The sequence below is a fragment of the Lucilia sericata genome, unplaced genomic scaffold (genome assembly GCF_015586225.1).
Source record: "Lucilia sericata isolate MDLA Ls3-8-SP2 unplaced genomic scaffold, ASM1558622v1 Contig000039F_arrow, whole genome shotgun sequence".
In the NCBI taxonomy this organism is placed as follows: Eukaryota; Metazoa; Arthropoda; class Insecta; order Diptera; family Calliphoridae; genus Lucilia; species Lucilia sericata.
The window spans coordinates 149,999-276,075 of record NW_023994077.1 but is presented as its reverse complement, the minus strand read 5'-3'; the positions used below and the strand labels follow the sequence as shown (position 1 = coordinate 276,075).

Genomic DNA, 126,077 nt, shown 5'->3' with positions numbered 1-126,077 from the left:
CATGTGGGTCTGGCAACTCTGATGAAATAAATTTTCTAAAATTCCGAGTTTGCATGTCGCACTTGTACTTAATTACAATCATAATATGTTAATATATTTATTTATAGATTTGCGTCCTCTTGTTAAAAGTTACTTTATCGTAACAAAATTCACAAAATCTGGCAACACTGGTAGTTAAGTTTTCGTAAAAATGTAACCAATCGATTGGCTCTAATTGTACCTAAATCGCTTAAGACATCCTCAAATTATTATTTTAGCAAGTTACTTAGTTTTTTCAGTTTTTCAAGTCTGGCAACACTGCTGAAATAAATTTTCTAGAAATTATATTTTTCGTGTACATCTTGCTACTAGTTTCAATCATAACATCTATGTGTATTCAAAGTTACAGCTGTTTAAAGAATGTTTAACTTAATATAAGAAATTCGAACAAATCTGGCAACACTGGTAAGTAAATTTTTTATGAAATAGTTTATATTAATTTCAGCCAATTGACTGACTCTAATTACACTCAAATCGTTTAAGAATTAACAAAATTATAGCTATTTTAAGCATGTCCAAAACAACTATATAATTTGAATAGTCCGGCAACACTGGTGAAATAAGTTTTACAAAAAATAAGTAGTTTAAGCTTTAAGCTATCGGTTGACTCTAGTTTCATTTAAATCCCTTCAGTACTTTCAGAGTTATAGCCTTTTTTAAAATCCCTAATTTTGTAACATTTTTTAAACTTTGCACACCCTGCCACTCCAGTTTTACAGCGCCATCTAATAGTGGGGTAAATGGTTTTTCAGCTAACAAAAAATTGTGGTATAAAGACACTTATTTTCCAAGCGCTATAACTCGGAAACAACAAAATAGCTTAAGTACTTTTCAAGTTTTAATTATTTAGAGCAAGTTAAACTTATATATAAAAATACAAAAGTCTGGCAGCTCTGACTAAACAAACATTAACTAAAACTTCAAGTTCTAATGCTAACCTAAAGATTGAGTCTAGTTTCACTCAGATCCCTTAAATACTTTCCAAGTTTTAGTGATTTAAAGAATATTTAGCTAATATGCAAAATTTTTCATATTAGGCAACCCTTTTAATACAACTTGTTCATAAAATCAATAGCCTAAAAGATCACCTAATGATTGACTCTACTTTCATGTAAATCACTTAAATACTTTAAAAGTTACAGTGATTTGAAAAAGTTTCTGTAATACTATAACATTTTTAAAGTCTGGCAATACTGGCGAATTAAATTTTCCATCAAACAAATAGCTTAATTTATAACCTAGCGAATGAGTCTAATTTTATTCAAATCGGTTAAGTATTTACGAAGTTATGGTCATTTTAAGAATCCCTTATTTTGCCACATTTTCCGAAACACGGCAACCCTGTTACTACATCGAGTCCACGCCATCTATTGGTGGGATAGATGGTTTTTCTGCAAACCGAAAAATGTGGTACTCAAAAGCCAAATTTTCAAAACGCAATAACTCCTAAACCGCTTAACCGATCTGGAAAAAGTTGATGTAGATTTATAGGGCTCCAATTGTAGTTTTAAAAAATTTATTTTGCCAGTGTTGCCAGATGTTAATTTTTGTATAAAGTTAAGTAAACAAATGATAGCTATGTGTTCCCATACAATCTATGTTCTTTGTCCCAGGATTTTAAAGTTACTATTTTTGAAAAGTAGAATTCCTACACGACACCATTAAATATTTTCCAACCAGAGTTGCCAAGTAATTTGCCTGAAAAACATACTTTTTGTGATATGTTTTGATGCGTAAGCTATATTTAACAATAGGAAATAATTAGTATTTTGAATGCAATTTTAACCCTAGAAGATGACAGAAATGGCAAAAAATGGACTTAGTAACAATCTGGCAACTTTGGTCATGGAAATTTTTATATAATTCAGCATTGTAGCCAATTTAGGAAAAGGTATAATTAGTAGTTTCCTAGATATGAAGATTAAAACAAATAACTGAAATTTAGCAATTTTCTTATCAAATATGATGGCAACTCTGGAAATCTAGATTTTAGGGCTTAGTATGTAATATTAGCTGTTCGTTAACAAGAATTTGAAGAACTTTTGGCAAATAATCTAAAATTTATAGCCATTGAAAGGTATCTTTAATATACATTGAAATATAATAAAGTTTACAGTCCGGCATCACTGGCAAAATAAATTTTTAAAAACTACAATTTCAGCCCTTTAAATCCATGTCCATTTTTTCAAGATCGGTTAAGCGGTTTAGGAGTAATTGCGTTTTGAAAATTTGGCTTTTGGGTACCACATTTTTCAGTTGCCGAAAAACCATCTACCCCACCAATAGATGGCGTGGACTCGATGTAGTAACAGGGTTGCCGTGTTTCGAAAAATTCGGCGAAATAAGGGATTCTAAAAATGGCTATAACTTCGTAAATACTTAACCGATTTTAATAAAATTGGGCTCATTCGATAGGTTATAAATTAAGCTATTTGTTCGATAGCAAAATTTATTTCACCAGTGTTGCCAGGCTTTAAAAATGTTATGGTATTTTATAAACTTTTTCAAATTACTATAACTTTAAGAGTTTTTAAGTGATTTTCGTGAAAGTGGTGTCAATCATTAGGTTATCTCTTAGGCTATTGGTTTTAAGAAAAATTTGTATTACCAGTGTTGCCTACTATTAAAAATTTTGTTTATTTGTTCAATAGTCTTTAAAACGCTAAACCTTGGAAAGTATTTATGTGATTTGAGTGAAACTAGGCTCAATTTTTAGCTTATCATTTGAACTTTACGTTTTAGAGAAAATTTATTTAGCCAATGCTGCCAGACTTTTGTAATTTTGTATATAAGTTGAACTTGCTTTAAACCATTAAAACTTGAAAAATACTTAAGCTATTTTGTTGAAAATAAGGACAGCTTAAAGCGGCCTATTTAAATTACATCTTAAAGTAAAAATTAATTTGCCAGTGTTGCCAGATTTTTAAATTTCTTATACTCTTAGGCATTTGGTTACTTACGTTCCTATCTTTAATAATAAATACATAACAAAAACGTAAATTGATATTTTTCATAAAACATTTAATGTATTTTTTTTTATAATATGTAATTTATTTTTTTTTTCTTTCTCTTTTATCATGTTTCGCCTTTCATTCAAAATTTTTATTATTGTGAAAATTATATTTGCACTAAATATTATTAACTAATTCGAAAAAACACTTAAAATCTGTAACATTATCATATTGTTTTTGTTATTTTTCATATTAAATATTTTGTATCGTTTTTAAATACATGTTTATGAACATTGTTTTACTTTTTAAATCTTTCTTTTGCAGTAATTATTAGGTTTTCTTTTTAATATTTTATTACTATTTAAATATAATTGTTTTGATTATTATTTTAATATTTGTATATATTTGTTGTTGTATAGTGTTGGGAAATTAAAAACATACAAAAGTCAGTGTTAGAAAAATGTTTGAAAAAAAAACTATATATAAAACAATTAAGGTAAATAGTTATAAACAGATTTTAAATTATATATAAGAATAAAATAAAACATAATTTACATAAACATAGATACAATATAAAGGTCTATTAAATTAACACACATTAATAAATTGAGGCACTTTTTGGCGTTACTTTTAACTATTTAAAAAAAAATTATAATAATAATTAAATTTTTTACTTATAATAAAGTTATAATTAAACTAGTAATAGATTAAATAACTATTTTAATTATATAAAAAAATGACACGGAAAGTTTTGCTTTCTTTTTTTTAACACAAAAATAAAAATTGGTTTTAACTTAAAGTTAAATTAATTAATTTTAATAATAAATAAAATATTTACAAAATGGTAAAGGAGGGGAGGGAGATTATAAAAAGGGCAGAGGTTTCGATTTAATAAATAGAGATATGTTTTGTAAAAATGGCATTTAAAGAGAGAATGTTTAGTGTTAGAGTTTGAAAAATATGAAGTTTGGTAGAATAAACATCTATAGTCTATTCTATAGTCCAGTCTATAATCTAGTCTATAGTCTAGTCTATAGTCTAGTCCATAGTCTAGTCTATAGTCTAGTCTATAGTCTAGTCTATAGTCTAGTCTATAGTCCAGTCTATAGTTTATTCTATAGTCTAGTCTATAGTCTAGACTATAGGTCTATAGTATAGTCCATAGTATGGTCTATAGTCTATTCTATATTCTAGTCTATAGTCTAGTCTATAGTCTAGTCTATAGTCTAGTCTATAGTCTAGTCTATAGTCTAGTCTATAGTCTAGTCTATAGTCTAGTCTATAGTCTAGTCTATAGTCTAGCGTATAGTCCAGTCTATAGTCCAGTCTAGTCTATAGTCTAGTCTATAGTCTAGTCTATAGTCTAGTCTATAGTCTAGTCTATAGTCTAGTCTATAGTCTAGTCTATAGTCTAGTCTATAGTCTAGTCTATAGTCTAGTCTATAGTCTAGTCTATAGTCTAGTCTATAGTCTAGTCTATAGTCTAGTCTATAGTCTAGTCTATAGTCTAGTCTATAGTCCAGTCTATAGTCTAGTCTATAGTCCACTCTATAGTCTAGTCTATAGTCTAGTCTATAGTCTAGTCTATAGTCTAGTCTATAGTCTAGTCTATAGTCTAGTCTATAGTCTAGTCTATGTCTAGTCTATAGTCTAGTCTATAGTCTAGTCTATAGTCTAGTCTATAGTTTAGTCTATAGTCTAGTCTATAGTCTAGTCTAGTCTATAGTCTAGTCTATAGTCTAGTCTATAGTCTAGTCTATAGTCTAGTCTATAGTCTAGTCTATAGTCTAGTCTATAGTCTAGTCTATAGTCTAGTCTATAGTCTAGTCTTAGTCTAGTCTATAGTCTAGTCTATAGTCTAGTCTATAGTCTAGTCTATAGTCTAGTCTATAGTCTAGTCTATAGTCTAGTCTATAGTCTAGTCTAGTCTATAGTCTAGTCTATAGTCTAGTCTATAGTCTAGTCTATAGTCTAGTCTATAGTCTAGTCTATAGTCTAGTCTATAGTCTAGTCTATAGTCTAGTCTATAGTCTAGTCTATAGTCTAGTCTTAGTCTAGTCTATAGTCTAGTCTATAGTCTAGTCTATAGTCTAGTCTATAGTCTAGTCTATAGTCTAGTCTATAGTCTAGTCTATAGTCTAGTCTATAGTCTAGTCTATAGTCTAGTCTATAGTCTAGTCTATAGTCTAGTCTATAGTCTAGTCTATAGTCTAGTCTATAGACTAGTCTATAGTCTAGTCTATAGTCTAGTCCATAGTCCAGTCTACATTCTAATCTATAGTCCAGTCTATAGTCTACTCTAGTTTATAGTCTAGTCTACAATCTAATCTACTGTCTACCCTATAGTCTAGTCTAGTCTATAGTACAGTCCATAGTCTAGTCTATGGTCTAGCAGAAAATTAGTTTAGTACGTTAAAACCTAAAAAGTACTATTTTTATTAAAACCTTAGTACTATTTCAAAATTAAAATTTTCCATGCCTGGATTTTTATAAATAAATTTTAACTTAAAAATTGCTTGTAGGTTTCTTTATGATATTTGTTTGTTTATCTATAAGTTATAATAAGTTTGAAGTAAGTATTATATTTGTTTAAATTTGGCACATTATTTTTTTAAATTTGAACATTTTTTTCCTTTTTTTTCTTTAAATTAATTAATCCCGTTTTAGTTGTTATACTCGATACTTATCATTTTTAAATTACAATTAAAATAGACAGTCTATTAATAAAGGTTTTGTTTCTGTTGTCAATTACAAACCCATGGCCTTGTGGAATTGAGTTGAATATTACCACTAAAAACATTTATTATAAACAAATTAAAAATTTTGTTAAATTTAAAGATTTTTTTTCTAAATTCTGTTCAAATTTATGAAATTTGTTTGAGTTTGTATAAAACTAAGTTTAAATTATTTGACAATTACGTTTTGTTTTTAATATGTATTTTAAAGACTTTTGTTATCTGTTATAATATTTTAATTGCATTTCTTTTACTTTTTAATTTTTCAAGTCTAATGTTTATTTTCTCATTCGTTGTTTAAAAAGGGGTTTAAGATTTGTTTACCTTTTAAAGGGTGGAGGGTTTAATAGGTTTAAGAAATGGCCTCAATTATTAAAATTAAAATTTCCTCAAATGGATATGTTTGTTTTAGATAAATTACATTTACATTTTAAATCTAATTTCATTTAAGAATTAAGAAAAGTTATATACAATTATAAATTAATACTTTAGGTTAAATTTTCATTAAAGTATTTACAACAAAACTTATAAAAGGGGGTTTAAATAAAATTTGGAAGCCTTAAAGTTTTAAGATAACATAAAAAAAAACCTAAACTAAAAAAAGAACTTACATAAAAATTTCAAACTGTTACGTGAAACCTCGACTAGGTGATTGTACCGGTGAGGGTGGTGGAGGCAGTGGTGAAAAGTATGTAGAAGATCTTGAGCTAGGCGAAGGAGGACAAGAGGATTCAGGTAATATTCTAACATCACTGTGATAGTGAGAACGTGGTGTAGGTGGTGGTGGATAGGGTTCACTATCGTAGCCGTACTGTAGACAGGAATTGGCATTGGCTGAGGAAGAGGATAATTTGGTATTGCCATTACTATTATTGCTATTCGATTTGCTGGTATAGTTCGAATCGGATTCATCACAAATATCGGTGGAACAGGGTGTAGGTGGGGGTGGTTGATTAATAATTTTATAATGGCGATATGGACGCCTTGAGCGGGTAGCTGGAGAGGGTGGTGGATTAATGGGATAGGCTACCATACTGGAGCCATTTGTGGTAGAACTAGAGGCTCCGGTTATATGATTACGATCATAGGAATTCATGCTGGTGCGTGAGTTCAAAGTAGACATGCGCACTGCATCGGCCACAGAGGCAATTTTTGATACTCTTTGCGATTTACTTAGTGTAGAAGGACTTAAAGGATCCGAGGCTTGATCATCCTTGGGTTCATTGCGATTTTTACCTATACGTGTGCGACAAAATTGTAATAAATAAACTATGGAAAATATAGTAATCATGGTGGCCACTATTAAAATCATAAAAGCCTTTTTATCCGAGGAAGGAGCCATGCGTCTAGTATTGGCCTGGGAGCAAATGTCAGCTGATTCATCAGCTCCATCAGCACAATGATCCCAGCCATCACACAACAAAGCAGCTGATATGCAAAGCTAGAAAGGCAGAATATAATAAAACAATAAAAACAAATTCCAAAATTCTTCTTTTTTTTCTCAAATTACCTTATTAATAGGACATTGGAACTCTCCCGGCCGTTTGCAGCAATCGGCCTCATCATGTCCATTGGCACAATTGGTGGTGCCATCACAAACTAAAGCTTTGTCTATACATTCTCCCGACTGGCAACTGAATTGATCTGGTCGACATGAGGGACAGCCCACTTCATCGGATTTATCGGGACAATCATTTTGCCCATCACAACGCCATGAGGCCGGTATACAATCCTTATTCATATCACTATTAGCTCCTCCTCCAGCCACTGGGGCAGCACAGGTGAAATGATCAGGTCCACAGGCCGGCAAGGCACCACAATTTTGTTCATCTTCCAAAAGCATTAGATTTTTAGGGCAAGAACATACTTCACGACTACGGCCTTCAGCTGAAGCTATACAAATATGGGAGCACTTGGTGCGGGCATGTAGACACGTATGATTTCTAAACAATTTTGATTCTGGAGTCCAAACCGCCACTATATCGGTAATTTGTGGCATACGCTGCATTTCTGCTCTTCTACCCTCACCATTAATAGTAATGCGCTCCACCCCGGTTTTGTCATCTAGCCAGTAAACAAAACCTTGTAAAGCAGCTATAGATATGACTTGAGATATGTGGGTGGAAACCAAAATTTTTCTAAAATATCAAAAAAATTAATAAAAATCTAATATTTTCCAAAATTTCCTTTCCCTCAACTTACTTATTTTTGCCATTGATATCCATGGAATCTATACGCTTGCCATGGGCATAATAAATCATATCAATTTGTTGGTCCACAGCCAAGGCGGTAACACCTTCTAGCTTAAAAGCTAAAACTACACGTTCAGCTCCATCTACCCGTGAACGTATGATGGCTTGTTTGCTACCCACATCGGTCCAAAACAATAAACGTTTCATGGAGTGTACCGCTATATTACGAGGCTTCTCCGAGTCGCCAGTATCTATGACTCCTATAGAATCGCCAGCAAAACTAAATCAAAAAGATCAAATTTAATAATAAAATTAATGTTTTCAGAGAATTGGAATTCTCTTCCACAAACCTGGTAACATTTATGCTATTCGAATGGGAACAGGTCCAAAACAGTAAACGGCCTATAACATCTATGGCTATATCGAAAGGTTGAGAACCAGAACCTACCAAAACCGAAGCTCTAGTGCCATTAACTAAGGCTCTTTTAATACTATGACTGCGGCCCTCCACCTAAAATGAATTAAGATAATTGTTAACTATTTCAAATATAAAAAGGCACCCCTAATATTCCTTACCCAGTAAACAAAATGTGTTATGGGATCATATTCCACCGCCCGTATATTTTTGCCTGTTACCGGCAATGGCACATTGGGACAATCTGTAGTATTAGGCATTAGGCGTCCAAAACTGTTTCTCTGACTAAAGATGATATAATTCTTAGGAGGTATACAGGAAACATTATCTTTGGCCAAGGTGTAATGAGTAGGACAGGCACAAGTCATGCCCCTCCGGCTAGGTAAAGCCAAACACAAATGGGAACAACCACCATTATTCAATTTACAAGGATTAGTGCCCACTTGTCTTTGATTATAAAATACCACCAAGGAACTGATATAAGTCATGCCGCTGTGTACCAAACTGCGATTTTGTCCGGTAATCTTATGGACTCTTTCAATATCTCCCGTATTCCAATCACTCCAATAAACATAGTCTTGATACAGGGAAACGGCATAGGGTTCATCTACATCTGTACTCACTAGAACTTGTCTTTTTTTGCCATCCCAATCGGCAGACTCAATTTTAGTGGGCCTGGACTGAGTAGCCCAGTAGAGACGTCTAGTTTCTGGATCCAAAGTTAAACCGGTAGCATGATTGGCACTGGAGATAATAGTTTGCAATTCCGAGCCATCCATGGCTGCTCTTCTTATGGAATCTGAGGGCGACTCGGTCCAATACATATAACCTTTACGTGGTTCCAAAACTAAAGATCTAGGTTCTTCTACTCCTTTCCATAATAAAACTCTACGACTGCTACCATCCAAGCGAGCCACTTCTATGCGTCTAGCTTCCGAATCGGTCCAGTAAATATTGTGACCCAACCAATCTACCGCTATACCCTCGGGTCTTATAATACCAGCATCCACTATGCGCTGAACATAGGAACCATTCAATGAAGCTCGATAAATACATTTAGATTTTTGATCCGTCCAATAGATACGTTTGTCGGCTACATCCACATCGAGAGAATGGGCATAGCGTACATCTTTAAAGGGTATTTTCTCATCATTATGATTACCCTCATTATTTTCTATGGAAATGCGTCCAATATATTCTTGTTTGGAGAACAGTAAATAAGCCTCGGGTATAACACACGTTTTCTTATCATTGGCCAATTCATATTCTATGGAACAGCGACAGACATAATCACTAGGACGATTTAAGCACAAATGCGAACAGCCGCCATTGCGTACGGCACAAGCATTAGTGCCTTTTACCTCTCTTAAACGCGTCACCTTTAAACCCATTAAATCGGGATATTGATCCACCACCACTATACGATTATTGCCGGTAATCTTGTGAGCCCTGTCTATGGATCTTCTTTGCCAATCGGTCCAATACAAATAATCATCCAACAGACTTAAGCCGAACAGATGTTTAAGATTATCACTTATAACCACACGTCTATCAGAACCATCCATATTGGCCACTTCTATTTTATCTGTCTTGCCATCACACCAGTAAATAGTTTTAGCTTCTATATCCAAAGCTATACCATTAGGCCAGGCTAAATCTTCTGACACCAAAACCACTCGCTCAGAGCCATCTAAAGAGGCCCGCTCTACTTTCGGTTTCTTTTCATTCCAATCACTCCAAAACATCCAACCCAAAGTGGGTGCCAAAGCAATTGCTCTAGGTTCCTCCAAGTGTTCATAAACCAAAACCTTACGAGCCGAACCATCTAACCGCATTACTTCTATACGATCAGTAACAGTGTCAGTCCAATAAAGATTTCTAGCCAACCAATCTACCGCCAAGCCATCAGCATGTCTTACCTCGGAAGTAACAAAATCTGAAACCCCGGTACCATCCGGATGAGCCCTTTTAATCGAATAAGCTTCCACATCAGACCAATAAATATACTCATCCACTGGATCATAATCAATAGCTATGGCGTATTTTACCTTCCCCAAAGGCAGGGGAAATATGGTGAAATCCGGTGAGTCTAAGGAAATTTTACTGATCTGCCCCCTTTGCACTATAAACAGCATTTCCTGGGAACCATTGGCACAAGTATTCTCCGATATCAGCTTGACGCCAGTAGGACAAACACAACTATAACCTTGAGCATTAGTGCTTAGTAAACAAAGATGACTACAGTTGCCATTATTATGGGCACAAGGATTATCTTCATAGGGCTGCAGAGAGGGATCCCAAGTGCGTACGGAATTGGGAGCTTCTGGGGTATCTATCAACTCTTTCATTTCCTTAGATTTCAAATCGTAAACATTTAACGAACCCTGAGCCCAGTCTGTCCAATAAAGACGACTATCGAAGTAGGTCAAACTATAGGGATATTTTAGATTATTAACAATATTCCTACGATTACTGCCATCTAGTTTCATAACATCTATAAATTTCAAATGGCCATCGGCCCAGTAAATCAAATCATTTTTTAAATCCACCGTCAAACCATTTGGCCAAAATATATTATCTTTAACCAAAGTCATGCGTGTTAGGGGGTCACCATCCATGCTGGCCCTTTCTATTTTCGGATATTCACCCCAGTCTGTCCATATCAAGAATTTCTTAGCAGGTACTAGAGCTATGGCTCTTGGCTGATCGAGATCTGTCCAAAATAATACTTTCTGGTATTTACCATTCAGCGTTGCCACCTCTATGCGATTCTTTTCACCATCTGTCCAATAGATTTTATCCGTATACCAATCAATGGCCAAACCTTCCGGTTTATCTAAACCAGTTGATATCACAGTTTGTTTGGGTGCCTTCAATATCGACCCGGTTGTATTTACATTAACACACTCGATTATTTCACGACCACAATCGGTCCAGCAGATTAAATTTTTTGCATAGTAAAAATCAATGGCCATTGTTTCGGTGAGATCTTTGACAAGAACATCTATTTGTGGTCCACCGGTGGGTTTTGTTATATTTGCCACCTGTATGTCATGATATGTGGTGAAGAGTAGGGTGGCAGGTGTATTATAGAAGGTGGAAGACGACGATAATGATGACGATACAGATGTTAGACTCGTATGTACTGAAAGAGAAGAGAAAAAATAAGGAGAGCTTAGGAATGAAATGCTTAAATGGACAATAATTGATCTTTAAAACTGAATCAAAATTTACACAAAAATATTTTAGAATCGACAATACATACTTGTCTATAGTCGAGGCTGTAGTTTAGTCTGCAGTTGAGACTATGGCCTAGTCTATAGTCAAGACAATAGTGTAGTGTATAGTCGAGACTATAGTGTAGTCTATAGTCGGGACTATAGTGTAGTCTATAGTCGAGACTATAGTGTGGTCTATAATCAATATTATAGTGTGGTCTATAATCGATATTATAGTCTAGTCTATAGTCTAGCCGAGACTATAGTCAAGTAAATATCTATATTCGATTCCTGACTATACTCGAGAATAAGGTCCAGTCTGTAGTCGAGTGTAGTCAATTCTAAACTCAAGTCTCATTTAAATTTATTAAATTCTTGTTAAATTGTTAAATAGATTTACCCCAACAACTACAACAACAACGAGAGGTATGTTGAACAATATTTGTGTTGTGTTGGTCTAATTGCAAATTAATACGCGTAAAATGCAAACACAACAGCTCAACGAATGAGCAAAAATAATAAATTTCCATACAACAACTACAACAAACCATGGTACACAAACATTACACACATACGACATTTGCACACGGTGTAACCTCTTCAACAGATGCTGCTGAGGCAAGAATAATATCATGGCAAATAATGGTGTGATGCACCAACAGCCATCATCAGCAAGATGGTAGCAAAAATATAGCAGAAGAAACTAACTGCCAGGATGATGTTGATGATGATGTTGAATGTAAATGAATCTATTCCCTAGCTGTAAGGAGATGCGTGCACTCCAGTGGCATACACACGCTGCTCACACACATACACATACATACGTCAGCAATCGTAAATAAATATTTAAATAATAGAATGAATGAATGTATTCATGTTGCAGCATGACATACAACTTAACAAGAACACTGAGAGAAAAAATTAGGTTAAATAACAAGAAATTTAACAATATTGCGGTTACTGTAATTATATTTTCAGGAATCGCAACTGTATTTTATTAAAATGTCTGCCGTAATTACAAAATGATTGCGGCAACTAAGTATGTATATGTTTATCATAATAAACTTAACTGTTGTAATAATTTTTAATAAGAATTTTTGTTGTAATCATAAACACGTGATTACAAAACTAAAGAATAGTTATGCTAATCAAATTTTCTCTGCGTGTATGAACCTACAATTACTGAATAGTTTTGCTTTCTCCTTTCTCTGATTAATGATGAATGAATGCATCAGCTTGACTTGCCTTGGCTGGCTGGCTGGATAGATGGATGCTCGACCAAGTACACTACTACCACTACTAACTACAAGGGGGCACAGTAACAATATTCTAAAGTAATTTGCATGAGAAGGCTTACACGCATTGTTTTTTTTTTGCCACAATGGATATGTATGAATAATGAAAATATAATAAATGTATTTACTACATCCTAGGCATCAACAATAAACATTACTTGAGTCAGTTTTGAAGAGTAACAATTATACTAGAGAACAAGTACTTAAGAAGATATGAGTACCAAAATGTGAACAACAGTAAAAAAAATCAACTGTATAAGTAGTAAGCAATAGTATTCCATTAGCTACTAAATATGTAGATAAGGATTTCGAAGATTTTCCTCTTAATATATTTTTTTAGTGGTGAGAGGATAATTAAAGGATTAATGTTGAATAAACATTTTCAAGTTTCATTTACTACATACTTATTATTTATTTTTTTTATTATTTTATTATACTTGTTGTTGTTTTGTTCAAAATTACCTTAATAACTTATGTAATCTGTTGGGTGTAGTGTTGATTATACATATGTATATAAATGTATTCATTAAAAAGTAACAATTTATTTAATATACAGTAGTTTTCCGATTTAACGACCATTCAATTCTACGAACATCGCATTTAACGTACAAGCTAATTTTTCCTATTGACTACCTTAAATAACGAACAAAACTTGTTTTTTGTACTCTGTTTAACGAACTAATAAAAATATTATTATTTAAATGAAGATAAAATGACATTTATCAAAAATAACAAATAACCTAAGTTGTAGCAAAAAACTATACCGTTGTTTTAAGCGGTGCTTTTATACCCAAAACTGTAACACATTCTGGGTTCTTATTAAATTTTAGTTCGATGTAGCTATGTCCGTCCGTCCTTCAGATAATGACTTTAACGCTCAATACTCGCTTAACAATACTAGTACGCCGATGAAATTCGATACAAACATGTTCTATACTAACCGAAATCTCTAAAAAATTTTATGGGAATCGGTCCATAATTGACCTTACCCTCCATATCAGGCCCCCCTTAAGAAAATCACTTCAACGCTCATTACTCGCTTAAAAATACGAGTATAGCGATGAACTTCGAGAAATAACTTTAAAGCTCATGACTGAATTAAAAATACAGCGATTAAATTCGACACAAATATGGTTTGAAGGTGGGTATATAAAATTCGGAATTTTGTGTTTTGTGCTATTTTTATAAAAAAAGAATTAATTTTATAAAATACATTTAAAAAATATTTTATGTACCTATTTTTAATTATTTTCCTACCAAAAACCCACGTTTTAGTTAGTACTGCATATAACGAACTTTTCAATTTACGAACAGGCCTGGACAACAGAGGGGGCGTGAAAGCGGAAAAAACGACGGGAGAGGCAAGGGGACAAGAGGCAAAGAAGGGGGGAAAACAGGGGGGGGAGAGAAGGGAGGCAAAGGGGAGAGAAAAAAGAGGGGGAGAGGAACAGGGGGGGGACGAGAGAGGAGCGAGCGAGCGAGCGAGCGAGCGAGCGAGCGAGAGCGAGCGAGCGAGCGAGAGAGCGAGCGAGCGAGCGAGCGAGCGAGCGAGCGAGCGAGCGAGCGAGCGAGCGAGCGAGCGAGCGAGCGAGCGAGGCGAGGAGGAGCGAGCGAGCGAGCGAGAGAGCGAGCGAGCGAGCGAGGAGCGAGCGAGCGAGCGAGCGAGCGAGCGAGCGAGCGAGCGAGCGAGCGAGCGAGCGAGCGAGCGAGCGAGGAGCGAGCGAGCGAGCGGGAGAGCGAGCGAGCGAGCGAGCGAGCGGGCGAGAGAGCGAGCGGGCGAGCGAGCGAGCGAGCGAGCGCGAGCGAGCGAGCGAGCGAGCGAGCGAGCGAGCTAGCGATCGAGCGAGCGAGCGAGCGAGCGAGCGAGCGAGCGAGCGAGCGAGCGAGAGAGCGAGCGAGCGAGAGCGATCGAGCAGCGAGCGATCGAGCGATCGAGCAGCGAGCGAGCGAGCGAGCGAGCGAGCAAGCGAGCGAGAGATCGAGCGAGCGAGGATCTAGATAGCTATCAGCTATCTATCTATCTATCAGCTAGCTATCTATCTATCTATCTATCTATCTATCTATCTATCTATATATCACTCTAAACTAAACCAGCTAAAGTATTTTCAAGGGTTAATGTATTCATTTTCTAAAACTTTTGTCCCAAATTTTTTTATTAAGATTTTAATATCTCTGAAATAGCAAGGGAAACTATCGTATTGAATAATGAATGCAAAAATCTAATACAAATAATTGCAAATAGTCTTACAAAATAAAACAAAATAGTTATAGTAAAAATAAATCATAAGGGTTCAAACCCTTTACTACAATCTACCACGTTCTTAATTTTTCTCTCAAAAATTTCCTACAATTATTTAGAAAAAGTAATTCTTAGCTAAAAAAAAGTAAAAAAAAAAATAAAAAAACTTCTGATAACAATAGTCTGGCAGCACTTAAAATCTTCTTATACAAAAACCTATTATATCTTTAACCTAATTTCGGTTACACTTACTACCACGTACGTACTGCTCTGCATGCAACTGCAACTCGACACAACGCAGAAAACAAAAACAACAACAACAAATTTTAACCCTATTTTTTTAACTTCCTTAACACAGTGCAATTAAAATTTAGGTGTATATGTGTACATAACCGTAAATATTTTCAATAGGTTAGAAATTTTATATATACATACACTCAAACATACATACATCTGGAGGGAGCAGGATGGTTGGGTAAGTAAATGGATGTAGTATGTTGAATGAAGGCGTTAAGGGTTTGTAAGTAAATATTTAACCCCACAGTTAAGTCTACAAGTTTAAATAAATACACTGTAGTATATGTAGTATATACATTGCAATATATATGTACAAACAAACACACTTTGGTACATGAATGCATACATTTATTTACATACATACTTACTTCTATAGGTTTGTAGGTGTATGTAAATTTTGTAGGTATATAAGAGTGTGTGTCTCTAGAAGTAAGTGAGAACCCAACGGACATATAGTCGATTTTTTAACGTCGACATTTGGGTATAAGTTTAATATTAGAGATTTAATCAAATTTTAGAAGTGATTACCAGAACAGCTTACAACATCTTAATTTGAACCTTAATGATAGATAGATAGATAGATAGATAGATAGATAGATAGATAGATAGATAGATAGATAGATAGATAGATGGATGGATGGATGGATGGATGGATGGATGGATGGATAGATGGATGGATGGATAGATAGATAGATAGATAGATAGATAGATAGATAGATAGATAGATAGTAGATAGATAGATAGATAGATAGATAGATAGATAGATAGATAGATAGATAGATAGATAGATAGATAGATAGATAGATAGATATATATATATATATAGATAGATAGATAGATAGATAGATAGATAGATAGATAGATAGATAGATAGATAGATAGATAGATAGATAGATAGATAGATAGATAGATAGATAGATAGATAGATAGATAGATAGATAGATAGATAGATAGATAGATAGATAGATAGATAGATAGATAGATAGATAGATAGATAGATAGATAGATAGATAGATAGATAGATAGATAGATAGATAGATAGATAGATAGATAGATAGATAGATAGAGATAGATAGATAAATTGAGAGATCAGTGATCTTTAGTAGTACCTCGGATAAATTTTGATAATTTAATATTTGTGTTTAATTCTGAGTTGAATTGTTCGTTCGGTTATCCTTCTCGTTTATTATGAATGTTAATAGCAAGCATGCAGCTAGGAGCAGGCTAAAACTATACCAACAACAAGCTGTGAATGCCGAGAGAGAAAATTACATTGAAATCCTTGTAAATAATTTACATTTTTTTAACATTTTGCTCTAGTGGCAAAACAAAAAATTGAAGAAAAAAATAGTAGAAAAACAATGCAGGAAAAAACCAAGCAAATAAAAATGATGCAGTGCTGGTGATAACGACTAAGAGAAGCACACTAAAAATTCAAAAGTTTAAAAACATATAAGAAACAAAAGAGAGTAAATTTTGTTCTAAACTAAGGCTGAAAATAACTCGTGCACTTTATTTATTGTTCAAAATTGTCATTTACTTCGGTAAATCTAATAATTAAAAAGTAATTATCGGATCTTTTATATCAATTTACTTGAATGGTGCATGTATTTTTAATATTTTTCAACAAATTTTTATATAAAAGTTGTTTGTTTTATTCAATCTGTGTTTTTAAATCAAGGGAGATCAACTCATCCCTAAGAATTTTGGAATTTAAATAATTTAATTTTTTTTTAATAATTTAAATTCCCATAAATTTAAATTACAAATATTATTTTGCAGCAAAAAGTTGTGAAAAGTTAAACATATCACCCCTAGCTATGTATTCCAGTGTGATGAAGGGTATAAAACTGAACTGAAATAATAACAACAGCAAAAAAAAAGTACGAAACCAACCAACATGGATGGTTTGATGGATGGCAGTATTGAAGCAGAAATCATCAGCAGCAACATCATCATCATCATTACAATGAGATTTCTTCTTCATCATCATTTTCATTTCGGGGGTGATGAAGAAAATATTGTGTGAATGTTGTTGCATTAATCGTTGTGTTGTTACAAGGAAGGTGGTTTTCAACCATGTTGTTAATATTGCTGCTGCTGTTGCATGACGATGATGATGCTGAACGACAATGATGGTTGACTATTTAACAAATAACCAACAACGACAACAACAGCAAGAACCCTGAATACACTATAGTAAAGTTGAATTGAGAAAAGAAGCAAAAAAAAGTAAAAAATACGCAAAAACAAAAAACGGATTATAATGCAACGCAGGAATATTTTTAATTATTAATGTATACACATGCAGCAATAGCAAAAAAAAAAAACCCATCATCATCATCAAGAGCATCATCATAGTAACGTCATCATATTGAAACAACAACAATAACAGTGGCAGCAACAACAAGTACATATACAATATACAAATATAGCAACAAAACATCATTAACAACAACAATTATAATAAGAGCTTTAAAATAATGCAGTAGATTGTAATGTTCAAAAAATAATACAGTCTTAATACATTTTAAAAGAACTAATTTGAAATTATGCGGTATTAAGGACAATTTTACATTTTTGGAGAAATTTTGGCTTTTTTGGTAAATTTTAAAATTTTTAGTGAAATTATGTATTTTTAGTGAAAATTTGAATTTTTAGTGAAAATTTTAATTTTTAGTGAAAATTTGAATTTTTTGTAAAAATTGGAATTTTTAGTGAAAAATTAAATTTTTAGTGAAAATTCAAATTTTTAGTGAAAATTAAAATTTTTAGTGAAAATTAAAATTTTTAGTGAAAAAACTAATTTTTAGTGAAAAATTGAATATTTAACTCGAATATACATTCTATAAATCAAAATCTCCATTTCCTAGGAGCCTGTCACAGGACTAGTTCAGTATGAATTTTAGTTTCCATTTTAGGTAAGCTCCATTATACGAAAATCTTCCAGTACACTTTCAATTACTTAAACAATCGTTCCTCTGACCCGATCCAATACTGTACATTATGTTTGCAGTAGATTTTTTTTAATCGGGGGTGAATATTTAAGAAAAACAACAACAAAAATGTATACGAAAACAAAAATGTAATACATTACTATACAAAATATGTAGGGAGACTTAAGTAAGAAAATGCAGCTAAGAGGACGACTACAGGTAAGAGATGAAGTCGATGAATGTCTAAATGTAAAAAGATGGTTATCGTAAATGGCATAGTTCAAATGACCGAGTCAACATTTCACCTTGTTAAAATGTTAAAATAGGCGGAAAATTTTTTAAAAATAAAACTAACAAGAAAAGTAATTAAGAAAGTTGAGAGAAAATAAGACTAAAGTTTTCTTAATAATTTAAGTTTAAGATTATTTCCAACAGTATTTATTTTAATATGGTAAAAAAATTGTTACATTTTTCTGGCAGAGTGTTAAGGAAAATTTAATATTAGAATAGAAAAAATCCCCTATAGCACAAGGTAAATTACAAAATTTTTGTGCAAGAAGGGTACAAGGCAGATTTTTGAAAAGGATTATTTAACATACAAATGTTTAAATGCAACAACAATTATATACAACAAAATGCTTAAACTGCAGCACCAGCACCCAAGCAACAGCAGCAGTAATATCTAGAAAAAAACTTATTTTGCAATGAATAATAAACAAGTAAGAAATTAAAGATAGGTCGAAACCGACTATACGATAACCTATAGATAGATAGATAGATAGATAGATAGATAGATAGATAGATCGATAGATCGATAGATCGATAGATAGATAGATAGATAGATAGATAGATAGATAGATAGATAGATAGATAGATAGATAGATAGACAGATAGATAGATAGATAGATAGATAGATAGATAGATAGATAGATAGATAGATAGATAGATAGATAGATAGATAGATAGATAGATAGATAGATAGATAGATAGATAGATAGATAGATAGATAGATATATATATAGATAGATAGATAGATAGATAGATAGATAGATAGATAGATAGATAGATAGATAGATAGATAGATAGATAGATAGATAGATAGATAGATAGATAGATAGATAGATAGATAGATAGATAGATAGATAGATAGATAGATAGATAGATAGATAGATAGATAGATAGATAGATAGATAGATAGATAGATAGATAGATAGATAGATAGATAGATAGATAGATAGATAGATAGATAGATAGATAGATAGATAGATAGATAGATAGATAGATAGATAGATAGATAGATAGATAGATAGATAGATAGATAGATAGATAGATAGATAGATATATAGATGGATAGATAGATAGATAGATAGATAGATAGATAGATAGATAGATAGATAGATAGATAGATAGATAGATAGATAGATAGATAGATAGATAGATAGATAGATAGATAGATAGATAGATAGACTATAGATAGGTATTACACATTACAAGTAATTGTATTTGACATTGTAATGCATTACCATATGCAATTAATTCCGCCAAGCCTGATGTAAAACCATTACTTTTAGATGTCACCAACATTAGCATAAACACAATACACCCTCGCCCCTAAAAATGTTGTAGAGTATTAAATATATTTTATACATATTCCTACAAATAATAGAAGCGAAAAAAGAAATAAATAAGAACAACACTTAAATGCTTAATGGGTGAAAATGGACTCGAGTTGCTGCATGGTTTTTATGCATGCAAAGTTAACAATATGTACATTTGCACGTACCATTGGCAGCAGCACAACAACAACAGCAATCGCAGCATTCAAGGAGCCGGAGGAGCAACAACGTAATAAGGAAGTTTTTATGTTAAACAAAAACAACAACAACATCATCACAAATTCCTTCTTCATGACATTAAGTGAGCATGCACAAGCGTTGGTTACTCTCCAACAATAAATACTTATCAAAATACAAAAATCAACTAAAGATACATCCTTACACACACACAAACACACTCAGCTTTAGTTAGTACTTGTAAAATAGCAGAATTTAATATTTAAAAACAAGTAGGGAAACATAAGCTACATCATCATCATCATCATCGCCACCACCACTACCATTCTACTCCTTTCAAAAATTTTGCAATTGAGAGGTGCTGCCTAGAACAGCAAACAGTAAATTTTTAGCTACTTGTTAAAAATGTATAACATTGATGGGTGGTGGGGGTGTTGGAGGGGTTAGCTGGGAAGATATAAAATACCTAGTTAGTAGATGCTGGCAACATCTACAACTACACCCCAACTGAACGAAGGACGTTATCAGATTATGCTTGCTGGCTGACTGGCTGGCTTACTCGCTTGCTTGCTGCTAGTCGGCTTACTTACTTACATACCAACGGATGTAAATATGAAAATGACATACTTATATGCTCATACCCTCTTCGTTATAATACGATATTGCGGTACTGGGAGAAAAAACATACACAAATTTACTTGTACTTCAACCTGCTATATGAATGAGCAAATTTAAGTTGAATCAGGGTTTGCCAAATTGTTTTAAAAGATCTATTCTGAAAATTGGATTTTTTGTAAAAAAGCGGTGTCAAATCGAATAGTCTGGACTGTAGACTTTAGCTTTGATTATGCCTCGACTATGGTATAGACTATAGTGCGGACTGTAATTTAGATTCTATAGTTAGGACTAATATTATGTAGTCCTAACTATAGAACTATAGTTTAGACCAGCGGTTCCCACCGTTTTTTACTTCGCGGACCCCTTGAGGAATTTATTTAATTTCACGGACCCCCATACATATTTTGATATCTTATTGTTATAAATAATTGTTCATCCGAAAATTGTTTTAGTCCTGGTCCATAAACCCTATAAAATATTCCCGTTCATTGAGAATATTTAGTATTTCGGAAATGTTTTCAATTGCATGGTTTTAAATATAGAATGACTTCTAACATGATGTTTAATTTTATGATCGTGAGAGCTTTCATGTTCATTTCTCGTCAAGGTAGCGAAAAGGTTTCTTTATCAAGTATTGCCGACATGTGCTTAAAGAGTTATGTTTCCAAATTTTTTTGCGATTGCATAGGAGTGAGTTGAGTATGTGAGCTAAGTTTTCGGGAAAATATGTGAAAGTTAGACTTCTTCGATGTTGTTGCGGAATGCGTTACCCACATGAAATATGACCTGAACTCTTTGCGAATGTACTGTGAATTTGGATCTTAAATTTGAATTTTAAAATACCTACGAATTATTTCACTGCGTGGTTTTGACTATTTACGCAAAACGCAATGAATTTTCTGATGTTGATTTAATAATATTGGACAACAAAATGAAGTTAAAATCTGTGTATCACGTCGGAATTGAATATTTATATTTAAAATTAACTAGATTAACACTTTTGCTTACAATTTAAAAAAAAACATTATGAAATGTGACCTAACTTCATATTCCGGAATACCAGTATCAGTATTTAATTCTAAGGCAAATCATTATCCGTCTGATGTAAAAACCAGAGACAGTAATTGTTATTATTTTTATTTAAAAAAATTAAAATTACAAATTTTATTTGGTTTGTATTTCATTTCTTTTGATTTAAATATTTTATATTTTCCGTAAAAATTACTGAGAACTTTTTCAAATAAAAATCAATAATAAAAAACACAAATAATTTCAAACCATAAGGCACAAATAAAAATCAGGCCATGATTTTTATTTTTTGAAATTAATTATAAAACTCATTATGCGATATTTACCTTTAAAACACATTAAAAATTATCGGGTTTAAACAGAGATTAATAGAAAATTGGTAAAATTTCTTTACCACTGATATCATCAACCAAATTTGCAGAAATTAGATTCGAAAATTGGAAAATTAATATTTTTTAGGTGATTTTTATTCTTTGCTTTGAAAAATAAAAATCATTGATTGATTTCTATTTTTTGTTTGAATAAATAAAAATTACTGAATGAGTATTATTAAAAACAACATAAATATTTTTTTTATTGAAACAAATAGAATAAAAATCAAAAATAATTTTTATTTTCAATTTTTATTATAAAAATCAAGAAAAAAAGTTTATTGAAGAAATCGATTAAAAAAGGTCTGGGAAATATTTTGGTACATTCAAAACATTTCTAGGACGATTCTTTCATACTGATTTTTTTAAGCAAAAATTTCATAGATAATAATTATTTTCTGTCTCCGATAAAAACATTTATTTCGATACATATACATTTATAAAAATTACAAATCACGTAATACTTTACTTTATAAAAGTGAAACAATAAATTTGTAGGGCCTAGCTTCATCCTGATAAACGACCGAAACAATAAAATTCAAAAAGTCACCAACAAATCTGGGATTATTGAATAAAAATTGTGTATTTTAGTATTTACGAAAAATTTGGAGATATTTTTAATATTTTCTAACATATAGAGAATATTTTTTATTCATGATTTTTTTCGTTCGTCTTCGCGGACCCCCTAGGATTTTGCTACGGACCACTAGGGGTCCGCGGACCCCCTTTTGGGAACCGTTGGTTTAGACTAAAGTTCAGACTCTGGATTACATATTTCAGATTACAGTCGTATAGTTTACTATAACTTTGGGCTATGGTATGGCTATTGTTTATACTTTAGTTTAGTCTGGCTTTATTTAAGACTAGTTTGGGATATACTTTCAGAATTTAGACTTAAGTTTTGGTTATAATTTGGAATATATATCAGATTGTAGTCTACAGATATAGTTCAGTTTATAATCATGAGTGTAATACTGACTATACATTAATAGTTTAGACTAAAGTTCAGACTCTGGTTTATAGCTCAGATTAAAATCATATAGTTTACTATATAGTCTGGATTTAAGCTGAAACTTTGGGCTATAGTATAGATTACCGTCTGGACTCTTGTTTAGACTCTTGTCTAGACTGTAGTCTGGCCTTATTAAAGACTTTGGTTTGGGATATACTTTCTGAATCTAGACTTAAGAGTCTTGGTTATAATTTGAACTATAGTCTGGACTTAAATATGGACTAATGTTTAGACTATAAACTAAACTTTGGGCTGTAATAAAGTTTAAGAATAGAACTACATTTTAGACTTCAGTTTGAACCATAGACTGGACTATAATTCAGACACTGGACAAGGGCTAACTATATTTAAGAGTATAGCTTATACTACAGAGTCTAGACTATAGGTTACTTTAATGTCAGGACTTTATTTTAGACTACAGTCTGGAAACTATAGGTTAGTATAATGTAAGGACTTTTATTTAGACTACAGTCTGAAATATATTTAAAATTATAATCTTATTTAAGACTTTCTGTCAGGGTACTAAGGACCCTGCTCCATGTGTATGATGCCTTTGAGTGTGTGTAATATGTAAAGTAGTTTAAAGTATCAACGAGTGTATGCATTGGAAGTGGCAGTAGTCGTTGTTGTAGTTGGACTAACTACATACTACAACAGCAACAACAACAACAACTACCATGTTAGTACTAGCAGGCACTAGTAGTTTACTTGGCATCATGGTGTATAATTAATTTTGTTCATGAATAAATTTTAATTTATCATAATAAGAGTAACAACAACAAGAACAAGCACAGGCATTTACGTAGGCATGCATGATAAAATATTTGCATAAAATATATGAACAAAAAAATTTAATCTAAAAAAAAATTGTGAAAAAATTACAAATAAAATAAAAATATTGTCACAATAACGTATTATGGAACACTGAGTAAACAGTTTGAAAGCAGGTTGGCGGGAGAGTAAGGGGGAAGTTTGAATTTATTTAAAATTTATAAAAACTTTTAACTTACTAGAGCTTTTTTCAAAAACTAAGCTTTAGCACAAAGCAAGTTCAGAATATGATCTAAAATCTGCGGATTTCGAATAACTCTTACGCTGCAGAGGATATGAAACATTTAACAATTCACCTAAACATGTTCCCTTGAAGGGTCAAAAGTCAAAATTTTCACAATTTTGGACAATTCATATAAAATATAAAGAATAAAATCTAAAGAATAAAGGTCACATTAATCCTTTAATAAATTTGGGGTCAAAGTATCAAATTCCCCTAAAGTACATCAACTACCACCCTGCTTAGTTAGTTGCTGTGCAAATGTGATTATAAGCAGTGGAATTTAATTTAAATTTATTTATGACAAAAATGTATAATATTAAATTCCATTAATTTTATTCTGTTACATATTGACACACACACACACATACTCACACCCACATACATTTCCAAACATACTTAAATATTTATTTAATATATGAAAATGTTAAGAGCAAAAAAAAAAAAAAACGAACTGGAAAACAAATAGTATAAAATAAACAACAACATTACTTTTTTCACCCTCTTGAAATATTTTATGCATAACCTCCTTCAGCTACCATCAACACATTTAGAATGCGGGGAAGAAAGGTGCAAGAATGAAGAAGAAGAAGTAGCAGTGAATGTTGAGGGATTTGTGAAAAACCCCATAATATACATATAAACATATGCAAACCTACTTGCACCAATTACATTTACATGCCAACACATACATACATACTTATTTAGCCATAATGACACACATACAAGCGAACATGTTTAAACATGCATTAGGGAGGTTTCTCCCCTTTTGGATACAACTTTTCATTTTCACATCGGGAAGTGCTAATTGGAGTTAGGTTGGGAATATAGTCTGGTCTATATTTAGTATAGACTATAGTGTGGACCATAGTATAGACTATATATTATAGTCTGAACTATAGACTATAGTCTGACTATAGAATAGACAATAGTCTGGACTATAATATAGACTATAGTCTGGACTATAGTATAGACTACAGTCTGTACTTTAGTATAAACTGTAGTCTGGACTATAGTATAAACTATAGTCTGGACTATAGCATAGACTATAGTATAGATTATATATAGACTATAGCCTGGACTATAGTATAGACTATAGCCTGGTCTATAGTATAGACTATAGTCTAGACTATAGCCTGTAGTGTAGTCTGGACTATAGTCTATTCCATAGTATAGACTACAGTCTGGACTATAATATAGACTATAGTCTGGACTATAATATAGACTAAAGTCTGGTCTATAGTCTGAACTATAGTATATACTATAGTTTGGACTAAAGTATAGACTATAGTCTGGACTATAGTATAGATTAATAGTAGTTATATACTATATTCTGGACTATAGTATACACTATAGTATAGACTATAGTCTAGACTATAGTGTAAACTATAATCTGGACAATAGTATAGACTACAGACTGGACTATAGTATAGACTATAGACTGGACTATAGTATAGACTAAAGACTGGACTATAGTATAAATTACAGTCTAGAATATATCATAGACTATAGTTTGGACTATAGTATAGACTATAGTTTGGACTATAGTATAGACTATAGTTTGGACTATAGTATAGACTATAGTCTGGACTATAGTATAGACTATAGTCTGGACTATAGTATAGACTATAGTCTGGACTATAGTATAGACTATAGTCTGGACTATAGTATAGACTATAGTCTGGACTATAGTATAGACTATAGTCTGGACTATAGTATAGACTATAATCTGGACTATAGTATAGACTATAGTCTAGACTATAGTATAGACTATAGTCTAGACTATAGTATAGACTATAATCTGGACTATAGTATAGACTATAGTCAGGACTTCAGTATAGACTATAGTCTGAACTATAGTATAGACTGGACTATAGTATAGAATATAGTCTAGACTATAGTATAGACTATAGTCTGGACTATAGTATAGACTATAGTCTGGACTATAGTATAGACTATAGTCTGGACTATAGTATAGACTATAGTCAGGACTATAGTAAAGATTATAGTCTGGACTATAGTATAGACTATAGTCTGGACTATAGTATAGACTATAGTCTGGACTATAGTATAGACTATTGTCTGGACTATAGTATAGACTATAGTCTGGACTATAGTATAGACTATAGTCTGGACTATAGTATAGACTATAGCCATGTCTAAGTTATGGACTATATCCTGGTCTATGTTATAGACTATAGCCTGGACTATAGTATAGGCTATAGTCTTGACTAAAGTCTGGTTTATAATGGATTATAGTCTGAACTATATTATAAACTACAGTATACACTATAGTCTGGACTATAGTATAGACTTTATTGTATACTATAGCTTAGACTGTGGTATGAACAATAATATTAACTTTAGTCTGGACTATAGACTCGAAAAGTTACCCTAATACACATGTACGTATACTTATTATATACTAAAACAAACACACATACTCCCGAGTGCACATAGCCAACCACTTCAGGTGGAATTGCAGTTGTATTCTAGTGTTGTTGTTGTTGTTCTTGCTGCTGTTTTTTTCTCCTCGTCATGATGATGATGGTTGAGGTTGTTGAATGCTGATGATGCCACTTGACAAAATGAATGAATGCAACATTTTCTATACTATGGGTGGTAGTATAGTAGGTTGTTGTAGTAGTCGATTGTTGGCGTCGTAGTTAGTTGTTGTTATTTTTTTTTTAGGGAAAAATCTATTCTAACCATCTAAGTTTTTTTTTCTAAATAATTTCTATTTTTTTAATTTTCCAATCTTATTGAGTAGAGAGGAGAGTATGTGTAAGTGTGTGTTTGTGTGTGTACGTGTGTTATTTTTTCAAATTCAGCCTACATAATTGCCAAGTTAGGCATGATTAATTAATGTAGAGTCTCCTTCAACAAACAAACTTTTTTGGTACCAAACTCCACTTGATAAAGTTGATGATGAAAAATATTTGGGGTGTATTTTCATTAGAATAGTTTTACTTATTTAACTTTTTTTCTCTCTTACTTGCAACAGCAACAGAGTGTGGTGGTGCAAGCAACTTGTAGTTGATTTTATTGAGTTCACTGTTGTTGCTATGAATAAATGTTGTTCTTGTTGTTGGTTTGTTGTTGTTTTTAGTTGAAATAAGTGAAGCTTAAATTGACAAGTTTTTATTTATTTATTTATTTATTTTTTCTAGTTAATGTAAATTAAGTTGTGTTTTTTTTTTCTTAATATTAATATTATATTTTAAGTAGATTTAATAAGGGATGTTGATTTGATGTAGTATTTGCTTTAAGTATTCGTAACAAATTGTTAACCAAGTGTAAAAAAGATTAAATTTATTAATTTAATTAATAAGTATGTAAGAAAATTTAAGAGAATTTTTTAAGTTTTAAATATAATATTGCAAGAAGTTTAAAGTTTAGGTTCTTGTCAGAACTAAAGTGTGGGCTCTTTAGTTTAAGCTATAGTCTGGGTCATACCTTTGACTATAGATTAGATTATAATTTGGACTAACTATAGTCTGAACTACCAAATAGATAACAATTTGCACTAAAGTTAAGACTAAAATTTGGATTAAAGTTTAGACTACTACCTTGACCATATTCAGGGCTTTATTTAGGACTATAGAGACTGCACTACAAGTTAAACTGAAATCTGGACTAAAGTTTAGACTACAGGCTGGACTATAGTTTAGTTTATTGTCTAGACTATAGCCTACTGTAGTTTAAACTATAGTCTGGAAGGTAGTTTATAATATATACTATAATTTATAAAGACTGTAGGAATATTGAGACAGGACTACAAGTTAGACTGAAATCTGGACTAAAGTTTAGACTACAGGCTGGACTATAGTTTAGTTTATTGTCTAGACTATAGCCTACTATAGTTTAAACTATAGTCTGGAAGGTAGTTTATAATATATACTATAATTTATAAAGACTGTAGTCTGGACTTTAAAACTATATTTGTTTTAGAGAGAACCTTCCCCATGTTTACTACTGATAACAATAACAACAACAAACACAATATTTGTAATTCAAATACAAAACAACCTAAATAGATTTGCAATTTAAAAACAAAATCATGTATTTCCTGCATGAACCATCCAAAACTCTAAGTTCTCCACTAAATGAGGAAAGATATACAATAACAACAACAAAATAAATAAAATAACAGAAAATTTGAACGTGAGCAAACTCCTTTTCGTGGCAAAGATAAAATTGCATGTGTGGATGCTTCAAAAAAAGAAACCACGACCACGACGATGACTCTGAAGATGAGTATAAAGATGATGGTTATTCAATGAGAAACAATGTTAAAGGAAAGCTTAAGCATTTATAAGAAAACCTGAACAAGAAAAAGTCAAAATGTATTCTTATTGTATTTTAAAGAACCCGCAGCAGCAGCAGCAGTCACAGAACAACAAACTTTAAATAAATATATATGTTTGTAGGTCTACTACTAAGTAAAACCATGTGGCTAAAGAATATTCAATTTCATTATACAATAGAAGAGCCAAAGTATGGAAGTAACAAACGACCAAATTTATACATAAGAATCAAAATCTAAACTAAGGCGATGGGTTCTGCAAAATGCAGAAGGAAACCTGAGAATTCAACATAAAAAAGAAACATGTACAAGAGAACACACGATGACGACAACAACAACGATGTTGTTATTGTTAATGATGATGCTGATGAAGATGATTACTATGTATAACAAGAAAAAGCTAAAAAAGCAGAATCTCAATCAGAAGAAGGTCTTCTAGCAGACTGGCAACAGTATTATCAACATCTTCAGGCCCAAGTATCGTCATCACCATCCTCATCCGCAACAACATCAACATTATCATCTGCAGCAGGAACGACGAACGAAAGCAACGAAGCATATGTGTTAAGTTGAAGTTAAGTGGATTCATTTTGTACATTGCTTCGTTAAGATGCGTGATGGTAATTTAAATAAAATATGTAAAAGGAATATAAAATGAATAACATCCCATTCCCAACCAAACATCTCAACAGTAAATAAATACTGAGGCAAAAAAAACAAACAAAAAAAAAATAGTAGCCACCAAATAAGGAAAGGAAAGGAAAGTAGAATTGAAGAATTAACAACAACAACAAAAATTACAGCAATGTATGAATAAAAACATAAGGAAACTCCAATTAACCCTTTTTCTATAGCATCCTCTAAATGGAAAACAAAAATGGGTTTCCTTGCCAATATTATGCAAGGTTGCGTTTTGTTTGGTGGCAGGTAAATCCTGCTGGGATACTTGCTGAGAGTGGTGGAGAAATTTAATTAAGTTGCAGTAACTTGTTAAGTGGGAAAAAAATTAAATTCCTAATTAAAGTCAGAATTCTATTTGGAATTGAAATATATAGACTAACCTGGACTATTAAATCTATATACGGGACTAGTGTAATATATAAACTGGACTATAGCCTTGTCTGTAGTCTGGACTATAGTCTAATCTATAGTCTGGACTAAAGTTTATATCCTAGTGTATAGTCTGGACTGCAGTATAGCCTTAAGTGTGGACTATAGTCTGGACTATAGTCTAGTCTATATTCTGGACTACAGTCTAGTCTTTAGCCAGGACTATAGTGTAGTCTATAGTCTGGACTATAGTCTAATCCATAGTTTAGTCTATAGTCTGGACTATAGTCTATTCTATAGTCTGGACTATAGTCTATTCTATAGTCTGGACTATAGTCTATTCTATAGTCTGGACTATAGTCTATTCTATAGTCTGGACTATAGTCTATTCTATAGTCTGGACTATAGTCTACTCTATAGTCTGGACTATAGTCTAGTCTATAGTCTGGACTATAGTCTAGTCCATAGCCTGGACTTTAGTTTAGACTATAGTCTGGACTCTAGGTTAGTCTATAGTCTATTCTATAGGTTGGACTATAGTCTAGTCTATAGTCTGGACTATAGTTTAGTCAATAGTCTGGACTATAGTCTGTTATATAGTCTGGACTATAGTCTTTTCTATAGTCTGTTATATAGTCAGGACCATAGTCTGTTATATAGTCTGGACTATAGCCTAGAGCATAATCTGGACTATAGTCTAGTCCATAGTCTGGACTATAGTCTAGTCTATAGTCTGGACTATAGCCTAGAGCATAGTCTGGACTATAGTCTAGTCCATAGTCTGGACTATAGTCTAGTCTATAGTCTGGACTATAGTCTAGTCCATAGTCTGGACTATAGTCTAGTCTATAGTCTGGACTATAGTCTAGTCCATAGTCTGGACTATAGTTTAGTCCATAGTCTGGACTATAGTCTAGTCCATAGTCTGGACTATAGTCTAGTCCATAGTCTGGACTATAGCCTAGTCTATAGTCTGGACTATAGTCTAGTCTATAGTCTGGTCTATAGTCTAGTCTATAGTCTGGACTATAGTCTGGACTATAGTCTAGTCTAGAGTCTGGACTATAGTCTAGTCTATAGTCTAGACTATTCTCTGGTTTATAGTCTATAATCTTCAGTTTTAATCTGGTTTTAGATAACTAAATTTTACTACTCTCCACTTAAAGGGTTAACCAGGAAAACTATTTAGGATATCCTGTATCTTAAAAATTGATCATTTAAAAATTGAGTTTACAAACCAGGACCAAACGAAAAAAAAAAAACACAAAAATTTTAACTCTCAAGCCTTCATTAGACACAAAGAGCAGGCATTATTATCGTCCACATACATAGTATGTGGTGTCTGACTAAAATCGTAATCTTAAATATGTTTGCAAACAACATATTCCACATATTCAGCAAACATGCAACAAGACAAAAGAAAATAAAAAAAACTTGCCACTACAAAAAGTTAAATTTACTAAGGAAAGAAATGGAGAACAAAAAAATTACTTATACTTGTGGGTCAGTTTAGAGTTGTGCCTTGTGTACACTGTTATCTGTTGCTGTTTGTCTGGCTGAAGACTTCGACGACGTCGTCAGACTGACTCGATTATATATTGAGGAGTGTTTAAAGATATTAAGGCGGTTCTTGCATGTCATCGCCTGATTGACGAAACGATGAATAAGTTGTTTTCGAAAAAGTCTAAAAAAAAGCGTATTTCAACTACGACAACAGCAGTTTAAAATATATATAGATTTTCAGCAAAACTTGAAAACAATGCTACAACATGATTATAATAACAATGATGTGTGTTTCTTTTGTGGCTGGAAGAAATGAGGCACAACTTTTTTGTATTAAAAAAAAAAAAAAAAACAAATCAAGAAAATTGCCTTATTTACAACATCATGAACATATCTTCTTAAAAAGAGGAAGAAACTGAAAAAGTAGAAAAAAACTAAATAAGGAGTAAACTTGTGAAGTTTTGTGAAGAAGAGTAAATCTTTCGACAAGTACTATAATTATCATAAATTGAATATAATTGTTAAGTAGAGTTGAAGTTTTCTTATTTTTTTTTATTTTATATTTAGAAAAGTAAATAAATAAGAATAAATTACATACACTTGTTTAATATTATTAAATCGATAAAAAATATTGTGAAAAAGAGAGTTAGTTTTTGAAATTTTCCCAAATTCAAAGAAAAAATTTTTATAAATTGGTATTTGTAAGAAGGATTCGCGAAGATTCCGATGAAAATTCTTATTAAATGGAAAATTTTAACGAAAATTATTGTTAAATAGAAAATTACATTGAAATACAGAATTTTAACGAAAAACTGTCTAAATAAGAGACTTTTAAAGAAAATTTTCTTTTTATTAAGAATTCTAAAGAAGTTCATTTTTAAAAAAGAGAATTCCTACGAAAATTCGAAGAGTAAGGTAATTCTAACGAAAATTTGTTCGAAATCGAGAGAACTTCAACAAAAATTATTTTTGAACTGACAATTCTATCGAAAATTATTTATAAATAATACTAAAAATACATAATTCTAACGAATATTCGTTTAAAATCGTGAGAATTCTTAAAAAAATTCTTATTAAATCGAGAATTCTAACGGAAATTCTTTAAATAGAAAATTCTAACGAAAAACTCTTTAAAAACGAGAATTCGAAAGAAAATTCTTTTTTAATAGAGAGTTTTAACGAAAATTCGTTCTAATTTGAGAGAATCCTGCCAAAAATTCGTTACAAATAGAGAATTTTAACAAAATTAATTTTTAAATAGGAATTCTAACAAAGAATTCTCTTTAATTAGGAATTTCTAACGAGAATTATTTTTAAATAAAGAATTCTAACGAAAATTTCTTCAAAATCAAGAATTTTTAACAAAAATTTTCATTAAATCGGGAACTCTAAAGGAAATTCTCTTTAAATAGAGAATTTTAACGAAAAACTTATTAAAAACTATAATTCGTGAGAAAATTCTCTTTTAATAGAGAATTCTAACGAAAATTCGTTCTGAATCGAGATAAATTCTACCAAAAATTCTGTATAAATAGAAAATTTTAACAAAATTACTTTTTAAATATTCTAACGAACATTACTTTTAAATAAAAAATTCAACGAAAATTCGTTCGAAATCGAGAGAATTATAATTGAATCGGGAACTCTACCAGAAATTCTCTTTAAATAGGCAATTCTAACAAAAAAAACTCTCTAAAAACGAGAATTCGAGAGAAAATTCTCTTTTAATAGAGAATTCTAAAGAAAATTCGTTCTGAAACGAGATGAAAATTCTGTATAAATAGAAAATTTTAACAAAATTACTTTTAAAATAAAAATTCAAACAAAAATTCTCTATAATTAGGAAGTTCTAACGAATATTATTTTTAAATAAAAAATTCCAACGAAAATTCGTTCAAAATCGAGAGAATTCTAACAAAAATTCTAAAACTCTAACAGAAATTCTCTTTAAATAGAGAATTCTAACAAAAAACTCTCTAAAAACAAGAATTCTAGAGAAAATTCTGCTTTAATAGAGAATACTAACTAAAATTCGTTTTAAACCAACAGAATTCTATCAAGAGTTCTTTATAAAGAGAGAATTTTAACGAAAATTCTCTTTAAATAAGAATTATTGCGAAAATTCTCTTTAATTAGAAAATTCAAACGAAAATTATTTTTAAATAATTAAAAATTCCAACGAAAATTCGTTCGAAATCGAGCGAATTCTAACAAAAATTCTTACTAAACCGAGAAATCTAAAGGAAGTAGCTAAAGTCTCCAAAAACAAGAATTCTAACGAAAATTCGTTCTAAACCGAGAGAAGAGTTCTTTATTAAAAGAAAATTTTAAGTAAGAATTTTACCGAAAATTCTCTCTAAATAAGAATTTTAATAAAAATTCTAAGAACAATTATTTTTAAATAAAGAATTTTAACGAAAATTTCTTTCAAAATCGGAATAAGAAAATTCTCTTTAAATAAAACCTTCCGAAGAAATGTCAGATTAACAACTTTAATTTGTAACATAAATTCCCTTTTCTAACCATGACATTTGCCAAAATTTTCATATACTATTAAAACAACAACTTAAACTCTTAAATTTCCCACCAACAAAGACTTATTTTTCCGCCTAAAGAAAGCATAATGTAAGTTTTCGTTACACTGTTAAAAATTCGTTTTAACACATAAACAAAATCAAGCGTTATTATTAAATTGGCAACGCGGCTTTAAAATAAAATACCCACCACTATTATTATTTACAAAAAGAAATACATTTATTTAAGTTTTCAGCAAATCTGAATTCCCCTTAAAGTATTTAATTTTCAAGTTCTATGAAAATCACACTATAAACTGCAATCAACAAGCAAAACATTCAGTGATCATCGTCATCATGAACATCACAAACATCAACTGTATCTAAAGGATTTTGTACATTATAATTTAACAACTACAGCGTAGAAAATAGCGTTGATGATTAAATACTTTTGATGGTTTCGTTAACTTTAACTATTTACACGATTCGACAATGTCTTTCAGCAGCAACAAGAGTTTGTGTATGTGTGAGTGTGTCGTAGTATAAGAGTTAAGTTTGTTTGTTGCCCGTTTAAAATGTCTCGTCTATAAGTGAGTCTGTGTCTGGATATGTCTGTCTGTCTGCCTGTATCTCTTTATCTCATTGACTTAATGCTTATTTAGGTATTTGCATTAAGTTGGCTTGTTACAACAACACCTTTCTTTCATTGCCTTCTTCTTAAACATTTTCTTTTTTTCTGTTGCTGCTGTGTAGTAGATGTTGTATATTTAACCATGAATTTGCGTATCCGTACTACACACAACAATGACTAGCAGGCTGGTTGACTACTTGCTGGGCTGTTTGGCTGCTGTTTGTTGATATCTTTGCTTTTTCGCTTGCTAACTACACGTACAAAATTCTACTCTACAGTTTTTTATATATTTTTAGTAGTAGTTGGCAATATTTAAACATCCCAAAATGATGCGCATATTTGCCATCCTTGCGAATGTTTTAAAGCCTGAGACAGACAGACAAACTTAAATAAATACGTACTGGCGAAAAAAATATACTTTAATGTTGCATATTGTGTTGTTGCATCTACAAGAGGCATGTTTATGTTAACTGCTACTTTAATGTTTATGTTTTTTTTTGTTCTGTTGCAGTTGTTGGTGTATTTGTTTATTTTTCTTTATTTTTTTTAATTTTGTTGCTGATGAGGACGAGTCTACGACGACGATGATATCAAGTTGATGATGGTGACGTTTATAACAAGGATGTTGTTGTGATTTTAACATGTTTATAGTAAACTTATATGGGATTGTCAGTGAAGTCAAAGAAGAACTTAAATAAACTTATCAAGTCTATAGTTCAGTCTGGACTATATTCTAGTCTATAGTCTGGACTATAGTCGTTTCTACAGTCTGGACTATAGTCTAGTTTATAGTCTGGACTATAGTCTAGTCTATTGTATACAGTCTAGTTTATAATCTGGACTATAGTCTAGTCTATAGTCTGGAGTATAGTCTAGTCTATAGTCTGGTCTATAGTCTAGTCTATAGTATGGGCTATAGTCTAGTCTATAGTCTGGACTATAGTCTAGTCTATAGTATGGACTATAGTCTAGCCTATAGTCTGGACTATAGTCTATAGTCTGGACTATAGTATAGTCTATAGTCTGGACTATAGTATAGTCTATAGTCTGGACTATAGTAAAGTCTATAGTCTGGACTATAGTATAGTCTATAGTCTGGACTATAGTATAGTCTATAGTCTGGACTATAGTATAGTCTATAGTCTGGACTATAGTATAGTCTATAGTCTGGACTATAGTATAGTCTATAGTCTGGACTATAGTCTAGTCTATAGTCTGGACTATAGTGTAGTCTATAGTCTGGACTATAGTGTAGTCTATAGTGTGGACTATAGTCTAGTCTATAGTCTGGACTATAGTCTAGTCTATAGTCTGGACTAAAGTCTAGTCTATAGTCTGGACTATAGTCTAGTCTATAGTCTGGACTATAGTATAGTCTATAGTCTGGACTTTAGTCTAGTCTATAGTCTGGACTATAGTCTAGTCTATAGTCTGGACTATAGCCTAGTCTATAGTCTGGACTATAGTCTAGTCTATAGTCTGGACTATAGCCTAGTCTATAGTCTGAACTATATTCAAGTTTATAGTCTGGACTCTAGTCTAGTTTATAGTCTGAACTATAATCTAGTCTATAGTCTGGACTATAGTCTAGTCTATAGTCTGGACTATAGTCTAGTCTATAGTCTGGACTATAGTCTAGTCTATAGTCTGGACTATAGCCTAGTCTATAGTCTGGACTATAGCCTAGTCTATAGTCTGAACTATAGTCAAGTTTATAGTCTGAACTATAATCTAGTCTATAGTCTGCGTTATAGTCTAGTCTATAGTTTAGTCTATAGTCTAGTCTATAGTTTAGTCTATAGTCTAGTCTATAGTCTAGTCTAAAGTCTAGTCTATAGTCTAGTCTATAGTCTAGTCTATAGTCTAGTCTATAGTCTAGTCTGTAGTCTAGTCTATAGTCTAGTCTATAGTCTAGTCTATAGTCTAGTCTATAGTCTAGTCTATAGTCTAGTCTATAGTCTAGTCTATAGTCTAGTCTATAATCTAGTCTATAGTCTAGTCTATAGTCTAGTCTATAGTCTAGTCTATAGTCTAGTCTATAGTCTAGTCTATAGTCTAGTCTATAGTCTAGTCTATAGTCTAGTCTATAGTCTAGTCTATAGTCTAGTCTATAGTCTAGTCTATAGTCTAGTCTATAGTCTAGTCTATAGTCTAGTCTATAGTCTAGTCTATAGTCTAGTCTATAGTCTAGTCTATAGTCTAGTCTATAGTCTAGTCTATAGTCTAGTCTATAGTCTAGTCTATAGTCTAGTCTATAGTCTAGTCTATAGTCTAGTCTATAGTCTAGTCTATAGTCTAGTCTATAGTCTAGTTAGTCTAGTCTATAGTCTAGTCTATAGTCTAGTCTATAGTCTAGTCTATAGTCTAGTCTATAGTCTAGTCTATAGTCTAGTCTATAGTCTAGTCTATAGTCTAGTCTATAGTCTAGTCTATTGTCTAGTCTATAGTCTAGTCTAAAGTCTAGTCTATAGTCTAGTCTATAGTCTAGTCTATTGTCTAGTCTATAGTCTAGTCTAAAGTCTAGTCTATAGTCTAGTCTATAGTCTAGTCTATAGTCTAGTCTATAGTCTAGTCTATAGTCTAGTCTATAGTCTAGTCTATAGTCTAGTCTATAGTCTAGTCTATAGTCTAGTCTATAGTCTAGTCTATAGTCTAGTCTATAGTCTGGACTATAGTTTAGTATAGTCTATAGTATAATCTTTAGTCTGGACTATAGTCTAGTCCATAGTCTGGACTAGAGTCTGGCCAATAGTCCGGGTATAAGTCAAGTCTATATTCTGGACTATGGTCTAGTCTATAGTTTGGACTATGGTCTAGTCTATAGTCTAAACACTGGTCTTGTCTATAGTCTGGACTTTGTTTTATTTTTTAGTCTGAACTATAGTCTGGACTAAAGTATAGTCTATTGTCTGGACTATAGTCTAGACTACAGTATAACCTATAATCTGGACTATAGTCTAGTCTATTATCTGGATCCTAGTCTATGTTTGGTCTGTAATCTAGTATTTAGTTTGGACTATTGCCATTTTATTTCATTTCATGAATAAGTTCCTTTATAGACTGTAAATTTAAAACGCTTTTTATTTGTCTGGCTGGTTAGATGTTTGTATAGTTGGTTGGATGGATGGATGACTGCATGTTTGGTTGGCCAACTGTTTGAATTTGCAAGAGGGCGGAGGTGCCACTGGTTAACTAACATTATTTAAATGATATTTTGTTTTTGTTGCATTTTAGATATTAAGGTGTTTAATTTTGAGTTTTCGTCATCGTTTGTTTGTATGAATTTAGCACAATATAGACACTAATATTAACCAAAACATGGTTTCATTTATATTCTGACATTTAACATCCCTCTATCTACCAAATATAGTGCATTTTTCACTTGGTTTTGGTTAATTTATATTTTGGCGTAACTGCTCTTGCTTATAATGCAGTTTGGTTTTAATTTGACAACCTTAAAATACACTCCAACAGAAAAGTAGTGTTTGTTTACATTTTGTTTTATACTCTGTTTACTATTTTGTAATTTTGTTATTGTTACTAGCTGTCATTTTTTATTTGCAAGTTAGTTTTGCTATGAAATGTTGCCAACATGTTGATTATAAGTATAGTGAGTTTGTTGGTTATCATGGTTTCTTTTTTGGTTGTACGGTCAGCAGTCATGTCAGTTAGTTAGTATTTTTATTTAACATTACACTTAAGGTTAATTTGATGATAGTTATTAACAAAATGTTGACTATTTTGAGAGGTTTGATTAAAATGGAAATCAACTTTTCTATAAACCAAAAATATACGGAGATTTTTTAACGGAATTTCTCATAGCAATTGTTCAATGAACCCAACATAACCTAAGTGTTTTTCTTGCAAACTTTAAAAATTACTTAAGATAATTTATTTAAGAGCCCTCCCAACTATTACTAAATTGCAATCTTTTCCATAATAAATTTAAACCCACACACTCATTTTTAATTTTTTTCCTTTAACAAAACAACAGTGTTAACAGCCATGATTTAATAGCTTGATGTTGGAAAAAAAATTCTAAAAATCTTTAGGAATTTAGTAAATTATACAAAATGGTAAAAGAGGAAAGGAGAAACAAACTAAAATAAGTGGCATTTAAAATAGTCAACAATATTTATTTTGCCTGCAGGCAACACAAGCTGTTAATTTATAACTAAAACAAACATATGAACGAAGAACGGAAGAGAACAGGGCGCAGGAATAAAACACCCAGGAAAACATAACATATGTATGTACATGTGTGTGTATTTATATAACAAGGATATAATTTAAACAAGAAAAAAAGCCCTCAAACTAAAATAAATTTAAATGAAAAAAGCTCACAAGGAAAGAAACGTAAAACAAAATTCAGAAAAAAAAACAAGACAGAAACTTAACTGACTGACATTTATAAACATGATGAACAAGCAGAAAGTTGATGATGAGTTGCAGAAATGCCCAGCAACAACGGCAACGGCAACAACAACAACATTACTTTAGTTAAAGCAATAAATGTTGACCATGACACAAGCAGCAATAAGGACCAGCTATGAACAGCGTTAAAGAGGTTTTTGTTTTTGGATAGATGTTATGGATGCAGATACCACCAGTAACAACAGCAGCAGCAGCAATCATGGAACAGGCAGGCAGTTAGTCCGGCCAACATCATTATGTGTTTACCAAACAAATCTGCATTATTTTTACAAACTTAAATTAACAACACAGCTGAAGGACCAACAAAGACAACGAGAGGAAAAAAAACTGTCAGCCACAGTGGTTTCAACAGCTAATTTTAGGAAAATAAACATGATTTTCAAAGTTGTCACTTTCTAATTAAAGAGATTTCTATTAAAAGCTTTGTGCTTTAAAAGATTTCCATGAAAAGCTTGTTAATGGACAAAGTTTTCTAAAGAAAACTTTCCAGTACATAAGTTACTTATGGAAAGCTTTCTGATTGTGAAAGAATTTTTTTCTTAAAAAAACTTTCTGAAAAGCTGACAAAGTTTCCTAAAGAAAATTTTTCGATTGGCAAGTTTTCTGCAGTATTTCTGTTTTAAATACACAAGTATCTACTTTGAATGCCAATCAACAAGTTGTCTATAAAAAGCTTTCTGATGAACAAAGTTTTTTATAAAAATCTTTTTTATTGAGAAGTTTTTTAAGAAAATTGTCTGAATAACAAGTTTCTTATGAAAAGCTTTCCGACTGACAATGTTTTCTATGAAAAGTTTTCTAATTGACACAGTTTTCTAAGAAAGCTTATATCGAAAGATTTCTGATGGAAAAAATTTGTTTATAGAAATCTTTTTTATTGAAAATTGTTCTTAAGAAAACTTTCTGAATAACAAGTTTCTTATGAAATGATTTCCTCTTTTTGCCAAAGTTTTCTAAGAAAAACTTTTCGATTAATAAGTTTTCTACAGAAAATTTTTCCGATTTACATGTTTTCTATAGAAATTTTACGATTCAGAAGTGTTCAATGTGAAAGCTTTTGCCATAAAAAGCTTTCCAATTAGCCAAGATTTTTATAGAAAAACTTTAGATTGACACGTTTTTATGAAAAGCTTTTGATTGAAAAGTTTCCCAGGAAAAGCTTCTATAGTATAGTATTTTTCTTATAACAGAAATTCCTTTTTTTGGGAATAAAATCTCTTTCCCGATGCTCTTTCCAAGCCCACTGTTTTGAGCCCAAAGAAATCACAAAAAAAACTCGAAACCTAAGCAGGCAGTTGACAGGCAGATGGACATTTGCAAGATACACAAAAATAAAATGAAAATGGAAAAAAAACCCTGACAACTGCATCATCATGACGATGATGATGTGGAAAAAAGCCCCTAAGGCTTCTGCTGCTGAACATACAGGCCAGAGTTTTCAATAGTTTGGTTTTGGGTTATAAAAGAGTTTTCAACACCAAACTAATACTACCAACTACTACCATTATCAACAACATCGTCAACACCACCTACATAATCATCATTATTTTAGAGTGAATTGAGTTGGTTGGTTTGGAGGAGACTTTTGGAGTTTTTTTTTATTCACTTATTTGGCGAATGAATGTGTTTTGTTGCCTGATTCTTTATTCCTTCAAAATGCAGCTGCATAATTGATGAATAATGCAAATTTTACTGCGAGCCGTGTGTATTTTTTTCTTTTCCCTTTCGCTGGTTTGTTGCATTAATAATATATTTTAATGAATTTAATTTAAAGAAAAGAAACACAGTTCATGTTGTGGGCAGTTAAAGTTTAACTCTGAAAGGATTTTATTATTCTTTTTAAGTAAAATCCGGGTTCAAATTAAAATGTTTAACAATATTTAACTCTTAAAGTTTAAAAGTTCAGTTCTAGTTCAATTCTAGTTCAGTTCTAGTTCAGTTCCAATTTATTTCTAGTTCATTCTAGTTCAGTTTTAATTTATTTCTAGTTCATTCTAGTTCAGTTCTAGTTCAGTTCTAGTTCAGTTCTAGTTCAGTTCTAGTTCAGTTCTAGTTCAGTTCTAGTTCAGTTCTAGTGCAGTTCTAGTTCAGTTCTAGTTCAGTTCTAGTTCAGTTCTAGTTCTAGTTCAGTTCTAGTTCAGTTCTAGTTCAGTTCTAGTTCAGTTCTAGTTCAGTTCTAGTTCAGTTCTAGTTCAGTTCTAGTTCAGTTCTAGTTCAGTTCTAGTTCAATTCTAGTTCAGTTCTAGTTCAGTTCTAGTTCAGTTCTAGTTCAGTTCTAGTTCAGTTCTAGTTCAGTTCTAGTTCTAGTTCAGTTCTAGTTCAGTTCTAGTTCAGTTCTAGTTCAGTTCTAGTTCAGTTCTAGTTCAGTTCTAGTTCAGTTCTAGTTCAGTTCTAGTTCAGTTCTAGTTCAGTTCTAGTTCAGTTCTAGTTCAGTTCTAGTTCAGTTCTAGTTCAGTTCTAGTTCAGTTCTAGTTCAGTTCTAGTTCAGTTCTAGTTCAGTTCTAGTTCAGTTCTAGTTCAGTTCTAGTTCAGTTCTAGTTCAGTTCTAGTTCAGTTCTAGTTCAGTTCTAGTTCAGTTCTAGTTCAGTTCTAGTTCAGTTCTAGTTCAGTTCTAGTTCAGTTCTAGTTCAGTTCTAGTTCAGTTCTAGTTCAGTTCTAGTTCAGTTCTAGTTCAGTTCTAGTTCAGTTCTAGTTCAGTTCTAGTTCAGTTCTAGTTCTAGTTCAGTTCTAGTTCAGTTCTAGTTCAGTTCTAGTTCAGTTCTAGTTCAGTTCTAGTTCAGTTCTAGTTCAGTTCTAGTTCAGTTCTAGTTCAGTTCTAGTTCAGTTCTAGTTCAGTTCTAGTTCAGTTCTAGTTCAGTTCTAGTTCAGTTCTAGTTCAGTTCTAGTTCAGTTCTAGTTCAGTTCTAGTTCAGTTCTAGTTCAGTTCTAGTTCAGTTCTAGTTCAGTTCTAGTTCAGTTCTAGTTCAGTTCTAGTTCAGTTCTAGTTCAGTTCTAGTTCAGTTCTAGTTCAGTTCTAGTTCAGTTCTAGTTCAGTTCTAGTTCAGTTCTAGTTCAGTTCTAGTTCAGTTCTAGTTCAGTTCTAGTTCAGTTCTAGTTCAGTTCTAGTTCAGTTCTAGTTCAGTTCTAGTTCAGTTCTAGTTCAGTTCTAGTTCAGTTCTAGTTCAGTTCTAGTTCAGTTCTAGTTCAGTTCTAGTTCAGTTCTAGTTCAGTTCTAGCTCAGTTCTAGTTCAGTTCTAGTTCAGTTCTAGTTCAGTTCGAGTTCAGTTCTAGTTTAATTCTAGCTCAGTTTTATAAACTTAGAGAGTAATAAAGGTTGCGAAAGAGCTTTTTGTGAAAACATATTTAGAACAATTGTGAATGACCAAATGCGAGTCCAACTGATTATCTAATATGCAGAAAATATTTTTCATTCAATACTATTTAATCCGCTAAATGTTTCCCAAACCATTCTTGATCTTAAGTGTATACAATTCTTACTGATTCATAACCCCGCAGGTCAGGCCATAAGAACAATAAAAAAAGTTTTTCACTCACGCCTCTGCGAAAGAATAAAAGTTCAACAAAAATTGTAATCGTTACTGTCAAAACAAAAAAAGCAACAACAACAATTATCAGGGAACGAATATATGAACAATATTCAAGACAGTAACAAGCCAACACCTCCTACTCAATTCTTGGTTTGTTAAAAGCTAAAAAAATTTAACCAACATATGCACGAGTTAACGTACGTGCAAAATGTATAACAGGCTGCCTGGCTGCCAGATAACTCCTGCCCCTCAATCCTTTTCTCTAGACAGAGAAAATATATTTATTTTTTTAGAAAACTAAATTGTAGGAAAAAAAAGTACTAAAAGAAATATAAGATAAAAGTTGAGTCAATAAGAGTTAAGGTCTTAGGAGTAAACTTTTTACAGCTGCAAATATTTCATGTTGCTCTTGCTGCCGTATTGAGTTGTGGGTTGCAGCAGCATTATAAGCAAAAGTGTTGAGAATATGTACAATACATACATATATAGTTGGTGGTAGTAGGAAGTTAATACAAAAGAAAGTTATTGGCAACATTTGAGTATGGTCACGAAACTTAAAATTCGTTAAGATTTTATTTTTGTACAATTCTTCTTTTCTTTGAGCAAAAGTATTAAGTATAAAAGAACTTGGAAAGCTGTTAAAATTCTTTAACAAGCCTGAATGTGTTGGAAAATTATAAAAAAAAGTTAAAAGAGAAAAATATATTATTTTTCTTTTAGAAATAATATATAGCAAAACGTGCTTAAATATAGTTGTTAGTTTAAATTTAAAAAGGCACTAAAATGGGCTTTCGAGCTTTGAAAGCTTTCTTTAGAAATCTTTCAGATTGACAAGTTAACCATTGAAAACTTTCTTATTGAAAAGTTTACATAGAAAGATTTCTGATTCAAAAGCTTTCAGATTGAAAAGTTTTCTCGCAAAAGCTTTCTGAATGACAAGTTTTTAATAGAAAACTTTAGGATTGACAAAGTTTTATATAATTTTTTTCAAAATTAAAACTTTTTTTAATAGAAAATTCTCCGATTCACAATATTTCTATGAAAAGCTTTATGATTAACAAAATATTTCAAAGAAAACTTTTTGATTGTGATGTTTTCTGAAGGAAACTTTTCGATTTACAAATTTTCTATAAAAAAAAATTTCCGAAACTTGTAAAGTATTCCATTTTTCGATTTACAAGTTTTGCATAAAAAGCTTTCGTTTAATAAAGTCTTTTATAAAAAGCTGCTTAGTTGACGAGATGGAAAATTTTCCGCTTCACATGTTTTTAAGGAAAGCTTTTTTATTGATATGTTTCTCGATGAAAAGCTCTTTGATTCACATGTCTCTTACATAAAGCTTTTAGATTGGCAAGCTTTCAATAGAAAATTTCCTGTTTGACAAATTTTTATAAAAAACTTAAAATTTTAAAAAGTTTTCTATAGAAATTTCCAATTCACAAGTTGTCCGTAGAAAGCTTTCTTCTGTTTGGCAAGTTTTTTTTAAAGAAAACATTCCGATTGACAAGTTTTTTTTTAAGAAAATTTTCCAGTTCCCATTAAAAGCTTCAGTTTGACTTAGTTTCATTCAAAAAGCCTTCCAATTGACAAGTATTCTATTGAAAGCTTTTTGATTTTTAATAGAAAACTTTCAGTTTAATAACGTTTTGTACAAAAACTTTCCAAAAGACAAGCATTCTATTGAAATCTTTCACATAGACACATTTTTATTTAAAGCTTTATGATTGAAAACTTTCTTAAAGACAATTTTTCGAAAGAAAACTTTTATATGTATTAATAAATGTTTCAAAAAAATTTTCCGATTCACAATTTTTATATTGAAAGCTTTCACACAGACAAGTTTTCTATAGAAATTTTGCCATACACAAGTTGTTTGTAGAAAGCTTTCTTATAGACACATTTTTTTATAGAAATCTTTGTGATTGTAAACATTTCTAAAGAAAACTTTCCGATTGTCAAGTTTTCTAAAGAAAATTTCAAGATTTTAATAGAAAGCTTTCTGATTTACTCTCAATTGATGAGTTTTTTATTGAAAGCTTTCAGTTTTATAAAGTTTTATATAAAAACTTTCCAAATGACTTCTATTCTATTGAAATCATTTTGGTTGCCAAAGTTTTTGACAAGTCTTCGAAAGAAAATTTTCAGTTTACAAGTTTTCAATGGAAAGCTTTCAGATTTATTTTCAGTTTAATAAAGTTTTATTCATAAAAACTTTACAATTTACAAGTTTCCTATTTAAAGATTACTGTTTGCAAAGTTTTTCGATGGAAAACTTTTAGTTTGATAAAGTTTTATAAAAAAACTACTTTCCAAAAGACTTCTATTATATTGAAATCTTCTTGATTGCCAAAGTTATCGTTCATATTGACAAAATCCTTTGATATTAACAAGTTTTTTATAAAAAGCTTAACGATTTTTAAAAGAAATTTTTCCAATTTATAAAAGTTCTATAGAAATTGTTGCGAAATTTTATATTAAAAGCTTTCTGATTGATAATGTTTTGTAAAAAAAAGCTTTCAGATTGCCTCGTTTGCTAGAAAAAAGCTTTTGCTTATAAAGGACAGCGATTTTTAAAGTCATAATTGTCTTTCAGAATTTAATTCTTTCTATAAATTTTCTTATTTATCCTTTCTCTGCACTACTGCTAAGGATTTCCCCCTTTATTATTCTTAAATTTACCACTAGGGAGCTTAAATAACTTTACATTTACTATTTTCCAGCATTTTATTATTCCTTCCTACCTACTCTCTCCCCCAAAAAACAAAATTTTAAGCCAAGAAGTTAAAATAAAATCTATTCTAAAACAAGCAAGGGGTAGTTAGCAGAAAAAAACTTTCAGCTCTATAAATTTTTTTCCTCTATGGCCAGAAATTTAATAGTAAATGTTAACTGAAAACTACGGGGAAATATGAATTTTATAGAGAAAGCAACGAAAAGTTTTTAATATTTTTTTTGCAATGCAAAATAGAAAAAAACACGAAAAAAATGTGTGAAATATTAACATTTTCTGGCGAAAAATGTTATTAGTTGTAGGAAAAACAAGGCAGAAAAAAACTTTAATTAAAGAGGGTTAGAAAATATATTTTTAAACACAAAAATCTTGGAAAAAAAAAACACTCAACAACAACTGAAATCAAACTTTTTTTTGAAAACCAACACTTGAGTTGTTGTTTTTTTTTTCTATTTTTCAATTGACTAAAGTAAATAATTATTTTGTAAAATAGATGTAAAAAAAACTACTAATTTTATAATTGAATTAGGGTTACCTTGGGTTTATTGAATTATTTGTTTAGTTTTTGCTTTTTTGGTTGAAAAGGTAATAAAAAACATTTTGCAAGGGGGAAAAAAGGGCAACAGAATTGAATACTTGATAAAGATATGTACGTTGATTTGATTGAAAATATTTAAAATTTTTAAAAATTTAAAGAAATTACTAAAATTTATGATCAACTTCCCGAGGAACTAGTTAGGGGACTGAATCTGTAATAGTTCTCTTTCCATGAGAATTATTGAAGAAAAAGCTTTTATAGATTAAAGTTAGAGAACTAGTTCTGTGTGCTCTCTGCTTTAGACAAAGAGGGCAAGAATGAGAAACAACTTACAAGATGAAAACAAAATATAAGAAATAATCAATACCCCCAAAATTTTTAAAAGTGTTTTTTGAATTAAGTTTTTTTTTACAAAATTAAACCATCAATTTTGTTTTAAATTGAATTTTAATAAAAACTCACCAACGTTTATTTTCAAGAATTTATCAGGAGTAATAGTGTAAACTTACCTAAAAAGAAATAAAAAGACAAACATTATTATAAAGAAATTTTATAAATTTTATTTTTATTTAAAAGATGATTTTCTATAGAAAAAAAAACTGTTATACACAAAAGAAGACTATTATACTGTCCATAGAAAATGCTGTTAGTTACAAAACATTCCTAAAAAATAATATTTAACAAAAAACTGTGTCAAGAAAAGTGTGTTATATAAAAAACTGACAAAAAGAGAAACTGTTATACATACAAATATCTTTAAAAAATACTGTTATACTTCCAACTAAATATATAATAATTGCAGTTACACTTCCAACAGTCGTTAGAAAAAGTTTTAATTAAAAAAATTGTCTATAGATAAGAGTGTTATACAAAAAACTGCTTAAAGAACAAACTGTTATACAAAAAATTTCAATAAAAGTGACAGTTAAACTTAAAACTAAAACTATTTCTAGAAAATACTGTTATACACAAAATAGTATCTAGAAAATATGGTTATACAAAAAACAATATCTTGAAAAGACTGTTATACAAAAAACTAACTAAAGAAAAAACTGTTATACACAAAACAGTCTTTAAAAATGCTGTTAAACTTTAAACAAACACTATCTACAAAAAATACAGTTATATAAAAACTTTTTATAAAAACAATCTATTATAACATATAATTTTTAAAGTTAAAACTGTTATACAAAAAACTATGTGAAGAAAATTAGTTTAGAACTATTTTTTAACAAAATTAAAACTGTTATACATAAAAGATTTTAGAAAAAAGACTTTTATATTTAAAACTGTCTATAAAAAATATTTTTATAGAAGAAATGTTCATTGAAAATATTGTTATACATAAAACTGCACAAAGAAGAACTGTTATACAAAAACATTATCAAAAATAAACTGTTATATAAAGAGTGTCTAGAGAAAAGACTGTTATACACAAAACTGTCAATTTAAAACTGTAATATTAAAAACGTTCTATGGATAATACTATTATACTCAAAAAAGCATAAAGAGAAAATTGTTATACAAAAAATTTTTTTATAGAAACAACTGTTATACAAAAAAAATTTACTTTGTTAGACAAAATACTATCTATAGAAAATACTCTTATACATTAAATTGTTTAGAGAAAAACTTATATACAACATATTCTAAACAAAAGAACTCTTATACAAAAAATATTTGATATAAAAACTGTTATACCCAAAATTGTGTAGAAAACAGTTAAACTAAAAATTTGTCTATAGAAACAATCATACAACTAGACAAAAAACTGTCATTAGAAAATACCTTTATATACAAAACTTCGTAAAAACTGTTATACAAATACAAATATTTAAAGAAATAACTGCACTACAAAAATTTTTAATCCAAAATAAAAAAAAGAAAAGACTGTTATACAACAAACTATGTAAAGAAAATCTGTTATACAAAAAAAAAATACTTAAAGAAATAACTGTTATACGAAAATTGTTAATACTGTTCTACAAAAATTCCAATAGAAGATATTGTTAGATAAAAAAAGAAAAAAACTGTTATACAAAAAATTTATCTAAAGACAAAAAACTGTTATAAAAATATATTAAAAGAAATAACTGTTATAGAAACATTTTTAATAAAAAACTGTTAAATAAAAAAATTATAAAAAACTGTTAAACAAAAATATTGTCTATAGAAAAGACTTTTGTACAACAAACTATGTAAAGATAAACTGTTATATAAAAAATTCTAAAAAGTTGTTATAAAACTAAAAACTTTCAAAAAATACATAAAAGTGAGTAAAGAAACTGTTATAGAAAAATTCCAATAGAAAATTTTGTTAGACAAAAAAATAAAGAAAAAAAACTGTTATACAAAAAATTTAGATAAAGAAAAAACTGTTATAAAAAATGTTTAAAGATAAATACGAAAATTTTTAATCAAAAAAATGTTAATTAAATAAAATTAAAAAAGTGTTCTACAAAAATGTGTATGTAGAAAAGACTGTTATACAACAAACAATATAAAGAAAAACTGTTATACCTAAAACTCTAAAAAGCTAAAAACTTTATACGAAAATTGTTTACAGAAAAGACTGTTATACACAAAATGTCTTCTACACAAAATGTCTATGGAAAAACTGTTATACACTGCCTAAGAAAAAACTTTTATACATATATAAAATTGTTTACAGAAAAATCTTTACTTTTTTTATTAAAAACACTTTCAAATCTAATGATTTCATGTGAAACAATATAAATTAAACATAAAATCTTATTTTATACTTTTAAACAAAACTGCAGGGTTTTAAAATTAAAAAAAAAAATCTTTAAAACATAAAAGTCCCTGGAAAATTTAACAACTCCCTTAAGAATTGAGAAAAAATATATACACTTTTTAACATTAAAATGTTTGATTATGACAGTTTGGCTTGTTATTGACAGTTTATTATATAAAAAACACATTATGCAGGATTTTTTTTTTTTTTTTTAAAAAGGACTATGTAATTTTAAAACAAAACCTGATAATGTTCCATGTTTTACAATTTGATTTTTTTTTCTGTATTTTAAAATAAATTCTCATAAATATGCAAAAAAGTTAAATTAAAATCAGAAAAAAAGTAAACATGGACATGATTTTAATTTACTACCTTTAAATCAACAAACTAAAGAAAGAAATACAAATAAAAAATCAGAAAATTATATATAACTGACTATCAATTATGTGAGTGGAATATAAAATTAAGTTTAATAAGAATTTAGAGGAGGAACGTTAACAACATATATAAAATGTTTACACATAAACAACATACAATAAAATACAACAGGCACAGACGGACACCGCAGACTGGAGTGGACAGTTGTTTAAACAGCCATCGCAGCAAGAAACAAGTGTAAACAGAAGAAAAAAAAATTGTAGTTGTCCACCATAAGGGACAGTTAAATATTTTCGTATAAAATAAACAAAATTATGTATGATTATTTAATTGGTAGTCTGGAGTAGAAAGAAGTCTGTTGCAGTTTATAAGGAACCAAAAACCCACCACAGAACTGAAGTCAAAATTTATGTTTTAATTTAAATGTTGTTTGCTATTGCTGCAGCTCACATGTCCATAATCAGATACTACATACTACATGTTAACCCATTATAAATTATAAGTTAATTTTATGGCAAGGTTTTTGAGGAGGGGGCACGTAAACAATTTAGGGAAATTTATTTCCAGGAAATCAATATAAGTCATTTGGTTGGATGTTGTAAAACATAAGATTTTATAAAAGAAAAACAGTTATATAGAAAATAGTCTATAGAAAAGACTGTCATACGAAGAAGTATTTTAAGAAGAAGCATAGTCTATTCTATAGTCTAGTCTATATTCTAGTCTATAGTCTAGTCTATAGTCTAGTCTATAGTCTAGTCTATAGTCTAGTCTAGTCTAGTCTATAGTCTAGTCTATAGTCTAGTCTATAGTCTAGTCTATAGTCTAGTCTATAGTCTAGTCTATAGTCTAGTCTATAGTCTAGTCTATAGTCTAGTCTATAGTCTAGTCTATAGTCTAGTCTATAGTCTAGTCTATAGTCTAGTCTATAGTCTAGTCTATAGTCTAGTCTATAGTCTAGTCTATAGTTAACTAGTCTATAGTCTAGTCTATAGTCTAGTCTATAGTCCTAGTCTATAGTCTAGTCTATAGTCTAGTCTATAGTCTAGTCTATAGTCTAGTCTATAGTCTAGTCTATAGTCTAGTCTATAGTCTAGTCTATAGTCTAGTCTATAGTCTAGTCTATAGTCTAGTCTATAGTCTGTCTATAGTCTAGTCTATAGTCTAGTCTATAGTCTAGTCTATAGTCTAGTCTATAGTCTAGTCTATAGTCTAGTCTATAGTCTAGTCTATAGTCTAGTCTATAGTCTGTCTATAGTCTAGTCTATAGTCTAGTCTATAGTCTATCTATAGTCCTAGTCTATAGTCTAGTCTATAGTCTAGTCTATAGTCCTAGTCTATCGGTCTAGTCTATAGTCTAGTCTATAGTCTAGTCTATAGTCTAGTCTATAGTCTAGTCTATAGTCTAGTCTATAGTCTAGTCTATAGTCTAGTCTATAGTCTAGTCTATAGTCTAGTCTATAGTCTAGTCTATATCTAGTCTATAGTCTAGTCTATAGTCCTAGTCTATAGTCTAGTCTATAGTCTAGTCTATAGTCTAGTCTATAGTCTAGTCTATAGTCTAGTCTATAGTCTAGTCTATAGTCTAGTCTATAGTCTAGTCTATAGTCTAGTCTATAGTCTAGTCTATAGTCTAGTCTATAGTCTAGTCTATAGTCTAGTCTATAGTCTAGTCTATAGTCTAGTCTATAGTCTAGTCTATAGTCTAGTCTATAGTCTAGTCTATAGTCTAGTCTATAGTCTAGTCTATAGTCTAGTCTATAGTCTAGTCTATAGTCTAGTCTATAGTCTAGTCTATAGTCTAGTCTATAGTCTAGTCTATAGTCTAGTCTATAGTCTAGTCTATAGTCTAGTCTATAGTCTAGTCTATAGTCTAGTCTATAGTCTAGTCTATAGTCTAGTCTATAGTCTAGTCTATAGTCTAGTCTATAGTCTAGTCTATAGTCTAGTCTATAGTCTAGTCTATAGTCTAGTCTATAGTCTAGTCTATAGTCTAGTCTATAGTCTAGTCTATAGTCTAGTCTATAGTCTAGTCTATAGTCTAGTCTATAGTCTAGTCTATAGTCTAGTCTATAGTCTAGTCTATAGTCTAGTCTATAGTCTAGTCTATAGTCTAGTCTATAGTCTAGTCTATAGTCTAGTCTATAGTCTAGTCTATAGTCTAGTCTATAGTCTAGTCTATAGTCTAGTCTATAGTCTAGTCTATAGTCTAGTCTATAGTCTAGTCTATAGTCTAGTCTATAGTCTAGTCTATAGTCTAGTCTATAGTCTAGTCTATAGTCTAGTCTATAGTCTAGTCTATAGTCTAGTCTATAGTCTAGTCTATAGTCTAGTCTATAGTCTAGTCTATAGTCTAGTCTATAGTCTAGTCTATAGTCTAGTCTAGTCTATAGTCTAGTCTATAGTCTAGTCTATAGTCTAGTCTATAGTCTAGTCTATAGTCTAGTCTATAGTCTAGTCTATCTAGTCTATAGTCTAGTCTATAGTCTAGTCTATAGTCTAGTCTATAGTCTAGTCTATAGTCTAGTCTATAGTCTAGTCTATAGTCTAGTCTATAGTCTAGTCTATAGTCTAGTCTATAGTCTAGTCTATAGTCTAGTCTATAGTCTAGTCTATAGTCTAGTCTATAGTCTAGTCTATAGTCTAGTCTATAGTCTAGTCTATAGTCTAGTCCGTAGTATAGTCTATAGTCTAGTCTATAGTCTAGTCCGTAGTATAGTCTATAGTCTAGTCTATAGTCTAGTCCGTAGTATAGTCTATAGTCTAGTCTATAGTCTAGTCTATAGTCTAGTCTATAGTCTAGTCTATAGTCTAGTCTATAGTCTAGTCTATAGTCTAGTCTATAGTCTAGTCTATAGTCTAGTCTATAGTCTAGTCTATAGTCTAGTCTATAGTCTAGTCTATAGTCTAGTCTATAGTCTAGTCTATAGTCTAGTCTATAGTCTAGTCTATAGTCTAGTCTATAGTCTAGTCTATAGTCTAGTCTATAGTCTAGTCTATAGTCTAGTCTATAGTCTAGTCTATAGTCTAGTCTATAGTCTAGTCTATAGTCTAGTCTATAGTCTAGTCTATAGTCTAGTCTTATAGTCTAGTCTATAGTCTAGTCTATAGTCTAGTCTATAGTCTAGTCTATAGTCTAGTCTATAGTCTAGTCTATAGTCTAGTCTATAGTCTAGTCTATAGTCTAGTATAGTCTAGTCTAGTCTAGTCTATAGTCTAGTCTATAGTTAGTCTATAGTCTAGTCTATAGTCTAGTCTATAGTCTAGTCTATAGTCTAGTCTATAGTCTAGTCTATAGTCTAGTCTATAGTCTCGTCTATAGTCTAGTCTATAGTCTAGTCTATAGTCTAGTCTATAGTCTAGTCTATAGTCTAGTCTATAGTCTAGTCTATAGTCTAGTCTATAGTCTAGTCTATAGTCTAGTCTATAGTCTAGTCTATAGTCTAGTCTATAGTCTAGTCTATAGTCTAGTCTATAGTCTAGTCTATAGTCTAGTCTTAGAGTCTATGTCTAGTCTAGTCTATAGTCTAGTCTATAGTCTAGTCTATAGTCTAGACTTATGTCTATAATCTAGTCTATAGGTCTAGACTTATGTCTATAGTCTAGTCTATAGTCTAGACTTATGTCTATAGTCTAGTCTATAGTCTAGTCTATAGTCTAGTCTATAGTCTAGGTCTATAGTATGTCTATAGTCTAGTCTATAGTCTAGTCTATAGTCTAGTCTATAGTTAGTCTATAGTCTAGTCTATAGTCTAGTCTATAGTCTAGTCTATAGTCTAGTCTATGTGAAGAAGACTATTATACTTTAAATTATCTTAAGAAAATAAATTTTCTTTAGAATTCATGAACCCCCTTTATATTTATAAACCATCGATCAATCCATATATATATATTTCGAAAGGCATAAAACTGTGCAAATATTATACACAACAAATTTGGTTAAAAATTTTTTTTTGTATTATTTCATTCTGACTGTTGTTGTTGTTATTTGCATTGATTTAAATTGATTCAATAAGAGACTGAAAATTGACTGACTGACTGCCTGACAACCTAATAGTAAGGCAATCAGCAATAATAACCAGCAAATAACATTATTTTGTTCGACAACATCATCATCGTCATCATAAGTATTGTAAGGCAACATCAGCAGCAGCTGATACAGCAGAGGGTTTGCGTCAACTGACACAACATTTTAGGACAAATATAATCAATGTCTGTGCCATATAATCAATGAAACCTAAATTAAATATACAAAAATTAAACACAAATACATGCAAACAAATGTACTTATAACCCTATAGATTTCAAAGTGGCACTGTATTCTTTTTAGGTAGTTTCCAAAAAACTATTCGAGACTTCAAACTTCATAAAATATCTCTTACTAACTAATTTCTTTCTGGTCAATGTGTTTTGGTAATTTTTTTTTTGTTTATAAGGCAGAATTCAAGTCATGTTTATAAAAAGTTCCCTTTATTTTATGACTTTCTTAGTAAGTTGGGTTTCAGCTTAGAGGAATCTCTCAGAACTGCTGGGTAATCAAAAAATATTTGGTATATATTTCTATACTCTTAAATAAATTGTCGTAGTATTTTAAATTGAGCAATTTAAAAGAATTAAATTAAACAAAAACAAAACTGTTATATGCAATAGAAGAACTTAAAATGGCAAGAAATTTGAATGATTGACAATAAGACTGTGATATTAAGAGGTATCAAAAATCTCGAAAAATTTACAGGGGTGCAGCAGGGGTTGGATTCAACATTTAATATTTTAGTTGAAAAGCGAAATTTAAAAAGAATTTAATCATGTTAGACAGAGGCTCTAAAGTTTGGCTAAATTAACCCTTGTTATGCACATGGGGTCAAAAACAAAATTCTTTACAAAAAGCTTTAGTTATACAAAAAACATACTAAAGAAAAGACTGTAATACACTAAACTATTTATATAGACTATACTGTTATACACAAATCTTTCTAGGGAAGAAAACTGTTATACAAACTACTGTTTAAATAAAAATGTGTTATACAAAAACTTTATGAACAAAAACAGTTAAAAGAACATTTTCCACAAAACATTATTTTTTCTTTATAAAAGAGTTTAAAAAAGAAACTGTTATACAAAAAATTACCTAAGGAGTATACTCTTATAGGAAATAACTTCTATTGAGAATACTGTTATACACAAAACTGTCTTTTAAAAAGTATTTTATATACAAAACTGTCTATAGAAGAGACTGTTAGACATAAAACTGTATTCAGAAAATATTTTCATACACTTTCTACGAAAAATACTGTTATATACAGTTTATTACACTAAAAACTGTCATACGAATAACTGTTAAACCTAAAACTGTTAGAGAGAAATCATTATATACAAAACTTTCAAACATGAAAACTGTTATACAAACAACTGTTCAATTCAATAAGAAAATATTGTAATACACTAAACAATCCATAGATTAAACTGTTATACACAAAACTTTCAAGGGAAGAAAACTGTTATACAAACTACTATTTAAATAAACATTTGTTATACAAAAACTGTCTAGAGAAAAAACTGTTAAAAAAAATTTCTTAAAACTATATAAAAAAGAGTTTAAAAAAGAAACTGTTATACAAAAAATTACCTAAGGAGTATACTCTTATAGGAAATAACTTCTATTGAGAATACTGTTATACATAAAACTGTCTTTTGAAAAGTATTTTATATACAAAACTATCTATAGAAGAGATTGTTATACATAAAACTGTCCTTAAATACTGTTATATACAGTTTATTATACTAAAAACTGTTATACGAAGAATATGAAGAACTGTTAAATCTAAAACTGTTAGAGAGAAAACATTATATACAAAACTTTCTAAAAATTAAAACTGTTATACAAACAACTGTTCAAATTAAAATCTATTATTATAAAATTAAAATCTATTATTATAAAACTTTCTCAAGAAAAGAACTGTTAAACGAAAAAGTGTTCATAAAACTTTATATATAAAAAAAATTTAAAAAAGAAACTGTTATACAACGAATTGCCTATGAAGTGCTCTTATAGAAAACTCTTATACAAAACTGTTAAAATAAGGTCCTTTATCTACAAAACTATCTACAGAAGTGATTTTGCTTGTATTTGGAAAATCTAAAAGAAAACTGTTCTACATAAAACTGTGTAGAATAAACTGTTATACAAAGAAGTATCTAAATAACTGCTAAACCTAAAACTGTTAAATAAGAACTGTTTATAAAGAACTATCTAAAGGAGAAAACTGTTCTAAACAAAACTGTATAGAATATACGGATAGACAATAAAATGTCTGAAAAACTGTTAGACAAAGAGAGTTTAAAGACATGTTTGTTATACACTATGTGTATTTTTATAATACAGAAAACTGTTATACAAAAGAAGATTGTCTTTATAAAGAACTGTCTAAAGGGAAAACTGTTCTGTACAAAACTTTATATAGTACATATGCTGTTATACAAAGAGGGATATGGAGAAGCTTGTTATATTAAAAATCTAAAATATATCTATTAATTGACAATTGGCGAAGAGCATGTAAGGGTTAACATTTCTCAAATTCAAAGAAATTTTCAATCTCTGTAGTGACTAAATAGATTTTAAATTTATTTTATAAAATCAAAAATTCTGGCGATATTTTATAACAAAAATCTGATGAATTAAAAATGTTATAATTTTAAGGGTCATAGAAGGGTTAAAGTTCTCAGATTTGAATGAAATATTTATTAAATATGACAGGAGCTATATAAGTTTTTGTTTAATAAAATTTAAATTTTTTTCTCTAAATTAATAGCAAAAGACGGTGAGTCTTTTAACTAATAACTAATTAATAGTTTCCGATTTTTGGGAGTTTTCGCATGCAATTTAATAATAATTTCTTTGTTTTATTAAAACACCTAATTTATGGCGAAATAAAACATTGTGGACTAACTTTGGACAACTAGAAAATTTTCTTTCTAGAACGTTTAAATTTCCTTTATTTTCTTAACCCAAAATTTCAAAATACGTTGCCATATTTATATACATGTCACCGGAAAACATCACTTTAATATCTTTATGAAAAAAAAGTATAATTGCTTTGATTTACTAAATAAATATTGATACAATTTTTGTAAAGAAAACATTTTTATTAAATGTCTAACACCAAACAAATGGTGTTTGGAAAATATGCACACTCTCTGATGCCATATACATATAATTTGAATAAATAGATAAACTAAAGCAAATTTTTAGCTTTCTTCAAAGTAAATTCTCTAAAATACATATTTGTCTATTTTATCTGACATAAAACTAACGAAATGATAAACACAAACAATACCAATTGCTCTTGCTCCTCTTTTTTTTCTGAAAAAGAACACCTTTCTACGAAATATGGGGAAAAGCCCAACAAATGCAACTCTAAGTTTAAAAAAATAAATATAACGTTATAAATGAAAATTGTATGTAAATATTAGAGTTTGTAAACACTTTAAGTAGGGTTGTTGTTGTTTTCTGTTCCTTTTTTTCTGATTAAAGAAAAAAGCAAACAATTTGTTTAAAAATTCAGAAAAAAAATCTTGCTTACATTTACAGCACGATACCAAAAAGATAAAAGCCCACAAATGTAATGCAAAACAACCGAGAGACAGACAGACGGACGGACACACAGAATAAACCTACCAACAACAACAGCTGAATCAGAAAATCAAAAACAATCAAGAGACAGACACGGAAATTGATTTATAAATTTGTGTTGAGTTACAAATATCGATACCAATTTCTGCAACTCTTTACACACAGCTCTATCTTATGATCTGTGTGTATGCGTTAAGTACTTGTCTGTGTCGTAGGCAGCATACGGATCGTGCCACTCACTGAACTGCCTCTTTCTTCTACTCCACCAGTTGTTCGTTCATTGGCAATTTGTTTAACGTTTTATAAACAGCTTTAGCCATATTTTATACCTCAATTATTTTACTTTATAGCATTAAAAAATAAAGTTAAGACAGTCTCAATAAAATTTCAATTTCCACAATTTACAAACAGATCGATGTCTTCTTTAGTTTTCTTAAGTTGCTTACTTTACGTCTGTTGAGGCAGTCATTCAGCCAACTAGCCGGTTGCAGAGAGACCATGATCAGCAGGGTCTGTATAAGATGTAATTAGAGAGACCAGGTTTTCAAGGGAAAAATGGTTGGTTAGAAGTTTTTTTAGTGAAAAGTCAAGTTTTTGGTGAAAAGTCAAGTTTTTGGTGAAAAGTCGAGTTTTTAGTGAAACGTCGAGTTTTTAGTGAAAAATCTAATTTTTTAGTGAAAAGTCGAGTTTTTAGTGAAAAATCTAATTTTTTAGTGAAAAGTCGAGTTTTTAGTGAAAATGGGATTTTCAGGGAAAACTCGAGATTTTAGTGAAAAGTCAAGTTTTTAGTGAAAAGTCGTGTTTTTAGTGAAAAGTCGAGTTTTTAGTGAAAAATCGAGTTTTTAGTGAAAAATCGCGTTTTTAGTAAAAATCGAGTTTTTAATGAAAAGTTTAAATTCTTGTTTAATCCTTAAGGTTTCTTGAGTATTTATAGGAAAACTTTAGATAATTTTTAATACAATTCGCGAATATTTGTGAGAGAGAATTTCCGAATATTCATGTTATAAAGAATTTCCAAAAAAAATTCGCAATTTATAAAGTAATTCTTAAAAATTTTCTTAATTTAACTAGTTTATTAAAAATCTTCAATAAAATTATAAAGAATTTTCAATAATTTATACAAAATTATCGATTATCAAGAATTTATACAAAATTTTCTATAAAATTCTCGATTTATAAAGAATCTTCAATAAAATTCAATTCAATACTCGCCTTAATAAAATCCTTAATTTATAAAAAAATTTCAATAAACCTCTCGATATAAAGAATTTTCGTGAAAATCGCGAGTTATAAAGAATTTTCAATAAAACTCTCGGTTTATAAATAATCTTTAATAAAATTCTTATTTTATAAAAAATTTTCAATAAAACTCTCGATTTATAAAGAATTTTCGTGAAAATTCGCGATTTATAAAAAACCTCCAATAAAATTTTCGATTTAAAGAGAATACTCAATAACATAATCGATTTACAAAGAACTTGCAATTAAATTCTTTCTTTATAGAGGATTTTCTAAAAAATACTCGCGAATCTTATGAATTTTCGCTAAAATTGTCAAATTATGGAGACGTTAAAATAAAATTCTCATCTTCTGAAGATATTCTTGATAAATTTTTCATGTCATGTTTCAATAAATTATATTATTTAAAGTGAATATTCGATAAAATTCTCGTTTTATTCGCGATTAATAGGGAATGTATAGAGATTGCATAGAGAAATTTATAAAAATTTCCGCAAAAACATGTTTTGAATTTATTTAAAATTCACCGTACAAAGGAACGGCCTTCTTAAAATAAATATTATTGCGATAATAATGTTCATATTGTGTGTATGACTCTGTATATATGCTGAAATTCTGTTTGTAAGAAGAATTTTTGTTCAAATTCTCGAATTATTCTCGAATTTATTTAAAATTCAACGTACAAAGAAACGGTCTTCTTTAAATAAATATTATTGCGATAATAATGTTCATTTTGTTTGTGTTTTGTTTCCCTCTGTGATTCCGTTTTACAGCTTAGCTGTGGTATTAACGTTTTTTTCCCGCTCTCCGTTTTTGTTTTGGTTGGTTATAGCCATGTTATGGCATGCCATTACAAATGATGTATGCGTTTTGATCGTGTTATTATATTATGATCATAAAACAACATCACACTCACTTTATTATCTCGGGGTTCTTTATTTATTTGTTCGTTTTTTTATAATTTTTTCCCCATTTTGTTAGTTGTTCATCGTTGCAGTTTCTTTATCTTGTCAATTGTAAAAGTGATTTGTTTCCATTATGGTTGGAGGATTTTAATACAAGATGATATTTTTGATTGTGAGATGAAAATTATAATTGAAAATACATAAAATATTTTTAACAAATGGGGGGAGACAGAAAGAAAGAGAGACAGGTTTTCTTTGGTATAAAAAAAGTAGATTAGTTTAAAATGGATTTATATAAAAAAGTTAATTAAAAAATGTAAATAATTGAAGTTGAAGTGTGAAAGAAATTTGTTTTAATGATCGTTAGTTATACAAGTGAGAAATTAATTAGGGTGGTGCTTAGAAAACTGGCACCTAAAGGATAAGTTTTACATTTAGGTCCAATCTTAAGATTGATCATGAAAACGTTTCAAATGATCTGTCCAGCATGATATAACACTTATTTATAATGTAGCGCCTTTAACACAAGAAACCCCTATAAATTTATGTTTTATTAGAAATCTTCATATTTCTTTTTTTTCAAAAAAGCCAATGAACGCATAACATTTATTCCACACACTCTCACTAGCTGGCATCTAACAAAAGAATATCATAATTTCCAGCAACCATAATGGTCCAGAGTGGAACCAACAAAAAGAAACCAAACAAACTTGAATTAACAATAAATACAAATTATCGTTTTTTCCAGATTTTTTTTATGTTAAACATTTAAATATCTATATAAACCATATGAAAGACATAAATTTACGCATAGTTATGAAGAAACCAAAAAAATGTTAAAAAAACGATTAAAAAATATAAAGAACTTCACACCCAAACATCAACTTAAATTATCAACAAAACACCACCAGCCAAGACAGTCAGAGTTATAATTTAATGATCATTATATATAACACGATCTTCATTAAGAAACTTCATTATGTTGTTGTAATTCACAAAAACACAATTAACAAGCAACTTCATAAACACATTTAGATTCTGGCAGCTCTATATAGCCAACTAAGCGGACCTTATCGTTAACGACATTAAGCCCGGCAGGCATATAAACAACCATTCAAACATCTCTCGCTCAATTCGAACACATCTATCTATCATACTGGTACTGGGTACCCCTCCTTTTTTTAAATCGAAACCGTGTTCACTAAACAAAACTCTAGAGCCCAGTAAACATTTAAGTTTAAGATCAAAAGTGGAATCAAAATTTCTCTTAAATGTAGATGAGATTGATTTTTGAATTTCTCCATAATTGGGCCAGATTTCCTCAAACTTTTCTTTTAAATTGTTAATTTTTAATAAAATCTAAAGAATTTGAAAAAAAATTCTCGATTTATAAAGAATTTTCAGTAAAATTTTCAATAAAACTCTCTACATAAAAAAAATTTTCAATAAAATTCTCGATTTATACATAATATACGATAAAATTCTGGATTTATAAAGAATTTTCTGTAAAATTCTCAGTTTATGAAATTCTTTCATTCTATAAAGAATTTTAAATTTGAAGATTTTTAAAAAATTTCCAATAAAATTTTTAATTTATATAACTCTCGATAATTTAAAAAAAAAAACTCTCGATTTATAAAGAATTTTTGATAAAATTCGCGAATTAATAAGAATTTTCAATACAATTCTCGATTTATAAAAAAATTTCAATAAAATTCTCGATTTATAAAGAATTTTCGAAAGAATTCTCTATTTATAAAAAAATTTCTATAAACATCTCGGTTTATAAAGAATTTTTAATAAAATTCTCGATTTATAATGAATTTATAAGAAAAAAAATATTCAATAAAATTTTCAATTTACAAAGAATTTTTAATAAAATTCTCGATTTATAAAGAATATTCCCGATTTATATAGAATTCTCAATAAAACTCTCTATTTATAACGAATTTTGATAACAATTCTTGATAATAATAAGAATGTCCAATTTAATTAAGAATTGAATAAAATCTCGATTTATAAAGAATTTTTAATCAAACTCTCGATTTATAAAGAATTTTCAATAAAATTCTTAATTTATAATTAATAAAGAATTTAATAAAGAATTTTCAATAAAATTGTCGATTTATAAAGAATTTTAAATGAAAGTCTCGATTTGTAAACAATTTTCAAGAACTTTCAATAAAATTCTTGATTTATAGAAAATTTCGATAAAATTCTCGATGTATTTTCAATAGAATTCTCGATTTATAAAGAATTTCTAATAAAATTCTAGATTTAAAAAAAAACTTTCAATAAAATTTTCGATTTATAAAGAATTTTTAATAATGTTCTCTAATTATAAAGAGTTTTAAAAAAATGTTCATCATATTCTTGATTTAAAAAGAATTTTCTATTTTTCTAAGATATTTCTATTCTCGATTTATAAAATTATTGTTTTATAAAGAATTTTCAATAAAATTTTAGATTTATAAGAAAATTTTCAATAACTTTTTGGATTAATAAAGAATTTTCAATAAAATTCTCGGTTAAAAAAAAATTTTTCAACAAAATTTTCGATTTATAAAGAATTTTCAATAAAATTCTCTAATTTTAAAGAATTTTCTACAAAGTTCTCTAAATTTTTCAACAAAACATTCGATTTATAAAGAATTTTAAATAAAATATTTTTTTTTAAGAAAAATTCTAGAATTTCCAATAAAACTCGCGATTTATAAAGAATAGAATATTTTCTTCAATAAAATTCGCGATTTATAAAGAATTTTTCTTCAATAAAACTCAAGATTTTTAAGAATTCTCTATATATAGAATTCACGATTTATAAAGAATTTTCAATAATGTTCTCGATTTATAAAGAATTTTAAATAAAATATTTTTTAAGAATTTCCAATAAAACTCGCGATTTATAAAGAATCGAGTATTTTTAAGAATTCTCTATAAAATTTACGATTTATAAAGAATTTTTATAAAACTCCTGAGTTATTAAATACAGACATTAAGGAATATTAGATAAAATTCACGATTTCTAAAGATCTTTCAGCAAAATTCACAATTTCTAAAGAACTTTCAACAAAATTTTAGATGATTTAAAGAATTTTCTGTTATCGGAAAACATTTTTGTTTTTAGATTAATATGAACTCAAAGACTTTCTCAAATATAAACCTTTAAGTAAGTTAAGTAATTTTAGTTTTTTTTAAACATTTATGTTTGCTGGGTTACTTAAAGTTGTTTCTGCTGTTTGTTGATGGCGAATAGTTGGTTGGTGGTTGTTTGCTACAGCTTGCTGCCTGTATTATTTTTTCTCCATTTAACGTTTACAAGAGTTGAATTGGCTGACTGCCTGCTTGCCTGGCTGCTTGCCTGCCTGCCTGTTTAGTTTCTTAGCAGCCAACGAACCAGACAGCCAGCACTTAACATACAACAAGCTAACAACGAGGCTTAAATCATTTCAACTTAGTTAAGCTCGTTGCACGTTTTTTAATGTGTTATTTTTTATTACTGCTGTGATTGCTGTTGTTGTTGCTAGTGTTGTTGTTATATTTTGTTTTTTTTTTATAACAACCATTAAATTTAAGCTGGGTGTAGAATTATTATACCATACAGAAAAAAACGTAAACAATACAGTGACTTAGACAAATGCAAAATAAGGTTTAAAATTTAAGTTACATTTTAAAAAAGGAAAGTTGTTTGACGGTTCTATTTGTAATACTCGATACAGATCATGTAATGATCCAGCGTGCAGAACTATTATGACAGCTTACGGTTCATTATCGACTTTCTTTAGATCAGCTTTGTCATGCGGAAATGGGCTTGACCATATCATTCTGCTCTTCCCTGATAGAGTAGGTCAAAGAAAGCAACTTTACATCCTGTCTCTCATAATGATAACTTCTTCAGAAGTCATTAAAAACTAGATGTAAGATGCTATCATGCGTACCTAGCAAACAGGACTTTGACATCACGCTTCGAGGAGAATAATAACAACTATCGATCTGGTTTTCCCTTTCAATTTCCGGAAATCAGAGGTGAAATTAGAGGAATTGAAATCGCTCGAACTCGCTCGAGATTTCGAGTGCCTTCAAATGCTCATTTCCTTTACATCGTCCTACAGTAGGAAATTGAGAGGCCGATTTAATGTCTTATCTTGAACACTGTCCTTATAGGTTTCAGAAACCTAAACCACTCTCGTAAAATTTCTATCGAAAAGATCAAACTATGACATGTTAAAAGAGAACAAGTCCAACAAGTGCGGGACGATTTCACAAGGATGGGGTCTCATTACAGCATCTCATTACAGTGTAGGAACACAGTAAAAGGTACAGATCTACCGTTTCCTCTTCGTCCTTGGAGTGAAAGGTAACGACCATTTTCCTTTCTTCGCAGTGATAACAACTTCTACTAAAGGACGTTGAAAGATTGATTTAATCTCATAGATTGCGTAACTGTCAAACAGTTGCATAGGGGACCTGCGACAGTAATAAAGCGCCAAGTGGTCTAAGTGATCGATTTGACTTAAATAATGAAAACAGGACTTCAACTATAAGTCGACTCCTCTTCCATAAAGACGGTCATCAATTTTCGTCAATCGTCACTCAATAGATTACTAAGAGACAGTCAGAAAGCTAGTCTGTCCAAAGGAGTCAATACGTGGCTTAAGTTTTTAAGTGTTTACAATCTAGACTACTTGGGTATAGTAAAGTGACAACTGACTCATTTCTTGCTTACGAAAGGAAAGCAAAAGTGAGGACTATTTTCACTCTCGTTTACAAAGATTACATTCGAGAAAAAAGACGTATTAGAGCCCATCTGGTTAGACGTTTCTTGCTGAACTGCTGGGTATGGTTAAGACACTATTACATCCCCAAGAAGACGTAGAAAACATTTCCACCTTACTTCTTATTCTCTGAGTTACAATTCCCACAATTAGCCTTAAATTCCTTTCTTTTACAAATTTCTGTCACTTAATCCCTAGAAATCCTTTAAAACGATCTCAAAGAAATTAAGTTTCAACAAAAAATCTGTCATATTCATTTATTGCCCCCAAAAAAAAAAGAAATATACATAAACTAAATAAAATAAAATTAAAGTGGGAATATTTTGCGTGAATCTGAAGTCTGAATGTGTATAAACAAAATAAAAATCACTTAACCATAAAAGCTACATGATTATTATCTTGTTTTTCCCCTTGTTTAAATCGGTTCTTTATCTCATTTGCTTCAGTACACTTTATCTTAATTACCACAAGAATGTGTTACAATTTGCACATTAGCTATGCTGTCATATGAATGTGGCTGACTGACTGACTGACTGACTGACTGGCTGGTTGGTTTTGCTGGCTCTGTTCAACGTACTTAAAGGTATGAAATAATGTGTTGTTGCAAGAAGTAGTTGGCTGGATGTTTGGTTGGCTGGTTGGTCGGTTGTTTGGTTACTTTACTTTGCTAACTGCCTGTAGTTGCTGTTTAAGGTGGTGGTGGTGGTGGTGAGAGGAGTTTGGAAGATGTTTTGGTTTCGTTTGGTTGGGATACATCTGTACATTATGGTTATGATATGTTTGTTATTAAAAGTACAAAAGGTATGCTTGGTTTGTATAACTGATGTTTGCTTGTATGTTTTAGATGGATGGATGGACGGACGGTTGAATGTATATGTATGGTTATTACTGCTGCTGCTCCCTTTGGACAAGTATGTCCAAAACCATAATACAATATGTATTAACATTTTACATTTAGTTGCTGTTGTTGTTGTTTTTATGACGTTTATTTTTATTAAGAGGTAACACAACCAATGATTCGTAGCATGCAATGTTGTGACGTATGATGCATGTTATACGATTTTACAACGTCTACATACATACACACACACTATTCGCTTTCTCACTGACTTGCTTCTGACAAGGTATGACTGCTTTGCTGATTGCTTGGCATGTTAATAATGACATATTTTGCCTACCAACCATATTAAATTGCATTGTTTAAAATAATTTTTTTTATTTAAAATACATATTGTATTCGTTGGTTGTTTATTTATTTTTTTTTTTTTTTGCATATCGTTTATAATACCCTTCAACTTGTGTAGATTTTAGTTTGTCATGCTATTTGTGCTACTAATTGGGGAAAGAGAGACATTTTCTTAAATATGCATTTGGAATTTTCAGATTACTTAATTTGAACGTCGTAAGACTTCGTGTGAATCATTTCACTGTGGTTTTCATTGTCATGTAAACCCAACAGTAATTGTGACAAATTAGTCATGTTGAACGCTCCCAAGACATTGGGTTATATGCACCGGAATCCCTCGGAATTGCACGATTAAGTATTGTCAACTTCGGCAACTTCGTATTGTTATTACAACAACAATGTTTTCCTAATCCTACATCTATCTTTGTAGATCTCGAGCTTGTCATTTCTAGGGTATTCATTCCCGAATACAGTCTCTAATCGCCCAGCTTAGAGTCAATAAAAATCTCAATACTATGATCCGTAGTACACCAGCGATCACTACACGTATAAAGGTTCTTCCCATTGATCAAACAGTAAATAGATTTGTGAATCAATCATTCATTTAAATAATGTCATACCTCAGGGAAGATACAGATTCCCAGTTTTTGAACAGATTTCCTTTTAAGAAATTAATGTCAATTAGATCGAGTCATGTAAACCCAACAGTACTTGTTCAAATTTGTCATGTTGAACGCTCCCAAGATGCACCAGAATAACACAAAATTTCACGATTAAGGATAGACAATACATTAAATTAGACTTTATATGTATCGTTGGTACAACAACAAATTTGTCCTGATCCTACGTCAAATTAAAATATATCTATGTAGATCTCTCGCTTGTCATTTCCAGGATATTCATTACCGAATACATTATCTAATCGCCCAGTTTAGTGTCAAAAAAAACATCAATAACGTGATCCATAGTCAATCTGCGATCACTGGACTTATAAAGATCTTCCCATTGATCCCATGAAATAAATTTGTCAAACCACCAAATTTGTCATGTTGAACGCTCCCAAGATGCACCAGAATAACACAAAATTTCACGATTAAGGATAGACAATACATCAAATTAGACTTTATATGTATCGTTGGTACAACAACAAATTTGTCTTGATCCTACGTCAAATTAAAATCTATCTATGTACATCTCTCGCTTGTCATTTCCAGGATATACATTCCCGAATACATTATCTAATCGCCCAGTTTAGGATCAATAAAAACATCAATAGCATGATCCATAGTCAATCTGCGATCACTGGACTTATAAAGATCTTCCCATTGATCCTATGAAATAGATTTGTCAAACCACCATCCATTTAAATTGGGTCCATGTCATGTCTTGGGGAAGATTTAGATTCCCAGTTTTTGACAAGATTTGTTTTTAAGAAATGAATGATCGAGAGTCTACTGAGAGCCAAGAAGATCAGTTCCTTTTGCAAAGAGGGCAAAGAAGATCCGTAGAACCATTGAAGAAGTATTTTTAAGTCCTTTATTTGCACTTTCACAAGTAAGGGTCTAATCTTGTGGATACCGACTTCCCCTCTTTTAAATATTTCAATATAATTACTATGATCGAGTTTCTACTTTTAATGCCAAAAAAGAAGATATCATCTATCTTCTCTTTCACTCGCTAATTTACACTATCCGCAACTTTAATATGAAAAGATTTAGATCCCTACACTCCACAGAAATTCTCTCTCTCTCTCTTCCTCAAATAACTTTTAAAGTAATCATTATTGGAAATTGGACCTTATTGATGCCAAAGAGAGCATATTACAGATGATATTCTATTCAATACTACATGATCATTGTGATCAATTCATTCACTACTTTGGTCTTAGTACGATCACTTAAATGCTTTCAATTAAGGACATATTTCATAAATAATACGTTTGAATTGACAGTTTTGATTGATGCAAGATCTCACTGATATCAAAGCTCTCGATTTAGGGATCTAATGTTCCAATATTTTACGAGGCTGAATCAATAAACCCATAATAGTTCTAAGACTTAATTGATTTTGAATCAGCAATCATCACTTATCACTTATTGATCTCGATCTGCATATGTCAAGTACTTTAGGAGTAAAAATCAAGATTCCAACCGATCTCCAACATATAAAAGCATTATATGTTGGATATAAGAAAATGTTAAAACCTTTTTGTATTTCCAGAACTCTCATTGCAGTGCTTTCAAAATTCGTTTACATCTCAAAAACTGACTAACTTTCATATTTGCATTTTTTCTCAATTGTTATAAATTTTTTTTCATGGTACATGTTTTTTTTTCTACAATATTTATTACAAACATGCCTTGCTTTTGTAAATGATATTAATTTTCCTATGTAAATAAATAAAATTGGAAAAAAAAGTTGTTGAAATTGCGTATCGTTAACGTTTCTTGTTAAAAATATTTACAATAATTTTTTTTTTCAAAAACACACATGCCTGCTGCTTGTATATTGAGGTGCATTCACACCCATTTAAATTTAATTATGCAATTTAAAACAATCACAATTTGTGCGTTTCAAAACTTTTTCCAAAAAAATATACGAGTAATCGGTAGAAATACAAAAGTTTGTGAGCTGTTTATGGTTCAATGATGTTTGTTTATTAATAATTTTTCTGCTTGATTTTATTATTTTTGTACTTTTAGTTAGTGGAAATATGTCATTAAATTGTCAAGTTTTAAATGGTTTCAATATTTTTTTAAAAGAACTGAAATAGAACTGAACTAGAACTGAACTAGAACTGAACTAGAACTGAACTAGAACTGAACTAGAACTGAACTAGAACTGAACTAGAACTGAACTAGAACTGAACTAGAACTGAACTAGAACTGAACTAGAACTGAACTAGAACTAAACTAGAACTGAACTAGAACTGAACTAGAACTGAACTAGAACTAAACTAGAACTGAACTAGAACTAAACTAGAACTGAAACTAGAACTGAACTAGAACTGAACTAGAACTGAACTAGAACTGAACTAGAACTGAACTAGAACTGAACTAGAACTGAACTAGAACTGAACTAGAACTGAACTAGAACTGAACTAGAACTGAACTAGAACTGAACTAGAACTGAACTAGAACTGAACTAGAACTGAACTAGAACTGAACTAGAACTGAACTAGAACTGAACTAGAACTGAACTAGAACTGAACTAGAACTGAACTAGAACTGAACTAGAACTGAACTAGAACTGAACTAGAACTGAACTAGAACTGAACTAGAACTGAACTAGAACTGAACTAGAACTGAACTAGAACTGAACTAGAACTGAACTAGAACTGAACTAGAACTGAACTAGAACTGAACTAGAACTGAACTAGAACTGAACTAGAACTGAACTAGAACTGAACTAGAACTGAACTAGAACTGAACTAGAACTGAACTAGAACTGAACTAGAACTGAACTAGAACTGAACTAGAACTGAACTAGAACTGAACTAGAACTGAACTAGAACTGAACTAGAACTGAACTAGAACTGAACTAGAACTGAACTAGAACTGAACTAGAACTGAACTAGAACTGAACTAGAACTGAACTAGAACTGAACTAGAACTGAACTAGAACTGAACTAGAACTAAACTAGAACTGAACTAGAACTGAACTAGAACTGAACTAGAACTGAACTAGAACTGAACTAGAACTGAACTAGAACTGAACTAGAACTGCACTAGAACTGAACTAGAACTGAACTAGAACTGAACTAGAGCTGAACTAGAGCTGAACTAGAACTGAACTAGAACTGAACTAGAACTGAACTAGAACTGAACTAGAACTGAACTAGAACTGAACTAGAACTGAACTAGAACTGAACTAGAACTGAACTAGAACTGAACTAGAACTGAACTAGAACTGAACTAGAACTGAACTAGAACTGAACTAGAACTGAACTAGAACTGAACTAGAACTGAACTAGAACTGAACTAGAACTGAACTAGAACTGAACTAAGAACTGAACTAACTGAACTAGAACTGAACTAGAACTGAACTAGAACTGAACTAGAACTGAACTAGAACTAGAACTGAACTAGAACTGAACTAGAACTGACTAGAACTGAACTAGAACTGAACTAGAACTGAACTAGAACTGAACTAGAACTGAACTAGAAAACTGAACTAGAACTGAACTAGAACTGACTAGAACTGAACTAGAACTGAACTAGAACTGAACTAGAACTGAACTAGAACTGAACTAGAACTGAACTAGAACTGAACTAGAACTGGAACTAGAACTGAACTAGAACTGAACTAGAACTGAACTAGAACTGAAACTAGAACTGAACTAGAACTGAACTAGAACTGAACTAGAACTGAAACTAGAACGACTAGAACGAACTGAACTGAACTAGAACTGAACTAGAACTGAACTAGAACTGAACTAGAGGCGAACTAGAACTGAACTAGAACTGAAACTAGAACTGAACTAGAACTGAACTGAATGAACTAGAACTGAACTAGAACTGAACTAGAACTGAACTAGAACTGAACTAGAACTGAACTAGACTGAACTAGAACTGAACTAGAACTGAACTAGAACTGAACTAGAACTGAACTAGAACTGAACTAGAACTGAACTAGAACTGAACTAGAACTGAACTAGAACTGAACTAGACTGACTAGAACTGAACTAGAACTGACTAGAACTGAACTAGAACTGAACTGAACTGAACTAGAACTGAACTAGAACTGAACTAGAACTGAACTAGAAACTGAACTAGAACTGAACTAGAACTGAACTAGAACTGAACTAGAACTGAACTAGAACTGAACAGAACTGAACTAGAACTAGAACTGAACTAGAACTGAACTAGACTGAACTAGACTGAACTAGAGACTAGAACTAGAACTGAACTAGAACTGAAACTAGAACTGAACTAGAACTGAACTAGACTGAACTAGAACTGAACTAGAACTGAACTAGAACTGAACTAGAAATGAACTAGAACTGAACTTGGGAAGCTGAACTAGAGCTGAACTAGAACTGAACTAGAACTGAACTAGAACTGAACTAGAACTGAACTAGAACTGAACTAGAACTGAACTAGAACTGAACTAGAACTGAACTAGAACTGAACTAGAACTGAACTAGAACTGAACTAGAACTGAACTAGAACTGAACTAGAACTGAACTAGAACTGAACTAGAACTGAACTAGAACTGAACTAGAACTGAACTAGAACTGAACTAGAACTGAACTAGAACTGAACTAGAACTGAACTAGGACTGAACTAGAACTGAACTAGAACTGAACTAGAACTGAACTAGAACTGAACTAGAACTGAACTAGAACTGAACTAGAACTGAACTAGAACTGAACTAGAACTGAACTAGAACTGAACTAGAACTGAACTAGAACTGAACTAGAACTGAACTAGAACTGAACTAGAACTGAACTAGAACTGAACTAGAACTGAACTAGAACTGAACTAGATCTGAACTAGAAAAGGTATGTTGGTTTTAACCAATATTACTTTCATTGTTGTTATTACGAAAATTAATTTCCATTTTAGGAGTGTGACAAATACAAACAGTTTATACATTATAATATCAGTAGGTTTCCATATTTTTTTTTTTTTTCTAATTATAAACATATTTTTCATTATTATTAAAATAATGCCATCTACTCGCAACAAAACCAATCTGCCACCTACAACTTCTTGAATATAATTCATTTCATTTGGTTTCTATATTTATAAATTTTTGCATCTGTCAATATCGTACATATCTATTTATCTTTCTATAAAAATATTTAATCATTAAACCAGTAATGGCAAATACAGTGAGTGACAAAAGTGAGTAGACACTAGGGAATGAAATTTTAATTTTCAAGCAGCTCAACTGGATGAAAGTATTGGTTCTATTTTTTGAATATACATACATGAATCGACTTGAACTTTTTCTTTATATAAAAAGGTGTTCACTTACTTTTAACGTCCATGGTATTTATATGAGATTTAAGGAAAGGGATAGCATGGACGGTTGGATGGATGGTTGGTTGCTTGATTCGATGACTGTATAGCTGAATGGTTTGATAGATAGATAGTTAAATAGTAACATAGATACTCATACGTATTTAGTTGCTGTTACTGCTACAGCTGCTGCTGTAGTTGTTGTTATTTGTTTCCTCTGCTGCAACAAACTTTAACCAACCACAAAGTAAACTATTACCAGTTCACATTTCAATGATTCTTGAGGCATGTTTGTTCATTGATACTTTGTCTTTTTTTTTTTTGTTCCAGCATTTCTCTGTTACTTTTTTATTTAATTTTTCTGTGTTTTTTTCACAAATTTTTTTTTAAATATTATTTCACAGTGTGTGCTGGTATTTTTAGAAATGCTCTTGAATATCTGTTGTTTTTTTCTTCTTTTGCATTTCGTTACTTTTTAAAGGAAAATGAAAAAACAAATGGAAATCATAGAAAATGATTGGAATTTCTGCCTGCATTTTCTACTTTAATATGAACATGTGAAAAAATAATAATAATATAAAAAAATATTACATTTTTTTATTTGTAATAAAAGTTAATCTTATTGAATTGGAATTTCAGTGGAATAAAAAAAGTGAAATAATCAAAAGGCTTCACAGAAAAACGATAACATGAAAATATTTTATTTAAGGAAACGTGGGAGAGAGTAAGAACATGTTTGCTTTAAATATTTTTCAGTGTCTTTAATATAAAAGTCAATAAATCTGATACGGTTTCACAATTTCGTTAAAGAATTAGAATTTCATGCCAAGAATCCTTATAATGTAAAAATCTTTATAAACTAAAATGGAACTGAGCCAGTACTAAACTAAAACTGTACTAGAACAAAACTGGAACTGAACTAGAACTGAACAAGAACTCAACTAGAACTAGAACTGAAATACAACTGAACTAGAACTGAACTAAAACTCAACTAGAAGTCAACTAGAACTGAACTAGAACTGAACTAGAACTGAACTAGAACTGAACTAGAACTGAACTAGAACTGAACTAACTGAACTAGAACTGAACTAGAACTGAACTAGAACTGAACTAGAACTGAACTAGAACTGAACTAGAACTGAACTAGAACTGAACTAGAACTGAACTAGAACTGAACTAGAACTGAACTAGAACTGAACTAGAACTGAACTAGAACTGAACTAGAACTGAACTAGAACTGAACTAGAACTGAACTAGAACTGAACTAGAACTGAACTAGAACTGAACTAGAACTGAACTAGAACTGAACTAGAACTGAACTAGAACTGAACTAGAACTGAACTAGAACTGAACTAGAACTGAACTAGAACTGAACTAGAACTGAACTAGAACTGAACTAGAACTGAACTAGAACTGAACTAGAACTGAACTAGAACTGAACTAGAACTGAACTAGAACTGAACTAGAACTGAACTAGAACTGAACGAGAACTGACTAGACTGAACTAGAACTGAACTAGAACTGAACTAGAACTGAACTAGAACTGAACTAGAACTGAACTAGAACTGAACTAGAACTGAACTAGAACTGAACTAGAACTGAACTGAACTAGAACTGAACTAGAATCTGAACTAGAACTGAACTAGAACTGAACTAGAACTGAACTAGAACTGAACTAGAACTGAACTAGAACTGAACTAGAACTGACTAGAACTGAACTAGAACTGAACTAGAACTGAACTAGAACTGAACTAGAACTGAACTAGAATGAACTAGAACTGAACTAGAACTGAACTAGAACTGAACGAGAAACTGAACTAGAACTGAAACTAAGAACTAGACTAGAACTAGAACTAGAACTGAACTAGAACTGAACTAGAACTGAACTAGAACTGAACTAGAACTGAACTAGAACTGACTATAACTGAACTAGAACTGAACTAGACTGAACTAGAACTGAACTAGAACTGAACTAGAACTGACTAGAACTGAACTAGAACTGAACTAGAACTGAACTAGAACTGAACTAGAACTGAACTAGAACTGAACTAGAACTGAACTAGAACTGAACTAGAACTGAACTAGAACTGAACTAGAACTGAACTAGAACTGAACTAGACTGAACTAGAACTGAACTAGAACTGAACTAGACTGAACTAGAACTGAACTAGAACTGAACTAGAACTGAACTAGAACTGAACTAGAACTGAACTAGAACTAGAACTGAACTAGAACTGAACTAGAACTGAACTAGAACTGAACTAGAACTGAACTAGAACTGAACTAGAACTGAACTAGAACTGAACTAGAACTGAACTAGAACTGAACTAGAACTGAACTAGAACTGAACTAGAACTGAACTAGAACTGAACTAGAACTGAACTAGAACTGAACTAGAACTGAACTAGAACTGAACTAGAACTGAACTAGAACTGAACTAGAACTGAACTAGAACTGAACTAGAACTGAACTAGAACTGAACTAGAACTGAACTAGAACTGAACTAGAACTGAACTAGAACTGAACTAGAACTGAACTAGAACTGAACTAGAACTGAACTAGAACTGAACTAGAACTGAACTAGAACTGAACTAGAACTGAACTAGAACTGAACTAGAACTGAACTAGAACTGAACTAGAACTGAACTAGAACTGAACTAGAACTGAACTAGAACTGAACTAGAACTGAACTAGAACTGAACTAGAACTGAACTAGAACTGAACTAGAACTGAACTAGAACTGAACTAGAACTGAACTAGAACTGAACTAGAACTGAACTAGAACTGAACTAGAACTGAACTAGAACTGAACTAGAACTGACTAGAACTGAACTAGAACTGAACTAGAACTGAACTAGAACTGAACTAGAACTGAACTAGAACTGACTAGAACTGAACTAGAACTGAACTAGAACTGAACTAGAACTGAACTAGAACTGAACTAGAACTGAACTAGAACTGAACTAGAACTGAACTAGAACTGAACTAGAACTGAACTAGAACTGAACTAGAACTGAACTAGAACTGAACTAGAACTGAACTAGAACTGAACTAGAACTGAACTAGAACTGAACTAGAACTGAACTAGAACTGAACTAGAACTGAACTAGAACTGAACTAGAACTGAACTAGAACTGAACTAGAACTGAACTAGAAACTGAACTAGAACTGAACTAGAACTGAACTAGAACTGAACGAGAACTGAAACTAGAACTGAACTAGAACTGAACTAGAACTGAACTAGAACTGAACTGAACTAGAACTGAACTAGAACTGAACTAGAACTGAACTAGAACTGAACTAGAACTGAACTAGAACTGAACTAGAACTGAACTAGAACTAACTAGACTGAACTAGAACTGAACTAGAACTGAACTAGAACTGAACTAGAACTGAACTAGAACTGAACTAGAAACTGAACTAGAACTGAACTAGAACTGAACTAGAACTGAACTAGAACTGAACTAGAACTGAACTAGAACTGAACTAGAACTGAACTACAACTGAATTAAAATTGAATTAGAAATCTAAATAATCTAAATTAATAAATTAACCAGAGTTTTCTTTAGCAATCGAAATGAACATTTGATATTTGAGGTGTAGATAGACAGAGATCAACAGAGATCTTTTTTAAACAATAAAACATGGATCTTACAAAGTTTCGGCTTTTTAAAGCCTCATCAGTTAAAAATGTTTAAAATTACAAGATATTTTCCATAACAATTCTATTGTCATTTTAATTAAAATCTTAATTAATGTTAAAACAATTTTAAGCCTAACTTGAACATAATTTTTATAAACAAAACAACTTTTTTCAAATTTGTTTTGCAAATTATTGAAATATTGTTAGGAAAACTTTTTTTAAAGTTTATGTTTAAAGTTCCCCCATAAAACAAACAACTAAATCAGAAATATCGACAACCCAAATCTAAGAAATCTTTAAAATATGTTTATTTTATTTTTCAACTAATCTTTTTTCAAATTCTTTTTAATTTTTTTTTTTTTTTTTTTTTTTTTTTTTTTTTTTGAACAATTTACATGACAATAAAAAACTAATAAGCCAGCGCCATATTCAACACTTTCAACACTACAGATACATATTTACGTAGAAAAAACATAAACAAATTTCAAATAGAAACTTAAAAAAAAAATGTTTCAACATAAATACGAAACAAATAAATAAAATCAAAGAAAAGAAAGAAAAAACACGTTATAAAGACGGTTAACTTCAAAAAGATTTTTGAAAACTTTAACTAAAAATTTGTAAAATCTCTATTTGTAGCGTTCGAAATTAACAAAAAAAAAACTTCATATGCAAATTGTTATTTGTATAAAACTTAAGTATAATTTTAACATTTTAAACTATCTTCTTTATGAATTTTGTGCGACGATATTTTATTAATAATTTAACACTTGTTAAATAAAAATAGATTAATTTAAGTAGAATATATTAGCGTAAAACACTATAAAATTTGCATAATTTTTTAATAAACAAATTAACCCGTTAATAAAATAAATAACGAATATGTGTAGAGATAGATAAAGGTGGAAAATTAAAAAAAAGCGTATACAAACATTTTAAAGTAACTAAATAAGAAAAGAAGACAGAAAGGGAGGGTTAGAGGTCGACTGTTTTAATACCCTAAAAGTAGGGAACAAAAATTTAACTTTGTACATCGCACGATTTTAGGTTTTTGTTTGGAGTTTCTCAATTGTCGAGTGAGATTTAACTGTTCTTTCTTTCGAGAAAGGTTAACTAAGCTATAAGGTCTGGATAAGAATCATATGGTTCAGGTGAGGGAGCGTAAGCCCGTGAAGTGATTGAACTACTCTAAAAATAACACTATCAAAACTTGACTCTCAAAGAATTACTAGTCGAACCTTAGAGAGTTTAACGAAGATTCATTTAGGAATATGCTCTTTCTTTCCAATATTAAGTATGTCATTGAACCCTTGCTTTAACGAATACTCTTTAGGATCCGATAGCGAAGATCACTGTTAACTAAATTCATATTCGATAACCATGCTAATCGTTACTATTGCGGATCCCTCATAATAAATCTTCGTTGTTTTAGTTTGTGTGTTTAATGGCTTTTCCATGAAGCTATCGGCGAATCCGTAGAAGTTGGTCGTTCTTCAGTGTTGGAAATCGTTGAATTGATTATAGAATAATGTTTCTGAAGGTTAATCTTGTAACGATGACAAACCCAACGAGAACTGAATACGAATGTCATTGGTTCCTGACTTTAATGAAAATAATCTTAAAGTTTTTCTGTTTGAACCGAAAATCACTGATTATTGCTATGCGTATTAAGAAATTAAGCCGTTAGTATCAGCGAATCATTAGTATTTGATCAATCTTCTGTGTTGGAATATGTCTGTGATGAGATTTTTCTGTGATGATCTTGCGCCTTCATTCCCGACATTACAACAGATCGTAGACAAAACAAAAAGGCTGAAATAGGATTGCCTTTGGTCCATGACATTGACAAAGATCTCATGGTTTAGCTTCGGAGTCCTATAGGAGATCACTGGACACTAAATGACGCTATCAAAGGGTGGATTATCTAGGCGCGATTAAATGTTTTATGGAGTAATGGTTTGGTACGATTATTGACTAAAGGTATAAGCCAAAATAAGAATAGCAATGGTACAGCTATCGTTTCGGATTTCAAAGATTAAGGTCACAAACTCCATTACGGGAAGAATGCTAAGACACTAAATAGTCAGCTTAAAAGGGAGAACAAACAACAACTCAGCTTTGGAATATTTGGTGGGGTCATTTTGCGGGATCCGATAAAAAGAATAAAGGTAAAATAAGAAAATCATTGGTCGACGTCTTTCGGGATTTTTTTTAGTTTGAGTATGAAAGGTTCGTGTTGAGTATGAAAGGTTTGTTTGAGTATGAAAGGTTGTAAATAACACGGTGTTGGAATATGTAGTCGGTTTAGTTGCGGAATCAAATAGGAAAATACAATAGTAAATCACTAAAATGATATGTAACCGATTGCCGACTCTAGTTAAAAAATTACATCAAGTTATAACTATTTAAACGTATTATAAAAACAAATACTTCAAGATCGACTTACACATCAACGCTCCACCATATTAAACTTCTTTAAAGGTGGGTGTCACAAAACAATAAATTTTAAATGTAAATTATGTTCATTTTTAGCCAAGGCCTTTCTGGCGTTAGACTGAATATTTGGCAAAAATTAAAACGAATTTCGTTTATGAATTTTAACAGACATTTCATTAAAATTGCTAATAGATTTTTGGCAAACGAAAAAATTTATGAACCCCCCTCTAAAGCAACGGGGCACTATTTCAGCTGGAATCATATACAAAAAAAATCAATAATTTATTATTACTTGCCTACAAAAATTATACAGTCATTCAAGTCAAGTCTTATAATTTCCTAATAATCATGATTATATGTCAAAGAACTTGAAGAGAGAAAAAAATTAAAAGAAAAGAAATGTTTAAATATTCTCAGCTTCATGTTTAATATTGCTGCTGCTGTTCAATATTCTTTCATTTTTTGCACTCAGTGTGCTAAATAGAACCTTGTTATTTGGAAAATTAATGTTTCCACAAGTTAAACGAACCGTAGGAAGTTAAAACACGGTTGAAAGCAAAAAAAAAATCAGACAAGAACAAACAAAAACATCACACCTTTTCTGAATTAAAAAAAAAAAAACAACCAGCAAAAAATACTATAATCAAGTTTAGAAGAAATGAAAGGTAAATTTTGAGTTTAGTTAGCTTTAGCTTAAGATTGGTTTGGTTGAGTTTGTATGTTGCAAACACCATTAAAAGCATTACAGCAACAACAGCAGCAGCAACAAACTGTAGTTAAAAGTGTTCTTTTTTTTTTTGGTATCGTCTGAAACTCAATAGGGAGCCCCAAAAAATGTTCGTCGTCTCGTGAGTTAACGTCGAAAACAAGAACAAGATATTAAATTTTATTAAATACAGATGTTGCAATGAATTAATTCATTTGTTTTGGTAACCAAAAAGTATAATCTTGATCCCTGCAGCGATCTTTTCTTAATGTCATTTGAAATCAAGTTTTGAAAGTTCCAAATTCGGAAAATAGCAGTATAACTGAATCTTTTTACTTTGGAAAGCAATAAGGACTGAAGAAGAGAATAGAAGAGATTAGACCATTACTTTAACGAACATTCCTTGGGTGGTCATTGGCCCAAAGGGCTTGTTCAGTGTTTCTTTCTCTGGAAATCAACTTTGAAAGTCCCCAATTAATCGGACTACACTTGAATCTTATTAATTTAGTGAGCAATAGGTACTGAAAATCGCAGTACAACTGAATCTTTTTACTTTGAAAAGCAATCAGGACTGAAGAAGAGAATTATTAGACCATTTCTTTCACGAACATTCCTTGGGTGGTCATTGACAACTAAAGGTTTGTTCAGTGGTTTTTTCTCTTGAAATAATGCTTTGAAAGTCCCAATTAATCGGAGTACATTTGAATCCATTTAATGTAGACAGCAATATGGACTGAATTGGAATACTGTTAGGCCATTACTCTGACAAAGATTCCTTGGATTCAACAGCTGAATCTGATAGCGGATATTATTGGTTACTGACCGCTTGTTCATTGACTTTGTTTAGAACGTCTCGTCGTTGGAATATTTAAAGAGTTTCGTTGTGGAATCTGAGCGGAAGATCACTGATCACACACTGAATAATAATATTATTCGGCCCATTACTTTGACAAACATTCCTTGGATTGACTTTTCTAAGAACATCTCGGCGTTGGAATATTTTGAAGGATAAGTTGCGGAATCTAATATCTAAAACCACTGGTCGCTCACTGCTTGAACCGTTGAAAAAGATTCAGCGAATATTTGAAAGTGTGAATCAGGAGTATCAGAGAATCAGTATCTCATCATTGCAATCGTCTATCGCTTGAAAGCAAAGCTTCAAATTCTTCAACTATTTGAGTTCTTCGGAGCATTGGAATTGTGACTAAATTTGGATATTAAGGACTGAATGCTTTCAGCTGCGGAAATCATTGGTAACTAGATGATTGGCGATCGGAACATGGAAATTTGGAATATTTCGAAGGTTCAGTTGCGGAATCTAATATCGAAAATCACTAGTTACACTTTAATTACTCGATTGACATGCCAATACCTAGAATCATCTGTATAATCAGGAGGAATAGAATAACTTTTCAAAGAAAGATTCAGTGAATCTTTAGAAATAAGTTATTAGGATCTCAACATTTCATCCACCTATATCTTGAAATTATGACTTCGTAGAAAGGAGTTCCGCAATTATTAATGAATTTCAATTTAATCAAAATCTTTTCTAACAATCATTGATTCTATACCTTAAAACCCCTGATCTAAAATTAACTTAACCAAAACAACAACCATGAATACATATATATGTTTTTCTAACAACAACAACAACAACAAAAAATGTTTAAAAAAGAAGCCTTTTAAAAGATAAGGAGGACTGACTCCTATTATAACTTTAACAACAACAGCAAACAGTAAAATGGTATTGAAATTGAAATCTAAAACCAAAATCGCTTTTGGCATTGAAAATATAGTTTAAGAAAACAAAACAAAAAAAAAACTATAAAGAAGTAAAGCACCAAGTACAACACCAAAAAGTACAAACCAACAAAAGCCAAAAAATAAAACAAAACAAAAACAACAACTAAAATGTTAAAGAGTTTAAGTTTAAGAATCGAAAACACCAACAATATTAAAACGGTTGTTATTGTTGAATTCAAATAACCACAACAAAACAATCAAAACTCTACTGCCTGCTGCTGCTTCTTCCTCAACTCTACTAACTACAGCCAACAACTGACTGACTGCTGACTATTTGTTGTATACTTTACGTACGAGTTAAAACTTTGGGCTGCCAGGCAGGCAGGGCCGTTTAGGCGTAACATAACAAAAGCCAAAACAATATTTAAACCCTTTAAAATAACGTGCCAGTAAAATGTTGCTTTTGTTTTGTTCGTATTTTTTATTGGATTTTTGTTTTGTTTTCTTCATGTCGGTCATGAAACTCGAGTATTGTATGTTTGCTCTTACTGTTGTTTTTATTGTTGCTACTCCACCCCATCTTAGAATACGTTTTCTTTTGCCAGTATTGTTTCACTGTTTTTGTTCTATTTTATTTATATGCACTCTGCATTAAGAATCTTAAGGATTTTATATGGATTCTGTGTATAAAAGGATCTTAGGATATTAAATGGTAGGGCATTTCACCCAAAGTTATAAGACCACATCTCTCCTAAACCGGGAGGAACTCTTTATCTAATAACTCAAAATATCTTATAGTTATACTGATCCAAAACTATGCTGGTACTTAACTGAGCACTCAATTGAGAGATATGTATATATTCTATTATTATCTTCGAAAAACTAAATCGATCTTTCGCAAGTTCCTCAAGCTAATGTTCCTGTTCTTTGTTCTTTTCGCAAAATCGTTTAAAAGGATCTTAGAGAAATAAGAAATGTAAATAATTCCATAACACTGAAGAATATTCCCTGGGTTCAGCTACGGGTTTCGGTATTAGAGATCAATGATCACTTAATCGGTCTCTCTCGGTACAACAACTGATAACTGAAAATAGTTGTAAAGCCTGAATATGAAATTCATTGATCATTAATTGGATTTAGCTGCGGTATCTGACAGAGCTGATCATTGCTCACTTAATCTTTGATTTGCGGTTTCTCAGAGAACAACTCGAAGATAAAATATTTAATAGATTCAGTTGCGGAATCTTAAACGAAGTCACTCATCTCTTGAGAATACGTTGGATTTCAGTTGCGGAATCTAATATGGAAGATCACTGATCACTCACATACTAAGAGAATGAATTGTAAGTTTATTTAGGAGGAATAAGAACAATATTTAGATGTGAAAGTTGTAAAGCCTGAATAAGAGTATCATTGGGCCATTTTTTGAGGATTATTAATTAAATTTAGCTGCGGTATTTGACAATGATCTGTCACTTAAGGCTTGTTTGGTGGGTCCTCAGAGAACAACTCGAAGATTAAATGGATTCAGTTGCGGAATCTTTAACGAAGCCACTCAGCAAATGAGAATACGTCGCGGTTTCAGTTGCGGAATGTAATATGGAAGATCACTGATCACTTACATACTAAGATAATGCATTGTCAATTTATTTAGGAGGAATAAGAACAATATTTAGATGGCAAAGTTGTAAAGCCTGAATAAGAATGTCATTGGCGCTTTTTTGAGGATTATGAATTGGATTTAGCTGCGATATCTCAAAGAGCTGATCATTATTCTCAGAGAACAACTCGAAGATGGAATATTTTATGAATTTAGTTGCGGAATCTTAAACGAAGTCATTCATCTCATGAGAATACGTCGAGGTTTCAGCTGTGGAATCTAATATGGAAGATCACTGATCACTCACATACTAAGAGAATGAAAGCTGTTGTAACAGCTTCACCAGTATTTCCGAAACCCCTTTCTTGGCGGGAACAAAGCTATCGCTGAGTTAATAATCTTTATTTGAATATAAGACGGCTCTTGCGAGTTAAATTGTTAAGGTATTCGATTATTTTTGGTCCCTGGGAAGATGCTATCAAAGCTCAAGATATTAAGCCGTCAAAGCTCATTGGGCAATGAAATGTTGGAGAAACAAGTAAGGGTAGTGATCGTTGTCAAATACTACGATGCTGTGAGTGATCTTCTGCTGCTATATAAGATAAATATGAGGCTATTCTTGACTAGGATCTTGGCAATCATTTTAGTTTTAATATTTTTAGATCTATGATAGGCTGAAGGGTATATGAGAGTCGATTTAAACGTTTCAATTGTGTTTGTTATTAAATTTTTTCGTATGTTTCCCCCCTATGAGAGAACACGAGTCAGTTTAATTTTTGTGAACAAGCTAAAAATGCAAGAGTGTTATACAAGTATGTTACACTGTGTGTTCTTGGTTTTGAGTTGCCTGTCTTAAGGCAAAGTTAACACAACTAACAAAGACTCCACCAGCCAGCATTTTCAAAAACATAATAATGTTTTAAATAATGATGATGATGATGTTGAACATCATCAGTAACAACAGCGCTCAAAGTAGACAAGGCGCAACGAATGTGTCTTGTTAGCACAGACAGACGGACGGACGGACGGACTGACAGAAATATTAGTTGTGGCAACAACAGCAGGCAGTCTAAAACACACACATACAGCCATACTCAAAATGAAACTAAACTATAAAATTGTCCAAAATTAAACTTAAGTGTTATGAAAATTGCAAAAATATTGGACACAATTTTTAACTAAAAGTTAGAGAATAATGACAAACAAAAACTTGTTGTTGGGGCATTAGATAGAATATTATTGAAACTAAAAATTAAATTAAAGTTTTATAATTATAATTCTAATAAAATTTTAACACCCAAGAGTTAATAATATTAAAAGTTAAAGGAATTTTGCGTTAAATGTCTAAAAAGAGCAAATAATGAAAATTATATTATTTTGGGAAACAAGTTTATGATAAATTTAGCAAAAAATGAAACAAAAGGTTTATTTTGCAATGGAAGAATGATGAAAAGTTGTCAATTTTTTCACTCCATCAGGTTCAACATTTAGAAGTTGAATCAACTAGTTGCGGAATTAGTTCTTAGTCATTTTCTCTGGAGCTGGTATAGCTAAAGAGCTTTTTATTCTCTTCACACGTGAGTTAGCTCATAATAACAAAACCTATCAGAGAGCTTCTTTAACTCTCTCTCTCTCTCTCTAGAAAATACAAACAAATCCAATCAGAGAGCTCATTTGACACTCTCTAGCAATGAATAGAATATATCTAGAATATATTTTCTATAAATTTGTGAGCTTACTTACGTTTGAGAGCAACAGAGCTCATATGAGGAGAGCTTTGCCTATCTCTTCTCTAGAGCAAGCATATATAGAGAGTTATAAATGAAATCTTGTCTGGTTTTGAGTTTACACTCATGCAAATACCAAAGATCATAGAGTTCATGAGAGAACTGTTAGCTTTAAAGCCTTCATCGGCAGAGAGCAAAAAATAAGTTCTCTTACAGGTTTTTATCGTTTTTTATACATGTGTAAGCATACAAGCGTGTGAAATTAAGAGTGCAAGAAGGCTTTTAACAAAGCTCTTTGCCGATTAGGGCTTTAAAGTATAGATTTGTGAGCTTTGCCCATCACTTCTCTACAACAGGCATAGATAGAGAGTTATTAATGAAATCTTGTCTGGTTTTGAGTTTACAATCGCGCAAATACAAGAGATCATAGAGTTCAAGAGAGTCCTCTTAGCTTATCTGTTTTAGAGAAACGTTAATCTTTTATTTATATAGAATATATATTAAACCGATCTTATTTCTTATATTATTTCTTAAGTTTCTCTCAAACACCAACCTGCTCGAATTTGGTTTGTTTCTGAAACTTAAATTTAGGCCCTTTTTCACAGCTTCTAAACAACACAAGAGAATTCCTCTGAAACCCTGTTGTTTAAAGCTTTAAAGTATTGAATTTCCAAATTTACTTAAAACACCATTTACCTGGAAAGAACCAACATTTTGTCTGTTTATTTAAATACACCTTGCGTTAAAAACAAACAACAAGACAGTGTGATCTCTACCAAAAAAAAAAAAGATCAATTGACAAACGAAAAAAGATCGTTGAAAGAAACATAAATTACCAAAAGATAAAGCTAAAAAACTTCAAAAAAAGTTTCAAATTCAAAAACTGTACTAAACTTTGTACTGTACTAAACCACCATACTTGCAATTACCACAGAGTGAGTACATACCAGAGAACTGATAACAGAGCGTTCTTAATGTAATCATTATTAAACATTCCACACGCCATTTATTGCTTTAACTACATTGTTAATCGTGCAAACGAAATGTTGCTTGCATGATGTGCACCATGGTCTGTTGCTGCTACATCTGTTGCTGTTGTTGCTGCCGCCAATGCTGATATCTCGTTAATTACACTTTTACTTGTAAAGCTCATTCACTACCAAAACCCATAACAACGATTAAATGATCGAACGTACAATAATTCTGTTTGAATACCGGCTGCCTTCTGTTGCCCAGTTGGTTTCTTTTTTTCCTTGTTCTTTTTCCCATTGATTTTTTCTTTCTCTTTTAGCCAAAGCCAGCATTAAACATTTGTGCTACACACGTAATTACAAGATTACGATAAGTGATAAACCGAGGAATAAAGTATAATAAGGCAGAAAGAAGAAGTATTCACTCTATAAAAGAAACAGATCACTGGGGGAATTTTGGTTGGTTTTTTCAGTTTTTGATATTGTTGCATAAACAGGGAAGGCTGACATTGTTGCAAGTGAAAAATTGTCCATAGTAAGGTTTGTTAAAGCTTAAAATTTGCATAAAGCAGAAAAAACTAATTTGAATGGGAAGAATTGAAACAATTCAATAAAATTTAGTAAAGACATAAACCAATATGAATGAATACATCATCATTCATTCGTGATCGAGTAAAAGTTTGTAAATTTTTCTTTTTGAGATTCGATATCGAACATGATATCTGATGTAAATGGGGATTTTACGTGAAATTTCCGTAAAACTAGCACAGACTGAAGAAGATGCTTCAGAAAATCATAGTAAGTCAATCCCAAAACACACCGATTCTCTCTCAATATCTGAGGCAAAGAGGATCAGGTCTCTCGAGGAGTTGACACCTGAGAATAAACCTAAGAAGAAAAAGAGCTCCCCATCTTCTAATATACAGTCGAAGCCAAGCCATATCTAACTCAAAGAAATCTCAAGTAAGAATACTATAAGTAAGGGTGACAACGCCAAGACCGATATTCCGAAGACGAACACGTGGGCGAAATCAACCTCGAAGGTAAGGGTATTTCAAAAGAAGCAACGAAAAACTAGGAAGGAGAAGCTAGACGGTGGAAAAGTAAAAGTGTCTCAATCTTACGCCAAAGTTGCGACAAGAAGATCGGTTATCCAACAGGCAAAGTTCCAATAAACCCGCAGAGCCAATAGAGAGCGTGATCTGCGATTTCAGCGCGATGTTGAAGAGGTTGGCATCTCACCAAAGTGCTGGCACCCAGAAGAACTTGATGGCAAGTATCTACCACAGGGACACAGCTATACAAAATTACACCTGCGGTTTATGACGAGTGTAGAATATGTAGTGCGGAAAGTGAAACTCTGGAGAACTTTCTTTGCCATTGTCAGGATTTCGCCTGAATTAGATCCAAATATCATGGGAGTGATATCATTTTTAAGGAATCTAATTAGTATGGAGACAAAGAACCGCTTATAGAGGTTGCTCACATTGGTTATGGTTGAAACTTAGGAGTGACTGTGGAGACAATATTTTGGGTTGATATGAAAGAGAAAAGATGCAGAGTAAATGAAGAGTATGCGGGCTGTAGAGGTGAAATTCCCTTTTTTGACCTAGTATGTTTTGGGTTTACCCTGTGTTGAAGGAAGCAAGAATGTCTTGGCTTATTGATGGATATCATACTTTGGTCTACCAAATGATGCTAGCAGACTAAACATTTCTGCTAGGAGAGTCATTTGACTCGCTGTCTGACTAGAGAACCTAGTATACATATGTATCTGATACGATGGGAACCAGTGACCCAAGAATTTGTCTTCGTCTTTTTGGAAAGGTGCATTATAAGTTAGCGTGGTGGTTTTGGTTGAAACACGAATCTGGGGAAGATAATGTTGGTTTAAATATTGATGAACGGTGAAGATGATAATACCCCTCAGAGGAATGATTGTGGGGTTTTAATGTTGGAAATAAGTTCTTATGGAATATGTTGGATGAAAGATCTGTGTGGGTTTAATTGAATGGTGATTCCTGTAATTGTATTATCCATAAACATTCCCTTCTTTGTCCGGTTATGTTTCAAGGTTTACTCTATTCATACGTGACCTACCACAGTGTGTCGCTTTTGTGCAAGAATGCGATATATTGACCTATTAATAAAGGTCGAAATGGAGATTGATGTTGCCGAAACTACGTGAAGCATCCCAGTAGTGTAGTTGTCATGATAGGCTTCAGATATGGTCTGAAAATTACCGGACATTTCTCAAAGGGTCTACGATAGTTGGACATTTCATATGTAGCTCCTGTGTGATATTTACATGTCACAAAGTGTCTGTTGTAAGTCATCTCTGGTTCAACTTATAATTGAGTATAGACCTTAGTAAGTAATCGATTTCTTTACGGTTTCCTACTTTTTAACGTGTAAATTGTTTGCTTTATTAAATAATAGTCTAGACTGATTCTTCATTATGTCAAAAGGACGATTGACAACGTTAAAGAGAACAATCTCTGCTGTCTGCTATGAAGTACATGGAAAATAATATCGCTCTTCTCTTATCATTCTCTTTCTTATCGTTTACAAAGAAAAGAAACATTTATCCGTAAAAAAATAAAATCCAAAAGACAAATCCATTACCTTTTACACTACTCAGTAATGAGTGGTTGTTGAAAAACAAACATTTATATAATCACTCAAAATCAAGAGCACTGTTACTAAACATCATGTCAAAAAAGAAATACTTAAATGTCTCTTAAAAGCTTTCGAGAAAAAATCTTAAGTAATTTCCTTTAAAACTAAATAGTATGTACTTAAGTGACCAAATACTAATAGAACGAAAGTTGTTACTTTGTCCCTGACAATCGTTTTTCTTGTTTTTTGCTTTTCACTATTATAACAAAGTAATTAAAAAGAAAATAAACATAATATCAATGAGAAAGACTAAATGTATCTTATTTTCTGCATAATTTATAGAAAATAATACAGTAATAAACTAAAAAAAGAAACCCTTAATAAAGGGAGAAAACGAAATGAAATTAATGACAGCAAAAAAAAGTACTATTGTAGCAAAATGAATGAAAGTATGAATAGTATTAAGTACATTTACCTAAAAGATAAGTACTGACTAACTAAATATAGTAAGTTATAAAAAAAAATTAAATATAAATATAAAAATTTATAAAAAAACTACATGAAAAGGATATTTAACGTAATAAAGAAAGCCAGCTAAAAAGACAAAAAAAAAAAACAAACAGTTCTTTGTGGTGTGGCAGGATTAAAAAAAAAACTGTTGACAGAAATGCAAAGAGCGAAAAAAATATCAGAAATTATATAAAAATACGCATCGACTATAAAGTCAAAGGAGAAAAAGACATACTAGAGACTTAAGAACTACAACAAGTAGATGTTGATGACTCTGATGTTGACAATGATGATGAGTAAGGGAATAAGTTGTTTGATGGTCATAAAAGAAACTACAATTTAATATGCTTCAATAAAACGTTTAAAATTCAATTCAATATACTCTCAGTTGTTGTAAGTTAGACAAGAAAGGAAAAAAAACAAGGATAAAGCTTTATACAAGAAGAAATAAAGGAAATGCTTATATTTCTCTCTAAACTAAGAGTTTTCTAAGAAATTTTCTAGCTTAAAAAAAGAAATGTAATAAACGTATATGAGCACCCAAACCATTTTTTCCATATTTTTTTCTCTTTTTGTCATTGACATTGCACCAATTTTCCCTAGTTCTTCCTTTGCTTTTTCTATTTTTTCTTCTTTTCATACAACATTTTTTTTCTATCATTATCCAAAACATACAAATCTCAAAGGCATTGAGAAAGTGCAATAATGAAAAAACAGCAAAAGAAAATATACAAGAAAAGGGTTACTCACACAATATTTTGAAGCTAGAAAAAACCAACATCCTTCTAACAAAAGTATGCGTATGTTATATACACTTTGTACTATTTGCCGGGAATCTCAACAAAAAAAAATCCTTTAAAAGTTTCACTTTTTTCAGCAACTATACAATTTTTGTTTGCCGTTTACACAATTTGGGTAAGTGCATTAAAATGTTGATATCATATGCGACAAAAATATGCAGGAGTTTTTGAAAATTTGATTACTTTGAAGCCAAGTTGTCAAGAAAACTTGTTAAGCTAACGAATTTTCAATAGAAAGCTGCCAGACTCATTTACTTAAACCAAATCGGGAGATTGACATCTTCATTTGTAGGTTTAAGATAAGAGATCGCTAATTTTTTATAAGAGAGAGCTTTAAAATGTCTAGTTTGATGAGAGAGAACTTAAATAGGACTTTGCACAGAAAATCGTCCAAATAAGCCTTTGTCTGTTGATGAAGATTTCCTGAAATTCACGGGTTTATTGAGAAACACTCGAACTACTTAACAATCCCAAAAAGCGAAGTATGAACACTTCGGGAATAACTGGGAAAGCGGAAGTGTTACTAGTGGATTGGTCACATCAATTTGCAAAGAAATCGGCCATTAAGCTCTTGTTTGGTGATAAAGATTTCCTGAGATTCACTGGTTTATTGGTAAACTCTCGAACTACTTAACAATCCTAAAGAGCAAAGTATGAAGCGGTAAAATCGGGAATATCAGGGAAACCGGTGGATTTTGTTTAAACTATTGGTCACTTCAATTGCTGATGGTTCTTTTAAATAATATTTTAAACATTCTGCCGAGAGCATCAGTTAAGATAAATATGTATCAGTTATTTTTTTTGAGAACTTCAAAAATCTCTAATTTCTTGAAATTGAACCATGTTTCAATGAAGGTTCTACCATGGAAAGTTATGTCGGTCATGGCTCTCTAAAAAACGGCTCAAATCCCTCATCTTTCCATGGCTTTAAAACCTCGTTAAGAGAAGTATAAAGCAGTTAAATCGGTAGATATTGCGTGCAAGCATTGTCTACGTCAATACAAACTAAGCGATCAGAGATCTGCAATAACTTTGAGTGGATCTAATGGCTCAACTTAAAATAAGCTTAGGTTTACTTTCAAATTTCAAACAAATCCGTGGAAATCTTTCATAAAGTTATGTTGCTCATGGTTCTCTAAAAAAAGGGCTCAAATCGCTCATCTATCTGTACCTTTAAATCTCCGCTAAGAGAAGTATGCGTGCAAGCATTATCAACGTCAATATCTGCAATAACTTTAAGTGGATCTAATAGCTCAACTTAAAATAAGCTTTGGTTTACCTTCAAATTTCAAACAAATGCATTCTTAAGATCCTGGAGAGCGAGAGAAATTTAGAAGCGATCGATGTGCAGCAGAAGTTGATTTGCGAAATCTTTGACTAAAATTAATCGTAGGAAGAACTTGTAGAACTATAGTAGCTTTACCTATATAGGCTGTTATAAGTTGATTGGTATTTCCGAGTCTTTCTCTTTTTGCAGAATTTATTGCACAGTTTTCGTTCCTTTTGTAGTTCCAAACTTGCTGAGAGCTCATTTCAGGAGATAAAAGTTTCGAATAATACAGTTGTTGTTCTAGTTTTTGATGGCTGATCAGGAGTTATTACTTTTCTGAAAGTGATCTTCTCGATATAAGTTCAAGTTATATCAATATTCCTTTCGTTCCGCGGCAGTGATCCAATTGTATTTAACTAATTGGTTGCAAAATCTTCTACTTTGGAACACCACTTTACCAAGGTAAATGGCTCATTAATTAAGTTATCTTCAAAGAGATATACCATTCGTTCCGCTGCAGTGATCCAATTTAATTATCATCATTGTACTTGACTAATTGGTAGGAAAATCTTCCTCCACTTTGCCAAGGTTAATGGTTCATCAGTTCCATTATCTTCTTCTACCGGTCTCATTTGCTCGGTTTTATTAAAAGAGCATTCTGGTATCAAATTGGTAGTTACAGCTAGTTCGGAGATTCTGCTCCTTAAGTTAACTCAAAATAATATGCAAATACTCCAAAACAACCGCTTCTACCAACTGTAGTTACCACAACCGAATGTTAAAAAGTGCAGATTCTGAAGTGTTTTCACAAATTCGTTTCTATCGAAAATATAACACTTTTACTTGCTACGAACTGCAGCATGCTAACTATTTGAATTTGTTCTTCCATTACCATTAAAGAAGAAGTAAAGTAGGGTTTTTTCAGCATTTTTTTTTGTAATTTTTGAATGTACTTTTTTTCTCTATTCGCTCCTTTCAAGCCATTACCAAACTAACTATAAAGTACAGAAGAATACAAGTACCTTTACAACAATATATGAACGATGATCCTCATCGTCATCATCAACATCATGAGCTCTTGTCATGAAGTATACGACGTTGTTACTACTAGTTGGTTTATATAGACATACATGCACACTATCTTTATATGTATTGACACATACATTTAAAAATTATAGTAAAATGTACCAGTATGTACAACTATTTCATTATTCCCTTTTTCGGTAGCTAGTACTAGTTCAAAGTAAGTAGATTGTATATTGTCGTCATCATACATACTACAACCATACATCCATCCATCCATCTATATAATCATGATGAAAAAAACTCAAACTTTTTTTCTTCCAATTCAGTTTTTATTTTTCATGTTCACAGAACTATAGTTTTTTTCTCACGTTTATGTTAACAATTTATATTTTACTTTTTTTTCATCTTTAGAGTTTATGTTCTTGTTTTTTTTTTGGATAGTTGTCCTTGTAAAGAGTTTTTGGAGTAGTAAAGGAATTTTTTGATTACTGAAGTATGTTGTAGTAACCAAAAGAAAGAAAAATGAGCAGAGAACAACAAAAAAACTATGAAAGACAGAAAAAGGGAAAAACTACGTGCTACATGATGCAACGTGTATATGCTATTACTTACTATTCGTAATAAAAGTAATAATAGTGAAAAGGACATCAAAAGAAAGAGCTGTGTTATACAAATATTTATTTTATTGACATCAACGTCATCAGCTTTTTTCTCTTCTTGTCTCTTTATAAAGAATATACATATTTAAGAAATTTAATATGGATGAGGTTACGTTAGTAGAAGTTTGTTTTTTTCTGCTGCTCAAAGTAAGAAAAATGTCAGAAGAATGACAGGACCGTTAAATTTTTTTGTTTAATATTTCATTTGTTGTAATATGAATAGAGTTACAGGAGGATTTTTTTTAATATTGAAAGAAATATGAAATAATTTTTGGAATTTATATTTAAAATTATTTCGCAGAAGAACAAAATATTTAAGTTTGTGATTGATATAGGTCGAATAAGATAAATTATGAATTAACTTCAAATCTTATTGAAAGGAGAAACTCCGTAAAGTTCTAAAAATATCAGTTCTTGTTTAGTTCTAGTTCAGTTCAAGTTCAGTTCAAGTTCAGTTCAAATTCAGTTCTAGTTCAGTTCTAGTTCAGTTCTAGTTCAGTTCTAGTTCTGTTCTAGTTCAGTTCTAGTTCAGTTCTAGTTCAGTTCTAGTTCAGTTCTAGTTCAGTTCTAGTTCAGTTCTAGTTCAGTTCTAGTTCAGTTCTAGTTCAGTTCTAGTTCAGTTCTAGTTCAGTTCGTTCTAGTTCAGTTCTAGTTCTGTTCTATTTCAGTTCTAGTTTAGTTCTAGTTCAGTTCTAGTTCAGTTCTAGTTCAGTTCTAGTTCAGTTCTAGTTCAGTTCTAGTTCAGTTCTAGTTCAGTTCTAGTTCAGTTCTAGTTCTGTTCTAGTTCAGTGCTAGTTCAGTTCTAGTTTAGTTCTAGTTCAGTTCTAGTTCAGTTCTAGTTCAGTTCTAGTTCAGTTCTAGTTCAGTTCTAGTTCAGTTCTAGTTCAGTTCTAGTTCAGTTCTAGTTCAGTTCTAGTTCAGTTCTAGTTCAGTTCTAGTTCAGTTCTAGTTCAGTTCTAGTTCAGTTCTAGTTCAGTTCTAGTTCAGTTCTAGTTCAGTTCTAGTTCAGTTCTAGTTCAGTTCTAGTTCAGTTCTAGTTCAGTTCTAGTTCAGTTCTAGTTCAGTTCTAGTTCAGTTCTAGTTCAGTTCTAGTTCAGTTCTAGTTCAGTTCTAGTTCAGTTCTAGTTCAGTTCTAGTTCAGTTCTAGTTCAGTTCCAGTTCAGTTCCAGTTCAGTTCTAGTTCAGTTCTAGTTCAGTTCCAGTTCAGTTCCAGTTCTAGTTATAATACAATTATAATTCGTTTCTATTAAAAAAAATTTACTTTGCAACCAAAAATTAACATTTTAAATGTTTTCAACTTTCAACAACACGCACCCAAAATAAAAAACTTCATTAAATATTATTTCCTAATTATATATTTCTTAAACCAGCCAAATAATTTTATACGCTTTTAAATTTTTAAAATTGTTTTAAACTTTTTAATTAAATGATGATCACTAGACCATAATTATAAAACGAAAAATACATATTTTTTAAGTTGTCTACTTATTTTTGACACACAGCCAAGAAAAAGAATAAAAGAGAGAGAAAAAAATATCCTTAACAATTGAAGGAAAGTAAATTGTATGGATAATGTGCCAAAAAATAAGAAAACAAGAAATATCCCTACAAACATTTGGAAGACAAAACAAAATAATGCATATTTTACAAAAACAAAATACAATGCAGCCGAATCTGCTTGTTAACTAAGTACAGAACACATCTGGATGAGAGTTGGAAGATTGTGTGCATCAACAAACAAAAGTTCTTGCCAAAGTTAGATTAGAATATAGATACTTCGGTGATTAAATATGGTAGCAATTTGAGAGCCTTAGTGCATAAAAGATACTTCTTGGTTACTTCCGTGATAATAAAATGTTTACAGGGATAACGCAAACACACATTAATAATTGTATAAGTGAGGAGTAATTGTGTGTGATGAGAGATGTATGTAAATATAATAGAAATATTGACAAGAACCTTACAAAAGACAGACAAAGAGAGAGCAAAGGGGAGCCTTTCAAAAACAGCAGCAGCAGCAGCTAACTTCCCGATTGACAATCATTAAGTAAATATAAATACAAATACAAAAAAAAAAAACATATATACAAACAAGACACAACAACAAACAAACAAACACAAGTATTACAATAACAAAAACAACAAAATAAAATAAAAAGAAAATATTGTTCATGTACACAAACAATTGAAATTTTCAATGCATTAAGGGCGCTCAAGGGTAAATTTTTTCTTGCTATTATTGTTGTTGTTCATGTGATGCCACTTGCAGAATATGCTGCTTGTTGTTTTGGTTGTTGTATAGTAAAAGACCGCAACAAAAACCTTTAAATTGTACACACAAACATGTAAAATTTTGTAAAATAATTTGTTTGGGATTGAAAAAAGAATAAGAAATATCGAAATTGTACAAAAGTTAAAATGTTCAATGGATACCCAGCAAACATATTTTTAAAGAAATTTAATTGAAATTTAAATGGTATTAAATTTATAGAAAAACTCAGCTTACAATTTAATAAAAAAATAAGAGAGAAGAACGCTATGCAATTCCAATTGAATAACATTTCCAAATGTTTGCTGGGTAACAATTTAAAATCTTCACATATTCATAGTCATTCGTTCTTACTCATAGTAAATAATTTATTTCTTTTTTTTTTCTAATAGACGTCTTTTGAAGTTGATTTTGTTTTCTTTTTTTTTATTCGAATAATTTCATTCCTTAAATACAATTTTCGAAGGCGTAATGCATGTTAATGAACTTGCCTGATGCTAATGATGATTGTGATGGTGCTGCTAATACTGCTGACGACGTTGAGGATGGTGCGGTCGTGTTAAAAAAAGAATAATCAACAAAAAAATATTGAACACAATAGTACTTGAGAAAAAATAAATCAAAGGCGAAAGTTCTCTAATGATTAGGGCAATTTGTTTGGCTAAATGATTTTGGTATAGAGTAATTGAAAAATTTATACAATTTGTGTACAAGGAAAATGGTCAAATGTTATAGTTTGAAATCAATAGTTAAAAAAACTGCAGCCTTCAGTTGAGGGTTTTTTTAAATAAAAAAAAAACTATAAAATAATTTCAGTAATATGTTTTATTTAAAAAAATAAAATACCAAAGTTTTTATTTTTTCTCTAATCAAAATAACTTTTACTTTGTTGTACCCAATCTCTTTAAATTTAATTTTACAATTAATTATTTAACTTTTTATTTTTAGTTTTAACAATCAAATCAGTTCTATTTCAGTTCTAGTTCTGTTCTAGTTCAGTTCTAGTTCAGTTCTAGTTCAGTTCTAGTTCAGTTCTAGTTCAGTTCTAGTTCAGTTCTAGTTCAGTTCTAGTTCAGTTCTAGTTCAGTTCTAGTTCAGTTCTAGTTCAGTTCTGGTTCAGTTCTAGTTCAGTTCTAGTTCAGTTCTAGTTCAGTTCTAGTTCAGTTCTAGTTCAGTTCTAGTTCAGTTCTAGTTCAGTTCTAGTTCAGTTCTAGTTCAGTTCTAGTTCAGTTCTAGTTCAGTTCTAGTTCAGTTCTAGTTCAGTTCTAGTTCAGTTCTAGTTCAGTTCTCTAGTTCAGTTCTAGTTCAGTTCTAGTTCAGTTCTAGTTCAGTTCTAGTTCAGTTCTAGTTCAGTTCTAGTTCAGTTCTAGTTCAGTTCTAGTTCAGTTCTAGTTCAGTTCTAGTTCAGTTCTAGTTCAGTTCTAGTTCAGTTCTAGTTCAGTTCTAGTTCAGTTCTAGTTCAGTTCTAGTTCAGTTCTAGTTCAGTTCTAGTTCAGTTCTAGTTCAGTTCTAGTTCAGTTCTAGTTCTAGTTCAGTTCTAGTTCAGTTCTAGTTCAGTTCTAGTTCAGTTCTAGTTCAGTTCTAGTTCAGTTCTAGTTCAGTTCTAGTTCAGTTCTAGTTCAGTTCTAGTTCAGTTCTAGTTCAGTTCTAGTTCAGTTCTAGTTCAGTTCTAGTTCAGTTCTAGTTCAGTTCTAGTTCAGTTCTAATTCAGTTCTAGTTCAGTTCTAGTTAAGTTCTAGTTCAGTTCTAGTTCAGTTCTAGTTCAGTTCTAGTTCAGTTCTAGTTCAGTTCTAGTTCAGTTCTAGTTCAGTTCTAGTTCAGTTCTAGTTCAGTTCTAGTTCAGTTCAGTTAGTTCAGTTCTAGTTCAGTTCTAGTTCAATTCTAGTTCAGTTCAAGTTCAGTTCTAGTTCAGTTCTAGTTTTGTTCTAGTTCTGTTCTAGTTCTGTTCTAGTTCTGTTCTGTTCTGTTATGTTCTGTTTTGTTCTAGTTCTGTTCTAGTTCTGTTCTAGTTCTGTACTAGTTCTGTTCTAGTTCTATTCTAGTTCTATTCTAGTTCTGTTCTAGTTATGTTCTAGTTATGTTCTAGTTCTGTTCTATTTCTGCTCTAATTCTGTTCTAATTCATTCTTACATATTATTGAAAACCCTTCCCTTAATCTGCCTTTCAAAAAAAGTAAAGACTCTTCACTATATTATCATTAACAAAATTGATTGCATAGCAAAAATTAAAACCATGTTGTATGAATTTTAGTTATTTTTCTTCTCTAAATTAAAAATACAACAATTTGTTTTTGTCTTAAGCAACTACAAAAACAATAGATAATAACAAAATAATCTAAAATAGTAGTAACGAAAACACACATACCCTTGTAGTTAAAATAACAAAAAACTTATCTAAACTACAGCAATTTTGGTATATGTATAAGGTAAAGGAAAAATAAAATAAAACAAAAAAAAAAACAAAAATGTTGTACTTACCATTTTTTAATTGCAAACTAACGCCAACACAGCTCGTTAAAATTAAATATAAAACTAAGATAATGAAACGTAACGATGTGCAGTTAAAGGTGTTGCTCCAAGTTGTAATAGAAATTTGTGTTGTTTTTGTTGAAGCTGTTACTGCGGCTGCTGCTGCTGCTACTGTTGTTGTTCTTATTTTTGGTGTACATGATGTGGTTGTAATGGTTGTTGTTGGTTTAATGACGGTACTAAGGTGTTTTTTGTTATTGGCAGATATGGTGGAGGTGGTGGTAGTTGATGATGTGGATGTGTTGGAATTGCTGTTATTGGAAACGCAAAAACAAGATAAATTTGTTTCATTACATGATGACAATGTTGTTGTTTTTGCTGCAGTTGTTGTTAATGGTTTTAATATGGTGGAAATTTTTTGTTGCGGCAAATACTTTTTATTAGTTGTTGCAATTAAATGTGTACATTTTGTCACATTTTGAGATTTTATTGTATTTTTATGTATTTTAAAATTGCTAATGACCTCCTTATTTAGCTCCTCCTTCTCCTCCACTTCCTTGTCGTTTGCTCGATTCAGCTCGTTGTTATGGTTGCTCTTTGACTTTTGTAAATTTGACAATTTATGGCAATTTAAAAGTCTTAAAGCCAAAATATTTGTGGCAATTGTTGCTGTCGTTGATGTGGATGTTTTTGTTGTTGATAGATATGACTTATTGTCGTCGTAAGCCATGGCTTACTAAATTGTAGGCCTTTTAAGCCAGCCAATTTGTTGTTTTTTAGTTGTTACTTGTCAATTTTGTAAAAAAAATTATGTTTCGTTTCAATTTAAGTAGAATTCTTTAAATACATTTTTTAAAACGACTTTTTAGTTTTTTTGATCTGTAAAATAAATTTAGTTGGAAACTGTTACATTAATATTTATCCAAAATAATTAGTTGTATATTTTTTAATTATGAGTATTTTTTATTTAATATTTTCTCTAAAACTTCTAATATTCTAATATTTAATTTTATTTTTTTTTTTTTTTACCAACGTTTAATGTTTGTCTTTTAGCTATGTGTGTTTACTTTAGCAGCTTTTCCAATTTGCTGTTAAATATTACTAAATAGTGAACGTTGTCGCCTTTTGGCGGCTTTAGTTCAAAGTGAAATGTTTATGGTGTGTGTGTGATAAGCATATTTAAACATTGATAAATAAGAAAAAAAAATTGCTACAATTTATTAATTTTGTTTACTTTATTATTTGCGTGATCTATAAAAGATCGAGTTTATTTTTTCGTGTTTAATAAAAAATAATTTACTTGAATTGAAAACACAGGTCGAGGTAAATTTTTATTTTGTATGTAGGAAGAAATTAACTTAATGCTTTTTACATTCTATTAACAAACACAATTTGTATAAAGTTAAATTATCATAATATAGAACTATATTTTCTAGTTCAGTTCTAGTTCAGTTCTAGTTCAGTTCTAGATCAGTTCTAGTTCAGTTCTAGTTCAGTTCTAGTTCAGTTCTAGTTCAGTTCTAGTTCAGTTCTAGTTCAGTTCTAGTTCAGTTCTAGTTCAGTTCTAGTTCAGTTCTAGTTCAGTTCTAGTTCAGTTCTAGTTCAGTTCTAGTTCAGTTCTAGTTCAGTTCTAGTTCAGTTCTAGTTCAGTTCTAGTTCAGTTCTAGTTCAGTTCTAGTTCAGTTCTAGTTCAGTTCTAGTTTAGTTCTAGTTCAGTTCTAGTTCAGTTCTAGTTCAGTTCTAGTTCAGTTCTAGTTCAGTTCTAGTTCAGTTCTAGTTCAGTTCTAGTTCAGTTCTAGTTCAGTTCTAGGTCAGTTCTAGTTCAGTTCTAGTTCAGTTCTAGTTCAGTTCTAGTTCAGTTCTAGTTCAGTTCTAGTTCAGTTCTAGTTCAGTTCTAGTTCAGTTCTAGTTCAGTTCTAGTTCAGTTTCTAGTTCAGTTCTAGTTCAGTTCTAGTTCAGTTCTAGTTCAGTTCTAGTTCAGTTCTAGTTCAGTTCTAGTTCAGTCTAGTTCAGTTCTAGTTCAGTTCTAGTTCAGTTCTAGTTAGTTCTAGTTCAGTTCTAGTTCAGTTCTATTCTCAGTTCTAGTTCAGTTCTAGTTTCAGTTCTAGTTCAGTTCTAGTTCAGTTCTAGTTCAGTTCTAGTTCAGTTCTAGTTCAGTTCTAGTCAGTTCTAGTTCAGTTCTAGTTCAGTTCTAGTTCAGTTCTCGTTTCAGTTCTAGTTCAGTTCTAGTTCAGTTCTAGTTCAGTTCTAGTTCAGTTCTAGTTCAGTTCTAGTTCAGTTCTAGTTCAGTTCTAGTTCCGTTCTAGTCAGTTCTAGTTCGTTCTAGTTCAGTTCTAGTTCAGTTCTAGTTCAGTTCTAGTTCAGTTCTAGTTCAGTTCTAGTTCAGTTCTAGTTCAGTTCTAGTTCAGTTCTAGTCAGTTCTAGTTCAGTTCTAGTTCAGTTCTAGTTCTAGTTCATTCTAGTTCAGTTCTAGTTCAGTTCTAGTTCAGTTCTAGTTCAGTTCTAGTTCAGTTCTAGTTCAGTTCTAGTTCAGTTCTAGTTCAGTTCTAGTTCAGTTCTAGTTCAGTTTAGTTCAGTTCTAGTTCAGTTCTAGTTCAGTTCTAGTTCAGTTAAGTTCAGTTCTAGTTCAGTTCTAGTTCAGTTCTAGTTCAGTTCTAGTTCAGTTCTAGTTCAGTTCTAGTTCAGTTCTAGTTCAGTTCTAGTTCAGTTCTAGTTCAGTTCTAGTTCAGTTCTAGTTCAGTTCTAGTTCAGTTCTAGTTCAGTTCTAGTTCAGTTCTAGTTCAGTTCTAGTTCAGTTCTAGTTCAGTTCTAGTTCAGTTCTAATTCAGTTCTAGTTCAGTTCTAATTCAGTTCTAGTTCAGTTCTAGTTCAGTTTAGTTCAGTTCTAGTTCAGTTCTAGTTCAGTTCTAGTTCAGTTCTAGTTCTTCTAGTTCAGTTCTAGTTCAGTTCTAGTTCAGTTCTAGTTCAGTTCTAGTTCAGTTCTAGTTCAGTTCTAGTTCAGTTCTAGTTCAGTTCTAGTTCAGTTCTAGTTCAGTTCTAGTTCAGTTCTAGTTCAGTTCTAGTTCAGTTCTAGTTCAGTTCTAGTTCAGTTCTAGTTCAGTTCTAGTTCAGTTCTAGTTCAGTTCTAGTTCAGTTCTAGTTCAGTTCTAGTTCAGTTCTAGTTCAGTTCTAGTTCAGTTCTAGTTCAGTTCTAGTTCAGTTCTAGTTCAGTTCTAGTTCAGTTCTAGTTCAGTTCTAGTTCAGTTCTAGTTCAGTTCTAGTTCAGTTCTAGTTCAGTTCTAGTTCAGTTCTAGTTCAGTTCTAGTTCAGTTCTAGTTCAGTTCTAGTTCAGTTCTAGTTCAGTTCTAGTTCAGTTCTAGTTCAGTTCTAGTTCAGTTCTAGTTCAGTTCTAGTTCAGTTCTAGTTCAGTTCTAGTTCAGTTCTAGTTCAGTTCTAGTTCAGTTCTAGTTCGTTCAGTTCTAGTTCAGTTCTAGTTCAGTTCTAGTTCAGTTCTAGTTCAGTTCTAGTTCAGTTCTAGTTCAGTTCTAGTTCAGTTCTAGTTCAGTTCTAGTTCAGTTCTAGTTCAGTTCTAGTTCAGTTCTAGTTCAGTTCTAGTTCAGTTCTAGTTCAGTTCTAGTTCAGTTCTAGTTCAGTTCTAGTTCAGTTCTAGTTCAGTTCTAGTTCAGTTCTAGTTCAGTTCTAGTTCAGTTCTAGTTCAGTTCTAGTTCAGTTCTAGTTCAGTTCTAGTTCAGTTCTAGTTCAGTTCTAGTTCACTTCTAGTTCACTTCTAGTTCAGTTCTAGTTCAGTTCTAGTTCAGTTCTATTTCAGTTCTAGTTCAGTTTAGTTCAGTTCTAGTTCAGTTCTAGTTCAGTTCTAGTTCAATTCTATTTTTTACACAGATAGCAATGTTTACTGTTAAAACTTCAGTTGATAAAAACAAGTTCCGTATTATTTGCCTGGGCCGGGAGAATTTGAAATCAACTCTAAAATAGACGAACATAGTCGAAGTTTTATCTACAACTCCCAAACAATGGGAGAAAAGAAAAAATTAGGCAATTTAGGTCTTTAAATCAAAATTTAAGGCAAAATCTTTTAAACACTTTTAAAATACACAACATTCATTTACCTGCTTCCAGACATGTGCTTTTATAAATCATTCACTTGTAAATCACTATTCACTTAGAATTTCTAATGCATTTTCCCAATTACAATTGTACACATTTCACATATAACTATTTGTTGTATCAAATTATTAGTTATTAATACATTTCCACAAATCTTGCTTAAAAAACCAATGAACTGAAGAAGAACTGAAAATGTCTGACCCAATATTAACAAAATATAAAAAATCAATAGTAACTAACACAAATTGCACTTCTGCATGTCTGCACCGAGAATGCAAAAAACCAGAGTAGTAAATTAAAGTCAACAACACACAAATCTCAAACCAAACAAGGAGGTACTACGAGACGTCAGACGTGTGGTGCTCCACTTACTTTGGAAAAAATTTTAATTGTAATAAGATTGTAAACTATAAATGTTGTAAACAAACCAATTAACTTTAAACTTTTGTATAACTTTACAAAAAATAAGTAAATATTATTATAAATAAAAAAACAAACGTACGCCCTTTAATGGAGTTTCCAACGAACACCACATCAAAACAAACACAAAGAAAACACACCGAAATCTAAAAAAAATACAAAAGAAAAGCGCGATTTTTCTTAAGAACTCCTCGTCCACAGACAAAATAATAAAAATTCAATAAAATTTTCAACTGAATTTTGTTAAAGAGGAAGAAACAACAAGAATTAAACACACAAACAAAACAAATGAATGTCATGATAAAAATAAACAAAAAAAAAATACTTATGCATTTAAAGAAAAACAAACAAAACAACAATAAAAATATATAACAAAAGAAACTAAACAAGAAGAAACAACACAGAAACAAACAGGAATAACAAATAAAAAAAATTGTAACACACACATGAATGAAAGCACAAAGAAAAAAAGAGAGTAACAAAGAAAACACCAGAAAATTAAGACCAAAAAGAAACAGGCAAAAACAAAATATTTTTACTGATTTTTGATGAAAAATACTTTAGTTATTAAAAACATATTAATGTAACTTATTATTCTAACAATATCACACCTTTTTTAGTTATTATTTAAGCTAAAAATCTATTTTGTTGCTTTTCTTTTCACTTAAATTGCTGTAATGTGATTTTTGCTTATTTTGTTTTGTCTAGATTTTCGTTTGTTTTAATTAAGAATGCTGCGGCATTTTGTTTTAGTTTTTTAGACTTTAATTTTATCTTATTTTAATATTTATTGACACTTAACACTTTTATTGATAGAAATTAATATAACAGTTTGATTTTTTGTTTATATATCCGATATTAAATTCTTATAGTTAGATTTTTTATTACAATTAAACGCGTTTCTTAAAACGACCGCAAACTCTCCGAAAACGTTGTTGACTGAACGACACAAAAAACAAGACTGAATGAAAATTGTGCACGAAACAAATGTCAGAATTGAAATTTTTAAGAAAATGTTAACAAAACAAGTGTCAGAAAAGAAGTTGAAGGATTGGCTGTTAGTGATGATAAACAGCAGATAACACAAATTTTAAGGTTTTTTTAGTGATGACACAAGGTTTTTGTGGAAAAAAATGTTTTGAGCGAACATGGAGTTTTTCTTTGAAAAATAAAAGAAAAAGTGTGGAAGTGGTGTGATAAAAATGGATAATTTATTATTTAAAATATTATTTAAGAGTATAATGGTTTTTGTTTTCATCCTAAAAGTATGCTGTTGTTTCTCATTTTATAAGCTCAACGCTAAAAGTCAACGTATTCATTGTGTTTCCTTACATTAAAAACTGTTTATTTATACAATGCTATCAGCTGCACTTTAGCCAATTTTCAAACCAAACATTAAAAAGAGGTCGCTCATATGTCATAACAGAGAGACATCTGATAAAAACAACTCACAATGAAACTAACCAACACTAATATCAACACTATACAAATGTAAACAAACAATTAAAACATTTTGCAACACTAAATAAATAAAAAGCGGGTCTTTTTAAGTAAATTTATTTATTTCTCTTTATGATAATAAGAAATTAAGAAAGAACATTTTCAATAAAATTAGTAAATCCAAATAAAAATGACTAAGGTAATGCAAAGAAAACCGGGTCCTAAATCTGTTAAGCAAAGTAAAATATTTAATAAACGTGGCACTTTAGGCGAAACCAGTGCCGAATCCTCCGAAGAGGATGATAGCAGTCCAGAACAAACTTTGGATAACAAGAGTCAACAAGCTGCCATAACACCAGAATCTCGCATTATAAGTAGATCCCATATAGAGGCGGCAAATGCTTCAGAATTTCGTACACCCGATACGGAAAATGATGTCACCGATTATGGTTTGGAATTTACCACCAGTCACATACAAAATCCCTCACCAAGAAGATGTTCTACCTTGAGAACTGCTCCTAGTTCGCAGGAGGAATTGCAAAGTGGCATTCACCATAGTAAAGCTGCCATTAAAGGTAAAATAATCATCCATTAGATTCAACAAATTGTTTTCTATTGTCTTGCTTTTTATACAGAAAATGAAACCCCACGTTCTGCCCTTAACAAAACTCCGCCGCCGTCTCAAAAAACAAAACCTGTCAAGAAAGCTACCGCTAAACAAAAGAAACTAAAAGGCACACCAAAACCTAAAGAACCACTTTCAAGTGCCAAAGAAACTCCTGCTGATAAAACAGAAAATACACAACAAGTTGCTAGGAAACCACGAAAACGACCCAATCCCATGCAATTGGAAAAACGTTTCTGGAAAGATGTACAAAATCTTCAAAATAGAACAGACCATCTTATACCTATGCTGCCATTTTCACGTTTAGTAAGAGAACTCATGCATGATGCCTCTACCGAAGTATTTAAAATTACACCCACTGCATTGGAGGCTTTACAGACATCATCGGAATTGTATTTGACACAACGACTGCAGGATGCCTATATGTTGACGCTGCATAGAGGGAGGGTGACACTGGATGTTAAGGATATGGAATTGATAAATTATTTGAAAATTAATTTATAACATTTACAGTGGAAATATAGTTATTAGAAATATGCTACATGTGCGATATAAAGTCAAAAAAGTACTTTTCATAATGCTCTCGAAAAGTTTTTTTCCAAACATTTTCTTTTCATACATTTTTTCTATATTTACAATTCACTTTTATTTCGTATCCTTTTTTATGCGTTTCTTTAGATTTAAGTAAAAATAGAAAAAATCACCAACAATTCAGTTTTATTATTATTATTTTTTTTACACATAAATGTTTTCCATGTTGTAATAATTGTTTTCTTTTTAATAATTATTTGGTTTAATATAACGATTTTTCTGTTTAAATTTGTTTTGTTTTATTTACTTTAATTGTAGCACAAAGATTTACTAAAATGTATTAAAGTTTTGTTTTTTTGTTATATTTACGCTCATTATCATTTTTTTGTTTATTATATTGTAATAAATTCTAAACTAAATAAAAAGTTACTATTATTTGATTCATTTCATTAAATTATTTGGATTTCGGTTTTTAATTGAAACACTCACACATACAATATACAAAAGAAAGGCAAAAAATAATCATCATGATGATGATGATAAATTCTAAAATTAACATTAAAATGATAATAATAATTATTAATAAAAAAGAAAGGAAAGGAGTTGGAGTAGAAGGAACCATCAACTAACAACACTCAAAGTGCGTCCACATCTTCGCCCACATCATTGTTGACATTCGAAAGAGATTTTTTGTTTTTATGTTTTAAAGGGGGATTAGTGCCCTGATTGACAGTCTGCACACCTTTGGGCTTTGAACCATGATTATTAGTTTGGCCTGATTTTGTGGCATGCGATTTACTAGCTCCAGCACCCTTGGCGGGATAGGGTATGGTAAAGAGTTGTATATGCAAATGAGCACAAATTTCCAAGCATACCTGTTGGAGACGAATTAGACAAAGTTTTAGTTTATTTTGGTCGACATTATCTTGCGAATCGTATTACTTACTTGAGAACAGTATCTGATTAAATCTTGAGTACCCCATATCAAAGTAAACCAAAGCAGCCAAATTTCAGGCACCACACAATTGAAATATTGATTAAGGAACAGCAAAGCAGGACCCAACAAAGACCAATCCAAATATTCCATTTCAGCCTTAGTCATATGGGCGATCTTTTAAATGAAAAACAATATTAAATTTAAAATTAAATAAAATTATAGTTAAAGATTTTCTCTATACTCACCACTAATTTATTAGTGACTTTAGCGGCCACCATACCGAATGCAACTATATACAAAGACGAATGTTCGGTGAAAATATTTTCGGGCGATTTTTGAGCAATTATAAATGCAGGCAATACTACCAAAGTCAATGGTATACTAGGCGATAAAACACTAGTACCCTGTATAGATGACACAGTCGGAGGACAGCCGGTAGACAAGTTGAATTAAATAGAAAATTATAATATATTAGTTTTTGTTTAAAGTTTTTTTATTGTGAATTTAAACACAAAAACAAAAGGGTTTGAAAATGAAATGTTGTCCAGGTATTTTTAGCGAATTGATTTCAATATTTTTTATTTTTTAAATTGGAAAATATTTAAAATTAAATTTTACAAGTATTTACATAAAATTTTTTAAGAATTAATAAAAATCAAGGATTATTCGCGATTTTTTTTTTAAAATGACAAAATGATTTTTTTGTTTTCTTTGGAAGATTTTCAAAATCTTGAAAAAGAATTTCTTGACTTTGTTTAAAAAAGCTTTAATTTAGAAATTTGACTTAATTCCAAATTTAAAATAATTTTTAAAAAATAATAAAAATTTGAGATTTTTTACAAAATTTAAGTTTTGCGGCACTTTTTCACACATTTCAATTTCAAACCTTTTTCTTTTTTTTACAAAAACATGAGACTAAATTTAAAATCTTTTGGCTTTTTTAATTGTTAATTACTTAATAAACAGGGAGTACAGGGGTGGTGATATTGATTGAGCTTGTTATATAAAGCTTTTTGTATTATTTTTAAGGTGTTAACAAGTTTAGGTGAAAATTAAGAGAAAAAAAAAACTATTAATTAAAAAAGTGTTAAAAAAAATATGGGAAAAAAGTGAATGAAACAGTTTTTTTAGTAATAAGACACAAAAATAAATGCAGTTGAAGGATAAAGGTGTGAGTTATACAACAAAAGGTTAAAAGTTAAAACAAAACAAGACACAACAAATAATTACACAAAAACTTAAAATATAAATTATAAAAGTTAATAACGTAATAAAAATATAAAAGACCAAAACCCCAAAATTTTAATTTTAAGACAAAGTTAGTTAGTTATTAGATAGACTAAAGACATTCCTTGTATTTTACTCAAAAATATAAACTACTTTGGTGTAAAGATTTGTTTATAGAAAAAACCTTACAACTAAAGTTTTATAAAAGTTAAAGAATTGTAAATTATGCAATTTACTATTGAAACTAGTGGATAATGAATAAGTTTGTATATACATTTATGTGTGTACGTCTGTAATTTGCTGTCTTCTATTGAGTTTTTTTTTTTTAATAACATAATGTTTGCTGTGTTTGTGTGGAAAAACAAATAAAAAATCTACAGCTCTATTTCTTTAGAAGAGAAATTGCAAATCGGAAAGTTATTAAGAAATTTCAATAAACTTTTCTCCTTACACTAGGTGACTAGACTATAGACTAGACTATAGACTAGACTATAGACTAGACTATAGACTAGACTATAGACTAGACTATAGACTAGACTATAGACTAGACTATAGACTAGACTATAGACTAGACTATAGACTAGACTATAGACTAGACTATAGACTAGACTATAGACTAGACTATAGACTAGACTATAGACTAGACTATAGACGACTATAGACTAGACTATAGACTAGACTATAGACTAGACTATAGACTAGACTATAGACTAGACTATAGACTAGACTATAGACTAGACTATAGACTAGACTATAGACTAGACTATAGACTAGACTATAGACTAGACTATAGACTAGACTATAGACTAGACTATAGACTAGACTATAGACTAGACTAGACTAGACTATAGACTAGACTATAGACTAGACTATAGACTAGACTATAGACTAGACTATAGACTAGACTATAGACTAGACTATAGACTAGACTATAGACTAGACTATAGACTAGACTATAGACTAGACTATAGACTAGACTATAGACTAGACTATAGACTAGACTATAGACTAGACTATAGACTAGACTATAGACTAGACTATAGACTAGACTATAGACTAGACTATAGACTAGACTATAGACTAGACTATAGACTAGACTATAGACTAGACTATAGACTAGACTATAGACTAGACTATAGACTAGACTATAGACTAGACTATAGACTAGACTATAGACTAGACTATAGACTAGACTATAGACTAGACTATAGACTAGACTATAGACTAGACTATAGACTAGACTATAGACTAGACTATAGACTAGACTATAGACTAGACTATAGACTAGACTATAGACTAGACTATAGACTAGACTATAGACTAGACTATAGACTAGACTATAGACTAGACTATAGACTAGACTATAGACTAGACTATAGACTAGACTATAGACTAGACTATAGACTAGACTATAGACTAGACTATAGACTAGACTACTAGACTAGACTATAGACTAGACTATAGAATTGACTATAGACTAGACTATAGACTAGACTATAGACTAGACTATAGAATTGACTATAGACTAGACTATAGAATTGACTATAGACTAGACTATAGCCTAGACTATAGACTAGACTATAGACTAGACTATAGACTAGACTATAGACTAGACTAAGACTAGACTATGGACTAGACTATGGACTAGACTATGGACTAGACTATGGACTAGACTATAGACTAGACTATAGACTAGACTATAGACTAGACTATAGACTAGACTATAGACTAGACTATGGACTAGACTATAGACTAGACTATGGACTAGACTATAGACTAGACTATAGACTAGACTATAGACTAGACTATGGACTAGACTATGGACTAGACTATAGACTAGACTATAGACTAGACTATAGACTAAACTATAGACTAGACTATAGACTAGACTATAGACTAGACTGTAGACTATTGACTAGACTATGACTGTACTATGACTACACTATAGACTAGACTATAGACTAGACTACAGACTATACTATATACTAGACTATAGATTAGACTATAGACTAGGCTAAAGACTAGACTATAGACTAGACTATATATTAGAATATAGACTAGACTATAGACTAGACCATAGACTAGACTATAGACCAGACTATAGACTATACTATAGACTAGACTATAGACTAGACTATATATTAGAATATAGACTAGACTATAGACTAGACCATAGACTAGACTATAGACTAGACTATAGACTATACTAAAGACTAGACTATAGACCAGACTATAAACTAAACTATAGAATATACTATAGACTAGACTATAAACTAGACTATAGACTAAACTAAACTGAGAAATCAAATAGTGTAAACTCCGCTATAGTTAAGTTTCTTAAAACTTTTCAATTTGCTGCATTTAAACTAAAAGAGCTGTTTAATTTTTTATTTGTAAAAAAAGGCTGTTTCAAGTATAATTTTGTGGGTGTAAACAAATAAACAATAATAATTTAAACAAAATTTGTAAGTGTAAATAATAGTGTAGTGTTTCATTAGGTGTTAAACAATTTCAAATTTCAGTTTTAAAAAAGTGTAGAGTGTGTGTGTGTAAAATGTTTTCACTAAAACTAAATATGAAACGAAATAAACAGTGTTTTGTAAATTAAATTAACTGTAGAAAACAAAAATGGAAAATGTCTTGATTTCTAACACACACATACACTTAATAGAGAAAAAAAACACTTAAATATTTTTATTTAAAACTAAGTATAAAAAAAGAAATACAATTCTTTTTTTTTCAATTATAATTAATAGAAAAATTCTCTTACAGCCACTGAAGATCCATTTTTTCCACATCCTTCAGTTGTTATAACTTTGGCATAACGTAAAGCTAATAAAATATCAATGCCACAGGCAAAATATAAAGGCATTATGCGTAATTCACAGCCAACATAAGGTAGCTATAGATAAATTATACATCCAATTTGTTTCGTTTTTTGTTTGTTTTTGGGTTTAAATTTATAATTGTTAAAAAAAATTAAATAAAATCAGTGTGATATAAATTTTTGTCTTTACTTTTTTTTTAACAAAAAGAAAAAGATAAACTTAAAAAAATATTTATAATAAATTTTGTTAAATAATAAATAAAATATAATTTTTAAATTTCCAGAAGATCGTAGTTAAAAATTAAAAATATGTATATAAAAAGCAATCTAATTAGAACAGCAATTATCGTTTATCGAATTCTAGAGACAACAATTTACAGGAGTGATAATAAAAGGTTTTTAATGTATTTTTGTATGTTTAAATTAAAAGCATTATATAAATTTTTAAATTTTTTAATTTAAATAAAAATTTCTCTAAAGTCTATAGTTACCATCATCTGGCTGTTATAATTAAGTATTTTAAGTTTTTTTTTTAAAGATTCCAATTTAGTTAATAACTGAAAATAACTGCTTGTTTCTAACACTTTGAATTGTGGACGAGTTATTTTTTTCAAATATTCATTCTAGAACTAATTTGTATCTTAATTAAAATTTCTCTTTTACAGAATTTTTATTCTTTGAGATACTTTATTAAATCACAAAAAAAGCTTAGTGTTAAATATTAATGAACATTATGGGTTGTAGTTATATTAAAATTCAAACAATTTTGGTCCTTCGAACCACATTCGAAAATCACAAAGTTTCTTTGTCTAAAGAGAATCGATGTTAAATATTGATTCCTAACATCCTTTGATTATATAATCTATAATAATAATTCACCTTCTAATTCTACGGAATAATATTTTGGTCCTTCGAACCACATTGAAATATCACAAAGTTTAACAATTCTAAGAAATTATAAAGATTCTTTGTCCAAAAAGTCTAAAATTTATAAGAAGAAATTGATAAAATAAAGAAAATAACAGATTTTTTTGATATTAAATCCTCACTTTTGCTATTATACTTGGTCCTTCGAACCGTACAGTTATGTTTCATATTAAGAAATATGTTTAATATGAAGAAAAATAGATAAATTTAATTGTTGAAAAGAAGTAAAAAAAAGATAAATGAAATCAAGAGAACTTAAAATAAAATCAATTTGATTTCTGATTAATTGAATTAATTGATTAAATAAACAATTAAATTTTCGAAATTGTATACAAAAAAGTTTTGTTGGTCCTGCGAACTGTAGTCTTTTTTATACTCTAATATTTTTAAGAAATGTTTTCAGTAACTAAATAAATTAAATTAACAAAAAAACGAGATTGTTCTTAAAAATATGTTGGTCCTTCGAACCGTAATGTATTTTATAAATGTACGCGAGGGTTGGTCCCTCGAACCGTAGAGACCTTTTGATAATCTAATATTTATAGTATTTTAAACTAATGAATAGATTAAATTAATATGATTGTATGATTGTATTCAAAAATATTTTGGTCCTTCGACCCGTAGAGTATTTTTTATAATAAAATGTGTTGGTCCTTCGTTTCGTAAAGACTTTTTTATACACCTGTATCTATAATAAGTTTTTTCGCGTATTGAATGAGTTAAATGCCCACAAATATGTTTTGGTTCTTCGAACCGTAGTCTTTTTAAAATCAAATGTGTTGGTCCTTCGTTTCATAAAGTCTTTTTTATACACCAGTATCTATAAAAAGTTTTTTTTTTGCATATTGAATGAGTAAAATGCACAAATCTACTCTAAAATATTTTGGTCCTTCGAAGCGTAGAGTCTTTTTGATAATCTTATATTGATACTAAGAGTTTTAAGATAAAGAATAAATCAAATGAATATAGAACAGTGATTATACTCGAATACTTCGAACTGTAGAGTTTTCTTTATAATATTGTTTTTAAAAATGTGTTGGTCCTTCGTACCGTAAAGTCTTTTTATACACTAGTATATATATGAAGTGTTTTCGCATATTGAATGAAATGCACACAAAAAAATCTACACAAAAATAATTTGGTCCTTCGAACCGTAGTCTTTTTGATAATCTAACATTGATACGAAGTATTTTAAAATAATGAATAAATCAAATGAATTTAGAACTGTGATTGTACTCAGAAATGTTATGGTCCTTCGAACCGTACAGTCTTTTTATAGTATTATGTTTATATAAAGAGATTTTACATTAAAAAAGCTATTGTTCTTAAAAATAATTTGGTCCTTCGAACCGTAGAATATTTTTTATGGAAAGAATTAAATGAACTTTAGACCAGAATAGTTGTTGTTGTTCTTAAAAATGTTTTGGTCCTTTGAACCGTAGAGTCTTTTTTATAATATAATATTTATATGAAGGGATTTTTGATATTGAACGACATATGAATAGCTATTTTTCTTAAAAATATATTGGTCTTTCGAACCGTAGTGTCTTTCTTATAATATAATATTTATATGAAAAGATTTTTGATTTTAAACGACATATGAATAGCTACTGTTCATAAAAATGTGTTGGATCTTCGAACCGTAAAAACTTTTTTATTGAATGAATTAAATGAACATTAGACCAGAATAGCTGTTGTTCTTAAAAATATTTTAGTCGTTCGAACCGTAGTATTTTTTATAATATAATGTTTATATGAAGAGAATTTTGATATTGAACGGCATTAGAATAGCTATTTTTCTTAAAAATGTATTGGTCCTTCGAACCGAAGATTCTTTTTTATAATATAATATTTAATACGATTTTTGATATTGAACGACATATGAATAGCTATTGTTCTTAAAAATTATTTTTTTAATTCGAACCGTAAAGTTTTTTTTTATATTGAATGAATGAAATAAACATTAGAACAACGGTTGAACTCAAAAATATGTTGGTCCTTCGAACCGTAGAGTCTTTTTTATATTATAATGTTTATATGAAGAGATTTTTGATACTAAATAACATAAGAATAGCTACTGTTCATAAATATATATATATATATATATATATATATATATATATATATATATATACATATATATGTTGGTCCTTCGAACCGTAAAAACTTTTTTATTGAATGAATTAAATCAGAATAAGAACAGCGGTTGAACACAAAAATATTTTGGTCCTTCGAACCGTAGAGTCTTTTTTATATTATAATGTTTATATGATGAGATTTTTGATACTGAATGACATAAGAATAGCTATTATTCTTCCTTCGTACCATAAATTTTTTTTTATATTGAATGAATTAAATGAACATTAGGTCTTTCGAACTATATAGACTTTTTAATACATCGATATTCAAAAAAAGGTTTTCAAATATTACAATAGAAATTTTAATGCAAAATTTGAGGAAATTAACGTTTTTGCAATCGTTAAAGAAGAAATTCTTATTTGAGAAGATAGTAAACTATATTGTTTAAATTATTTTATTTTAATAATAAAATTCTGATCTATATGTGTTAAATACATCAAAATGATTTCAGATTCATAAAAAATACATAAAATTATATACCTAAACCATTTAGTAACATGTTATAAACCTTATTAGTTTTAAAAATTAATATATTTGCATACATATATTAAAGCTAATGACAGATTATGATAAATTAAATTTATAATGAAAGCTTATAATAATATAAAGTTTTATAATAATAACCCAAAAATGAATTTTAAACAATTATTAAAGTTTTTTTTAGCTAATTTGATTGTTATAACTTTATTAACTTTAATAAATGTTGGCATTTATAGTTAATAATGGAACTTATATTTAAAAAAATACCTAACTAAACGAGATGTTTAAATTATTTTTACTAATAATGGACTAAAGCTATTTAAAACCAATTATTGTTAAAATTAAAACTCAAAGCAGCTTATAGTGGCCTTAACCTTAATTAAAAAGGGTTAAACATTAATGGTAAAAAATTGCATAAATGAAATGGTATTTGGGGTCTAGGCAAGTATGATGATACTCAATCAAAAAACCCAATTGGAGTGGAACAAAAAAATGTAAATGGAAACCGTTTATAAATGTTATTTTTTTAAAAAACTACCAAACACAGGGATTATTAAGGGATATTTAATATATAATGTTTAGTTAAAGGTTTTAATTAGATATAAAGAAACATTAACAAAAAGTTTAGCTAATAAAACGGTTTTTAATAAAAATAATAGAAAATTTAGAAAATTTTTTTTTACATTTGGTTTTTTAAAAACAGTTTTATTAGACAGACTTTTTTATTGAACTTTTATGAAGTTTTTTTAAGGGTGTAGAGGTTATTTGTTAAAGCCTTTGATAGGTGGTTTTTGCAAAATTTTGAATTTTTTTTTATAATAATGTATTTTGTTTTGAATTAATGCTTACAGCAACTGAGGAACCATTTTTGCCACTGCCGCCATGTAGGAAGATTTTGCAAAAATTCGTAAAATTTACAAAATAACAGATAGTTATACCCAATAAAATAATATAATTTTTATTTAAGCCAACAATTGGTAGCTAAATATATGAAAAAAAAAATAAAATAAAAAAGGAAAAATTTTAAGTTTTAATTAAAAAAAAGGTCAATAAGTATGGAATGGGTGGTAGATGTTGTAAACAAAACTTTTCTTTAAAAGTAAAGTTAACAAATAAGTTTCCATTATAATAGTTCCAGGTGTTTGTTTGTTATATATAAATTAATAATAAAAATAAAATAATAATAAATAAACTAGTTTTTAAAAAAATGTTTTTTTTAATGAAACCCTTAGGATGTTGTAGACGAAAAAAACGAACATTTATGATGTATCAGCCGATTTAAACATCCTTACCACAAATTTATTGTCATGTAGATAGATGGCTGTTTTGTGTAGTTGTTCCCTTTAGTTTTTTAAAAGTTAATGACAGTGTAGAGGCTCTTAATAAGTGTTTTATTTAAATCCCTATAATTGTATTTGCTTTTTGTTTAATATAACTTATAATTTTATGTATTTAAAACAGCTAATATTTCTTTATTTAATTGAAATAGTTAGTATATAGTTTTCTTTAATAAAATTTTAATAACAAATTAAAACATAGTTAAACAAATAGCATACTATTATGTATAAAACTAATAAAATCAACTAAGAAGCCTTTTTAAAGGCAGGATAAAGTAAAACAAACTGTCAACATATAAGTCATACTGGGCCTTTAACCAATTTATATAAACAATCTTATGTTTTTTTTTTAACAAAATCAAATTTAAAAAAAAGTAATTTACAAAAGTAGTACTAAAAACATGAGCAAGTTAAAAAGGTTATATAGGGGTAGAGTAAAAAAAAGTAAAGTAAGTTTTAGGAATTAGCAATAAAGGATAATTGGAAAAACTATAATGTTTGTTTAGGTACGTTACTGTTCTGGTTTTAGATTTCAACTATTTAATAAAAAACAATTAGCCAAAAGAAGGTACGTATTTTTTTTTTTTTTTTGTTTATTAAAGTTGGCATTTAAGGGAAAACTTACGGCAACTGTTGAGCCATTCTTGCCAACACCTCCAGCCAAAACAACAGAGAATATATGTGACAATGACCAAATACCACAAACTATTGTCATTAGGCATAAGGAAGACCATAATTCTAAATTACCAAATATCTAAGGGAGGAGTTAGGAGGGTGTATATATATGTAAACATATTTTATAGTTTATGTATGTTGAATAGTATTTTGTTTTAAATAATTTAAAAAGAAAATATACAACATAAAATTTTAGTTAAAATATGTTTAATGTTTTTAAAGGATATTTTTTGTTTTAATTTTTGTAGCGCATTAAGTAAAATTAATTTAAATTATAATTGTTTAATGAAATTTTTTCTTAAAATATAAATTTAATAATCTCCTGGAAATATTATTTTTTTTTTTTTTTTTTGTAAACAAAAGTATTAAAGAATTTGTAATTAAATATAAAAATAATAAATAAAAAATATGTTTTCAAAAAGGCCAAGATATAAACCAATCTAATTTATAATAGACTAGATGGTAAACTAGCTCTAGATAAGACTTTAAACTAAACTCTAAACTAGACTTCAGTCTAAACTCTATACTTTAAAACCGACAATTAACAAAATTTCAGACTAGACTATAAACCAGACTATAGAATAAAATATAGACTAGACTACAGACTACACCAGAGGCTAGACTACAGGCTAGACTATAGGCTAGACTATAGACTAGACTATAGGCTAGACTATAGATTAGACTGTAGACTAAACTATAAACTCGACTATAACCCAAACTATAAACTAGACTAAAGACTAAACAATAAACTAAACTATAGACTAAACAATAGACTATACCATAGACTAAACTGTAGAATATAGACCAAACTATAGATTTGACTAGACTATAGTCTAGAATAGATTAGACTATAGACAAAACTATAGACTAGGCTATAAACTAGACTATAGACTAGACTATAGACTAGACTATAGACTAGACTATAGACTAGACTATAGACTAGACTATAGACTAGACTATAGACTAGACTATAGACTAGACTATAGACTAGACTATAGACTAGACTATAGACTAGACTATAGACTAGACTATAGACTAGACTATAGACTAGACTATAGACTAGACTATAGACTAGACTATAGACTAGACTATAGACTAGACTATAGACTAGACTATAGACTAGACTATAGACTAGACTATAGACTAGACTATAGACTAGACTATAGACTAGACTATAGACTAGACTATAGACTAGACTATAGACTAGACTATAGACTAGACTATAGACTAGACTATAGACTAGACTATAGACTAGACTATAGACTAGACTATAGACTAGACTATAGACTAGACTATAGACTAGACTATAGACTAGACTATAGACTAGACTATAGACTAGACTATAGACTAGACTATAGACTAGACTATAGACTAGACTATAGACTAGACTATAGACTAGACTATAGACTATAGACTAGACTATAGACTAGACTATAGACTAGACTATAGACTAGACTATAGACTAGACTATAGACTAGACTATAGACTAGACTAGACTATAGACTAGACTATAGACTAGACTATAGACTAGACTATAGACTAGACTATAGACTAGACTATAGACTAGACTATAGACTAGACTATAGACTAGACTAGACTAGACTATAGACTAGACTATAGACTAGACTATAGACTAGACTATAGACTAGACTATAGACTAGACTATAGACTAGACTATTCTTAACTCTACACTAAACTTTATACACGTCTATAGAAAAAACTCTAGATTAGTCTCTAGACTAGACTCTATACTAAAATCTAGTCTATACTCTACACTGAACGATACACTAGACTCTAAAGTAGAATAAAATCTCTTCACAAGACTATAAAGTAAACTTTATACTAGACTCTAAAGTAGACTATAGAAAAGATTCCAAACTTGACCCTAGACTAGACACTAGACTTTAAAATGAACATTATATTGTACTTGTCAAAAGACTATAAACTCTATAGAACAGTCTATACCCTAGAATACAGGCTAATCTACAGAATTATATTCAAACAATGGTTTACATCTTAGCTTTTTTGTTATAAAATTAAAATTTTAATAAAAATTATATAAATAAATGTTTTTTTTTTGCGTAAATAAAAATCTCTCAACTTACCTTAGTCATCCAAAATTCTGGACCAAATATAAATGAGATTACATGTATACCCATAATGGTAAATTGTGCCTCAGTTACATCAATTTTGCCAAATCTCAAAGTGCCCGAAACATAGGTTTGCCAATGGGCACAATAAAATAATGAAATAGCACAGAAACACTAAAACAAGAAAAACAAAAACAAATTCCACCAACTGAATCATAAAAATTTGAAGATAATTTCACAAAACTTACCTGGAAGAATAACCAATTTGGATAATGGCCTAATTGACAAGATATGCATGCTGAGAGTGCTACGAATACCGTGGATATGGAATCGCAGCCATGATCAAATAATTCACCCAATGGCGAGGAAGTATTTGTACGACGTGCCTGTTTACCATCTATGGAATCTAAACTTTGATATACAAACAAACCAAAGGCACAAAGTAAACATGTCCATCTTGGGGGTGCAGAAGTGCCTTCTGGACTGTAACTAGAATTTTAAACAAAAAAAAGAATAAATTAATAATTTTTATTATAACAACTTTAGTTAATCTAAATGCTATATATTTAACATATGTCTTTATTAATCCAGGTCATATTCCAATGTTCTATACACATTGTAAATCAATGAACTTTTTATCAAAGTTGTTTTGTGGTCAGAGGAATATATACACCTGTCTTTACTTTAACAAATACATTTTATTTCATATTGTTTGTGAAAATTGAACGGAAATTTTGTTCGTTTTCAGCTATATCTAGCAACTTGTTATACACCTCAATTGTGTTTTAATTAGCAATTAAATAAATAAATAAATAAAAACTAGATCAAAGAACACATTTATATGCACAATATTTCGAAAAGGGCAAGTAAAAGTCAATAGCAAACCGAAATAAAAGAGAATTTTCTTTATTAAATAAATTATTGAATGAATTTCTTTTTATAACCCCCTCAAACAAAAAGAGAAAAATGAAAATTTTTTTGCTGTCTATTAAAAGGGGGTGTTATTTGCTAATAAAAAAGAAGTAACTACAATCTACTTATATCATTTTTAAATGACTGATAATATTTTGCGACATTAAAAAATTTATTGATTGTTTAACAAAGAAAGTCTATTAAACCAAAACAAGTAAAATAAATTTCGAAATATTACATTTGTTATTAAAAACCCCTTTATATTAATAATTTAAAAAAATAAAAACAAAATCTCTTTTGTTTATCTGCTACTGTTGGCGTTGACTACTATAGTAATCATTGTTGCAAAATTTAAATGAATCATTTTGTGGTAATTTATTTAAAAAGGTGTTTTTTATAAATTGAATTATATAAAATACATAAATAAATATAAGTGAGCTAGACAAAATGACGATGACTTTTTATTGGTTTTTATAAAAAAAAAAAAAAAAAAAAAAAACATTCAGTGTAAAATTTTTCTTAATGAAACGTGTTTAACACATGCATGTTTTTTTTATTTTGTAGCTTTAATTGAATCATTTTAATTTAATTTGAACAATAGCAGCCTATAATACTTAATTAAATAAATAATTTTGCTAGTTGTGTGTGAGTTTGCGATTTGTGAGAAAAGATCTCTAAACAGTAAGCTATTGTAATAAATTTAGATTTCTTTAAATAATCAATAAAGTTCAAATAATTTGATACTTTTTTTTTTGGTGATGAACTGTAATAGAAATAATTTATACAAATTATAGCAATTTATTAAGATTTATTTGCTTAACTCTAGAATTTATGAACAATTTTTTAAAAATAATTTAGCTTAAAATGGAATTAAAGGCTGAAATATAGACTATTGTATAGAAAGAACAGCAGACTGGACAGGATACTATACTAGACTATATACAAGACTCCAGACTTAACTATAGACCAGACTATAGACTAGACTATAGACTAGACTATAGACTTGACTATAAACTAGACTATAGACTAGACTATAGACTAGACTATAGACTAGACTATAGACTAGACTATAGACTAGACTATTGACTAGACTATAGACTAGACTATTGACTAGACTATAGACTAGACTATAGACTAGACTATAGACTAGACTATAGACTAGACTATAGACTAGACTATAGACTAGACTATAGACTAGACTATAGACTAGACTATAGACTAGACTATAGACTAGACTATAGACTAGACTATAGACTAGACTATAGACTAGACTATAGACTAGACTATAGACTAGACTATAGACTAGACTATAGACTAGACTATAGACTAGACTATAGACCAGACTATAAACTAGACTATAAACTAGACTATAGACTAGACTATAGACTAGACTATAGACTAGACTATAGACTAGACTATAGATTAGACTATAGACTACTATAGACTAGATAGACTAGACTATAGAACGAGACGATAGACTAGACTATAGACTAGACTATAGACTAGACTATAGACTAGAACTATAGACTAGACTATAGAACTAGACTAATAGACTAGACTATAGACTAGACATATAGAACTAGACTAATGACCTAGACTATAGACCTACTAGACTGACTCTAGAACTAACATAACTAGACTATAGACTATACTATAGACTAGACTATAACGACTAGACTGAGACGAGCTACAGACTAGACTATAGACTAGACTATAGACCTAGACTAATAGACTAGACTATAGACTAGACTATAGACTAGACTATAGACTAGACTATAGACTAGACTATAGCTAGACTATAGACTAGACTATAGACTAGACTATAGACTAGACTATAGACTAGACTATAGACTAGACTATAGACTAGACTAGACTAGACTATAGACTAGACTATAGACTAGACTATAGACTAGTCTATAGACTAGACTATGGACTAGACTATAGACTACACTATAAACTAGACTATAAACTAGACTATAGACTAGATCATAGAATAGACTATAGAAATATAAATCTAACGATTTTAAAAAAGAATTTCACTACAGTCGGATTTACAGACTGAACTGAATACATTTTTTATACTTTACACTTCTTACAAGTCTTTTTCCATTAGAAAACTCATCCCCCCAAAGTGTATTTTCAAAAACTTTAAATCTCACCAGTTAGAAAATAAAACAACCCCATTTTTAAAGTATAAAATCAATACTTCTTTTCTTATATATTATGAAAGTCTTTTTTAAAAATAACGCTAACCATTTATTTAGAAAATAAAAAAACTATAATAAATTTTTAACCTATAAATATGTAAATGATTAAAAGTGCTTTTTATTTCATTAATAATGAGGTCATTTTTGAAAAAGGTTATTTTTCAACCAACATAATTATATATTGAACTTTACATGAACCTATATTTATATATTTAAAAAACATTGTTAATATTTTAATAGTTTAAAGCTGGCTAGAAAAACTAGCTTTGTTGCTATACATATATGGTTATTTAGGTCATTAAGCAAGAATTTCATAAAGTATATATATAAAAAACATAAATTGAGTACAGAATAGTTAAGTTAAACTTTAAAAGAGTATAGAGTAGAAAAGATTATAAAACTAACAAGTGTCTAAAATCTTGTAATAAGATTTCTCATCTACGAAATTTCTATTTTATTCTTATTCAAATAACTGCACTTGTTCCTGATTCGGTGGTATTTAGTTTATTTTTTCTAAAATTTCAAACTAAATTGTAGTCGCCAAGGCCATTTTATTTGTCTTTGATTACCTCTTATAGTTTTTTTCTAACTTATTTATAATCTATTTTAATATTAAAATTGTCTCGTCAGATGTCAGGCAACAATAAAAATGTATATAGTACACTTTGCTACATACAAAAAGTTTGCGACTACTGATAAGAAACTTTATGTTATAATATACATATTTTTTTCTTAGATTATTTCACTGTGCGTATATTTATCGTCAGAAAAAGAAATGTTAACAAAACTGAAAACAACAATAATAAACGTGATGTATTACGTATGCAAATTGAAATTTGAACTTTGACTCTCAACTGGTGACAATAAAAAATTTGATTTTTTTTGTTAGTCTTTAATAAAGATCTATATTTTGAACTAAATTTAATATATGTTTCATGATAAAAAACCATTAGTTATACATATTATTTGTAGTTTTCATAATTTTATATAATATTTTCAATTTTATTTAAAATTATTTGTATTCAGACCATAATAATTGTTAAAATCAACATTTAGCTTTAATTGTTGGTTTTAATATGAGTACATTATACTGATATTAAATACTAAACTGCTATTTTTTATTATTTATTTTTAATCACAACAATTCAAATTTCAAATAAAGTTTATTGTTGTTGTTATTTTTAGATCAAAGTTTGTATTTGCTTTATATATATGATAAGTTTTCTTCTTACGTTTAAAAAATAGTTTATTTTTCCATCTTATCATATTTTACTGCAACAATAGTTGTTGTAGTTATAAAAAAACTAAACTAAGTAGTTGATTTTTACAAACCTCCCACTGGCAGTAGAGGCGATACTCTGATTTCATTATTATGGCGTAAAATTATATTTTTTTATCAGTTTTTTTTCCTATTTAATATATGTAGATAATAATAGAGCAATTTATATGAAGAGATACTAGAGAATTTGTTTAAAGAAATGAAATAGAAATGTAAGATTTTTTATTAAATTGATTTAAGAGGATCTTCTCTGTTATACGAGGTACACTTTTAACGAATTAAAAAATATATCGTTTTCTCACTGAGTAAAAAGCAATTAGTCGAGTTTATAGTCTAGTATACAATCTAGTCTCTAGCATAGGCTGCAGTCGGAACTTCAGAATAGTCTACATTAGAAGTAGAAACAAAAAAGTCTCTCGAACAGTCTGTTATTTATCAATAGTTTAGTATATACTCTAGTCTATAGTCTAGTCTATAGTCTAGTCTATAGTCTAGTCTATAGTCTAGTCTATAGTCTAGTCTATAGTCTAGTCTATAGTCTAGTCTATAGTCTAGTCTATAGTCTAGTCTATAGTCTATTCTATAGTCTAGTCTATAGTCTAGTCTATAGTCTAGTCTATAGCCTATTCTATAGTCTATTCTATAGTCTAGTCTACTTTATAGTCTATTCTATCATATAGTCTCTAGTAACATCTTTAGTCCATACTTTAGTCTATAGTCTAATGTTTTGTCTAATCTAAAGTCTAGTCTATAGTCTATTCTATAGTCTAATCTATAGTCTAGTCTATAGTCCAGTTTATAGTCATGTCAATAGATAAGCCTTGTTTATAGTCTAGTCTATTCTATTATCTAGTCTCTAGTAACATCTATAGTCGCTACTTGTCTAGTCTACAAACTAGTTTAAAGTCTATTATTTTACCATTTTATGGTTTAAAATTTAGTCTATTATAAACTCTACACTACTTGTCTATAGTCTTATGTACAGTCAATACAATAGTCTTTAAACACAAGTTAATATCTAGCACAATGTAATAGAAATTCTTATTCAGACCTATTAATCTCTATAATATATTATAATTAAAAAGTTTTGTCCAATATACTAAATGTACCATGACTCAATAGAAACAAATAGAATATGCAATACACTTTCCTTACAGAAACAAAGCAAAAACATGCACAAGCATTTAAGAAACTATTTAAACAATTTCTCTCGTCCATAAACAATTACAACAAAAATATAAACAATTATAAACAATAAAATGCAAAATTTAAAATTTTAATAAAAATTTGTTTAATTAAAACGGTTTGTGTTTGGAAAATTGTGAAATCGTGCTCTAGGATGGCAAATTCCAATAAGATTTGAAAAGAAAAAACAACAGGAAAAAGAAACTTTCTATAGCTAATCAAAAGCAATTTGTTCCACAAATCTAATGCTGCAGATGATTATAATGATGACGACAACTTTGAAAACCAAAAAAATAAATAAAAACACACAAAATCAACAGCTATAGAAAAGAGGCGCAAGTGAATTTGTTGCACTAACAACAACAAAAAAACAAAACTGCAAGGCCAAATTTACACACATACAAAATAGAAATGAAAATTTCAGGGTCAACAAGTGAAACTCGAACAAAAAAACTTGAAATAATTTTAACAATTGTTGTGATTTAAATAAATAATTTAAAAACAATATTTGTACTTACGCTACTAAGATTAAGGTGGTCACTATATTAACAACTAAACCCACTATGGTTATTAGATTTGGAGCCAACCATAGCGGTGTCTTGGACACCAACCAATTCCACCAGGGCTGTAGCCAAGGATCCATTAAACTTGAACTGCTGCATGAGTACTTATGTTCGGACAATTTCTTCAATTGCTGTGGTGTGAGTATGCGGTCTTTGTAGGCCATTGTTGTTGAATAAATAAAATAAAAACTGTATTTTCTTTTATTTTATGATGATTTTATCACTCCTCTTTTTTTTTGCGTTCTTTTTCTCTTCCACCACTACTCACTCTCTTTGACACTTTCTATATACAATTTTCTTTATATTTTCTTTACTATGAAGTGATTTTTTGCTTATAATGATTTGCATAAGATGGGGCTTAAGCAAATTGCGTTTCTATAACAAAAAATTAAAAAAAAAGAAATTTTTGTTTTATTTTTTTCAAAAAATTATTTACTTTAATTTTTTTCACACATTTTTCTTATAAATTTGCACTTGTTATATATTTCATACGCTCACTAAAATTGCACTTTTTTTACCTTCACCCTTTTTTTATACACTGCTCAACCCCCCTTTCGTTTCTTATAAAAAAAAAAGTACAAAATTTCTTTTTTTTCCTTTTCTTTCTATACTTCACGTGTTTGATTTTGTACTAAATGGTAGTTGTTTTTGTTAGAAAATTTTATTGTAGATTTGCTTGTTAAATTTATTTTATTAAAATATAGTTATTTCTTTTATTAATATTGCTTGCGTGTGATTTTTGTTACGATTTTCTGTATTAATTTAGCCGCTGAAATTCTTCTTTTTCGCTTTTTTCACACATTTCTTCCAACCGGACAGAGAGCTGACAATCGTATGAGAATTTTTTTTTTGTTACAGATGTCAAAAAAAAATGTATGTATGATGTGTCAAAAAAGGGGAGGAAGTAAACAAACCGAAGAAAATTTTGTTAATTTTAACAGAGTTGCATAAAAAGGTACTAAGTTTGGTAGTGTTTATGGGAATATTGCATAAATGTATTAAATATACCTAGAAACAGAATGGAATAGGATCAGTTAGTGTTAAATATAGTAAATAACTTTGTTTCAAGCAAAATAACTTTCAAAATATATGCTAAAAGGTAATTATAAACAATTTAAACGTTTTTCGGTTTAAATTTTTGTTCTGGATAAATAGAACCAAATTTTAGTTACAAAACAAATAAAATAATCACATTTATGGTTTATAAGATATTACATTTTTTGCACTTTTTCTTTCTTCAAAAGAATTTTCTATAATATTGAACCTAGAGGCATAAAATTAAACATTCCTAGTTCTGAGTGGACAAAAATCTGTAGGAAGAGATTTTTGGTACTTTTTCGTTATTCAACTGGTACTTTTTAGTTTTTTTATGATAAAATGAAAAGCTATAAGAGTGACTCTTTTTCTTCAACTGATGCTTTTTAAATCTTTTATAAAATTGAACTGAGAAGCCCAAAATTAAACACGCAGCATATTGATTGAATGGAATTCTATAAAAGGAAGACTTTCTGTCATTGAATTGGTATATTTATGATATTCTGAATTAGGGAACCTAGAAACATAAAATCAGACTTATAAGATCCTGATTGAATGAAAATCTATAGGATTGATTTTTTTTGGTACTTTTTGTTCCACAAATGGTACTTTTAAATATTGATTGAATCAAAATCTATAAAGGGGAGTTTCTGGTGCTTTTTCGCCTTTCAAATGCTACATTTTGGATTTTTTCAAATTGTTAAACATACAATCTTACATATGGAATCCGGATGAAATGAGAATTTATAAGAGTTTTTGGTACTTTTTTGTTATTTAAGTCGTACTTTTTGATTCTTTTTTCTTATTAAAACTAGAAACATAGAATTAAAAACGGCATTTATTGTACTTCTTCGTTTCCAACCGTTTTTTTCTTCTTTGTAAGTGCCGGTCCACACACAGAAACTTTAGTTGAGAAACTTTTTCTTAATTCTCTTTTAAAGTTTCCTTAATGTCTACACATAGAAACTTTTGTTTCAGAAACTACGTGTTAATTGCATTGATTTGTTTTTGTACGAATGAGAAGAATAACAAAACAAATCGAGTTTCCGAGTACGAGAAACTTCGCGAGAGAGATGAATGATATTTCGTTCTCTTTCTCTCTCACGCAAAATCAAAAGTTTCCCAAAAATAGTTTTCTAGTGTGGACCGGCAGTAATAAAACACTTAAGCAGTTTCTAACTATAAATCAACTCAAAAGCTAAGGTTCTACGATTTTGTCAAATTTCTTTACTAAATCTTTATTAGTTCCAGAAAAAATAAATAATTTAAAAAAAAAAACTTAGAATTTAAGTTTTAGTAACTTTTAACATCTTTTCTGCTTTTGCCGCTGTTCTTTTGTTCATAACTAGTTGGCAGCACTGTAACAATTAAAAGGTAAACAAATATGACTGTTTCATAACTCAAACCTTTTGTATATAACATGAAAAAGTACAGCAAAAAGGTTTGTAACTTTAATAAAATCTAGGTATTTAATACGGAACTTACCTTTTTTTTATAAATTATAATTAATGCTCCACTTTACTTTCTTGATTTTATTTTAATATATATAATTTTTATTTATTATTTTATTTACTCACTGATCAGTTTATTTTTTATTACTAAACACATGTGATGATTTTGTTTATGCTTAATAATTATGAATTGTATAAGTTTGTAGATGTTTTTTCTTGGATGTTTGTTGTTATTTATTTATTTTACTTTTATTTTCAATATTATTATAATATATTAATTATTATAAGTGTTGATCATTACTAAAAAGTGCAATTATTTTGTTTTGTTCTTGTTGTTGTTTTGTATAGTGATTAATTTAGTTTTTTTTTATATATATATGATTAATGTGTTATATGCAGAAAATTAAAGTAAACTTTATTTTAACACCTAAAAAACTAAAAATTAATTTTGGTTTTTAAATAAAGGAAATTTAATTTCAAGAGTTTTTTCTTTTTTAAATGAACACTAAACTACAAAATTTGTTGTAAATGCTAATTTTTTATGATTTTTTTTTAATATTAATTTTTAAAGAAAAGTGATGTTTTAGTTCACGTTTCCTAACTACTTGGCATTTTTTTAATTTTAATGTTTAAAGTTATTTATTTATTTTTAATAATAATGCAGGGTGAGTAGTTTGCTTTTTATATTTTGGCAATTTTTTTATTTATTTATATATAAGGGATGTCTTGTTTATTGTGTTTGAAGTTGTGTTTTAAAAAATGTTTGTTTGTCAGTAAAATATTGGTGTTTTTAGTTTACTTTTTTTTTAATAAGTTTTATGATTTAATTTTTCAGCTGTCTTGTCTCTTAAAGATTTTATTTTATTATTTTGTTGTTTTTTATTTTTATTAATCCCTATATAAAATTCCTTGTTTTAAGTAAATAAGTGTTCTTTTTTTTAATTTTAATAAAAGCCAATTGTGTTTTTTATATTTTTAATTAATTTTTTTTTAAATATCTTTATATTTTTTATTAAAACAAAGAAAAACTAACTGAAAATTGTTTTATTTATATAAAATTTTTGTTTTTATTTTTAATATTATTAAAGATTATATCAAAGGCATTAAACATATTTTTTTAAGCAAAATTTTTAAGTTTTTTTGATGTTATAAAAGAAATTGTTTGAAAAAATAAAACAAATAATAAATATACACACTTTTTTTTATATATTTTATTATAATTTTTTAAAGAAATTTTTGTTTTTTAATACAAAATTAAAAAAACACTTAGTTTTAAATAAAAAATATTATAAAATAGCAAACCCTATTTGTTTTTTTATATTTTATAATTTAATTATTTTTATAAATATTTTTGTTTAGTTTTTTTAATAATATTGCTGCATGCTGGTATTTTATAGATTTTTTGTTATTTCAATATTTGTTTACTTTTAGTATTAAATATCATCTACAGATTTTAATTTAAATTAAAAAAGTTTTACACTTAAAAAAGCATAAAAAATACACTTTGGATTTGAAAAACATAAGAAATTTCCAGATTATTCAAAATTTAATTAAAAGAACCCAAAGTAAAGAGGGTTATAAAGTTTTTAAACAACTAAAAATGTTTCTAAACAAGCAAAAATGTCTATAAACATGTTACAAAGTTGTTAAGCGTGAATGTGTGTTTATAAACAAATATATATGTTTACAAAGAAGTGAAATTGACGTAAACAAGTTTGCAAATTAGATGAATAGTTTACAAACAATTAAACATGTTTATAAACTTGTATAAAAGTTGCAACAATATTTCTCAAAGTATGTTTCTAAACATGTATCTAAACAAGCTAAAGATTTTAGAAAGTTTGAACAAATTTTCAGGAAACATTTGTAAAATTTTCTAACAAATAACATTAAACATTTAATAAAATTATAAAAATCTATTTAAAACATGTTGACAAACATTTATTAAATGTTTATAAACATAATAGAAAGGCTTTTGAATGTAAACTTTTAAAACATTTTATTAAGACTAGTCTATAGTCAAGCCTATAGTCTAGTCTATAGTCTAGTGTATAGTCTAGTCAATAGTCTAGTGTATAGTCTAGTCTATAGTATAGTCTACATTCTAGTCTATAGTCAAGTCTATAGTCTAGACAATAGTCTAGTCTATAGTCTAGTCTATAGTCTAGTCTATAGTCTAGTCTATAGCCTAGTCTATATCCTAGTCTATAGTCTAGACTAGTCTATAGTCCAGTTTATAGTCTAGTCTATAGTCGATTTGCATAGTCTAGTCTATAGTCTAGTCTATAATCTAGTCTATAGTCTAGTCTAAAGTCTAGTCTATAGTCTAGTCTAAAGTCTAGTCTAAAGTCTAGTCTAAAGTCTAGTCTATAGTCTAGTCTAAAGTCAAGTCTATAGTCTAGTTATAGTCTAGTCCATAGTCTAGTCTATAGTCTAGTCTATAGTCTAGTCTATAGTCTAGTCTATAGTCTAGTCTATAGTCTAGTCTAGTTTATAGTCTAGTCTATAGTCTAGTTTATAGTCTAGTCTATAGTCTAGTCTATAGTCTAGTCTATAGTCTAGTCTATAGTCTAGTCTATAGTCTAGTCTATAGTCTAGTCTATAGTCTAGTCTGTAGTCTAGTTTATAGTCTATAGTCCAGTCTATAGTCTAGTTTATAGTCTATAGTATATGGTTGAGCCTATAGACTACTCTATAGTTGAGTCTATAGACTAGTCTTTGGTCTAGTCTATCGTCCAGTCTTTAGTCTAGTCTATAGTCTAGCCTATATTTGAGTCTATAGTCTAGTCAATAGTTGATTCTATAGTCTAGTCTATTGTTGAGTCTATAGTTGAGTCTAGTCTATAGTCTAGTTTATAGTCTAGTCTATAGGCTAGTCTAGAGTATAGTCTTCAGACTAGTCTATAGTTGAGTCTATAATCTAGCCAATAGTTGATTCTGTAGTCTAGTCTATAGTTGAGTTTATAGACTAGTCTATAGTT

At 30.1% G+C, this 126,077-nt stretch overlaps 3 protein-coding genes across 9 annotated transcripts; 1 reads left to right on the top strand and 2 right to left on the bottom strand.

Moving 5' to 3' along the window:
• Positions 1–5,417: 5,417 nt before the first annotated feature.
• On the bottom strand, positions 5,418–100,174 carry LOC119613262 (low-density lipoprotein receptor-related protein 6). Of its 4 annotated transcripts, none has more exons than XM_037969277.1 (8): positions 99,841–100,174; positions 98,812–99,005; positions 94,715–95,584; positions 8,494–11,477; positions 8,268–8,428; positions 7,928–8,197; positions 7,236–7,863; positions 5,418–7,166 (listed from the first exon to the last, which is right to left on the bottom strand). In XM_037969277.1, the coding sequence occupies exons 3-8, from the start codon at positions 95,433–95,435 to the stop codon at positions 6,354–6,356; spliced, it is 5,577 nt and encodes a 1,858-aa protein (XP_037825205.1). In that variant the 5' UTR covers positions 95,436–95,584; positions 98,812–99,005; positions 99,841–100,174; the 3' UTR covers positions 5,418–6,353. The 4 variants fall into 4 exon arrangements, with proteins under 4 accessions (XP_037825205.1, XP_037825195.1, XP_037825188.1 ...); XM_037969267.1 differs by having other exon boundaries at positions 98,812–98,995; XM_037969260.1 differs by lacking the exon at positions 98,812–99,005.
• A 565-nt stretch (positions 100,175–100,739) lies between these two features.
• Positions 100,740–101,951, top strand: LOC119613349 (histone H3-like centromeric protein cid). The gene is made up of 2 exons (XM_037969369.1): positions 100,740–101,244; positions 101,305–101,951. The coding sequence occupies exons 1-2, from the start codon at positions 100,860–100,862 to the stop codon at positions 101,796–101,798; spliced, it is 879 nt and encodes a 292-aa protein (XP_037825297.1). The 5' UTR covers positions 100,740–100,859; the 3' UTR covers positions 101,799–101,951.
• A 43-nt stretch (positions 101,952–101,994) lies between these two features.
• LOC119613324 (cholinephosphotransferase 1) lies at positions 101,995–121,516 on the bottom strand. Of its 4 annotated transcripts, XM_037969363.1 has the most exons (10): positions 121,129–121,460; positions 120,566–120,985; positions 114,713–114,953; positions 114,480–114,638; positions 112,325–112,453; positions 111,212–111,343; positions 106,760–106,891; positions 103,008–103,166; positions 102,772–102,936; positions 102,190–102,700 (listed from the first exon to the last, which is right to left on the bottom strand). In XM_037969363.1, exons 2-10 carry the CDS (start codon positions 120,772–120,774, stop codon positions 102,461–102,463), a joined length of 1,566 nt encoding a protein of 521 aa, XP_037825291.1. In that variant the 5' UTR covers positions 120,775–120,985; positions 121,129–121,460; the 3' UTR covers positions 102,190–102,460. The 4 variants fall into 4 exon arrangements, with proteins under 4 accessions (XP_037825265.1, XP_037825282.1, XP_037825273.1 ...); XM_037969337.1 differs by lacking the exons at positions 106,760–106,891; positions 112,325–112,453 and having other exon boundaries at positions 101,995–102,700; positions 121,129–121,516; XM_037969354.1 differs by lacking the exons at positions 106,760–106,891; positions 111,212–111,343 and having other exon boundaries at positions 101,995–102,700.
• Positions 121,517–126,077: the final 4,561 nt, after the last annotated feature.

Excerpts from the sequence above, each read along its gene's own strand:
- LOC119613324 (XM_037969363.1), bottom strand. The coding sequence starts at position 120,774 with ATGGCCTACAAAGACCGCATACTCACACCACAGCAATTGAAGAAATTG. Across the intron at positions 106,892-111,211 it reads AAAATGGTTCCTCAGTTGCT|CTACCTTATGTTGGCTGTGA; the intron begins GTAAGCATTAAT and ends ATTTATCTATAG. Across the intron at positions 102,701-102,771 it reads TAATCAGATACTGTTCTCAA|GTATGCTTGGAAATTTGTGC; the intron begins GTAAGTAATACG and ends CGTCTCCAACAG.
- LOC119613262 (XM_037969277.1), bottom strand. The coding sequence starts at position 95,435 with ATGGCTTACGACGACAATAAGTCATATCTATCAACAACAAAAACATCC. Across the intron at positions 8,429-8,493 it reads TAACACATTTTGTTTACTGG|GTGGAGGGCCGCAGTCATAG; the intron begins GTAAGGAATATT and ends AATTCATTTTAG. Across the intron at positions 7,864-7,927 it reads GATATCAATGGCAAAAATAA|AAAAATTTTGGTTTCCACCC; the intron begins GTAAGTTGAGGG and ends TTGATATTTTAG.
- LOC119613349 (XM_037969369.1), top strand. The coding sequence starts at position 100,860 with ATGACTAAGGTAATGCAAAGAAAACCGGGTCCTAAATCTGTTAAGCAA. Across the intron at positions 101,245-101,304 it reads TAGTAAAGCTGCCATTAAAG|AAAATGAAACCCCACGTTCT; the intron begins GTAAAATAATCA and ends CTTTTTATACAG.